This window comes from Mauremys reevesii, linkage group 17, assembly GCF_016161935.1.
Source record: "Mauremys reevesii isolate NIE-2019 linkage group 17, ASM1616193v1, whole genome shotgun sequence".
Classification (NCBI taxonomy): Eukaryota; Metazoa; Chordata; order Testudines; family Geoemydidae; genus Mauremys; species Mauremys reevesii.
Window position 1 is genome coordinate 7,625,061 of NC_052639.1, and position 141,483 is coordinate 7,766,543.

Below are 141,483 nucleotides of genomic sequence, written 5' to 3' on the forward strand. Positions count from 1 at the left end.
TGGGGACATTATTGTTTGTCCTTTTTGTTTCACCTTTTCCTTCATCCATCCCTTCCTCCTTTCTCTGTCTCTTGCTCCTTTCACCTGTTCCCCTCCCAACACCAAGAGTGGGGTGTGTGTATGTGTTGCAGGGGAGTGCTCGGCAGCTCCCACTCTGGGAGGTCCACCCAAAAATGTGGGGCTGAAATAGTGCTCGGGCAGTGATCCCCACCAGTGACCTGGGCCATACTTTGGGCTCTCTGGTGAGAACCCTCAGCCTCCCGTCCTCAGTCTCTACCCTGATTGGCTGAGCAGGGGGTTATTGACAGGGAGGAGACTCAGGTCCTTGTTGTTCTCTTTTAAGACCAAGGAAATAAGTCAGAACCAGTTCTATGTTTGATGAATTTTGCTGCTTCTCTGCATTAATGGTCTCTGAGCAGTTCATGATTCTCTCTAACATTGCAGTTCTCCTCAAATACTTGCTGAATAATTACTGTCACTTTTGTTGGTCTGGAGCTCATCTGAGAGCACTTTATTCAGGTCATTCAGTGTCTGAAATTCAAGATCCGATGGTTAGTTTGAAAATCAGGGCTCTTGGGTCCTATTCCCAACTCTGCCACTGACTGGCTGTGTGACCTAAGACAAGTCAATTTTCCTTTCTCAGCCTTAGCTTCTCCCTCGTTCAAGGAGGGATAATAATGATCCGCTCTGTAATCGGTCGGTCAGGGCTCGACCCTCCAGCGGGCAGGAGGGGAGCCGCACCGACTCACTTCTCTTCGCCTGCTAGTATTTAGGAATCACTGAGAACAACGTTAGATCGCCGGGCCCTCTGGTGCCGGCCTAGGCAAAGAGCAGTACAAATATGCCCTGGCCCTCTGGAGCAGGGGCGGGGCAATAACAGTTCAATAAGCCCTGGCCCTCTGGAGCAGGGCAGGGCAACAGCAGTACAAATAAGCCCTGGCTCTCTGGAGCAGGGGCTGGGCAATAGTAGTTCAATAAGCCCTGGCCCTTTGGAGCAGGGCCGGGCAACAGCAGTTCAATAAGCCCTGGCCCTCTGGAGCAGGGCGGGGCAACAGCAGTTCAATAAGCCCTGGCCCTCTGGAGCAGGGCGGGGCAACAGCAGTTCAATAAGCCCTGGCCCTCTGGAGCAGGGCGGGGCAACAGCAGTTCAAATACGCCCTGGCCCTTTGGAGCAGGGCGGGGCAACAGCAGTTCAAATACGCCCTGGCCCTTTGGAGCAGGGCGGGGCAACAGCAGTTCAATAAGCCCTGGCCCGCTGGAGCAGGGCGGGGCAACAGCAGTTCAATAAGCCCTGGCCCCCTGGAGCAGGGCAGGGCAACAGCAGTTCAATAAGCCCTGGCCCTCTGGAGCAGGGCGGGGCAACAGCAGTTCAATAAGCCCTGGCCCTTTGGAGCAGGGCAGGGCAACAGCAGTTCAATAAGCCCTGGCCCTTTGGAGCAGGGCGGGGCAACAGCAGTTCAAATAAGCCCTGGCCCTCTGGAGCAGGGCGGGGCAACAGCAGTTCAAATAAGCCCTGGCCCTCTGGAGCAGGGCGGGGCAACAGCAGTTCAAATAAGCCCTGGCCCTCTGGAGCAGGGCAGAGCAACAGCAAGAGGCAGAGCTCAGACCCTCAGGCAGGGCTGAGGAGCAGTTCAGTCTGTAAGCCCAAGCCCTAAGTCAGGGCGGGGCAGCAAACAGCAGCTCCAGCGCAGACCCTCAGGCAGGGCTGAGCAGCAACAGGAAAGTGCAAGCTTCTATGCCGGAGCGCTGGGTTGAGGGGGAGACTGCCACCCGTGAGTGGGGTGGCAGAGGGGGGACACAGGCCCACCCACTCCACTGTGTCCCAGCCCGGGGCCCTAGCAGTGGCGTGGACCCGCTACAGTCAGTGGGGATCCTGGCCGCAACACACTGACATGGGCACATCCGTGCCCTCAGTCGGACAAGGGTCGGCTACCCCCGGGCTACACTCCATCTCCCCCTCAATGCCTACCTCGTCCGTCGCACCCAGTTCAGGCCAGTCGGTCTGCATCGGCTCCGGTGGAGGGCTTGGCGGCAGGTCCGGCAGCTCCTCTGGGAAGTTGGGCCAGGACTGCTTGGGCGGCTCCTCTGGGTAACAGCAGGGCCGAGGGGGCTCCTCCTCGTAGCGGGCGCTCGGCAATCCTGGGGGCTCCTCCCAGTACGGGCTCCGGGTAGGCTCCGCGGGCTCCTCTGGGTAGTGGGCGAGGGGAAGCTCCGGCCAGGCAGGGCAGTTACCTTGGGCCGAGGAGGGCTCCCAGCCGGGAGCTCCCGCAGGCACGTCTGCTCTCGGCGATGGCTGGGTGCTGAGTGAGCTTGGGCGTGCGCCTTTTCTACTTCCTGCCCCGCCCCTTGACTTCCGGGGGGCGGGGACTGGGGGCGGAAGTTCCGCCCACTGAGGTGTTGGCAGGGCAGCTCCCTCTGCCGGGCAGGAGGGGAGCCACACCGACTCACTACACACTCACCCCCTTAAGTCTGGCTCCCGTTCATCGGGGCCAGGCTCTTCCATCTCTCCGATACGAGACAGGAAGTCTGTGTTGGCATGGTCCTTGCCAGCCCTGTGTAGAATGGTGAAAGCGTAGGGTTGCAATGCCAAGTACCACCGCATGATGCGGGCGTTATTGTCTTTCATGCATAGTAGCTATTGAAGGGGGGCGTGATCTGTGACCAGGGTGAAGGGGGCCCCCAGCAGATAGAACCGGAGGGCTTCGCAGGCCCATTTAACGGCCAGCGCCTCCTTTTCCACCACGGAGTAGTTCCTTTCGCGAGGGAACAATTTCCTACTAAGGTAGAGTACGGGGTGATCTTGAGCCTCCACATCTTGAGACAGAACTGCGCCCAACCCTACCTGGGAGGCGTCCGTCTGTAGAATGAACCCTCGGTGGAAGTCCGGGCTGTATAGAACGGGTTCTTGGCAGAGGCAGTGCTTCAACCATCGGAACGCTACCTCGCAGTTCGCGTCCCAGTGCACCTGTCTGGGGCTATCCTTGGTTAAGAGCCCCGTTAAGGGCGCGGCTATGGAAGCAAACTGGGGAATGAAGCGTCGATAATATCCGACGATGCCCAGAAACTGACGAACGTGGTGCTTCGTCGTTGGTGTTGGGCAGTCCAGTAGGGCCTGTACCTTCCCCACGAGAGGCCGCACTTTGCCCCCTCCGACCGTGTAGCCCAGATAATTTGTCTCCTGCCAAGCGATGCGACACTTCTTGGGGTTAGCTGTCAACCCCGCTTGCCTGAGTGACCTTAGGACTGCCGCGACCCGGGGCAAGTGCTCCTCCCACCAACGACTATAGACGACCACGTCGTCCAGGTAGGCGGCGGCGTACTCGTGATGGGTCTGTAACAGGTGGTCCATCAGCCTCTGGAAGGTCGCCGGGGCCCCATGAAGACCGAAGGGCATCCGGGTAAATTGATAGAGCCCCGAGGGGGTGGCAAAGGCGGTCTTTTCCTTCGAGGCCTGGTCGAGGGGGATCTGCCAATACCCCTTACTGAGGTCGAGGGTTGTGATGTATCGAGCTTCGCCGAGCCGATTTAGTAACTCGTCTACCCGGGGCATCGGGTACGCGTCGAAGCGTGAGATGGCGTTAACTCTCCGAAAGTCTATACAAAACCGTCTGGAGCCATCTGGCTTGGGTACGAGCACCATGGGGCTGCGCCACTTGCTCTGGGATGGTTCGACGACCCCCAAAGCTAGCATCGCCTGGACCTCTTCTTCGACGTCGTCCCGCATTCAATAGGGTAGGGGCCAGTTCGTTTCGTGGATCACCTTCCCGGGCTCCGTCTGGATCGAATGGCACACCAGATTGGTCTGCCCTGGGACAGCGGTGAAGGTCTTCTGAAATGCTCTCAGGAGACAATTAGCCTGCTTCCGCTGCTCGTCCGTCAATGATTCGCCCAGCGCTGGTGCGAGGTGTTCCTCGGGCCGGGGTATGCGAGGTCCCAACTCCGGTTCGGGGGGACACGGGTTAATTAGGAGGCCCTCTTGGTCACGCCAGGGCTTTAATAGGTTGACATGGTATCGTTGGGTCGCCTTGCGCTTGCCCGGCTGACGAACCTCATAGGTGATGGGTCCTGTCTTCTTAACCACCTCATACGGCCCCTGCCAGTGAGCCAGTAGTTTAGACTCACTGGACGGCAGGAGGAGCAAGACGCGGTCCCCCGGCGAAAATTCGCGGACCTGGGCTCCTCGATTGTAGGTCCGCTCCTGTCAGCATTGGGCTGCCCTCAAATTCTCTCTGGCTAGGGCTCCTGCCTGGGTAAGGTACTCCTGTAGCTGGATGACATAGTCTAAAAGACCTTGGGTCGGGGAGGTCGTCTGTTCCCAGGCCTCCCGCACCAGGTCCAGGAGTCCCCGGGGCCGGCGGCCGTAGAGAAGCTCAAAGGGCGAGAACTGTGTCGATGTCTGGGGAACTTCCTGGATCGCTAACAGCAGGGCAGGCAGGAACTGATCCCAATGACGGAGCTCCTCAGGAGGGAACTTGCGCATCATGTTTTTAAGGGTTCTATTGAAACGCTCAACTAGTCCGTCCGTTTGCGGGTGATAGACGGACGTACGGAGTTGCTTGATCCCTAAGATGCCGCACACCTGTTGGAGCAGCCGGGAGGTGAAGCTGGTCCCTTGGTCCGTCAATATCTCCCGGGGAAGCCCCACCCGGGCGAAAATCTTCATCAATTCCCCGGCTATGGTCCGGGCCGTAATACTCCTCAAGGGGATGGCTTCTGGAAACCGGGTGGCGTAGTCCACAAGGACGAGAACATGCTGAAACCCGGTCGTTGTTTTGGGGAGCGGACCCACGAGATCCATGGCGACCCTCTCAAAGGGTATCTCCATGAGGGGCATGGGAACCAAGGGTGCCCGGGATACTCCTGGAGGTGCTGCTAGCTGGCATTCTGGGCAGGACCGGCAGTACTGCTTTATATCCTGGTGGATCCCCGGCCAGAAAAACCGCCCTAGAACCCGGGCTAGGGTCTTCTCTTGCCCCAGGTGTCCGGCGGCCAGGACGTCGTGAGCCAGCTTCAGCATGGCCCGCCGATGGCACTGGGGAACCAGTAGCTGAGTCCGGGGCTCCCGGGTCCGCGGGTCCCGGTCCATCCGGTACAGGCGGTCCCGACGCAACTCAAAGTGGGGCCACTGAGCAGCTCGCTGGGGTTCAATCACGGACCCGTCTATGGCCACGAGTTGCTCGTAACAGGCGCGGAGGGTAGGGTCCGTCCTCTGGTCCTGGCAGAAGTCACTGTCAAAGCGGGGCCCCTCCGGGGGCTCCCAGTGTGGTTCCTCCTCTCGGGTGGGTCCCGGCCCCTCTCCTACGGTGTCCGCCGGGTCTTCGGACAAGTGTTCCGGGGTGTCTGCTTCGAAGACCGGCTTGACCCGCAAGAGTTCCTCGAAGGCGGGCCAGTCCCGCCCCAGGATGACAGGGTAGGCCAGGCCCTGCGCCAGGCCGACTACCAGATCCCGAGTGACCCCTTCAACCGTCAACGAGACTCTGGCACTAGGATAGGGCTTGACATCCCCATGTATGCATTGTAGCTGGATTGTTCCTAAGCGGGAGTCGGCCGGGGGTCCCAAGTCCTGGCGCACTAGGGTCTGGCCACAGCCGGAGTCAATTAGGGCCCGAGCAGAGTGGTGGCCGACAACCACCGGGACGGTTAGCTTGGGGTTCTGGGGCAGTCACGCTCGGTTGTGTCCTGCCCAGACCTGGCCGAAGCTACAGTCCATCCCTGGACAATCCCGCTGCAGGTGCCCCCGCTTCCCACAGCCAAAACAGGGGCCGAGCTCAGGTCGCCGGGTCCGAGGGGCCATTTGGGTCGGCCCGCGAGGCGGGCTCCGACGGGGCCCCGGGGTTCCGGGGCGGATGGGCGTGGGCCCGGTCCGAGGGGTTGTCTCCCGGCCTCGGGCCCGGGGTTCCGGGTGGCCTTCCGGTCCGTGTCCTACCCGCAGGGTTTCACTGGGGGATTTCCCCTTCCTTTCCCCCCGTGGGGTGTCTGTCCTGACCCCAGGAGGGTGGCAGGGGGGTCCTACCGCCGTTTCAGCAGCTAGGAAATCCTCCATCCGGCTTACGGCCTCGGCCAGAGTCGTGGGCCGGTGACGTAGGACCCATGCCCTGCCCCGGGACGGCAGGGTGTGAACGAATTGTTCGAGGACGACCTGTTCAGTAACTTCCTCCGCCGTCCGCTTGCCCAGTTGGAGCCACCGCCGGCAGTTCTCCTTTAGCGTCTGAGCGACCACGCGGGGCCGAGCTCCGGTGGGGTACACCTGGCTTCGGAACCTCTGCCGGTATGTCTCCGGGCTGACGTCTAGCGCGTCTAATATGGCGGCCTTTACTCGATCATAATGTCGGGCGTCCTCCGTAGGGAGTCCTTGGTACGCCGTCTGCGCCGCCCCGGTTAAATAGGGGGCGAGTAGCGTGGCCCACTGGTCCCGGGCCCAGCCGGCGACCAGGGCCACCCGCTCGAAGGTTACTAGAAAGGCCTCGGGGTCATCGTCCGGGCCCATCTTGGTTAAGCGGAGGGGGGCCGCCATCCGGGGTGGTCCTGACCCCTCGCCAGCGGGTCCCTCCGCGGGACGAGGGTGAGCGACTAGCAGCTGTTGCAGCTGGGCCCCCAGCTGTTGCAGCAACTGCTGCTGCTGTTCCAGTTGGGCTGTGTGCAGGCCTTGTTGCAGCTGGAGGTGGGCTGCATCCCTCTGTTGCTGGTCCTCCCGCTGGGTCGCCTGCTGCTGCTGCTGCTGCTGCAGCTGGGCGGCCAGCTGCCGCTCCTGACTTTCCACGATCAGCTGGATTATGCGCTCCATCTCCATTTGGGTATTGGGGCCAACTTGGCAGTCGTTGGCCCCTCTTCTAGCCCTTTCTCACAGGGCTTAGGTTCACATTCCCTGGCCAGGTGCCAATGTAATCGGTCGGTCGGGGCTCGACCCTCCAGCGGGCAGGAGGGGAGCCGCACCGACTCACTTCTGTTCGCCTGCTAGTCTTTAGGAGTCACTGAGAACAACGTTAGATCGCCGGGCCCTCTGGTGCCGGCCTAGGCAAAGAGCAGTACAAATATGCCCTGGCCCTCTGGAGCAGGGGCGGGGCAATAGCAGTTCAATAAGCCCTGGCCCTTTGGAGCAGGGCAGGGCAACAGCAGTTCAATAAGCCCTGGCCCTCTGGAGCAGGGCGGGGCAACAGCAGTTCAAATAAGCCCTGGCCCTTTGGAGCAGGGCGGGGCAACAGCAAGAGGCAGAGCTCAGACCCTCAGGCAGGGCTGAGGAGCAGTTCAGTCTGTAAGCCCAAGCCCTAAGTCAGGGCGGGGCAGCAAACAGCAGCTCCAGCGCAGACCCTCAGGCAGGGCTGAGCAGCAACAGGCAAGTGCAAGCTTCTATGCCGGAGCGCTGGGTTGAGGGGGAGACTGCTACCCGTGAGTGGGGTGGCAGGGGGGGACACAGGCCCACCCACTCCACTGTGTCCCAGCCCGGGGCCCTAGCAGCGGCGTGGACCCGCTGCAGTCAGTGGGGATCCTGGCCGCAACACACTGACATGGGCACATCCGTGCCCTCAGCCGGACAAGGGTCGGCTACCCCCGGGCTACACTCCATCTCCCCCTCAATGCCTACCTCGTCCGTCGCACCCGGTTCAGGCCAGTCGGTCTGCATCGGCTCCGGTGGAGGGCTTGGCGGCAGGTCCGGCAGCTCCTCTGGGAAGTTGGGCCAGGACTGCTCGGGCGGCTCCTCTGGGTAACAGCAGGGCCGAGGGGGCTCCTCCTCGTAGCGGGCGCTTGGCAATCCTGGGGGCTCCTCCCAGTACGGGCTCCGGGTAGGCTCCGTGGGCTCCTCTGGGTAGTGGGCGAGGGGAGGCTCCGGCCAGGCAGGGCAGTTACCTTGGGCCGAGGAGGGCTCCCAGCCGGGAGCTCCCGCAGGCACGTCTGCTCTCGGCGACGGCTGGGTGCTGACTGAGCTTGGGCGTGCACCTTTTCTACTTCCTGCCCCGCCCCTTGACTTCCGGGGGGCGGGGACTGGGGGCGGAAGTTCCGCCCACTGAGGTGTTGGCAGGGCAGCTCCCTCTGCCGGGCAGGAGGGGAGCCACACCGACTCACTACACGCTTCTACCTACCTAAACACACTCACTCTTCCCCAACACACACACTGTCTCTCCCCACACACAAACAGTCTCCACACTGCAGTTGAAAAGCAGCTGGCAATCTAGTAGGATGCCCATGGAACATTACACCCTGGGACCAGCTCATGCTGCTGTCTCTGTGCATCAGTGACCCTCACGGGGCCGGCTCGAGTAAGGGACTGTTGGGCCCTTACTAAAACTTAGTGGGGGGTTTGGTTGGCTAGTTCCCAGTACCAATAGAAGGGGGAAGGGCCAATGGGAAATCAGGACCCTGAGACTGACAGTCCCCAGGGGCAATGGGGAGAGGCCAAAGCTCCAAGTTAGCCGGACTGACAGGCCAGGCAGTGTAATGAGGGAGTCACCAGGCCAGGGGGTCCCATTCTCCGTGGGAGCTGGTCCAGAGGAAGGGAGCCAGTTCCTACCATGGATCTTTCCTTTCACACCTTAACATCAAGTGCCTCCTCTTGGGCCTCTGAATCCCTGCCACATTCCACGTGCCAGATGCCCCTTCCCCAGTACTGTCGTCACTCAGCTTTGCAGAGGAGCTTTCCTCCCAAGTCCCTGGCCCCTCTGGCACCATCTCCTCATTGCCCCTGCACTCAGGACTCTGAATCCTCCAATCTCAGTGGGACCTTGTGTTGGCTTGTGGTAAAGCCCAGGTGCTCACAGTGCTCAACTTCCCTGTCTCCAGCTGTGCAAGAGCAAATCTTTCCCCTCCTGCTGGGTGACTCACCCACTAGGACCATGTCATCATGGCCACAATGGGTTGAGGCTCTAAAACTTGTTACCCTGGTTGCTGATGCCTGCAGTCCTGTGGTTTGACCAGACGCTTGGGATTCTCACAGCTTCACCTGATGCCTACAAGTTTGGCCATTTTGCTTGCAGCCACGTTACCTCTTGCCCACCTGGCACTTGAAGGAAGGAGGGCCAGGGCCAGGCTTCATAGTCAGGGCTAGGCAGGAGGGAAGCAGAGTCCCAGGTTGGAGCCCAACACACCTTTCCTGCTCAGGGCACCTAGAGCAGAGGCGGCTGGTGCTGACAGCTCCAAGGGAAGGCTTAAAAGCTACAGAGCAACTGAGGGCAGGGCCAAAGGAGGGGAGAACCATGCCTATGCATGGCAAGCAGACAGCCACAAAGACACCCGGCCAGCCTGCTCCCTGCCCAGGGGCGGCTCCAGGCCCCAGCACGCCAAGCGCTTGAGGCGGCAAGCCACTGGGGGTGCTCTGCCGGTCGCCGCGAGGGCAGCAGGCAGGTTGCCTTCCGTGGCTTGCCTGCGGAGGGTCCGCTGGTCCCGTGACTTGGCAGACCTCCCGCAGACAAGCCGCCGAAGGCAGCCTGCCTGCCGTGCTTGGGGCGGCAAAATGCCTAGAGCCGCCCCTGTCCTTGCCTTGCCAAACCCCCACTGAAGACGTGCTTAATCCACTTGCTGATCAGGAGGAAAACCTGTCAAAATCTGTGTGCGAGGGGAACTCACTTGGCTTGGAAGGGAGCGAGGAAATAGAGCGAGTGAAAAAAATAACCAGCGAGACAGAGAGTGAAAAGAACATGAAAGGCAGAGAAAGAAATAAAGGGAGAGAAAAAACATTAGAAAAAGAAGGAAAGAAAGGAAGAGCATGAAAGGGAGAGGGGAAAAAAGAAAGCAAGAACATACAAGCCAGAGAAGGAAAGGAATGAAAAAGAACGAATGAACCACAAGCGCTAGTTGAAGCTGGAATGGGACAGTCAGAGAAAGGACAGACTGACCCGTTAAGTAAGGTTACACCCCAGATTCTCCATGTTGGGGGAACAGGCCTCCCATTTCCGTCCTGGCCCTGCTTGGGTTGACCATCCGTAGGTGCCTACTGGCACCTCCATGCTCCGTGGAGGGGGCAAGCCCCCCCATCCTCCCCTCTGGACACGGGCTCTCCCCAATCATGACTCCCTTCCTGCACACTCCTGGGAATGGGTGGGGGGGAAGGTGCGGGGAAGGCATGTGCTGAGCAGCACCGTGGGTGTCTCTCTCTGGGGCGAAGGAAGAGGATATTTTTTGTACCAGAAGGAAAGAGCAGGGGGCGGGGGCGTTTGTGGAGCCGGGGCGCACACCAGAGAGAGGAACTGAACGCAGCCCAGCGTGAGCCCAGTGCCAGTTGGAGCCGAGACGCCCACACCTGGAGGACCATCTCCAGAACCTACCTTGATGGTGCCGGCCATCACCGCTCCCACATGGAGCTTCCCGCCTAGACCTCCCTGGACGAGGTGAGGTGGTGCATTGGCAAAGGGGGCTGTTTGAGAGAGAGAGAGAGAGTCTGTGTGTGTGTGTCTAATTTTGGAAAGTGAAGTCACAAACTGCCGGGGCTGGTTTCCTCTTGGTGTGAGGTTTTTGGGGTTTTTTTTGGTCATCTTCTTGTTTTAGAGCTAGGGCTGGGGGGCTTTTTGTGCTGCCATTGACGAAGGCAGCGGCACAAGCGGCTCAGGGTGGAGAATCGGGGAGGGGGAAGAGTGCACGGGAGGTCACAGGGATAAGAATCACATTTAGCCCTTGCACGGCAATGGTGGTGCACTCTCGCACTGCCACACCTTCTAGTATCACAACTACTTATCTGTACAACAGCAGCACCTACAGAGACTGGGGCAGAATCAAGGCCCCCATTGGGCCAGGCGCTGCCCAGACACAGCGAGAGACAGGCCCTGCCCCAGAGTTTACAGGCTCCACACCCAAAAAGTGGGAGGAGAAACAGAGGCCCAGTGTCACACAGCAGTGCTGAGAGTAGAACCCAGGAGTCCTGGCTCCTCCTGCTCTAACCACTAGACCCCACTCTGCTCCCAGAGTTGGGGACAGAACCCAGGAGTCCTGGCTCCCAAGAAGGGCAGCAATGGGGTCTAGGGGTTAGAGGAAAGGAAGATGGGTGTCAGGACTCCTAGGTTCCAGTCCCAGCGCTGGGGTTAGAGTGGAGTTTCGTACGTTAGCACAGGTGGGGCTGGGAGCCAGGACTCCTGGGTTCTTCCCATCCCGCACTGAACCATCTTGCACAGCAGGAGGGGGCTGGGCAGGAAGCGGTGATGGGGTGAAAGCTACCAAGAAATGCAAATCCTGGAAGGAGCCTGTGCCAGGAACTGGGTGGTACAGAAACAACGCCCCCTCCACCTCTAACCCCCTTTGCTGGCACTGGATTGGGCCACCTGTGCCCCCAAGTCTACCCCCTGTGAGCCCTGGGGTGCAGGGAAGCGCCATGGTGCTGGGCCCCCCATTGAATTGAAGTTTTCAGTGTCACAGTGACCCCAGGTGTGTGCACAGAATGGGGATGGTGGGTGGATGGATGGATTTCTGCATAAGTTTGTATGTGTTGTTTTCTGTAAAGGTTTTGTGTGTGGGGGAGGTGTTATTATAGCTGTGGGGGTTGTGTTTGTGACTATGCAAGTGTGTGTGTTCATGTGGCTGGATTTGTGCATGTGTTTGCATCTGTTAGCAGTTGTGTTGATGTTGGCTGGATTTGTGCAGGAGTTTGTGTATATTAGCAATTGTGTGTGTGTGTGGCTGGATTCATGCATGTGTTTGTGTATGTTTGCAAGTGTGTGTGTGTGTGTGCTCTGCTGCCCTCTTTCGGTGCAACAATCGTTTCTCCGTATGTCACAGCCCCCATACCGTCGACCCCAGTGGTATTTCCCCATCTTACAAGGGCTGGTTGGCCTGACCCTTCTCCCCTCTGCGGAGTGTGGCGGGGGCTGCAGCTCACCCCCTGTGGGGCAGAAGTGCCAAGGTGCGGGGCGCTGGGTTCCGATGCACCTGGAGAGCAGCTCAGGTGAGGTGGGGCAGGGCGTGTGGTGTCCGTTCTGTGTTGCCTGGTGCTGGGCCATTGCACAATCCCCAGCCACGCCGCACAGCGCACCCCGAGAGGGGGCAGGGGGCCAAGCAGATGATCCAGCACGAGGGGGGAGAGGATGTGTGGTTGGGGGGAGGAAAAGCCTTGGGCTGCACTGGGGGAATGCAGAGCAGGGGTGACGCCCCAGAAACCTGCAGCAAAGGGATGGATAGGTGGGGTGGGTGGATAGAAGAGGCAGCGAGATTAAAATCTAAAAGGGGAGTGTGGGGTCTGGTGGTCAGAGCGGGGGTGGGGGGGAGGGTTGGTGGTCAGAATTCCTGGGTTCTATCTCCAGCCCTGGGAGGGGAGTGGGAGCCAGTGGTTAGGGTGTGTGTCAGGGGGAGAACCAGGACTCCTGGGTTCTCTCCCTGGCTCTGACTTTCTCTTGTGCAATCCCGCGGCAGTTACCCAACTCACCAGCATGTGGGAGCGAGGGGCTGGGGCCGGGTTGCAACATGGCCCAGAGTCCCGTACTGCCCCTTTGTTACCCAACCGGGGCAGGGTGGGGGATGGCCTGGGAGACCCGCTAAGAAAGGTGCTTCCGGTGGGTTTGTCTGTGGGTCACACTGCCCCGGCTGGATAGACCCCTCTAGGTCAGAACCAGTCTCAGCCCGGGTCAGACCCCGGGAGCCCAGCCCCCTCTGTCGCCACGGCTATGTCTATTGGTCTCCTGGAAAGGTCCATTCTCATGGGTAGCTGTCCAGTGGCAGTGAGTTCCACAGGCCTCGGCACACGCTGTGTGGGGCAGGAGGTCCTTGTGTTGGGAGCAGTGGGAGTGAACTGTGTGCGGTTGTGTCTCTGAGCACGATTCTGAATAGTCTGGTGTGTGTGTGTGTGTGTGTGATTGTGAGTGTGGCTGGGGGTGTGATTGTTTCTCTCTTTGGGGGTTGGGCTAGCATGCCCCTCTGGGTGTGTTGTGTGTGAGTGTTTTTGGGATTGTGTGAGTCCCTTTGTGCGTCAATGTGTGTGTGTGTCACTTGCTGCAGGATACAAAATCCTGCAAAGCCACCACACACACAAACACACAGAGCAGGGCTCAGCCCCACCAGCAGGGACACACACGTCTCTCCTGGGCCAGCTTGGACAATTTCCCATCACGACCCGGCACAGTGCTGGTGCCCCCACATGGGGGTGGGCAGTAACCAGGCCAGGGGGAGGGGGAGCAGATGTGCTGGATTCAGAAGGAAGCACTTTGGGAAAATCAGTCAAGGCCCTTAGCAGAGCTGAGACACAGACCCAGTGACCCCTGCACCACCCTGGGAGGGGAGTGGGGTCTAGTGGTCAGAGCAGGGAGGGGGCTGGGCACCAGGACCCCTGGGTTCTATCCCTGGCTCTGGGAGTGGGTGGGGGGTCTAGAGCAGGGGGACTGGGAGCCAGGACTCCTGGGTTCCATAGGGGGGACTGTTTTTTCCTGTGTTTCCCTCCCTAGAGATCCCAGCCCAGCCCCCTAGTGGAGAGTGAGTGGGAGCAGAGGAAGTTGCTCTCCCACTTCAGAAACATGATTCAAACCTCCCCAACCCCCCATTGTCTGTGACATCATGGAACCCCCCCCCCTCAAGGCAGACAGTAGAAGCCCCGCCCACCACAGAAGGGGAAGTCTAATTGCACCCACAACAAGCCCACTCACGGTTGCAAAGAAACCCCACTCAGCCCCCTGCTAGGACAGGATCTGCTGCTCCCACCTCTTTCTTTTCACCATGAGCTGCTCCCTGCCAGGCACCACACCCCATTCACACGCCTTTGGTCAATACGTAGCTCAGTGGCAATCACTGCCCCGAAGTGACTCCGGCGCAGGCACCCACAGCACGAACTCCCCACACCGGATTCTGTCCACACGCAGAGAATTCTCTCCGCCGGGCTCCTTCAGTTCCTCTCGCTGCTCTCCGTCCTGCCGCCGACACTGCTCATCTGCATAACCCCGCCCATGGACACGTGACAACTTCTGTCATTTTGGTCTCAAGTGAATGAGTTGCCTGCGGGGAGTGATCACGTCACCGCACGTCACAGCCCCAGGGCACGTCACAGCCGCCGGGCGGGGATTGTCTGTGAGCCCCGCGCTGGGGGCGGGGCTTCAGGGAGAGACCCAGCCCCATAGACAGACTGGGGCAGGGAGACATTGGGGGAAGGGATGAGGGGAGGGAGAGACCCAGCCCCATAGACCCATAGGGGCAGGAAATGAGGGGAGAAGGGGGGAGGGAGGGATCCAGCCCTATAGACCTGTAGGGGCAGAGGATCTTGGAGTCAGGAGGGGAGAAGGGAGATTGGCAGAGACCCAGCCTGGGGTGGAGGGAGACATGTCGGGGGGTGTGTGTGAAATGTTAGTCCAGGGAAACTGAGTCACTCCCAGGACATGCTGTGTAGGGGGGAGCACAGGGGCAGGGAGAGAGCCCCAGCCCCACAGAGCCCCAGAGGGATATTGGGGGCAGGGGAGGGGATGGAGGAAGGAGAGACCCAGCCCCATAGACCCCTAGAGGCAGCAGGATATGGGGGGGTAGGAGAGGGGATGGCAGAGGAGACACCCATCTCCTTAGACCCCTAGAGGCAGGAAATGAGGGGAGAAGGGGGAGGGAGGGATCCAGCCCTATAGACCTGTAGGGGCAGGGAGATATTGGGGGCAGGAGGGTTGGCAGAGACCCAGCCCGGGGTGCAGGGGCAATGGGGCGGTTTGGAAGGAACTGGGGAGGATAAGAGACACATGGCTGGACAGGGAAACTGACTCACTCTGAATACATGCAGAGCAGGGCAGAGCAGGGCAGGGCGGAGGAAGATCAAGCTGGTCCCAGGGTAATTTCGGGGGGTTCTGATTCCCCACTCAGCCGGGGGGCTCCCCTCTGGGCTGAGGAGCCCTGGGGTGGGGCGGGTACAGGGGCTCTGTGTGTGTGTCAGGCTGGGGGAGCTGCCTGGGCAGAGGGGCTGGAACCAGGGGCGGCTCCAGGCACCAGCACACCAAGCATGTGGTTGGGCGGCAAGCTGCAGGGGGGGGCTCTGCTGGTCACCGCGAGGGCAGCAGGCACCCCAACCCCTCCCCCACTCTACCCCCCTCCCCTCCCCTCCCAGAGCTGGGGGAGAACCCAGGAGTCCTGGCTCCCAGCCCTGCCCCTCCCCCGTATTTCCATATGGTTCCATCCAAGGAGAGAAGGGCGAGTTCGCGTCAGGAGCCGGAGGGGGCGGGGCCGGGCTCTCTGGGGGGCGGGGCGGGGATGAGGAGTTGCGCTGGGGGGAGGTGTCAGGTTGACCCAGGGACCCGCCCTCACCTGGGCTGGAGAGGACGGAGGCGCCCCGGGGCAGGCTGGGAGTTGAAGTTCCTGGCTCATCTCAGAGCGGAGGTGACGGCAGGTTGCTCAGGCAACGCGCCCCCTCCCGGTGCACTCTGGGAAGCGTAGTTCTCTCTCTCTCTCTCACACGCGGCCTCTATTGGAGGAGGGGCTGTAACTCGTCACTTCGCCGCGCCCCTCCCCGCTCCCTGATTGGCGGAGAGAGCGCGGGACAGAGACTCGGCGCGTGGGGGGAGGCCCCGGTTCCCTCGCCCCGAGGCTTTGCTGCCCCCCCCCCCGCACAGGGGCACAGGACAGAGGCAGCGCAGAGTGAAAGGGCTTCACCTCCCCCCCCCGCTGGGCCTGGGGGGGAAGCGGGGGGGGGAGGGCTGAGCTGCCTGGGAGCAGCCCCACAAGCGGCAGCCTGGGGCCGCGGGGCCCCTCAGACCCCCCCAACCTGCCCCTGCCGTGTCCCCCCCCGCTGTGACCCTCCCGCCAGCCCCGCCCCCGGTGTCACCTCCCCCACCCTGTCCGCTCTGCCCGGCCTTTCCCTTCGCCCCAAGTCCTCAGCACCCCCTTCCTCCCCCTCAGTGCCCCGCCCCTAATTGCCTCCAGCCCATTTCCCCATGGCTGGGCCCCACTCTCCCATCCCCCCACTGCCCCAGTCCATCCCCAGGGTGTGAGGTTCCTCATCTCCAATCTCTGCTACCCCTCAACCTGCCGGGTTCCCCTTTTCAGCCACTGTGGGGTCCTCCAACCCCCCCCCCCCCCACCACACAGGGCGCTAAATACCACAATCCCACAATGCCCCTTGGTAACCCCACCCTCCTCTGTCCCTAATCCCCCTAGTCCCTTCCCTGGGGTCCCCCTGGACACCCCAACCCACAGTCCGGCCCCCACATACATCCCAGTCCCTCATTCACACGCTGAGCTAGTCCTTCAGGGGCCCCCACAGCCCCCCAAACTCCTCCATCCATGAGCCCCGTGGGCCTGTGGCCGGGAAGTGGGGGAAGCTCCCACTCTGATGCCCAGAACCCCCCTTATCACCCGCTAGCTCCTGGTATTCTGGCAAGTGTCCAACTTCCCCTTCGCTGTTGGTCCTCAAACCTCCTCCAAGCAATCCCCCACCTCCAGTCCCTTAAGCTGCCAGACCTCCCCTGGAGCCTAACTGGGGGGGGCACCCCACCTGAAAACCCTACGGCACCATGGGAGTGGTAGTGTCCACTGCCTTCATCTCCCACCAGCCAGGACAGGCCTCACAGCACCATGGGAGTGGTCGTGTCTCCTGCTTCCATTTCCTGACAGCCGCTGCCAGGCCCGGCCCAGACTTCCCATTTCTGGTGCGAGTCCGGAAGCAGATGCTGCCATGAGGCGGTGCCGGGAAGGGTGGTGCTGGTGTCAGGAGAAAGCAGGAGGAGTAGGTGGGGTCTGTGCTCCTGCGGGGAGGTGCTGCCCTTGCTGTGAAAAGGCCCCGCCATTAGGGGAGATGTCATCTCCCTGCCCTGCCACGCTCTGCACCAGCCCCTGCTTGTTACGGGAGCAGGGCTGGCTCCAGGCACCAGTGTAGCAAGCAGGTGCTTGGAGCAGCCAATTCAAAGGGGCGGCCCGTCCGGTATCGGGGCAGCACGTCTGGGTCTTTGGCGGAAATTCGGCGGCGGGTCCCTCATTCCCTGTCTTAGTCTTTGAGCTGCTGCCGAATTGCTGCCAAAGAGGAAGGGGGGGAGGACTCGCCGCCGAACTGCCGCGGAAGAAGCAGTGTGGTTGAGCTGCCGCCAAAGAGCCACAGCTTGTCTTTTTTTTTTTTTTTCCCCTCCTGCTTGGGGTGGCAGAAAAGCTGGAGCTGGCCCTGCACAGGAGGAGCAGGCTCCAGTCTGCGGAGCTGCAGCAGGGAACCCTGCAGCAGGGAACCCCGCAGCCCAACGCCTGTCAGGCGCCCCCGTTCTCCATGCCCCTAATCCCTGCTGCCAGGGGCGGCTCTACAAATTTGGCCGCCCCAAGCAGTCATGCGCGGGAGGCGCCCCGGAGCCGCGGGAGCAGCTGGACCTCCCGCAGCTGCGGGCGGTTCGCTGGTCCGGCGGCTCTGGTTGAGCTGCCGCAGTCACGCCTGCGGGAGGTCTAGCCGAGCCGCGCGACCAGCGAACCGTCCGCAGTCATGCCTGCGGGAGGTCCACTGGAGCCGCCGGCCGAGCGTCCCCTCTGCAGTCATGCCTGCGGCAGGTCCGCTGCTCCCGGGGCTCCGGTGGACCTCCCGCAGGCATGACTGCGGCAGGTCCGCCGGCCCAGCCTGCCGCCCCCCCGGGAAAGGGCCGCCCCAGGCGGGTGCTTGCCCCGCTGGGCTCTGGAGCCGGCCCTGCCTGCTGCCCCCCCACCCATCAGTTATAGAACAGGAGGCAACTTAACTTCTGCTCACTGTTCCCGGTGGGACTCTAACAGAGCGCGAACCGGAGCAACTTAGCTTCCATTCGCTGTTCCCTTTATAGACGCACAGTCAGAGCTCTCACAGGCTGGGCAGCAAGGAGCTAATGCCGTTTTTCTCACCCCAGTGGATATTGCAGCCCTTAGTATAGAGGTTTGTTCTTTAAACATGGGGTCAATCTCCTGTGGGGTTGGGCCACAGGAGAGCCCCATGCCCCTTCCTGTGCTTCTAACCCTGCACTGTTCACCCTGCGTCCTCCCCCACGCCCCTAACCCTGTGCCCCCCTCTGGCACCCCTAACCTCTGCACCCCTAACCCTGTGCTCCCCCCTGCACTCCCTTCCGCACCCCGAACCCCGACATCCCCTTCCTCTGGCACCCCTAACCCTGCACCTCCAGGACCCCTACATCCTCACCCCTAAACCTGTGCCCCCCGAACCCTAAACCTGTGACCTCTGGCACCCCTACACCCCCACCCTGCACCCCCCTCCTGCACCCCTAACCCTTGTGCCCCCTCCTGTCCCCCTAATCCCTGCGCCCCCCTCTGGCACCAAACCCCTGAACCCCCTCTGATGCCCCCAACCTCTGCACCCCTAACCCTGTGCTCCCCCCTGCACTCCCTCCTGCACCCCTAAACCCTACATCCCCAACCTCTGGCTCCCCTAACCCTGTGCCCCCAAACCCTAAACCTGTGACCTCTGACACACCTACACCCCCCCCCGGCACCCCCTCCTGTACCCCTCACCCTGCCCCCTTAACCTCTGCACCTCTAACCCTGTGCTCCCCCCACACCCACCAGCACCCCAAACCCCTACATCCCCAACCTCTGGCACCCCTAAACCTGCACCCCCTCCAGAACCCTTACGTCCCTTGCCCCTAACCCTGTGCCCCCAACACCCCTAACCCTGTACCCCCCCGAACCCTAAACCTGTGACCTCTGGCGTCCCTACACCCCTCCTGCACCCCTCACCGTGCCCCCCTAACCGCTGTGCCCCTCCTGTCCCCTAATCCCTGCACCACCCTCTGGCACCAAACCCCTGAACCGCCTCTGGTGCCCCCAAGCTCTGCACCCCAAGCTCTGCACCCTTAACCCTATGCCCCCCTCCAGTGCCCCTAACCCCTGCCTCCTCCTGCACCCATAATCCCTGCACTGTGCCCCCTTTTCCCCGAACCCCCACACCCCCTCCTATGCCCACTTGGGGAAACTGACCTGGATGCACGGAGTAGCTGGCATTGCTGCTCACTCCCCCCGCTGCCCCTGAACACTGCTCCTCCGCACATCGCTAGGGTGCTGTGAGGGGGGAGCAAGGAGCGACATCAGGGCTCCCTGCCTCCAGGTCACCTTCCCCACCTGGGCTGCTGCTCTCTGTCCTCCCCTTATGCAGCCCAAGTGGTGGGGAAGGTGACCTGGAGGCAGGGAGCCCTGATGTCGCTCCTTGCTCCCCCCTCACAGCCCCCTAGGGGGGCACAGAGGAACATTGGGGGGAGCAGTATCCGCGCATCACCGCTCTCTCCCCCTTCTCTTCCCCTCCCTCCCCGCATGTTCCTATGCCGGGAGGGAGCAGGGAGAAATCTGAGCACCACCCCAAGCAGCACTCCCCTGCCAGCCAGGAGCAGTTTCTGACTTTACACCGGCAGCACACACGTCTCTGCTACTGTACAGCACCGCCCTTGACCATGGTACCCCTGGGCAATTCCCTGGTGGCACCCACCCCTAAGGCTGGCCATGGCTATGGGCTTCAGAGGGAGTGAGCAGACCAGGCGGCCATGGAGCGCTCCAGCCCCTGTTTTCCCCTCCCAGCTTCTAGCAATCAGAGGCCAGGGACATGCTGCCATGCTGATGACAGGTACTGCTCGATAACGACCCAAAGTACAGGGGCGGCTCCAGACCCCAGCACGCCAAGAGGAGCTGCGGGGGGGGGGGGGTGTTCTGCTGGTCCCGGGAGGGCGGCAGGCGGCTCCAGTGGACCTCCCACAGGCGTGCCTGTGGAGGGTCCGCTGGTCCCGCGGCTGGGGTGGAGCATCCGCAGGCATGTCTGCTCGAGGTCCACCGGAGCCGCGGGACAGGCGACTGGCAGAGCGCCCCCCGTGGCTTGCCACCGTGCTTGGGGCGGCAAAATGGCTAGAGCCGCCCCTGCAAACGTACATTCATATTCCTCATCTGAGTCAGATGCCACCAACCGAAGATTGATTTTCCTGTCTAGTGGTTCAGGTTCTGTAGTATCTGCATCAGAGTGTTGCTCTTTGAGGACTTCTGACAACATGTTTCACACCTCGTCCCTCTTGGATTTTGGAAGGCTCTTCAGATTCTTAAACCTTGGGTTGAGCGCTGTAGCTATCTCTAGAAATCTCACGTTATACCTTCTTTGTGTTTTGTCAAATTTGCAGTGAAAGTGTTCTTAAAGTGAACAACATGTATCATCACCCAAGACTGCCATAAAATGAAATATATGGCAGAATGCGGATAAAATCATGGAGCAGGAGACATACAGTTCTTCATCAAGGTCTTCAGTCACAAATTAACACATTATTTTTTTAACGAGCGTTATCAGCATGGAAGCATGTCCTCTGGAATGGTGGTTGAAGTATGAAGGCATATGGATGTGAGCATAACTGGCACATTAATACCTTGCAACACTGGCTACAAAAGTGCCATGAGAGAGCCTGTTCTCACTTTTAGGTGACGTATATAAGACACGGGCAGCATTATCTCCAGTAAATGTAAAGAAACTTGTTTGTCTTAGCGATTGGCTGAACAAGAAGTAGGACTGACTGGACTCTAAAGTTTTACATTGTTTTCTTTTTGAGTGCACTTCTGCAACAGCAACAACAAAATCTACATATGCAAGTTGCACTTTAATGATAAAGAGATTGCACTACAGTACTTTATATTTCACAGTGTAAATATTTGTAATAAAACTATATATAGTGAGCACTGTACACTTCGTATTCTATGTTGTAATTGAAATCAATATATTTGAAAATGTAAAAAAATATAATAAATTTAAATTGGTATTCTATTGTTTAATGGTGTGATTAAAACTTAGATTAATCATGATTTTTTAAAGTTAATTGCGTAAATTAACTGCAATTAATTGACAGCCCTAGATTTGAATTTTTCTGTCACATGCAGGACAAGCTAGAATATCTGTGTGCAGGGAAACAGCCTGGGGGGAATTGTGCTGTGAAATTATTTCCTGTTCTGACATGTCCCCAGTTGCCCTTTTTGTCCTAACAGGCTGCAGCACAACATCCATGTTTTGCTCCAGCTCATTCCGTCCTTCCAGGGGCCGGGGAAGGGAAATGGCTGCAGTGGAGCCAGGTGAGGGAGGGATTATCAGGGAGTTGCTGGTGGGTTCCCTTTGCGGGGAGAAAGGGCAGCAAATACATAGGGGGTGGGAACTTCCAGGAAGGTTGGGCTGGGTGGGAGAGGGCAGGAAATCCCCAGGGTGGGGGAAGGGTGGAGGACGGGGTGTGACAAACCTGCTGGGATTTGTTTACTATGAAGCTCCAGCATTTCTCAAATGTGGCCACCAGGGGCTTTAATTGTGGCCACAGCCTCCTGGGCTGTAATTGAGGGGGAGTCGGGGGCAGCAAAGCAGCGGCTCTTCCCCCGGGCTGCCTGCAGGGGCTGGTCCCTACCCCCTTCCCGAGTCATAAACACTGCAGGAGCAGGCAACCAGCGGGAGTACCCCACCTTCCCACGTGCGGTGGGGCTCAGGCTTCAGGCTTCTGCTCTGGGATGGTGGGCGACAGGCTCAGTCAAGATACATGGAGCGTAGGCTGGGTGGGGAGAAGTCTATGTAACTCATCCAGTTATTGATATACATATGACCTCGAATATTGCCAATCTGTGCTCCCCCCCACCACACACACACACACACTCTCACTGCCCCCCCAAGCAACCATCTCCCAAACAGCCCCTCAGTCCGGAAAGCATTCATCCCTCATATTGTTGAAAAGACTCACAGCAAATAGAAGAATCTCAGTTTTTAAAACAACCCTCTAGCAAGACAGAGAAACTCACATCTGTAGACTCAGAAAACACTCCCAAGAAATTTTAACAATATGTTGTCATAAAGAAACCAAAGTGCTAAAGAGACCTGATTTTTCAACTACTTTAAAAAAATATTCTCAAATCAGTATCTTTACAGTGAAACTTTTTCTGCTTTTCTAACCAGACAATTCTCTTCTGAAGGAAAAACACTGGTTCTGGAGACACTGCAATACCAGGTCAATGCATGGGGTAGACAGAGCAAGCTCCTATTCCATCCCCTTGTTTCAAAAATCAATTTAATATACAGTCCTCAAATAAAGGATCTATCAGATATTTAAACTGATAAGAAGAGATTTAAAGTTTATTAGATAATATTTAAAAATAAACAATATAAAGTGTTTGAGGCATCAATTATTGTGTCATTGGGGGATAACATACAGGTTGTAGGGGGATGTTAGCATTTTGATATTGGACAGCATAAGCAGTTTCAATACACAGTCTGTTATGTCCCCAATGCAGGGTATACAGTAGGTAACTACACTATGCTTGATCTTAGCTCTAAGAAGCAAGTCTTGAATGCTAGGCAGCCGTTCTTCCCCCACTGCTTTCTACTTCAGCACGAGGAGCTCCCAGACACACACCAAACACCATTCACAACACTTTGATAACTAGGTAACTCGAAGTGATGATCACTTCCCCGAAATGACTCCACTGGAAGAATTCAAAGCAAGAGCCCTTAACACACAATTCTGTTCAAAGACAGAGAAGTCTTTCAGCCTCCTTCCTCTTGCTGGTTTCCCTGTATGCTCCTAATTTGCATAAACCCACCCACTGACCTGTAACTAACAGGCCAAAGAAAGTCTATGCAAGTGCTCTTTTCTGCTCCTTCTCAAACGTACAGTCATCAGGCACACATAAGATAGTTTTGCTCCATACCAGTCCAGTTTCTTGTCCAACCACTGCACACACATGGTATAACCCTACCCTGACCTGATTCCCGACTTTTGCGCTCAATACAGGAAAACGAGAATTGAGAGAGAAGCTGTGCAGGGAAGTCTTCCTCAACTTGCACTCCACTCCCCAAGGGCCTTGCGGGCTCTTCTGTGGACTTCAGGTTCCATTTGATTGCCAAGGTTTATGGTCTTATTAATTAGCCATCTCCTAATGCAAGGATGCTACATGACAGACTAAAGATCGATTTTCCAAAAGAGCTGAGAAACAGAACTAAAGCTGAGCACGAGGTGTTACATTTCCATGAGCATCCAGAATCTGACTGTGCCCTGGCAAGTTCAATGCTTCCGAAAGAAATCAGAAAATAAGGAGCCCGTCAGGTCCTCCTGCTAGCACCCAGATCTAGTCAATCTGCTGGGAAATAAGGAAAAGGCGATGAATAAAGAAGTCAGGAAATAACAAGGAAATGAAGAGGTTTCTGTCCAATTTACCATCTTCTCAGCTACCAATCAAAGTTAAAGACCTAAAGTCGACCTATCGGCATAAGTACAGGTGGTTGGATGGAAATTAAAAGGAGCTGCTGTGGCAAGTGTTAGGAGCCTGCAAGCAGCATGCAGACGGTTTAAAAACGCCGCAATTAGAGGCTGCGACAAAGTTCCTCCTCTACCTTGGTGGGTAAACACAGAGCATTATCACAAAGATCGAAAAGGAATGTGTCCTAGAGTCATAAGCAGGAAAAATCCCATGACATTCAGCACAGACCAGAAGGAGAGCAGGGAAACCAGCCAGGGGAGAAAGTGGGTAAATGTATTTCCTGTCAGGAAACTCAGAAGGACCTCAAGGAAACCACAACACAACAGGAAATCCTCAGCAGAAAGAGAAAAAATACATGCAGTGAGTTTGGGGAAAACGTATGTGATTACTCCATCCTTATAAAGCATCACAGAATCCACACAGGGAAGAGGCCCTATGAATGCAGTGAGTGTGGGAAAACCTTCAATCGCAGCTCAAACCTTCTTACCCATCAGAGAATCCACACAGGGGAGAGGCCCTATGAATGCCGTGAGTGTGGAAAATGCTTCACTAGCAGCTCAGGCCTTTATCAACATCAGAGAATCCACACAGGGGAGAGGCCCTATGAATGCAGTGAGTGTGGGAAAAGCTTCACTAGCAGTTCAGACCTTTCTAAACATCAGAGAATCCACACAGGGGAGAGGCCCTATGAATGCAGTGAGTGTGGGAAAACCTTCAGTCGCAGCTCAAACCTTCTTACCCATCAGAGAATCCACACAGGGGAGAGGCCCTATGAATGCAGTGAGTGTGGGAAAACCTTCCGTCGCAGCTCAAACCTTCTTACCCATCAGAGAATCCACACAGGGAAGAGGCCCTATGAATGCAGTGAGTGTGGGAAAACCTTCAGTCGCAGCTCAAACCTTCTTACCCATCAGAGAATCCACACAGGGAAGAGGCCCTATGAATGCAGTGAGTGTGGGAAAACCTTCTGTGGGCACTTAGGCCATGTTAGTCATCAGAGAATCTGCAAGGGAGAACAACATAAACACCTCTAGGGCTATCAATACTTTTTTTTCTTTAATAATTTTCCTGATTGCCCCATAGTAACTTTTAAAGCTGTTTGAACTGTTTGCAGCATGGTTATCCCTCAGTTTGACCAGAGGAGTGGCCCATTTTTGCCTTTTGCAGTTTGCCCTGTTTTGAGGTGGACCCATTTGTCCTTTCTATCAACTCCATTCTCCCATGAGTAATTCTAGTGTGCCCTTCCTATCAGGAACCAGGGAGCATCACATTTATACTATTCTTCCTATTTCAAAATTATTGTTAGTCACCAGTGATACAGATTGTATCATTGCCAGTTGTTCTCACGTTGCTCTGGGTTGTCCTGAAGAGCAGATATAATGGGAATTTTTCAAATTATAGTTAAATGAAGAGGAGCAGGGGCAGGAAAAAAAAGTGTAATTTCAGCCTCTGTGACACTGGAAGGAAATGGGGAGACGCAGAGATTCCCTCCTTCCCCATCACTGCAGAACTGTTACCTTTTGTCTGAGCCATGCAGAGGTTATCATCATCACATTCTATCCATCCACTTCTCAAAGTGTCCTGTGAGGAACAGTTCTCAGCTGTCTGTGCTTGGAGATGATGCTTTGACTTCTTTAATCTTATATCAGAGTCACTCTGACTGGAGATGAAAGTGTCAGAGATCTGGAAGGGGAATTCAAATGGATCCCAAACACAGTGTGATCATTGGGAGTTTAAATCCCAGGTTCCATCTATTGGTAAAGCCACTTCTGGCAAGGTGAGTGGTTTTGTCCCCCATTATAGCAATGCTCGGATACTAAAAATTTTGTAAATAAACATAACTGGCTATTGAGACAGTGCTGAGTGAAGTATGTTTGAATGGATCAGAGGAGAATGCGATGGGAGAATCTCTTGTCCTGATTCTGAATAATCAGATGTAACCTGCTCTGGAATTTCACTTCACACTTTCATTGCCATGTATTCTAGCTCTCTGTGATGTGGGTTTCTATCTTTCCTGAAGGCTGTTTGGTCACTCAGTTGGATATTAGTTCAGTTTGATAGGATGTAGCTCAGATTTATTGGAGAATTTAAGACAAATGACTATTTGCTAAAGTCATCATTTCTCACTTCAGCTTTGCTTTTTCCCCCATCCCTGCATGATGTCATGGAGAAGGTTGAGGTGCAGTTCTGTCTGCATTAGAGAACTCTCCAATTTACTGGACAGGATAACAAAGAAACAGCAGTGATTTAAAATCTCTACTCAGAAATGGTGAACAACAGCGAAACCCCAACTAACTGAAGGAAGTGCATATGATCACTGTGTAGTTCAATTGTTTAAGTCAATATTGTCCCAGATGATCTGGGGAGAAAATTCCATGCTAAGTGATTTTTGAACTAGGCACAATGCCCATGTATTTGGTTCCAAAGCCTTTGTAACCCAGGCCCTACAGAAGATCTTTCCTAGCTAATCTTATTGTATCGGAGATGCTGCCCTTCATGATGCAGATGTTGAGGAAATAGAAGTGGAGTTTTGTTGAATTTATCCTTTGTAGGTGCTAAAAATGTATATCGAATCAAATCAGTTTTGGAAATCTAATAGCTGCAGAAAAATAACTATTTTTGAATAGAAACTCCAGCTCTGGTCACTAATGAAGATTGTGATCCAGCCCTTTATCCAGTCCCTTGCCTGGAACTGTGCCACCAAATTAAAGAAAAGCTTGGCATGTTTTGGTAAGCCTCACTAACACTGCTGAGATTTGGAGTGGTTTTGTAAAGGATTCTACTTCGGATAAGTGTAAATTTACCCTACCCAAGGCCAAGGATTTGGAAAGAGCTGGGGCTGAAAGAGTCCACACCCAGTTCTTGGTTTCCACTCCAGTAAAGGAAGCTATGGTGACCAATGACCCAAGGAAAATTGTTTGTACAACTCCATTTCCTAGTTCAGTGTCACTGATTACAGTTCCAAAGGACACCAGGTTACATTGAGAACAATCATCCTTCACCATTTGGATCCAAAGAGAGAGAGCTTCAAAGGACATTCCTTCCCCGTGGATCCCAAACTGGCTGCCTGATTGGGTAACAAGGACTTCAAGGCTGTAGAAATGATGGTAACCAATGAGGCAATGAATGTATCAGGCTCCAATTTCAGACTTCCGGATACTCGCATGTTGAGTTCTGATTCTATGGTTTTGTGTCTGATGCTCTGGCTACACAATAAAGCTGATGTTGGTGCAGCTGCACCAATGTAGCTGCGCTGCTGTAGCGCTGCTATTACAGATGCTTTCAGCCAATGGGAGAGATTTCTCCTATCGGACTTGATTAGTCCAACCCTCGCAAGCGGCAGTGGCTCTTTTGGCAGGAGAAGTTCTGCTGCTGATGTATCGCTATCTACACAGGGGGTTAGGGCTGTGTAACTACATTGCTCAGTGGTGTGGATTTTTCACACATCGGAGTAATATAGTTAACCAATAAATGTCTTTAGTGCAGACCAGACAGTTCTCTCTTGTGTTTTATGCATTTACATCACTTCTCCTCTATCTTCTCTCACTTTGAAAGATTAAAAGTGTGACACGAGAGGCATTTTTCCTCATGATGCAAAGATTCCCACATAGGAGACCCCTTACACCAACACATACTGCAGAAGATCCTGAGGTATCTGAACTCACAGAAGTGGTTGGGACAAACCACATCTTGAGCCAAGGTTCAGTTGTTGGCAATGGGCATTAGAAGAAAACTAACATATATGATAAGAATTTGTGATCTTTGAATATGTTTTTATCATCTATTAAAATGAGATTATTGGTGAAGTTATTGGTTAAAGAAGAAGAGACTAAATGTGTGATAATCTGAAGTATTTTGGAAAACTGAAAGTTGTTTTTGTTTTGTTTTGTTTTGTTAGTCGTACAGGAAATGGTGGCTAATCTTGAATAGTTAATTTGATTTAATTTACCCCCTGTAGTATAAAGAGTTCTGGTAGAAAACCTCACTCCAAAGGTTGGGGTGGGAGAATGTGTGTGAGAAAGTGTGTATAAGGCCTGGTCTACACTAGGACTTTAATTCGAATTTATCAGCGTTAATTCGAACTAACCGCTCAACCGTCCACACCAGGAAGCCATTTAATTCGAACTAGAGGGCTCTTTAGTTCGAATTTGGTACTCCACCCCGGCAGGTGGAGTAACGCTAAATTCGCACTTGCTAGCTCGAATTAGGCTTGGTGTGGATGCTAATCGAACTTAGCAGCTCCGGGAGCTATCCCACAGTGCACCACTCTGTTGACGCTCTGGACAGCAGTCCGAGCTTGGATTCTCTGGCCAGCCACACAGGAAATGACCCGCGAAAATTTGAATTCATTTTCCTGTCTGGGCGGTTTGAATCTGACGTTCTGGTTGCACATCGGGGCGAGCTCCGCAGCACCTGCAACGATGCAGAGCTCTCCAGCAGAGGAGTCCGGGCAATCCCAGAATAGAAAGAGGTCCCCAGCATGGAGTGACCGGGAAGTCCAGGATCTGATCGCTGTGTGGGGCGAGGAGTCTGTGCTCTCGGAGCTGCGCTCCAACAAGCGGAACGCGAAGACGTTCGAGAAGGTTTCTAAAGCCATGAAAGACAAAGGATACAGCCGGGATGCGATACAGTGCCGCGTGAAAGTGAAGGACCTAAGACAAGGGTATCAAAAAGTCAGAGCGGCAAACGGACGCTCCGGAGCCCAGCCCCAGACATGCCGCTTCTACGAGGCACTGCATGCCATTCTAGGTGGCTCTGCCACCAGTGCCCCACCAGTGACGGTGGACTCCGAGGACGGAATAGTGTACCGGGACAGTTCCCCCTCCCTGTTCGCCGATGGGGAAGATGAGGAAGGGTCTTTAGAGGACGGCGCAGGCGACATCGAACCCACTCCCGCTTTCCCTGACAGCCAGGATCTCTTCATCACCCTCACAGAGATCCCCTACCAACTGTCCCTGCCCGTTAACCAGGACTCGGAATCAGGGGAAGGATCAGGCGGTAAGTGCAACACACGTATAAACATTTATTTTTTATAACATTGTTATAGAAAAAATAGAAACAGTATTTACAAAATTCTAAATATTAAACTATAATATATATTAAATTATATGAAGAGAAGGTCCACACAAATGGGGATAGAAAAATAGTCCTCTAGCGACATTTCTACGAAGGTGTCATTCAGTTCCTCGCAAAGCCTCCGCATGAGGTTCGTTGGAAGAGGTCGCTTGTTGGGCGCTCCGTGGAAGCAGACTCTTCCACGCCAGGACATCCGAATATAGAGTGGAACCATCGCCTCTACTAGCATTGCTGCATATGGTCCTGGTCTGTGCAGTGCGTCCCGTAACATGCGGTCTTTCTGGGCACGAGTGACCCGCCTCAGGGTGATCTCGGTCTGCAAATACTGCATCTAAGTAGGGCAATTAGTGTAGTGTTACTATTGTTAATGGTTTACAATTAGGTTGCATAACAATGACCCTCGCCTAACAGCCACGTGCGAGAGGCCACAGAGAACAAGCATGCATTGATCGCTCCGTGCGCTGGCGGGAGGGGCTGCAAAAGGATTATCCTTTCTGCATTGCACATTGCCTTTAGCAGGAGATCACAGCTAACCAGTAACTGATAAGCAGTATGTACTGTAAGGCTTACCAGGACTTTGTGCAAGAGGATGCAGCTATCTTTCCTCGCTTGTGCGCTCTCCAGTGCAATGGCGCCGCCAATGAGAGCGTATTCCGAAATCTCGGACTAGTTCTGAGATCTCCTGAGACTTGGTTCCCTCTTTGGTCTTGTTCACTGAAACTGACTAGACTGTGTTTACTGTTGGCAAACATGTATGTGTTCAAGGAAATCACCTACTTTTTCACATCACACAGCTTCGGCTCCTTCCCGGACTGCCCCGCCATCCCCCTCGCAGAGGCTGGCTTGGATTAGACGCCGAAAGAAAAAGACAAGGGACGACATGTTCCAGGAACTGATGGCCAGCTCCAGAGCGGAGGCGGCAGAGCAGAGACAGTCGAGGGAGAGCCTGTGTCAGCAGCATCGCACACACCTGGAACGGGAGGATAGGTGGCGGCAGGAAGACCAGCAGGCGACTCAAACGCTGCTTGGTCTAATGAGGGAGCAAACGGAGACGCTCCGGCGCCTTGTAGATGTTCTTCAAGACCGCAGTCAGGAGGAGAGAGCCCCCCTGCAGTGCATCTGCAACCGCCCTCCAACGCCAAGAAGTCCTGTCCCCCCCTCACCCAAAGTGACAAGACGGAGGGGCGGTAGGGGCCGTGAGAACTGTCCCTGCACCGCAGCACACCGATAATGTTAGAGACAACTGTCGCGCTGTAAATTTGTACAAGCTCTTTCTTTACAGCATCAACCAGTCCCAACTCCAAGTTCAAACCCCCCACTGTGTATTACATTATTAAAAGCGCTTTGGTGTTACTGACTGTTTCCGTCACGTTTCTGGTGTCAGAAGACTTTCTGTTGTTCTGTGGGGGGGGGGGGAATTGTAATGTCACTGCATAGCCCACAGTGCCATGCTACAGACTTGGCTGCAGGGTCAACTGCAGGGCACACACAGACTGCAGTCACTAGGCACCAGGGATAGTCTGTGTGGTGTATGCTGCCCCGGGTCTTTCCTTGATGTGTATGCTTGTGCAGGGTCCTGGTGCCTGACATCCCCGAATGTAAAGGCAGGCTTCCCTTCACATGCATTTGGACCGTAGTCACGATCCTCCCCGGTGCCCCGAGCCCCAAAAAGAGACCTCATCCAGGGCAGATACTCACCCTTCCCCACACCCTCACCCCTTCCAACGCCCAAACCCACAGCCGTCATGGTAACCCCTATCCAAGGACGGCACCCTCGCCCTTCCTGCAAACCCACCCATCAGTGCACACCTTAACCAGCACAGAATGCTTCCATGTTTCAACGAATAAACAGAAATGCAAAGTCAACGAAAGATTTATTATTAATTACTAAAACATGTCCTTAGTTTTAAAACGTCCTTGGGAAGTGGGGAAAACTTGGTTTATGATCAGGCTCTCTTAAAATCAAGTGGACAGTCACAGGTTACCCTGCTCTGCGAAACTCGCTTTCAAAGCCTCCCTGATGCATATCGCTTCCCGCTGGGATATTCTCTCAGCACGGGTGTCTGGCTGATCGTAAACAGCAGCCAGGCGATTTGCCTCAACCTCCCAAGTGGCCAAAAAGGTCTCGCCCTTGCTCTCACAGAGATTGTGGAGCACACAGCAAGCAGCAATAACTACGGGGATATTCTTTTCGCTGATGTCCGAGCGAGTCAGTAAGGTCCGCCATCTTTGAGACGTCCGAAAGCACACTCCACCACCATTCTGCACTTGCTCAGCCGGTAGTTGAAGAGTTCCTTTTCAGTGTCCAAGGCGCCTGTATAGGGCTTCATGAGCCAGGGCATTAGCGGGTAGGCCGGGTCCCCGAGGATCACTGTAGGCATCTGCACATCCCCAACCGTTATTTTGTGGTCCGGGAAGAAAGTGCCTGCCTGGAGGCGTCTAAACAGACCAGAGTTCCTGAACACACGCGCGGCGTCATGAACCTTGCCCGCCCACCCGACGTTGATGTTGGTAAAACGTCCCCTATGGTCCACCAAAGCTTGCAGCACCATTGAAAAGTAGCCCTTTCGGTTAATGTACTCGCTGGCCTGGTGGGCTGGTGCCAGGATAGGGATGTGAGTCCCATCTATAGCCCCACCGCAGTTTGGGAATCCCATCGCGGCGAAGCCATCTATGATGGCCTGGACATTTCCGACAGTCACTACCTTTGAGAGCAGTTGCTCAACGATTGCGTGGGCTACTTGAATGACAGCAATCCCCACGGTAGATTTGCCCACGCCAAAGTGGTTCGCTACTGACCGGTAGCTGTCTGGCGTGGCAAGTTTCCAGAGGGCTATGGCCACTCGCTTCTGCACAGTCAGGGCTGCTCGCATCCTTGTGTCCTGGCGCTTCAGGGCAGGGGACAGCAAGTCACACAGTTCAAGGAAAGTGCCCTTACGCATCCTGAAGTTTCGCAGCCACTCTGTGTCATCCCAGACCTGCAGCACTATGCGGTCCCACCAGTCTGTGCTTGTTTCCCGGCCCAGAATCGCCGTTCCACACCATGAACTTGACCCATTGCCACCATGATCTCCACTGCCCGGCGTACCCTGCTTTGTGAGAGGTCTGCGCCACTCTCCTCACCGTGCTGCCGGAGCCTCCTCGCCCGGTTTCTCAGCATCTGACTGTGGAAGAGGTGGACGATAATGTGCGAGGAGTTGACAATGGCCATAAGTGCAGCGATGATCGCAGCGGGCTCCATGCTCGCAGTGCTGTGGCGTCCACGCTGTAACCGACCAGAGAAGGGCGCGAACAGATTTCCCGCCGGCGCTTTCAAGGAAGACAGGGAGGGCGGGATTGACGGTTCAATGACGACACATTTTTCCCCCCAGCATGCATTGGGGGGAAATCCCACAATTCAAATGGGCAGCGGGGAGTGCGGGAACTGTGGGATAGGTTCCCACAGTGCACCGCTTCCAAAGTCGAAGCTGGCCCTGTGAATGTGGACTAAGAAGTTCGAATTTGTGTATTTAGTATGGATACACAAATTCGACTTATTAAGGTCGAATCCACAAATTCGACTTAAGTAGATTCGAAATAGTCCTGTAGTGTAGAGAATATTGGCCCAGTATAGATTTTAGTATTTTGTGTTTTCAAATAGAATTTATTTTGCTTAGTTTCAAAGTCTATTTCTATTCAAAGGAAAGCTACTTGAGGAGATAAGTTGTATAAGTTTTTACCCACTTAGACTGTAAGGGTCACTGTCTTCCCCACTTCTCTAATTTGCAAAGGAAAGGCCTGACATCTGTCACAGGATGTGTCCAGCAGGTAGGACAGCTGCACTCATCAACCATCAATATAAAGAAAGACTGAAATCCATTGCCTTTCAGGTCAATAAGCCAGCTAACGGCTGGTCGATGTAGAAAAGCTGTGTTGGCAGAGCCACATCTCTCAGGGGTGTGAAAAGTCCTCTCCACTGAGAGAAGTAGTTAATGTGACCTGAGCCCCAGTGTAGGCAGTGTTAGGTTGTCAGAAGAATATTTCCATTGTTTGAAGTGTAGACACAGCCTTAACTTCAATTCCAATTTTGACCCATCTCCCTATATGTGAGAGAGTTACTCGTATGGAGGGCTGAGCCAGCTGTCTGCTCACCTGGTTCCTCAACTGTAGCTACAGCTCTTAGTGCCCATGAATGCAAAGACTGAGAGAAATGGAGAGTTCCAGCCATTGTCATTTTAGTATCTTATTGTTCCTCTCTCTGTTTTTTGTGCTGGCCTTTCTGTTCTATCAGGGGGTGACTGTATAGCTCAGTGCATCTGTGACAAAAGCTCATTGGTGCCAATTGGCAAAGGGGTCACTGTTCTTCACAAGCAACTCCTGTCTCAGACCTGACAAACTCCTCACAGCTAATACACTGCTTTTATGATAGTTATCCAGGAAGCATAGCAGTGAGATCTCTACTGAAAGCTTGTAAATTATTGATACTCCTACTCACTGCGAGAGGTGTGTCCAAGTCATGGTTAAGGAGTAATGTAAGTACATGGAAAATTATGCCCATATGGTATTGTTGTGAAAGTGAGTCACCCCAATCATAGGTCGTGGTGGGGACGGCCCAATCCAGTGGGAGGGAATTGGCACCTCTCCCTTGCTAGCCAGTTATGTGATGTATATTGCTCCATTGTCAGCCTTTGCACCAACCCAGAAAAGCCAATGGAAAACCGTCAAAGACAAATTATAGACACCAAAACCCTGTGGAAGTGACAAGGACAATATGAGAATGAGGAGATCGTCCTTTCTGTGAATAAAGACAAAAGACTGATTCAGTTCATAACAGGGTGGAGAAAAACACTCTGGGTCCATTCACCAAGGAGATTCCTAATGACCAGTGGTGCTTCATGAAAGGCAGGGCCGTGGCTCCTAGGGACTAGCAATCAGTGAAATTGACTGAAGTGTGAGGTGAGACTTTATTTAGATAGGAAAGGTAACTATTAAAAAGTGTAGGTTACATTTTCTGATTTTGTTTAGTTGGTAACAGTTGGTTTCCATCACTCACATTTGTTTGTTTAAATCTCTATCGGTTGTTAAATAAATTTCTGCTTGTTTGATAACTATACTCAAGTGCGGTGTGAGATACAGTAGCAGTGGTCCACAGTAAAACTAGTAACCTGGGATATACCATTGCTTTGGGCAGAGAGAATCTGGGATTTCTGAGTATCTGGTGATCCGGGCTGGACCCCAGAGGGGGACACATTGAAGGAACTCAGGGGTTAGGGTGGCTGCTGTAGCTCAGAGGAGGGTCCTTGAGTGCCTGATGGGCTGGGTGAGTTTGGTCACTAACATCCAGCTGCCACATGCAAAACTCTGTCTTCCTAGTGGAAGGTGGCAACAAGGAAACTCACAGCCCTCAGCTCCCTGAGAAGAGTCACAACGTGTCTCTATGTTGGTTCACCTCTATGTTGGTTCACCTGTAAAACTCTGCCATATGAAATCATGGAACATGTGCTCTTCTCTCTGTGAAAGCATGTAAAGAATCCAGGCGCTGGAGGGTTGGGTTTGGGTCCAGAGTGACCTAGACAAATTGGAGGATTGGGCCAAAAGAAATCTGAGGAGTTTCAACAAGGAGAAGTGCAGAGTCCTGCACTTAAGAAGGAAGAATCCCCTGCACTGCTACAGCCTGGGGACCGACTGGCTAAGCAGCAGTTCTTCAGAAAAGGACCTGGGGATTACAGTGGATGAGAAGCTGGCTATGAGTCAACAGTCCCCTTGTTGCCAAGAAGGCTAACAGCAGATTGGGCTGCGTTAGTAGAAGCATTGCCAGCAGATTGAGGGAAGTGTGTTCATTTCAAACCTGCAGCTTATTCATTTCATTTGGTGACCCCTCCTAGTTCTTGTGTTATGAGAAGGAGTAAATAATACTCCCTTCCTTGGTCCTTTGAAAGATATTATGTGACCCCCTCCCCCTTGTGTCTCATGTCCTGGGACCAACATGGATACACCACCACCGCAAACCACAAGGTTCAAAGTCAATGCACATGGGAGAAGCATCTTGTGTTTCATTCCTTATGTCCTAGTCCCATCGTGTGGCCATTTCCTTTTCTTCCTTTCTGTTAAAAGCTTTGGTGTTTTGCACAGAAACATTATTTCCCCAGGAGAGACCCAGGAGTGAGGGCTGCATTCCTGTACCAAACAGTCACTGGAAGGGGGCAGACAAAGGCCTTTAGGACGAGGCGTCCGTCACTGTCAAAAAATCATCTCCCTCCTGTGGTTCCGTGGGCAGCAGGAGCAGCCGCAGCTCGGTGGCCCCTGGCAGCAGCACTCCTGGGGTGGCCGGAGCAGCAGCAGGCCCCCTGGGGCTCCCCTCCCCAGGGCAGCAGCTGGAGTGGCAGCAAGTTCGAAGGGCTTCTCCCCTGGTAGCTGGTGCTCATTATCCATCAAGTATATCAAAACCCTTCCACCTGCAAGTGGATTTAGCCCAGGACCCTCAGAGTCAGCAGCTCTTACACCCCCCACTGAGCATTCTGGTCAGGTGTCCTAGCGCCGGAAGCCTCCTGTTTAGATCCTAAAATAGCATTTTTGCACCGGGGGGGGGGCTGAAATTTTGGACTGGACATTGTAGCTCCACCGTTATTTTATTGAATTGCCTCAAAACAGCAAGTCAATAAAGTCTCCTAAGGGCCAGGCTCTCTGCCATGGAAACAGTTGCCCCTGCTCTCCAGGAGTCTGTGTGTTCCACCCAGCAACGTACAAACCTCTGCACTGAAGGGGGGTCAGACAGTGACGGTAACACAAATCTTCTGACTATTAACCCAAGTCCCTTCCTTCCTTTAACTCAGGACGTGCCAGTCAACTGTTAGCCATGGTATTATCTTCATCTTAAAATACCTCTCCGGACATTGAACAGAGGAAGTGAAACCCCCTCCCCCGAATGGCTCCCTGTTGAGGCGTTGTACCGTACCTGCCCCTGGACACTGTCTGGTTTTATATCCTTAGAGCTTTTTCTCTTCAAACCCCTTATCCCAGTCTATGGGCCACCTCCACATTTCAGAGTTTAGAATTTACTCTCCTCACCCTGGTATGGCACTTTCCATGTGAATTAGACAAAGTGAGTGGGGGAAGCTCCATGGCTAATGAAAACCGATGCTTTGGGTGAGGCCTGAACTCATAACCCCAACAGTGCGCCCGCCTCACTAGCCAGGTGTGCCCCTGTAGGTGCTTCATAAACAAGCTTGGGAAGTGTAGGGTAGTTACCTGTGTCTGTGATTAACCACTTTGGTGACCTAACTGAGAGGCTGATGGTTCAAACCCAGGTGAAGATAGAAGTAGGTGTTTTTTTTAGTGATGAGACTCCAGTACATTTTAACAGGCAGTAAACCGCCTCAATGCTGGTCTAGCCTCATTGGGCAAGCATAAGTGGTACTTTTGGCAGATGCTTTGGTGGTATAGTGGGGCGCATAGCTGCCTTTCAAGCAGTTGACCTGGGTTGGATTCCCAGCCAAGGCAGTGATGTGATCTTTTCTCTGCTGGGAATGGGTTTAATTTCAGTCACATTGTATCAGTTTATCAATGAAACGAGAGAATCAATGTCCTGCAGGTCATTAAACACCCAGTGGAGGAAGAAAGGGGCAGGACTGTACAATGAGCTGTTGGAGTTATCTGGTATTACAATGTTTGCTTTATTTTTTATTTTTTTCCCTTTACTTCCCTCTCCCTTTTAGACTCAAAGCCCTTAAGGTCAGAAGGGACCAGTGTGATCATCTAGTCCGACCTGCTGCACCTTGCAGGCCCAAAGACCCCACCCACCCACTCCTGTAATAGACCAGGGAGGGGAGGCAGCTCTGTGCTCTGCCCCTACCCCAGGCAGCACATGGGGCCCTCTGCTCCCCTCCCCCCATGGGTGTGCAGAGATGTGCCAGCAGCACTGAGGTGGCTCCCTGCCCACTCTGCCTCCGTCCCTCCGTGCCGCTTCCAGAAATGACCGGCATGTCCCAGCATCCCCGGGGCGGGGGGAGTGTCTCCATTCACTGCCCCTGCCCTGATTACCAACTCCACAGCGCCCATTGGCCAGGAACTGCAGCCAATGGGAGCTCTGGGGGCGGCACCTGCAGGCAGTGGCACACGGAGACCCCTGGCCCCGCCCACCTAGGAGCTGCTGCCGGAGGGTTGTGTGTACCAGTCACTTTGGGAGCTGCAGTGCCCGGGGTAAGCGCCACCCCTCCTGCACTCCAACCCCCTCCCCCAGCACAGAGCCCGCACCCCGCACCCAAATTTCCTCCCAGAGCTTTGCTTGTCTTCCTTTCACCCAGAACCATCCTTCTTCTCCTGGGCTGCAAGTAGCCATCCCTGGGAAGCCAAGAGGCAGGCACAGGATTCTACCTCCCAGCAGCCAACCGCACCTCCCCAGGCTTTGCAGAACGACTGGTGGTGCTCTACTAACCCCACTTAGCCGCACTGAGGCACTTAGCTTCTGCCCTGCCTTCCTCAGCTCGACTTTCCTCTTTTGCCCCATTCCTGCCTCACTCCCTCCTTTGGCAAGTCACACAGAGGAGGCAGCAGAAAGAGCCGGATGCCATAGGCCAACCTCCAAGGGCAGAGGAGACCAAGCCACAAGGCTTCAAAAGGTGACTGGCCAAGGTCCTCTAGCTTTCCCCTGCTGATGCCAAGGCTTTTTCTCAGCTCATTTCACCAACCTCTGTCCTGCAGGGGTTGAGTTTATCACAGGTGTTACCCGAAATTGGGCCAGCTAGTCAGCGTAGGGAGCACTAATGACCAACCAGAGTTTGGCAGAAAGCAGCACGTTTGTTATACTGACAGCTAAGCTCAAAATAAGCGGCGGGGCGGGGGGGGGGTGTCACACTCGCACTCGCATACTCACGCTCCCAGGACAGGCACGGCACTGGAGATGCCAGGATTCTGCAAGGTAAGTGTCCCACAGCACCGTGATGGATGGTGTGATGAAGGTAAATCTTCCTGAGGCACAATGAAATACAATGCAGAGAACCACTGGCCAGGCAGTCCGGGCAAAGGGCATTCACTGGAGGTACAAGCTTGTGAGTGCTCTCCTGAGCACATGGCCCCTTCCCCTTTTAAGGGCCTGCTCCTCATGGCCTGCGACTAGAGATGACTTGGCTGCATCTGGTTGGTCACACTCCACCTTGGGCAGTGTCCATGCTCTGGGTGTGTGAGTGCTGCCTAATTAGTGTCCCAGACACCTTGTCTACCTGGGAGCTCTTCTGCTCTTCAACCAGCCCATTCATCCCACCAGCATTCCAGGAGGGAGCGGGAGGGGAAAAGCCACTTCACAGGCATTCAGAGAGGGAGAGGAGACAAAAGTGGGAGCAGGGGAAGTATAACAGACCTTTTGAGCATAGAAATCACTGCTGCACCTACAACAGCAGGGACAGGCCAGTAGGAGCTGGGAAAATTAAACCTGCATGTTTCTGCCTGGCTTTGAACCAAGGACCTTTTGTGCATTAGGCAAACATGATAACCACTACACTACAGAAACTCTGTTGCAGGGCTTTGCCCCTTCCTTCATAAGAACGTAAGAATGGCCATACTAGGTCAGACCAAAGGTCCATCCAACCCCGCATCCTATCTGCCAACAGCGGCCAATGCCAGGTGCCCCATACGGAGTGAACCTAACAGGTAATGATCAAGTCATCTCTCTCCTGCCATCCATCTCCACCCTCTGACAAACAGAGGCTAGGGGCACCATTCCTTACCCATCCTGGCTAATAGCCATTCATGGACTTAACCTCCATTCATTTATCTGCAAAAAGAACAAGGAGTACTTGTGGCACCTTAGAAACTAACACATTTATTTGAGCATAAGCTTTCCTGGTCTAAAACCAACTTCATTGGATGCATGCAGTGGAAAATACAGCAGGAAGATATATATATATACACGTAGAACATGAAAAATTGGGTGTTTCCATACACACTATAACGAGAGTGATCAGTTAAGGTGAGCTATTATCAGCAGGAGAAAAAAGCCATTTGTAGTGGCTTTCATGGCCTTTGGGAAAGCAAGACAGAGCCTTGGAAGACCCAGCAGGGTTTGTGGCACAGGAATTGTTCTCAGATTCCACTGAGACTTCAACTCAGATTGCAGGATTCAAAGTCCTGAGTGCTGGCCCTTACACCATGGGACCAGCAGAGCACCTGTTGATTACTGTAGACTTCCAGCAGGGAGGACTCTGTGGGCAGGGGCGGCTCTAGGCATTTTGCCGCCCCAAGCACGGCAGGCAGGTTGCCTTCGGTGGCTTGCCTGCGGGAGGTCCGCCGAAGTCGCAGGACCAGCGGACCCTTCGCAGGCAGGCCGCCGAAGGCAGCCTGCCTGCCACCCTTGCGGCGACCGGCAGAGTGCCCCCCGCGGCTTGCTGTCCCAAGCACCCGCTTGGCTTGCTGCGGCCTGGAGCCGCCCCTGTCTGTGGGGACAATTTTTTCTGGCAGGGAGGACTCAGTGGGAACATGCCTCTCTGGCCAGCCCTACATTTGCTCAAAAAGTCAGCACCCAGCACTTTGCTGCAGGCCCAGAGGCCTTTCTTCCTCCAGACTGTGAGGCCAGTGGAGAGGTGAGGCAGTAGCACCTTCAGTCCCAGGCAGTAAAGGGCCCTTCCTGGGAAAGGCCATGTCCTGAAGAGGAAAAACTAAAGTCAAGGAGAGTCCTTCAAAACCTTTTTGGGGATATCACAGGGGGAAAGTGTTTCTTTACCTCACCAGGGACTTGAACCCTTGACCCTCAGATTAAAAGTCTGAGCTAGTCAGGGTCACATTTGAAAAGAAGCAAATTTCATGCAGAAGAGAAACTGGTTATGAAAATGAGGGCAGGAAACAATACAGAAAACCTGCTACTCTCGCTCTCTTAGCAGTCCTAGCCCCAGCCTGCTCCTCCACCTGGAGCCCTGAGGCCTTATTCTTTTTTTCATTAAATATCAAATCCAGGAGAAAACACAGTTATACAAAGCAAAATGAAATCACAAACAGAAATGTCATTGGAAATACAGAAATAAAAAAGGAAAATGCAATCCCCATCACTTTGTCATGTCGGGGCCATTCCTGTACCGAGAGCACCCGCGAAGGTCCCTGTGTGCTTACGAGAAACCTGGAGCAACTCATACCACAGCCTGAACATGCAACTCAACTGCTCCCAGGTGCCGCAGTAAAACCCTTTCCCTGCTGTGATGTTGCACTCCATAGGATTTTATGAATATATGCTAATGAGTGTGAATATAAAGTGACTGGACTATGCTTCATGCAAAAGATCTATTGTAAGGTATCATTACAAAGCTTATAATCTACTGTGTGTGTTCATCCTATTTGTATGACTCAATCATTCTTGGATCTGAAACTAGAAATATGAACTATAACTCTGAGGTCCTGTTGTAATGATGCAAAGTGTGGGCCATTAATAGTGGTTTGGACTCTTGATGGCTCCCATTAACCAGGACAATTGACTGGAGATGGCTCTGTCCTGCACCATCTGTGAGTCAGGCCAGGAAGAATGAAGGCTTGGGGGTTTCACAGGACATGTGACCATGTCACCTGGTACAGGAATCCATCTTAAACCTGGGGCTCTTCCTCAGGAGAGAGAGAAAAAATTCCTGCCTTGTACCAAAGCTGTATAAGGGGGTGGAACTGAACAAACAAGCAGTCACGAGACATCCCCCAGCTACCACCTGAGCTGGAACAAGGGCTATACCAGGTGAAAAGATTGGGCCCAGACAAAAAATAAGTCTAGTCTTTGCCTCTCAGTCTGTGCAGATGGGACCTTTCCCTCCAGTGCTGGAGGATTCTCCCTTCTCATCTACCCTTGTCCCAAGCAGCACAGCTGGTGGGAATCTTAAATGTACAGAGGAGACTTGGGAGCAGAAACCCCCCCCCAGAACTTCCACGCAATTGGCACTTGCCCCTCACTGAGCAGGACTGAAATTCCTGCAGGGAGACTGCTGGGCCACATCCCCTCTGGTCATGAGCAAAGCAGCAGGGTGAAAAGAACTTGGAAATACTAGGGATTGAACCCAGGACCTCATACATGCAAAGCATGTGCTCTACCACTGAGCTACATCCCCTGGAGGGTTATATATGCTATAGGTTACACTCAGAGCCCTCCTGTTTCCAGAGCACCTGGTGGCCTAAAGGCAGCATGGGGGACACATTCCCTGCTCTGAGGCCAAACCTGCTGTCCTGGAGGCTGCTGGTTCTTAGAGGTCACTTTGCAGCAGGGCCAGATTCTATGTGTGGGGCAGAGAGAGTGGGTGCCCTGGGCTCAGGGTGCAGAGATACTCTCAGCCCTCTCCCCAGCATTGGGTGGGGGGTGCTGCCACCCCCTGCTGGAAGGAAATGTGTCGGGGGGGGGCACTGTGAGTCACTCAACACCTGACCCTGGTAGCAGAAATGCTGTGGGGAGCTCCAGGTGTTTCTAGGATCTGCTCTTTCCACCTGCCTGTGAAGTCCAGCTTTCCCCAGCACATTCACTGCGGTGCAATTGGGTCACTGTTTCCATGGCGGACAGCAAAGAATCACTCCCAGTTTCCCTTCTAGCTGCAGCAGGATTAGCCTGTGTCAGTGGTTAATGTGGTGGATCTAGTTGTAGATTGTTATTCATTCCCCACCTTGACAATTCACACCGTCCCTTTCCCATGCAGATTCCCAGCACCTCGGTGATCCTGGTAGCAGGGGTTGGGGCCTGAGATTTTCAGGGTTCTTTTCCCCTCCACCTGGAGTGAACTCAGCTTTTCCCCCATCCCAGACAATCCATGAAATAACAACAGGGGCATAAAGAAAGAGGGGAGGGAACATCTCACGGCCAGGGCTGGATGTGCCCAGGGCCCCCGGCTTGTCCATTGATTCCATGGAATTTGGCCCCCTGCTTTTCACAAGGGACAGAGAAAGATCTTGCTGCTCCTGTGTCTGTGCAAGGAAAATTGTGCTTCCCTAGGAAAGAGAGGCAGGAAATGGCCCCATGGAGGGACAATTTCCTCGGAATTAAGAGCAAAGGACTCAGGCTGAGAACTGATTTAACCCCACTCACCTGGGATTTAACAAATTCTCTTCCACGGAGACACTGGGAACTTGTGACATTGATCCAGACTCTGGGGGTTCGGGCTGCTTTAACTCTTGGCAAAAACATGAACCTGATTCCAAGAAGGGAGAGAGGAGAAGCCTGAAGCTGACTTTAGTCCCAGGCTGGGGTCTCCTGAATGGTGGGAAACATCCTTGGCTGCTACTCAGGGACAGCAGCTACTGGCGACATACCAGGGCTGGGATGTGAGGGGAATGTTACATGGACTTTATCATACAGGCCCCATCTTGCTTCTCAGAGCCCACAGGCGAGAATCTAGAGAAGGGTGAGTCATTTCTCAGCTGCATTCTCAGGAGAAGCCGGTAGCCGTCCTTGACCAGAGCCCCAGGGGAGCAACCACGGCAGTTCTGCGGAGAGCTCTGGCTGCCAGGGGATCCAGCTAGGAGAGAGAGTGCTGGGGGCTCTGGAGGGCCAGACCAGTGGGGCGGTCTCAGGAGTCAGAGGTGGCTTTGCCAGTGGGGAGGCGCTAGGTCAGATGTTGGTGGGGTGGTGAAGCAGGGACTACAGGATGTGAGGCTGGTTAAAATGAAACTGCACAAAAAACCCTCCCCCTTTGCTCCAGCTAAAGGCCCTACTTTGGCCTCTCCCCTTTCATAAAAATCTCCATATCTACCCCGGCTCTCAGAAACCCCCTTTCTCCCATGGGTATTTTCATGGTTTCTTCCTTTTTTCATGGTCTCGTACAAATATTTTTGCCATCAAAATGATCAAGTAAATTTAAAATGAGAAAAACAATCAAACAACACATCTGTCTCTCCTTCACCAGACATGGTCTGTGTCTGAATTTTTCTACAGAACAGTCTAGGCAGGCAGAGTCACCCCTACATTTACTTCACATCAGGCCCAGGACTTGCACCCAGCAATTCTTGGGGCCATGGGACAGAACTGAGCTTCACTGGCAGCAGCAAGGGAGGACGGTTGGGACTGAGCTGTCTGGGGAATATTTTAATCCTTATCTATTTTTCAGAGGATTAAATCAATGCAGCTTCCACTTCTCCATCTCTGCCAAGGAAATGATGTTTCTGTACAAAGTACCCAGACCTTTTAACAATAAGAAGTTAAATGAAGTATCAGAGGGGTAGCCGTGTTAGTCTGGTTCTGTAGAAGCAGCAAAGAATCCTGTGGCACCTTATAGACTAACATCTGTTAGTCTATAAGGTGCCACAGGATTCTTTGCTGCTTCTAAGTTAAATGAAATGGCCACATGATGGCAACAGAACCTAAGAAACGTGTTAGTCTCTAAGGTGCCACACATACTCCTGTTCTTTTTGAGGATACAGACTAACACAGCTGCTCCTCTGAAACCTAAGAGATGAGAAGCCATGTTCTTGTTCAATGTGCACTGAAGCTGAAAAGGGAGATGTTTCCTCTTTGATTCCTAAGCCCCCAACTCTAATCCACTAAACACCCCTTTCCTCCCACAGCCAGGACTAAAACCCAGGAGTCATAACTAGTGGCCCCCCTTAACCTTCTCTCTGTGAAGAAGAAGAAGCTCTGAGACCCCTGGGCTGTCCCCTTGCCACCCTGCCTGGGCTGCACTTGAAACCCAATGGGGTTTCCTTGGGCAGTTCTGAATCTTGCTCCCAGGAAGGGTGTACTTTTAGGAGCAGGTTCCAAATAGTGCAATTAACCAGCCAGAAGGGGCAGCAGGTATCGGTGTAGGAGCCATTGAAATAATCACAGCAAAGTAGTTCAGGGAAACTGTTATTCATGAAGTGTGAGTGAAAGGTGAGAATCTGATGGTGTCAGTGTCACACTAGAGGGCGCTGAGATGGTTTTAAATTTGTCATCCAAACTCAGCCACCACCTCGCACATGTTTTATCCTCTTCCTCTCTTACCGTTGCTCCTTATCAGGGAAGGGGAGAGAGCAAACGAGCAATAGAAACACAGACCTAGTGACCGAAGCAAACATTTCTTTGCTCCTTGCTTGGCTCTGTCAGTTATTCGGGTACAAACTCACCCCCCACCCACGGTCTGGGCTGGGCTCAGTGGGCAGGAAGAGCTCAGCTGTCAGTGGGACTTGGGGAGCTCGGGACATTACTGGGAGCTGCTCGAATGTTTAGGTGAAAACCACCTAAACACGGACACAAGGTCTAGGCTGCAGTAACTCATCTTGCATCTGCGGCTGTTGAAGCTACAAGGCAGAGGACTAAGTACAACATTTAAACTTACGTTTGACCTCAGAGAATAAAACAAATGTGTCTGTGAAAAGAGGGGAGTCGAGTTCAATCCCTTGTCACCATCAATGTGCAAACCAGGAACCTGTTGCTTTGCATTCCTGATGTGTCGCCATCATGTGGCTACTCTCATAGACTTTAAGGTCAGAAGGGACCATTATGATCATCCAGTCTGACCTCCTGCACAACGCAGGCCACTGAATCTCACCCACCCACTTCTATAACAAACCCCTCACCTATGTCTGAGTAACCTATTCTGTTCAGTCCCTTTAATTAAAAAAATGTGTGTTTTTCATAGAAACTATATTTTCCTTGTAGAGACATGGGGCAGATTAATCTACAAAGGGAAGGTGATTCCAAGGCAGTTCTGGAGGAGAAGGGAACATTTTCAGTATCACTAAATTATTTTGTTGTGCCTCACAGAGAGAGAAAGAGAGAGAGAAAATAAACCTATTAATCTGAGCTACCGACACAGTTCACAGCATGAAATACACAATTTTGTGTTCAATGAGTTGTGTTCATTTACATAATATGAAAAATATGTATTAGGCAATGCATGAAAACCTCACTGCATTGAACAACCCACTTGATCTAGTCAATGTACTACAGAATATTTAAAGAAGTTAAGAAAGATGTGCTTATAAATTAATGTGTTGTGCCATTTACACACGTACAAGACACAGAAGAAACTGAATTATTTGAGCTACTAACATTTCCATTTTCTCACAGCATTTTAGGTCTCAAGGTTGTTTTAATTTGCTTATTTTTTTGGAACTAGAAATGGGGAAAGAGCACACTGAAGTCAGTGGAATTACCGCAGTGAGGGATTAGTCTCATTATTTGCCACTAACAAAACCTTTGTTAACACAGAGTTAACTTTGACTGTGACTATCTCTTACCTTCCAGAACATCGAGTTCAGTAAAACTCAAACTCTGGAAAAACAGGGAATACAGAGTGAGGGTACATGCCCAGATAACCTTAACTCTGCCCTCTAGAAGAGAATCCCTGATAGCATATGAGAACAAGAAAAGGTTTAGGGACAAATTACAGCTACTTCCCAAGAGTTTGTTTCTTCTGTAATTAATTGATCCTGGCCCCATCCATTGATCCTGGCCTGGTGTCTGGCTGTGGAATTTACTGTTTACTATTTTTATCCCAGCATATTTAAAGATGAAACTGCTTTACAAAAGCTCCTTTATTCTAGGTGATACAAACAGGTCACTTCCCAGCTATTTCAAGGAGATGGAATTTTCCTGACCCACAGGGAACTTAAACTAACATGCTCAAGATCACACATTCCTTAGGAGAAAACGAAGGAAAAAAAAACAAACCCCACCAAACCGTTGCTGTTTCTACCCAAATGATCAATGAGACCAGAAAGTGAGACTGTGCAATTAACTGTCTGGGACTACACTGACTCTGCAGTTACTTGGATGCAGACACACCCAGCTCAATGGTTGGTAAACGTACAGAGACTCTGCTGCTGCTCATGAACTAGCAGCACATGACCTGTGAACAGCTGCCATTTGAATGTATCTGAAAGTTACAAGGAACAACGATCTGTGTTAAAGGAAGGTTGCCATTTATTAGAGCCCCAGTTGATGCCGCAAAGAATCCTGTGGCACCTTATAGACTAACAGACGTTTTGCAGCATGAGCTTTCGTGGGTGAATACCCACTTCTTCGGATGCAAGACACAGTTGATGCCGTGTGCACAAAGCGAGGTTTGAATGTGTAACAGGGAGTTTGGTAAATCTTGGTTATTTTAGTTTTGTAACAGGCTCCTGTCCACCCCCAGTAGAGTTTTCAGTCCCAATGGCAACTTACTTACCAAATGTAATACAGACTAGTCCATGCCAACCAAGTGGATGTGGTTCTTCTTCTTCTGCACATTGTAGCCCATAGAGGCCAAGGACCTGCAAATGTGTTTTCATGTGCCTTTGTTTCATTGATGAAAACAAACCTAGACACTTAGAGGATTGGAACTGATTTCAGCTGGGGGCCATGTTTGCTAGGTTTTTATGCATTTGCACAGGAAAACATTGAGTGTGTCCCATTCAAAAATGCTTATTTAGTGGAGCTCCTGAACATACTGGAAATGGAACTATTTTTATTGAGGGAACAAGTTTGGGAGGGGGCACTTGGATTTGAACCAAGGACCACTTGTTTTGCAGTCAAACACTCTACCACTGAGCTATACTCCCATGACATTTGCAGAGGCAAATCAGTGATCTTAAGGATTTTGAAAGACGGGCTCTGCCTCAGAGAGCTCCTTTACTATTCCCAGACCACAGGGGTTTAAAAATGGGGTTTGATTAAACTTTATATACCCATGTAGACACCACAGCTTGCACACCCACCAGCATAGCTTCCCCCCACTGACATAGCTACCACCTCTCGGGGAGATGGGTTAACTACATGGACAGGACAGCTCTCTCCCCTCCGCTTAGAGCAGCTTCATTATTTATGAATAGGTGGGAAATAACCTCCTGAATGGACAGGAACCAATGTATCAGATATTGCTGTGTCTGCATTCAATATGGGTAACTGGTCATATTGGGCTGGATTAGTAGGAGCGTTGCCAGCAGATCGAGGAAGTGATTATTCCCTCTAGTCAGCACTGGTGAGGCCACATCTGGAGCATTGTGTCCAGGTTTCGCCCCCCCCCCCCCCACCACAGAAACAAATTGGAGAGAGTCTAGGGGAGGGCAACAAAAATGATTAGGGGGCAGGGGACTTACAAGGAGAGGCTGAGGGCAGGGCCGCCCAGAGGGGGGAGCAGGGGGGCAATTTGCCCCAGGCCCTGCAGGGCCCCCAGGAGAATACAGGATTCTATAGTATTGCAACTTTTTTTTCTGGAAGGGTGTGACGATGCTGTTCTGGCAGGACCCAACTGAGTGTGCCAAATCAGGACCAATTGCTTAAACAGGGCAGGGTTTTAGGCTGGGTTTTTTCCACCTCTAAGGCAAACCAAACCAGCCAGACAAAAAGGACTTTGGTCTCACCCCACTGGCTAACCACAAGTCACACAAGCAATTTCCTTAGACACTCCAGTCTCCCAGTATCACCACCAGTGCACTCGTCCTGGGGATAAATGGTTATGAAAACCAACACCCCAATAAAAGGAAAAGGTTCTCTCGATCCCAAAGGACCAAGCCCCAGACCCAGGTCAATATACACATTAGATCTTACCCACAAATCACGCTGTTGCCAATCCTTTAGAATCTAAAATCTAAAGGTTTATTTACAAAGGGGAAAAGGTAGAGATGAGAGGTAGAATTGGTTAAATGGAATCAATTACATACAGTAATGGCAAAGGTTCTTAGTTCAGGCTTGCAGCAGTGCTGGAGTAAACTGCAAGTTCAAATCAAGTCTCTGGAACATCCCCCGCTGGGATGGGTCGTTCAGTCCTTTGTGCAGAGCTTCAGTTTGTAGCAAAGTCCCTCCAGAGGTCAGAAGCAGGATTGAAGACCAGATGGAGATGATGCATCAGCCTTTTATAGACTTTTCCAGGTGTAAGAATCTCTTTGTCCTCACTGTGGAAAATTACAGCAAAATGGAGTCTGCAGTCACATGGACAAGTCTCTGCATACTTTGCTGAGTCACAAGGTGTGTCTGCCTTCTCTCCATGGGTCAATTGTGTAGCTGATGGTCCTTAATGGGCCATCAAGCCAGCTAGGCAGGGCTAACACCAGCTTGTCTGGGATGTTTCCCAGAAGCAGAGCATAATACAAAATACAGACAGTACAGAGCCAATACTTATAACTTCAACTACAAAATGATACACAGACATACAGACAGCATAATCATAACCAGCAACCCAGAACCTGGTCTTAGACACCTTATATGACCCCCTTTACTTAAGATTTGGTGCCACTACAGGACCTTGGTTGCAACCCATGTTCTATATGGTCCCAATTTATATCAATAACGTCACAAAGGGGCCCCTGAAATTGTTTTGCCCCAGGCCCCTGAATCCTGTGGGCGGCCCCTGCCCAGACCGTGGTGCTGTCCCCCCGCTCCACCCCCTTCCCTCGTTCTCCTCCCTCCGAGGCCCCACCTGTGCTCCGCCCTCACTCCCATTTGGCCACTTCCCACCCCTGCTCTTTGGCTGAGGCCTGCTGGTCGCCGCTCCTCTCCTCCCCTACCCCATGGTCTGCCTGCTGCCCCCACCTCTCTGCCCCCTCCCGAGACCTGCCCTGCCTATCGCCCCCACCTCTCTGCCCCCTCCCCCGAGACCTGCCCTGCCCACTGTTCCAACCTCTGCCCCTCCCCTGAGACCCCCCCCGTCCACGTTCAGTCGTCTGTTATTCCATGACACATCAGGGATGGAATAAAAAGCTGAGTTTACTCCAGGGTGAGGAAAGAAAGGAGCCATCAACCCCCTGACATTGCTGCTTTATTAACATGTTTTAAACAAACAGCTATTGAATGTCCACCCTATGCCCCTTGTGTCACCAGAGCACATCCATGCTAGCAGTTTTGGGATGGCCACAGACAGCAGTGCACTGTGGGTAGCTATCCCACTGTGCAACTGGCTGCAGGGTGCTTTGGGAAGGGTTTGCAATGCCTCACGGGCTGGTACAGCATCACATGATGCAGGTTTCTCTATCCCATTGTTCCATGGGCATCCTACTAGATTGCCAGCTGCTTTTCAACTGCCGTGTGCGTGGCAGGATAGAGCCTGTTTGTGTGTGGGGAGAGACAGTGAGTGTGTTGAGGTAGGTAGGAGCGGATCATTATTATCCCTACGTGAAAGAGGGAGAAGCTAAGGCTGAGAAAGGAGAAGTGACTTGTCTTAGATCACACAGCCAGCCAGTGGCAGAGTTGGGAGTAGGACCCAAGAGCCCTGATTTTCAAACTAACCATTGGATCTTGCATCCGAAGAAGTGGGTATTCACCCACGAAAGCTCATGCTGCAAAACGTCTGTTAGTCTATAAGGTGCCACATGATTCTTTGCTGCTTCTACAGAACCAGACTAACACGGATACCCCTCTGATACTTGACATCGGATCTTGAATTTCAAACATTGAATGACCTGAATAAAGTGCTCTCAGATGAGCTCCACACCAACAACAGTGCACAATAATTATTCAGCAAGTATTTGAGAACTGCAATGTTAGAGAGAATCATGAACTGCTCAGAGACCATTAATGCAGCGAAGCAGCAAAATTTGTCACACATATAACAGGTTCTGACTTATTTCCTTGGTCTTAAAAGAGAACAACAAGGACCGGAGTCTCCTCCCTGTCAAAACCCCCTGCTCAGCCAATCAGGGTAGAGACTGAGGATGGGAGGCTGAGGGTTCTCCCCAGAGAGCCCAAAGGATGGCCCAGGTCACTGGTGGGGATCACTGCCCGAGCACTATTTCAGCCCCACGTTTTGGGTGGACCTCCCACAGTGGGAGCTGCCGAGCACTCCCCCGCAACACACACACACACACACAGAACTCCTGGTGTTGGGAGGGGAACAGATGAAAGGACAAAAGAAGCAAGAGACAAAGAGAAAGGAGGAAGGGATGGATGGAGGAAAAGGTGAAACAAAAAGGACAAATCCTAATGTCCCCAGTGATTCTGAGGGACAAAATCCCAGGTGTGGAATAAAATTCTGCCTCCTTAAGCTCGTGTTTTCCATGCCTAGAATTCAACTGTCACCAGATGGATCAGACTGAACAGGTTTCAAACCTCAAGGAGGCTCTTACCTTCTAAACAGGGACGTCTGTTTTCTAGTAAAATCACTAAAAGGGAAGGAGAAAAGTCGAAAGAGGTTCCTCCTGGCGCTCACGTCTGTGAACCCGAATACTCTCTCAGTCCTCAAAGAGAGACCTGGAGAAGGAGACTTGCTGAAGCAAAGCCACAGGGGTCTCTGAGGTTTCCCTGGCCCCTCGCCCCTGTCCTGCCTGGCTGATGTCAGCATCTCTCTGTGAGGTCACCACCTCCCCACCACCTTTGACCAATAGTCTGAGGTCCTGCAAAAGGCCTTTGTGATGTCACTGCCACACCCCTCCCTTGCTGTGCTAATGTCCTGCCCCTGGCCAGGCACTTTGGAGGTTTGAGCTACTCCCTGTGGATCACCCCACTCAAGGAGCGTTCGTTCTAGGAAGCAAGCCGGCTAGACAGGAAAACATCAGACGCTGCTCCCAATGCTACACTCAGTTTTTCAGAAATTAGTCAACTTTATGGCCAGAAGAGACCATTGGAGCATCTAATCTGACCCCCTGCATATCACAGGCCTCCTGTATGACACAATAGCTACTTTAGGGGCAAACACATTCCAGAAGGGCATCCAGTCTTCATTAAATGACATCAGGAGATGGCAAATCCACCACTTTCCCTAGAAGACATTTTTCTCCAGCCCTCAGAACATTTGGTGGCTCTTTGCTATTGAATGAGCTCAACCTGTTTAGCTTATCAAAAGAAGATTGAAAGGTGATTTCACTGAAGTGTTGAAGGGCATTAATGGAGACAAAAGATTGGGTATGAAAGGGCTCTTTAATCGAGCAGAGAAAGGCATAACAAGACCCAATGGCTGGAAGGTGAAAAGAGACAAATTCATATTACAGCTAAGGCACAAATATTCAACAGCCAGGATGATTCACGACAGGAACAAGCTCCCAAGGAATGTGGTGGATTCTAATTCTAATTCCTTATGAATATTCTGTGTGTTTGTGTGTGCAGGGGAGGAACATGCTATATGCCCAGAGGACTTTATTCTTCCAGCCTGCATGGACAGAGGGGATGTCAAGGAGTTGCTCCTTCAATCCCCCCTACAGAAAGGCCCTTCTTAGGAAAGGCAAAATCCTAGAGAGAAAGAGTAACACTGAACAAGATTCCAGAGAGACAGATTTTTATAATCCCAGTGAGAAGTCTTTCATCTGACCACGGACTTGAACCCTGGACTCTCAGATTAACAGTCTGATGCTCTGCCAACTGAGCTAGCCAGGCTCACATGTGAAAACTACAAGTTGGTGCAGAGGTGAAGCTATTCAAGAAAAAGTGAGATGGCCACAATAGGGGAAACCTGCTGCTGTCTCTCTCTTCCCAGCCCTGGCCTGGCTGGGTATTAGCGCTGGTTAAAAAGACGGGTAATATCGGCATCTACCAGCCTTTCATAGCTGTACAAGACTCAGGCACAATACAGAGGTGCCCATCTGTAAGTGCCAAATGGTTGGATTGGCTAATGCAGCCTGTAGACGTCCAGGGCACTCTGGGATATACAGCCAAGTGTCCATCACCATCATCATTTCAAAGGGATAATGATAATGGTAGCAAGGTTCACAACTGACTCAGCAGTTGCATACAAAGGTGCACGTTTGGCAGTTACGTTGGCTCAGGTTGGCCACCCCGGTCTAGATGTAGAAGTTACAACATTTAAACTTGAAAGAGGGGCCAATTTCCCCATCATTTCCCACCTTTACATCCAAACACGATGAAGGTAGCAGATAGAGCCAGAGCAGGTTGTCTATGGGACCAAGTATATGCAGAGTATCCGCGACAGAGGTTTGGTCAGCCTGTTCTTAAAAACCTCTGAGGACAGAGACACCACAGATGCCTTTGGGAGCCTATTCCAGAGCTTAACTACACTCAGAGTCTGACATTGGTGAAGTAGGAGGCTGAGAAAAACAACACTGGCTGTCAGAAAAAAACAACCTTCCCTAGTGCTTTAAGCAGTAGGTTCTGGTGTTTTAACAGCCATGGCCTGGGTTCAATTCCCCCTAAAAACCAGAAGTTTTTCAATGAAAATCTCCATTCATTTCGCATTTGAAATGGAAAGGAAAAGAGGGCTTCTTGTCCTTATCAACAAGGCAAAGAATGGCTTTTTTCTCAGTAAATATTTTTAAAAGGCGCTGACTCGACCTGAAGATCTCATTTCATTTGTATTTACAATGGAATGATTCTCTCTAGGATAGACAGAAATTCTTCAGCTAGACTCGGATTCCACGGGAATACGAGAAGCGATTGTGTCTAACACCTGCCTTTTTTTGGACAACAGTGATGTCCAGGTTTTCCATGGACATTTCCCTTCCAGCACCTCAGGCCCCATCCAACAATACAAGCAACTGAAATGCACAGAAAGTTTCTCACCATAGGATTCAGTGACCAGGCCAGGGGGAAAGTTTTGCCATTTGAAGATGTTTGAATTCCCTCCAACTTCTCTCCTACAAATGCTGAATAGTTGGTGGTGTAATGTTACAGGAGAGGTTGAAATTAGGCTATTTCGTCAGATAGAAGACAGTGATTGTGTCAGGAGTGGGATGTGAATGGAGCCTAGAGCAACAAATGACAGTGTTAGAGGGCTTATTCCTTCACCCTCTTACTTCCCTGGTCCTTCTCGCATGACCAGAGAGCAGCAATACCCAAAGTCCAAAGGCGCAAACAATTCGATGTTTATTGGGGTGAACGTCCAGCAAGCATGATTCCAGTTTCCTTCCTTAGTGTCCCCTTCCCAGCTCTGACACCACAGAGCCTTGTCTGTGTCCCTGTTTCTGTTCCCATCCCCTGTTCCCATTTCCCCCTGTAGCAAAACATGATCCCAATTCCCCCATCCCCAGTCCCTGTTCCCATTTCCCGCCCCCCCCCGCCTTCCTGACTGACTGCAGACTATATAGTAAAACCTGAGTTCTGCTTAGCTATACCTTAACCAATCATTTTACTGAAATGTAACTAACCAATCCTAATATACTGTAACGTGATTATCTAACCAATTATATTCCACCACCTTCATTGGTTTACACCCAACAAAATTAATTATACAGCAGACAGAAACAATCACAGAACCAGACAGAGACCATGCAAATAAACATACAAAACAATACAGAAGGGAGGATTTCACAACTACATCTATACAGACATAAGGGTTTTCCAGCTGTGTCTATTGATAAGTGAGTTCTTGCCAGACAGGATGCTACCAAACTAAGTTTCCCTTTCTCTGGAGGTGATGGAATATCAGGGCAGGATTGTATTCCTAACAGCCCAATCGCACCTTATTTCAGTGTGACTAGTTGGGAATGTGAGGATGTGACCATACACTTCCCACCTTATGGCTGCCTTTGCTGCTTAGCCGAAGAACCAGGCCTCAGACTGTCACAGTAAGAGAAGGCCATTACACAGACAGACAGTGATTTTTTATTCTTTCTTTTATACCTTTATAACTAGCTAAGTGACAAAAATACACCTAAATTCTTAAAGTACAGGCCTTTGCAGACAGGCCTGAATCTCTGTATCCTAACAGTCCTCAAGGTCAGGCAGCCTCTCGGTAAGGGGGTGGGGACTCAGGTCCTTCCACAGGCCAATTCCACCAGGGTCATGTATAAACCAGGGAAGTTTGCCACAATAGCCAGACCAGATGCCCCCTTTACACTTGTGCTCTGTTCTCATTGCTTCTCTGTCTCTCTTCCCCTCATCTCTGCTGCTCCCCCTCTGGGCTTTCTCAGCACCTGGCCCCAAAGCACTTCCTGGCAGCCAGAGACTGCACTTTCTGCATCTGCGGATGTGGCCTCTCTCCTGATTGCTAAGGAAAGGAACCTTTCCAGGAAATGGCCACGGCTTCTGGGAATCCCTGTGTAGCTGTGAACAGAGTTTGGGTCCTGGCACACAAGGCAACTTAAAAGCTGAGCACCTAGACAGGGGCTTGAATCCTGGACCCTCAGATTATGAGCCTGATGCTCTACCAACTGAGCGACCTAGGTTTGTTAGGAAACACCTTCACCATTCACCACAAGAGTGAGCAGGCAGGCAAAGTGGGGGCAAAAAAAGTCCCCGGAACCCCTCCTCTTTTTCTGCACAGCCACTGCCTGTCAGAAGGATTCCTCCTCCTCCTCAGGGAGACTAAATCTCCCAACCTAGACAGCCGGTCCATCCGCTGCACCTCAATCCCCCATGCCCGAGCCTCCCTGCCAAAGCCCTGCACCTGGCCCCATACAATTAAGTCTCACTTGTCGCTGGGAACTTAACTTCTTGTGCCCAGAGCGTCTCGGCCCCCTCAGAAGATGACCTGAGAAACACAGTGTCCGGCTTTTCCAAAGAAGTGTTTAGACCCCCTCATCATGTGGCCTCATCATGTGGCCTAAAGCCCTTTGGATCGGATCATTCAGGATTTGAGTCCCCTCATGGTTGTGCTCACTTTGTGCTGCAAGTCCTGCTTTCTTCACAGCTGCAACCTCTTCTTGGTCACTCAGGCCAATGCTCTGGCTTCAGCTAGAGCCCCGGGAAGGAGTTGGGGGGTGGGTGTCACAAAGGCTGGGGCATGAGCCCCAGGGGCTTCCAGTCTCGCCTTTGCCCTTCCTGACTTGCCAAAGAAAATGGGCGGCTCCACTTCCAAAGTCAGCACCATGAGTGGTAACAGTCAGAGGCCCCACCAGGGGGGCTGGCCCTGCTTTCCTACCCTCTTCTGATGTTGGCCACAGAGCATCAGCAGCCGCCCCGCATGCTGGCCTGTGGGTGGCCTTCAGTGGGGTTCAGCACAGCAGGGAGCAGGCTGGCCCTGTGGCTGTCTGCTGGCCACACATAGGCATGGTCCTCTTCTCCTCTTGCCCTGACCTCCGCTGCTTTTAAGCCTTCCCTTGGAGCTGTCAGCACCAGCCGCCTCTGCTCCAGGTGCCCAGAGGAGGAGAGGTGCTGGGCTCCCACCTGCCCAGCCCTGCTTCCTTCAAGCACAGTGGCAAGTGTCAGACTTGTGGGCACCAGGTGAAGCCGTGAGAATCCCAACCCTCAGGCGTCAGTTCTAGAGCCCTGACCCATCCAGCAGGAGGGGAAAAAACTGCTCTTGCAGAGCTGGAGACAGGGAAGTGGAGCAGTGTGAGCTCTAGGGCCTTACCACAAGGTCCCACTGAGATTTGAACTCAGATTGCAGGATTCAGAGTCCTGAGTACTGCCCATTACACCATGGGACCAGCTAATGCTGCCATCTCTGGCCATCAGTGACCCTCATGGGGCCGGCTCATTTAAGGGACTGTTGGCCCCTTACTAAAGCTTAGTGAGGGTTTTGGTTGGCTAGTTCCCAGCACCAATAGAAGGGGGAAGGGCCAATGGGAAATCAGGACCCTGAGACTGACAGTCCCCAGGGGCAACGGGGAGAGGCCAAAGCTCCAAGTTAGCCGCACTGACAGGCCAGGCAGTGTAATGAGGGAGTCACCAGGCCAGGGGGTCCCATCCTCCGTGGGAGCTGGACCTGCCTGGGCCAGAGCTAAGGAGAGAGCAGGAGCCCGAGAAGAGCCAGGGAGCAGAGCTGCACAGGTGTAGTGCCAGAAACTGCTCCCTGTAGGACTTTGCTCCCTGCAGTAGATACTGAGACCTGAGGTTGTTCTTATTTGCTGACTTGTCCTAATTGGCTAAAACTTGACAGTGGTGGGGGATGGAAGCATAAAGGCTTCGTCCTCCAAACGCCCCTGCCTGGTGTCCATCTGTATCTATTGCCTCTTAACACAGGATTGTAAAAAATAGAGTGAGGTCATTTAAACATCATTTATTTTGCAGCTTCATTTACTGTGCTAACAATGTAGCATCCTGACACTGATACTTCTGCCCACGTGCCCTGTGGGTTGGATTCATTTTAGTGGGATGTGGGACATGTGCAGGATAATTTAAACTCTTATTTTCCTTACGGTTTCCCTGCAATATACTTCTCTGCTGGTGCAATTTCTGACCATTGCACGTCTATTGTATTTATTACAATAGCACAAGTAAGTCACACAAGTGACATAGTCTAGGGGCTTGGCTAGACTTGCAAGTTAGAGCCCATTAAAGCAGCCCCGGGTGCCCTAACTCCTGAGGTGTCCACACTGGCAAGGCACATGGAGCACCTGGGCTCTGCAGCTGGAGCGCTCCTGGTAATCCACCTCCATGAGAAGCATAAAGCTTACTGAGCCCTGCTGAAATACCCGGGCATCAGTGTGGATGACGTGTTGCATCACTGCACTGTGTTTGGCCTCAGGAAATGTCCCATAATCCCCTGAAGTCAAGTGCCCACTCTGGTCATTGTTTTGAAATCGGCTGCAGGCATGCGGATATCCCCTTTCAAAGCTCCGTTTCTGACAGCCGGCTGCTTATCTGCTCTGGGACAAAGCAACCATTAGTGTGGAATGCTGCTGTTGTGAGTGTGTATGAGAGAGGGGGGGTCTGCTGCTGTCCGAACACACAAGACAGCATGCTGACACACTCTCAGCCCCCCAAACACACTGTCACTCCCCCCACGTACACACAACACACTCCCTGTCACATTCCACCCTCGCCCCCCATTTGAAAAGCACGTTGCAGCCACTTGCACACTGGGATAGCTACCACACTGCACTGCTCTCTGTGGCATTGCCAGAGCTGCTAATGTGGCCACTCCAGTGCGCTTGCAGCTGTCAGTGTGAATACACGGCAGCAGTTTCCCTGCTGTGGTTTAACTCCCAGTGCTCTACCTCTGCAAGTGTAGCCAAGCCCTAAATTTACCAAACCAACCGAACTCAGTAACTGCCCTCCACCACCATGTGCAGTGAGTAGGAGCACCGTGGAGCACACACCGCACTTACTGGCTTAGCCTTGTGCATGGTGGGGTGGCCACCTCCCCATTGATGAGACCTGGTCCCACCGTCTCCGTGGAGCTCCAGTCTGCCCTGCTGCCATCCCTGTCTGTGTTGTCTTCTCTAGCAGTTGACTGGAAAGTGAGCACTAGCCGCATGCCATGTAGCTGTGTTGTCTCGAAGGGCGAAAGCAGGAGGAATGGTGCCTTCATAGCCCACCTAATATTCCATAACATAGTTAAGGAAAATATTTCTCAATGAATTCTCAGTAAAAGATCAGAAGCAGCCAGTGTCCGCATCAGTCTACGAGCATTGGTATTTTCTTGAAATTTGTCAGACCAACCTAACTAACACCTAACACACATTTGAAGTTCTTCTTTTCACACTGTTGCTCATTCTCAGGTTCTGCTTTGTCTCCAGACAGATCCATTCTCTTTCAGGATGGCCTTGCTCTTTCTGTCTGTTTCACTCACTGAGGTGTTGGAGTAAACACTCCCCTTCCTTCTATTCTCAGACAAACACTAGTATTAAGTGTTTGCTACTGATGGGTCTAGAAAGGATTTGTCAAGTGGAAGATGCTGTTTCTGGGGGATTGCTCCCAAGATCCAGTACTTTGGGTTCAAACGTCTCCCAGCTTCCTTGGGGAAAATAACCCCAAGGCTTTGTAGCAATATACAAGAAGAAAGGAGTTTTCCACCCCAGATGGGACTTGAACCCACAATTTCTGGCTGAGGAAGCCAATGCCTTATCCATTAGGCCACTGGGGGCTTGAAGAGCAGTAAAAAGAAGGATGGAAATTCCCTCTCAGGATTGCACATTCCTCACATTCACTCAGAAGCCAAATACCCATTTAATGGCCTTACAGAAACGTCTGCATCCCCTGGCAGCAAGGCAACTGGGCAGGTCCCTGACAGAGCTGAGCACCACCTTTCTGCCAGCGATCTTTAGAGAAGAACCCCACCCTGGAGTCACCCCTCCCTCCTCCAGCAACTCCACGGCTGTGGCTCTGAGTGGCAGTAGGATGATTAGGGGGTGAATCCGGGGCTGGAAGGGGGGTAAGGTTGGCCTGTAAGGAGGAACCAGGTGGGGCAGACCCAGGGGGAGGCTGTGGGCTGCTGGTCGGTTTTGGGATCCGAGCTCTAGATCAAAGCTGCACAGTGACCTGACACCCAGGGGTATAGGGCCGACATAGTGACCCCCTTACTGGCCGCAGTGACCCCCAAACCCTTGTTACTAAGGGCACTGAGGAGTCTCTGTCCCTTAATAACTTCTGGGAGCTCCCCAGCAGGCTGCGGGCGTCAGCCGCCTCCTGCCACACAGGTTAGACTCTTGGCGCTGTGCCAGCCGCCCCCTCGCTTGCAGGCCCAGTGTGAGACGCAGGAGGCCCGGTGCTGGCAGAAGAGGGTTTTGATTAATCGACCTCTGTGTGATGGGCACAGGACGCTTCCACTCAGTAGCACAGCTTGGGGGGAGCAGGGGGAGCAGCTAAGGGCGTCGGGTTCCTCCGGTGGGGGTGTGGAGCAGCCGTTCGTTTTCCTGTTCACACTCCTCTGCGGTGTGAAAATCGGGGAGGGGAGGCACAAGTCCCACTTCCCTCCCGAAATGATGCCCAGTGGGGGAAGCCAGGACAACAGGGCGGGGGGGGGGGGGCAAGTGGTGGCCAGACTCTCACTGCCAGGGTCTAGTCTAGCTCAGGGTCCAGCTCAACTTCCTCCCCGCTCCACTGGCCTCCAGTCCCCTTCCGCCACCAGGTCAACCTGGGCACTAGGGCAGGAACGGGGTGAGGCAGCAAGCCAAGCTGAGCAAGGCAGGCAAAAGTGAGTCTTGTCTTCATGGGCCGCTCCCAATGACGTCCTTTTTGTGTGCAACTGCTGCAAAAACATAACGGGCAGAGAAGCAACAGGCCAAAATATTACCACACAGCTGCCAAAGTAGCTCAGTTAGGTGAGCGTTAGTCTGAAGATCTAAAGGTCCCTGGTTCAATCCCAGGCTTTGGCAGGCCCTTTCATCCCTCTTTGCACAGGGGTGGCTTGTTTTCTGGGAACACAGTGGTCCCTGCACCCAAGGTGGGTCCCTGAGCTTGGGCTCTGCAGTAGGAAAAGATATTGTGGGCTTCCGCTCCTAGTTGGCTGGCCTGACATTTAACAATGAGGGACAGGAGCTGTCTCTCCTAAGTGAGTTATTGGTGGACCCAATATGGCAGGAAGAGAGTGCTAGAGGGGGTGCTGGGCAGTGACAGGCAGGTATAGAGGATGAAAACTCTTCTGTGCAGCTGAGGGAGGGCAGTACCAGGGAAGGGGCAGGTGTGAAAGTGGCCCTGTGGAAGGGAGTTGGGGGCCCAGGAGGAGGCACTTGATGTTCAGTGTCTTGGAGCAGCTGGACTTGGCCATGGTGGGTGTTCAGGAAATGCACATTAACAACTCTAGGGTAGCTTGATGGGCAGAGGGTGATTGGAAGAAGGGCCCATCTCTCTGGTCCTCCAGGCCAGGGAAGAATGATGGGGTTGGTGTCTTGTTCTTCACATTCGCGGTGCGAGTACAGAAGGGGCTGGGGCTCCAACCAGGGAGGGCATTACTGGTGGGCTTTGTGCTCCATGGCACTGGTTACTGCTATATCAGTGTGTATGGTCCCCAAGTAAGGCATGAAGGGAAAGTTCTATGAAGGAACTGGCTCCCTTCTTCTAGACCGCACGGTGTTTGGTGTCGGGGGGGATTTCAATTGTTGCACCAGCCTGAGGACTGCTGATCCTGTTTTCCCAACCGTCAGAGGAAACTCTTCTATGATGAGCACTACCTGGTGCAGGTCTGTAGTGAGGTTGGCTTAGAGGACGTGTTTCTCCACAGTGGAACCAGTGGAGGGTGGGCAGTAGCCTCCTATTCCTCTGACCCGAGCTCACACCAGCTGCAGAGGGGATACACCTTTCTGTGGGGACAGGCCAGGAGTCGCACTGACCGGATTTACATGAAGGAGAGCACGTCGACAGCCCAGTGCAGGGTGGTGCCAATGGACTGTTCGGATCACGCAGCTCTCACCGTGTGCTCAAAGTGGGCAATTCCCGGACCCAGGGCAGAGGATATTGGAAGCTGAACATCCAGAGCTTGCAAGATAAAGGAGCACGGGGTGAGGCCTGGTGGTGTTGGCAGAACGGGAAAGCATCAGAGGGTTCTGTGGCAACCAGGGGGATTGGTGGGAGTCGGCGGCTTTGTTCCAGCGGCTGGGGAAACACCACAACATTAAAGAACCCAACAGTGCAAAGTCCTGCAGTGTCACCTGTGGGATTTCTACAAGAGCATCCAGGCAGGGGAGCCAGTCAGCGTGTGACTGTACGACCGGATCAAGCGACAGCTGGCCGAGTTCCAGGAGATGAGGCTGCAGTTGGCTGATATGAGCGGGAGCATCGAGTGAAGGGAGGGGTGGCCTCCCCTGACATTTTTGCAGCCTGCAGGGAATGGAGACAAAGCAGGGGGATGCAGGGACTCAGGACAGGACCCACGGATCCGGTAGTGCAGGACTATAGTCGCTGGAGGAGGAGAGTGAGTCCTGCGAGAGGAAGCTGATGGTGGGAAGCAATAAGTGCAGAGTGCAAACCAGCCAGCTGAGAGTCACAGTGGGCTAGAAAGTGAAATAGCAGCAGGTCCCATGGTGTAATGGGCAGCACTCAAGACTCTGAATCCTGGAATCTGAGTTCAAATCTCAGTGGGACCTCTTCGAGATATGTTAGTTTGCTGCAAAGCCCTGGACCTCAATGTGTTTGGCTACCTTCTCTCAGGGTGAACTAGAGTGAGATGTTTTTCCCTCACGCTGGGTGACTGATGCCCACTGGAGATAGGTCTCTGGTCTGGCTGGTTCAATGGGCTGGTGGCTATAGGTTGGGGTCCTAGAACTTAACAGTCTGGCTAGAGATTCCTGCGGGTTGACCGGATGGTTGTTTCTTGCTGCTTCACCTGATGTCCACAACTTTGGTCCCTGCAGCTGCCACACTCTTCCTCTTGCCCACATGGCATTTAAAGGAAGGAGGGCCAGGGGCAGGCTTCACAGTCAGGGCTAGGCAGGAGGGAGGCAGAGTCCCAGGCTGGAGCCCAACACACCTCTCCTCCTCTGGGCATCTGGGGTGTTGTTCCCCCCTGTTCAGGCACCCCTGGGGCCCTGCACTTCACACAGCTCTCCCTGATTTCAGCTGTTAGTGAGGGAGCCTCCCTGCTAGCGCAGACTGGGCAGTTTGTTGCATGAGAGACACTGTCCCAAAGCAGGACTAATGCTTAGAGCTGGTTATCAGTGATTTCAGATCTTTTGGTCTGCAGCAAGACTCTCTATTGAGTCTTAACCAGCTCTGTTATTACACAGGGAAGAACAAAAGGGTCAAATGGTGCCTGGAAGCCTTAAGAAGAATCCACCCCACCGAGTACAACACTTGTCGCTACCTGCTCTCAGCTCCACTGAGAATGTTTTGGGGTCACCCGTCGCCTGTATCAACCTAGGAGTCTCAGAGAATCCTAATTAACAGGTGCTCCAGTGGCACACTTGGTTAGCGCACAGTACTTATAGGGCAGTGCTGAGAGGAGCTATGCTGAGGTTGTGAGTTCAAACCTCACCTGGAGCACTGGTTTTCATTAACCAAGTAGTGTCAACCCCTCATTTGGCCTGTGGAATGTAGAATTCAAGCCCTGCGGACCCTCAGGAGGGGGCTAATAAAAAATGTCCCCGTCACTTATTACCTCCTCTCCAGGTCAGAATCTACCATCCTTTCTCCCCCACAGCCCCTGTGCCAGGATCCCTCAAGCAGAGCCTGGAGTCCTGCCCCTGGCGTCTGTACTATAGACACAGACTAAGTGACAGGGACAAAACACTCAAATCCCGCCTGGTGCGGGGAGCCAGGTTTGCTCTTCAAATTCTGTCATTGGTACATTTCCAGGCCTGGGAATGTCCCACAACAGCATTGAATGGGAAGTTGCCTGCAGAACAGTTACACTGCACAGAGCTCCTGCGGAGGAGGGGTGGGAATTAGTAACATTTTGAGGATCGTTTGGGAAATGAGCCTTTGCTGACAAGGTTTGTCTCTGTTCATATTTCACTTTCAGGTGTTATGTTGAGGGATCTTTAGTATATTTTTGTGAGGTTAATAACTATCTCCTCAACTTTATTTACTCAACTTAAAAATTGGTCACTTGATTTTTGCATCTCCCTGTGAAAATACAACTGACACGTGTGGCTTTCTACAGGGGGTCATGATGTTAAAGTTAAGGAATTCAGTCTCTGTACTTCTGGGGGGAGTTTTGCTTTTTTACAGCTGCCTCAGGGCCAGGCACACTGGGCTGTTAGCTGCACCCACTGTCCTTGCCAGGGGCCCCTGCTGAATCCTGGGCGGCTGCACTGCAGTGCTGGGGTGACTGCAGGTAGAGAAGCTGCTGTGGAGCAAAGTAGAGCAGGTGCATGAAGGAGACGGGGTCACTATTCACATTCTGAACTGCACAGTTTTCCAAATTTGGGACTAGATTCATAGACTTAAGGTCAGAAGGGACCATTATGATCATCTAGTCTGACCTCCTGCCCAATGCAGGCCACAGAATCTCACTCACCCACTCCTGTAACAAACCCCTAACCTATGTCTGAGTTATTGAAGTCCTCAAATTGTGGCTTAAAGACCTCAAGGTGCAGGGAATCTTCCAGCAAGTGTCCCGAGCCCCATGCCACAGAGGAAGTCAAATGTCCGAGAACAATTCTAGGGGAAGGTGAACGCAGAGCAATGACACTGGAGATGCCCAGACCTCCAATAGGGGCAATGTGGAAATTAATAATGGGAAGATCATTTGTGAAATTAGTCGTCACTGACAAGATTTGTCTCTGTTCCTATTTCACGCGATGGGGTTAGTTAGAGGAATCAGTACAGATTTTTACTATATTAATTAAACACTTAATTTTATTTAACCAAGCCAAAAACTTAGTATCACTTATTTTTTCTCTGTCCTAGCAAGAATGAATTAATTTTGTGACTTTCTGGAAAGTGCAGCGAGATTAAATGTGGGAAATTCAGTCTCTGTGTTTGTGAGCTGATGTTTTCCTCTCACAGGTCAGTGCCTGCATTGAAATACCCAGAGGGATCTAAGGGCTGGTGTATGCTGGGCACTGAACTGGCAAAGTGATGTCTCCCAGGGTGTGACCCCCCCACAAACCCATATAGTTAAGGTGACCTAAGCCCGGGTTAGATAGTGCTAAAGAAAAGGAAGAATTGTTCTGTCTATGCAGCTATTACAGGGATGGGGAAATCCCTTCAGTCCCTGTCTACTCCAAAGTGCTATAGCAGTGCCACAGCAGCGTTTTAAGTGTAGACAGAGTGAAAGTAGATCTGGCTCCAGTTTGCACTATGGATGCTCAGGCACTAAGACTACAATAATAACAACAACAGCGCAGGCAGCAGGATTCAAACCTGCGCAGGGAGACCCCAATGGATTTCTAGTCCATCGCCTTAACCACTCGGCCACAACTACTTGACATGTGTCTCTTTCACTGCATGATGATTTTGTTCTCACTGAATTGTCACTTCAAATTGTTTGCTCAGACCAGCTTCCCCAGCACACTCACGGCTGCGCATCAGTGTAAGTGTGTCCTTGGGTGAACAGCGAGAATTCCTGCCCATTTCCCTTCCGGCTGGAGCAGCATGAGAGTGTGTTTGTGTGAACGACATTGCTGTAGATTGTTGTTCATTCCCCACTCTGACAATTCAGACAGTCCCTTTCCTAGTCAAATCTCCAGCACATCATTCCAATAGCAGGGGTCAGGATTTCTCTGCGGCACTGAAATTTTTCAGAGGGCTGGCGCGTGAACTCAGCCTTGCATTCCACCTTTGATGTTTCATGGACTAACAACAGCAGCAGAAAGAAAGAGCGGAGCCAATATCTCCCTGGCAGGGATGCAGGTGCCACGTCCCCTCTGTCTGACCATCGCCATTGCAGGAGAGAAGGGTTCACTGGCATCGAATGCCCTGGCTCAGACCAGAGACACAGGGAGGTTTTGCTGTTCATGGATCTGTGCAAAGGAAATTTTGTCTCTGTGTGAAACTGAGGTCAGAAATGAAACGTCCACATGGTGGCCCAATGCTCTAGGGAATGTGGGTGAAGGACTCGGGCTGAGAAATGATTTAACAGGGGTTTGTTTCAATTTATTGCCCTGTGTCATGAATAGTTAGTAAAGGGTTAAAACATAGTACCTGGTGGGCACCTGACCTGAGGACCAATCAGGGAAGAGAATTTGAAATTCCTAGGAGGGAACTTTTTCCCTCTGTTTGTGTGTGTGTTGTTCTTAGTCCTTTTGAGTTACAAGAGTCCAGATGTTTTAATCAAGTCTACAAGTTTCTACCTTTCTGAACTAATTTCTTCTAGTCAAGATAGTGAGTATTAGAAAGATACTTTGTGTCATTATCTAATAATCCTATGTTTGCAATTCTGTGTGTTTGTTATTGATTATTCTTAATTCTGCCTGTACTGGTTGTACTGAGAAAGAGAGAGGATTCTCTCCAGAACCTAGCAAGGTTATACCCTATGAGTGTCCAGCTTGGACTCATAGAGATTCTGTCTTTTCTTGTTTTTCTTTTAATAAATTCTTTCTATAAAGATTTGATTAAATCCCTTCTACTGTGGATATAGGGGGAGGGGCTAAGACATTCTCTCTCAGTGGTGAGACAGCTTATCTCCGGGCAGAGAAGGGAGGGGGAAGAGATAGTTCCTCCTGGGTTTGATTCAAGCAGTTTGAATCAGGTATATCTTTCCAGTGGCTAGGAGAGACGGAGGGGGGACGTTTCCCTCCTGTGAGTTGATCTGTATTTCCCCAGGGAACGTCTCTGGAAAGGGGAGTGGGAGGGGGAATACAGGGGTGTCTCGGCCCACGTAATTGACCGAGTGGTGGCAGCCTGAAGGAGACCTACCCTAGGATTTTGGGGTGGGGGAAGACATGCGGGTCCTCACTTTGAAACCCCCCAGTTTCAAGTGAGGGTAGACTCTGACATGGTGGCAAGCGGTGTTTCGAACCCATTGATAAAGGCACTCTGAGGCAGTTTTTTTTTTCAGCTGAGCTAGGCTGGAAAGAGCTATTCTCTAGAGGTGTGTCCTTCCTTTGTGATATCAGGTATCACTCAGGATTCCTAACGTGGGGGGAAGTGCTCGACAAAGTACATTCCCATCCAGCGGGAAAAACAGGTTTGGGGGAGGGAGAGAGAAACCCTCCAGCCAGGTTTTTTTTTCTCCTGGGTCTTTTGAAATGCTCAAAAGGCAGGAGAACACAAATCCCTGAGAGGATTCACTAGATTTTTTTTCACAGGTACTTAGTAGCAACAGCCTGTCAGCTGGGCTTATTAGTGCCACAGCTCAGAAGGACAGGGAGACAGAGAAATTTTTTTTTTAATCTTTCCCTCTTTCTCAGTACAAAACAGTAACATTACACAAACCACAATTTGCTATACAAAGGACTGAATTCTCTTTGTTTGGTCAGTGAGAGGCAGGGTTAGAAACTGTAACCCAAGCAACTGAAGCAAGCAAAACAGCACATACCCTGCCTGCATAGGGGTGTGGCCAGCACCAAAGGGCACAGACATGAGTGATACACAGTAACAAATGGACCTTGCTAGATTGCAAATACAATTAATTGAGGCACAAAAGGAGAGGGAGGAAGCTACCCACCAGAGGGAGCTGGAGATACTTCAAGCCAGAGAAGCTAACCACAAGATGTAGTATCTCCAGATACTACAAGCCAGAAAAGCTGACTACAAGAGACAAATGGAGTTAAAAGACAAAGACCTGGAATTGGCAAAGGCTAAGCAGCAGGAGCCAACCAATCCAACCCCTCTTCAACCTACTGATCAACCTTCTCAGAGAAAATTTCCCGCCTACAGGGCAGGTGAGGATGTTGAGGCCTTCTTAGAAAACTTTGAAAGGGCCTGTCTGGGATACCGTCTTCCTGAAACAGAATACATGGTAGAGCTGAGGCCACAGCTTTGAGGACAATTAGCCCTGGTGGCAGCTGAAATGCCTAGGGGCCAAATGAACGACTTTCAACTATTCCTCACCAAGGCCAGACTCAGAATGGGCATCACCCCTGATCACGCCCGTCAGCGGTTCAGAGACCAGAAATGGAAACCAGAGATGTCATTTCCACAGCACGCTGCTTACCTTGAAAAACACTATCTGTCCTGGATAACAGGATCCAAGGTTAAGGACATAGACGACTTACACCTCCTGATATTGATGTAACAGTTCCTAGATGGTGTTCCAGAGAACATTAGACGCTACATACAAGATGGTAAACCAAGATGGTAAACCATCACTGAGGCAGGGGAGATTGGAGCCAGATGGATGGCATCGGTAGACAACGTGAAAGCTACTGCCAAGGGGAGCGAATCCAACAGGGTACACACCGACACTAAACCCTACCGTCGCGGACCAATTAAGCCCACACCTACAACCCAAGGACAGTCACACTCTACCTCTTCTTCTACCTCACCAGTCTCCAGTAGACCAACACAAACCGGTGACCCATCAAGTGGGCGATGTTTTCAATGCAATGAACTGGGGCATATCAAAGCCAAATGCCCAAAGAACCTAAACCGAGTGCAACTCCTTGCACCTTCACACCAAGGACAGCCAGACCTAGATGTATCTCAAATACCCTTAGAACATAGGGAAACTTTGAGAGTGGACGGAAAGGAGATCATCACATGGAGAGACACTGCAGCACATGTGTCAGCTATCCACCGAACCTTCGTGGACCCCAAATTCATCAACCAGAAAACCAAAGTGACAATTCACCCCTTCATGTCAAAACCTGTAACATTACCTACAGTGCATTTACCTGTCCAATACAAGGGCTGGTCAGGGAAGTGGACTTTTGCTGTCTATGACAACCATGTGATTCCCATGTTACTGGGGAACGACTTGGCCCAACACGTTGAACAGCAAAAAACAGAGGGAGTGGTTACACACAGCCAAGCCAGACGAGCTGCCAGACCCATCCCTGTTCCTGAGCCATCCACCGAGACCCCATCTGTGTTACCAGAGAGGGTGGAGCTGGCTCCCATACCAACACCTATAGCAGCCATAGTACATCCAGTCCCAGAACCGGAACTAGAAGAGCAACCAGCGGCAGTACCAGTGCCAGCACCGACGCCAGCGCTTACAACTCCACCGCCGGAGGGCGACAATGGGCCAAAACTGGCAGAAGCAGCAGACAACCCTACCCAAGAGGCTCAGCCAGAGCCTGAAATGACACCTTGTACACCAGCAGAGAGCGGTTCACAGTCAACGGAAACAACCTCATCACCTACATCGCTCCCAGAGGAACTGGTGTCTCCCGCCTCAAGGGAACAGTTCCAGATGGAACAGGAAGCTGATGACAGCCTCAAGAAAGCATGGGCGGCGGCACGCAGCAACCCACCGCCTCTCAGCTCTACTAACCGATCCCGGTTTGTTGTGGACCAAGGACTTTTATACAAGGAATTTCTTTCTGGTGGACACCAGGAGGGCTGGCATCCTCAAAAACGGTTGCTAGTTCCGACCAAGTACCTGGAAAAGCTCTTAAGCTTAGCCCATGATCACCCTAGTGGCCATTCTGGGGTGAAGCGAAGCAAAGACAGGTTGGGAAGGTCCTTTGACTGGGAGGGGATGGGCAAGGCGGTAGCCACTTACGTCCGGTCTTGTAAGGTATGCCAAACAGTAGGAAAACCCCAAGACCAGGTCAAGGCCCCTCTCCAACCACTTCCCATAATGGAGGTCCCATTTCAACGAGTAGCTGTGGATATTATGGGTCCTTTCCCAAAGAAGACCCCCAGAAGAAAGCAGTACATACTGACTTTTGTGGACTTTGCTACCAGATGGCCGGAAGCAGTAGCTCTAGGCAACACCAGGGCTAACACTGTGTGCCAGGCCTTAACTGACATTTTTACCAGGGTGGGTTGGCCCTCTGAAATTCTTACGGATTCGGGAACAAATTTCCTATCAGGGACCATGAAAGACCTGTGGGAAACTCATGGGGTGCATCACTTGGTGGCCACCCCGTACCATCACCAAACGAATGGCCTAGTGGAAAGGATTAATGGAACTTTGGGGGCCATGATCCGTAAATTCGTACATGAACATTCCAAAAATTGGGATCTAGTGTTACAGCAGTTGCTGTTTGCCTACAGGGCTGTTCCACATCCCAGTTTAGGTTTCTCACCATTCGAGCTGGTGTATGGCCATGAGGTTAAGGGGCCATTACAGCTGGTGAAGCAGCAATGGGAGGGGTTTACGCCCCCTCCAGGGACTAACATTCTGGACTTTGTAAGCAACCTTCAAAACACCCTCCGAGACTCTTGGGCCCTTGCTCGAGAGAGCTTAAAGGATGCTCAAGCGGAGCAAAAGGTCTGGTATGATAGACACACCAGAGAGCGTTCCTTCAAGGTTGGAGACCAGGTCATGGTCTTGAAGGCGCAACAGGCCCATAAGATGGAAGCGTCCTGGGAAGGACCATACATGGTCCAGGAGCGCCTGGGAGCTGTTAACTACCTCATAGCATTCCCAAATTCCTCTTTAAAGCCTAAAGTTTTTCATGTTAACTCTCTAAAACCCTTTTATCCCAGAGAATTACAGGTCTGTCAGTTTACAGTCCAGGAAGGAGATGACACCGAGTGGCCTGAAGGTGTCTACTACGAAGGTAAAAGAAATGGTGGTGTGGAGGAGGTGACCCTCTCCACAACCCTGCAATGTATACAGCGGCAACAAATCAAGGAGCTGTGCACTCACTTTGACACCTTGTTCTCAGCCAACCCAGGATGGACTGAGCAAACCTGCCACTCCATTGACACAGGTAATGCTCACCCGATTAGAACCCCACCCTACCGGGTGTCACCTCATGCCAAAGTTGCTATTAAACAGGAGATTGACAACATGTTGGAGATGGGTATCATCCGCCCTTCTACCAGTGCATGGGCATCTCCAGTGGTTCTAGTTCCCAAACCAGATGGGGAAGTACGCTTTTGCGTGGACTACCGTAAGCTAAATGCTGTAACTCGTCCAGACAACTATCGCACTGATGAGCTATTGGAAAAGTTGGGACGTGCCCAGTTCATCTCTACCATTGATTTAACCAAGGGATACTGGCAGGTACCACTAGATGAACCCGCCAGGGAAAAATCTGCCTTCATCACCCATGCAGGGGTATATGAATTTAATGTGCTTCTGTTCGGACTGCGGAATGCACCTGCCACCTTCCAAAGGCTGGTGGATGGTCTACTAGCAGGATTGGGAGACTGTGCAGTTGTATACCTCGATGATGTGGCCATTTTTTCTGATTCATGGCCCCAACACCTAGAACATTTGAAAATGGTTTTTGAGCGCATCAGGCGGGCAGGACTAACTGTTAAGGCCAAAAAGTGTCAAATAGGCCAAAACAGAGTGACTTACCTAGGACACCAGGTGGGTCAAGGAACCATCAACCCCCTACAGGCCAAGGTGGAAGCTATCCAACAGTGGCCTGTCCCACGGTCAAAGAAACAGGTCCAATCCTTCTTAAGTTTGGCCGGATATTACAGGCGATTTGTACCACACTACAGGCAAATCGCTGCCCCACTAACTGATCTGACCAGGAAAACCTAGCTGAATGCAGTTAAGTGGACTGATGAGTGTCAGAAAGCCTTTACCCAGCTTAAGGCGATGCTCATGTCGGACCAGGGGTGGCTTGTTTTCTGGAAGCACAGTGGTCCCTGCACCCAAGGTGAGTCCCTGAGCTTGGGCTCTGCAGTAGGAAAAGATACTGTGGGCTTCCACCCCTAATTGGCTGGCCTGACATTTAACAATGAGGGACAGGAGCTGTCTCTCCTAAGTGAGTTATTGGTGGACACAATATGGCAGGAAGAGAGTGCTAGAGGGGGTGCTGGGCAGTGACAGGCAGGTATAGAGGATGAAAACTCTTCTGTGCAGCTGAGGGAGGGCAGTACCAGGGGAGGGGCATGTGTGAAAGTGGCCATGTGGAAGGGAGTTGGGGGCCCAGGAGGAGGCACTTGATGTTCAGTGTCTTGGAGCAGCTGGGCTTGGCCATGGTGGGTGTTCAGGAAATGCACATTAACGACTCTAGGGTAGCTTGATGGGCAGAGGGTGATTGGGGGAAGGGCCCATCTCTCTGGTCCTCCAGGCCAGGGAAGAATGATGGGGTTGGAGTCTTGTTCTTCACATTCATGGTGCGAGTACAGAAGGTGGTGGAGCTCCGACCAGGGAGGGCATTATTGGTGGCTTTGTGCTCCATGGCACTGGTTACTGCTATATTAGTGTGTATGGTCCCCAATTAAGGCATGAAAGGAAAGTTCTATGAAGAAACTGGCTCCCTTCTTCTAGACCGCACGGTGTTTGGTGTCGGGGGGGATTTCAATTGTTGCACCGGCCTGAGGACTGCTGGTCCTGTTTTCCCGACCGTCAGAGGAAACTCTTCTACGATGAGCACTACCTGGTGCAGGTCTATAGCGAGGTCGGCTTAGAGAACATGTTTCTGCACAGTGAACCAGTGGAGGGTGGGCAGTAACCTCCTATTCCTCTGACCCGAGCTCACACCAGCCGCAGAGGGGATACACCTTTCTGCGGGGACAGGCCAGGAGTCGCACTGACCGGATTTCCGTGAAGGAGAGCACGTCGACAGCCCAGTGCAGGGTGGTGCCAATGGACAGTTCGGATCACGCAGCTCTCACCGTGTGCTCAATGTGGGCAATTCCGTGACCCAGGGCAGAGGATATTGGAAGCTGAACATCCAGAGCTTGCAAGATAAAGGAGCAGGGGGTGAGGCCTGGCGGTGTTGGCAGAACGGGAAAGCATCAGAGGGTTCTATGGTAACCAGGGGGATTGGTGGGAGTTGGTGAGGGAGGAGTTGGCGGCTTTGTTCCGGCGGCTGGGGAAACACCACAACATTAAAGAAACCAATAGTGCAAAGTCCTGCAGTGTCACCTGTGGGATTTCCACAAGAGCATCCAGGCAGGGGAGCCAGTCAGCCTGTGACTGTACGACCGGATCAAGCGACAGCTGACTGAGTTCCAGGAGATGAGGCTGCAGTTGGCTGATATGAGCGGGAGCACCGAGTGAAGGGAGGGGAGGCCTCCCCTGACATTTTTGCAGCCTGCAGGGAATGGAGACAAAGCAGGGGGATGCAGGGACTCAGGGCAGGACCCATGGATCTGGTCGTGCAGGACCACAGTCACTGGAGGAGGAGAGAGAGTCCGGCGAGAGGAAGCTGATGGTGGGAAGCAATAAGTGCAGAGTGCAAACCAGCCAAGAGTCACAGGGGTCTAGATAATGAAACAGCAGCAGGTCCCATGGTGTAATGGGCAGCACTCAGGACTTTGAATCCTGGAATCTGAGTTCAAATCTCAGTGGGACCTCATGGTGATACGTTGCTTTGCTACAAAGCACTGGAGCTCAATGTGTTTGGTTACCTTCTCTCAGGGTCAACTAAAGTGACATTTTTCCCTCCTGCTGGGTGACTGATGCCCACTGGAGATAGGTCTTTGGTCTGGCTGGTTCAATGGGCTGGCAGCTATAGGTTGGGGTCCTAGAACTTAACAGTCTGGCTAGAGATTCCTGTGGATTGATCATATGGTTGTTTCTCGCTGCTTCACCTGATGTCCATAACTTTGGTCCCTGCAGCTGTCACATACTTCCTCTTGCCCATATGGCATTTAAAGGAAGGAGTGCCAGGGCCAGGCTTCATAGTCAGGGCTAGGCAGGAGGGAGGCAGAGTCCCAGGCTGGAGCCCAACACCTCTCCTCCTCTGGGCACCTGGGGTGTTGTTCCCCCCTGTTCAGACACCCCTGGGTCCCTGCACTTCACACAGCTCTCCCTGATTTCAGCTGTTAGTGAGGGAACCTCACTGCTAGTGCAGACTGGGCAGTTTCTTGCATGAGAGACCCTGTCCCAAAGCAGGACTAATGCTTAGAGCTGGTTATCAGTGATTTCAGATCTGTTGGTCTGCAGCAAGACTCTCCATTGAGTCTTAACCAGCTCTGTTATTACACAGGGAAAAACAAAAGGGTCAAATGGTGCCTGGAAGCCTTAAGAAGAATCCACACCACCAAGTACCAACACTTGTCACTACCGGCTCTCAGCCCCACTGAGAATGTTTTGGGTTCACTCCTTGCCTGTATCAACCTAGGGGTCTCAGAGAATCCTAATTAACAGGTGCTCCAGTGGCGCAATTGGTTAGCGCACAGTACTTATAGGGCAGTGCTGAGAGGAGCTATGCTGAGGTTGTGAGTTCAAACCTCACCTAGAGCACTGGTTTTCATTAGCCAAGTGGGGTCACCCCCTCATTTGGCCTGTGGAATGTAGAATTCCAGCCCTGGGGACCCTCAGGAGGGGGCTAATAAAAAATGCCCCCTTCACTTATTACCTCCTCTCCAGGTCAGAATCTAACATCCTTTCTCCCCCACCAGCCCCTGTGCCAGGATCCCTCAAGCAGAGCCTGGAGTCCTGCCCCTGGCGTCTGTACTATTGATAAAGACTAAGTGACAGGGACAAAACACTCAAATCCCGCCTGGTGCGGGGAGCCAGGTTTGCGCTTCAAATTCTGTCATTGGTACATTTCCAGGTCTGGGAATGTCCCACAACAGCATTTAATGGGAAGCTGCCTGCAGACCAGTGACACTGCACAGAGCTCCTGTGGAGGAGGGGTGGGAATTAGTCACATTTTGAGGATCGTTTGGGAAATGAGCCTTTGCTGACAAGGTTTGTCTCTGTTCATATTTCACCTTCAGGTGTTATGTTGAGGGATCTTTAGTATATTTTTGTGAGGTTAATAACTATCTCCTCAACTTTATTTACTCAACTTAAAAATTGGTCATTTGATTTTTGCATCTCCCTGTGAAAATACAACTGACGTGTGGCTTTCTACAGGGGGTCATGATGTTAAAGTTAAGGAATTCAGTCTCTGTACTTCTGGGGGGGTGGGTTGCTTTTTTACAGCTGCCTCAGGGCCAGGCACACTGGGCTGTTAGCTGCACCCACTGTCCTTGCCAGGGGCCCCTGCTGAACCCTGGGCGGCTGCACTGCAGTGCTGGGGTGACTCTGCAGGTGGAGAAGCTGCTGTGGAGCAATGTAGAGTAGGTGCAAGAAGGAGACGGTGTCACTATTCTCATTCTGAACTGCACAGTTTTCCAAATTTGGGACTAGATTCATAGATTCATAGACTTAAGGTCAGAAGGGACCATTATGATCATCTAGTCTGACCTCCTGCACAATGCAGGCCACAGAATCTCACTCACCCACTCCTGTAACAAACCCCTAACCTATGTCTGAGTTATTGAAGTCCTCAAATTGTGGCTTAAAGACCTCAAGGTGCAGGGAATCCTCCAGCAAGTGACCCGTGCCCCACGCTGCAGAGGAAAGCGAATGTCCGAGAACAATTCTAGGGGAAGGTGAACGCAGAGCAATGACACTGGAGATGCCCAGACCTCCAATAGGGGCAATGTGGAAATTAATAATGGGAAGATCATTTGTGAAATTAGTCGTCACTGACAAGATTTGTCTCTGTTCCTATTTCACGCTATGGTGTTAGAGGAATCAGTACAGATTTTTACTATATTAATTAAACACTTAATTTTATTTAACCAAGCCAAAAACTTAGTATCACTTATTTTTTCTCTGTCCTAGCAAGAATGAATTGAATGTTGTGACTTTCTGGAAAGTGCAGCGAGATTAAATGTGGGAAATTCAGTCTCTGTGTTTGTGAGCTGATGTTTTCCTCTCACAGGTCAGTGCCTGCTTTGAAATACCCAGAGGGATCTAAGGGCTGGTGTACGCTGGGCACTGAACTGGCAAAGCGATGTCTCCCAGGGTGTGACTCCCCACACAAACTCATAGAGTTAAGGTGACCTAATCCCAGGTTAGTTAGTGCTAAAGAAAAGGAAGAATTGTTCTGTCAATGCAGCTATTAGAGGGATGGGAAAAACCCTCCAGTCACTGTCTACTCCAAAGTGCTATAGCAGCGCCACAGCAGCGTTTTAAGTGTAGACAGAGTGAAATTAGATTTATCTCCAGTTTGCACTGTGGATGCTCAGGCACTAAGACTGCAATAATAACAACAGCAGCACATTGCTTGCATAGTTGGCAGGATTCGAACCTGCGCAGGGAGACCCCAATGGATTTCTAGTCCATCGCCTTAACCACTTGGCCACAACTACTTGATATGCATCCGTTTCACTGCACGATGATTTTGTTCTCACTGAATTGTCACTTCAAATTGTTTGCTCAGACCAGCTTCCCCAGCACACTCACGGCTGCGCATCAGTGTAAGTTTGTCCTTGGGTGAACAGCGAGAATTCCTGCCCATTTCCCTTCCGTCTGGAGCAGCAAGAGAGTGTGTTTGTGTGAACGACATTGCTGTAGATTGTTGTTCATTCCCCACTCTGACAATTCAGACAGTCCCTTTCCCATTCAAATCTCCAGCACATTGTTCCAATAGCAGGGGGCAGGATTTCTCTGGGGCACTGAGGGCTGGTGCGTGAACTCAGCCTTGCATTCCACCCTTGATGTTTCATGGACTAACAACAGCAGCAGAAAGAAAGAGCTGAGCCAATATCTCCCTGGCAGGGATGCAGGTGCCACGTCCCCTCTGTCTGACCATCGCCATTGCAGGAGAGAAGGGTTCACTGGAATCGAATGCCCTGGCTCAGACCAGAGACACAGGGAGGTTTTGCTGTTCATGGATCTGTGCAAAGGAAAATTTGTCTCTGTGTGAAACTGAGGTCAGAAATGAAACGTCCACATGGTGGCCCAATGCTCTATGGAATGTGGGTGAAGGACTCGGGCTGAGAAATGATTTAACAGGGGGTTGTTTCAATTTATTGCCCTGATTAAAATCTATGGCTAAAAGGCAGCCACTGTTGTTAGTACTTGTACCTGTGTAGGGACACCCCAGTGGGTGTCAAGTCCATTGCCTTCACCAGGGGCAGTCGATTATTTTATCAAGGTACAAATTTCTTGGTCAAGGCCTGGATGCCAGAGAAAACAATACACTGCTGATAAGAAGAAGTACATCAAAAGATTTTGCAGCCACCATGGGCATAACTATGATGTGTTGTGTTTCACTCTTTATGCCTGGTGCCACCTCCTTTCCCTTTGGCCTTGTAGTTGACTAAGGGCAAAGCTAAACATCTCCTCAGATACCAGGGAGTGTTTATGTCCATTCCTGAGAGCTACACAGGGGTTTGATGTTGCTGCTTTCAGTCCTCTGGCTCTGCCGGGATAAGGAACGATTCAGGCTGTCACTGAACTGAAGGAGGAAGATCAGATTTTGACAGGGAGAGGGACGCCTCCTCTTAAAGGTGTTTGTCTGGCTGGCAGTCCTGGTTCCCAGGTCTTGCTCGTGGGGCTCCAGCAGTTTTGGGACCAGGTCACTCCCTTGGCCCCACCTGCTGCTCCCAAGCGCTCCCCCCCAGGGGCCATATCAGTGCAGCGGAGCTGAGCAGCGTCTGCCTGCTCGCTCCAGTGGCTGCCGGCCCCTCCCCATGGCAGGGCAGGGTGGGGCTGTGCCTCCGCGCACTGCCTCTGCCTGATCACCCCTGTGGCCAATGGGACGCTGTGGGGGTGATGCCTGGGGGCAGCAGCACACGGAGGCCCCCCAGCCCACTCCGCCTTGGAGCCTCCGGTAAGTGCTGCATCCCTGACCCCCTTCCTGAGCCTGCACCCCCACCTCCTCCTCATATACTCACTCCCACCCCCAACTCCCTCACAGAGCCTGCACCCTCCTCCCACCCCCAGCCCCAAACTCCCTCCCAGACTCTGCACCCCTCCTGAATGCCCATCCCCAGCGCCAACCCAGGGCCTGCACCCTAGACCTCCTCCCCCCACCCAAACTCCCTTCTAGAGCCTTAGGCAGGTGAGGGGAAGAGTTTTGGGGGGCGTGTTCTGGGCGGTATGAGTGACATTATTGGCCCACTGGCAGAACTGGCCCTGGCCCTAAGGTAAATGGAGGTTTAGACCCTGCTTTAAGGGATTGGAGCAATGCTGGAGAGACTGATGGGCAGGGAGCTGGGGAGCTGTGTGTGCTCCAAGGAGAGTTGTTGTTGTGCTCTGGTGACACAGAGCGGGGGTGGGGAGTTTGTAAGCTGTGGTGTTTGTACAGAGATAAAGTTTACTAACCCCCAGGTTAAAAACTGGTCCTGCTCTGGGCTATACATGACACTCTCTGTTGTGAGGGTAGCTCAGTGGGTGAATGTTTCCCTGCAGGGTAATAGGTTCCTACTTCCAAGCCAAATGATTCCCTTTAAAAACTTTTTCGAATGAAAATCGATTTCCAGACCCATCTCCAGTATGTTCAGGAGTTCTCTGAATGGGGGCGGGGGGTTGAAATGAATTTAAACTCTCAGCATTTTCCTGTGCAAATGAATAAAGACCTAGCAGAGCTGTCCAGCAGCTGAAATCAGTCCCAGTCCTCGGCGTCTCTAAGAGGGACACTCGGTAGCTGAGGCATGTGGGACACCTGTGTGGTGAGGACAGGTGAAAAAATGCTGGATTCAATGAAAGCTGAGCCCATAGGAGGGGAAGGTGAACGGTGGCACCACACAGGGTCATAACACTCAGACACGGGGCTTCACTGTCACTGCCCCTGTGTTTTCCATCATTTCTATCCTAAGGAACACACCCTCCCCCTCCCCCCCACACTGTCACACAGAACCTTCTCCCCTTGAGCCCCATCCCACCCCTACCCCTCTCCCCCACACACTCCATGGGACACAGCCTCTCGGTGACTCACCCAGATGGGGGCTTGTCTCTGCATCTCCCCAACAGGGGAGCAGGGAGCCGAAAGGGCCACAGGAGACCAATGGAGCTAGGCAGGGATAGAAAAGACTTCCCCTCCCTTCCCTTCCCTTCCCTTCCCAAGAGTCCCGTTAATCTCACCCATGGGATGTTCCAGCACCGGGTGGGCTCAAAGCACCAACCTTCCCCTGAGCAACGGAAGGGGGAACCAGCTCTATCACATGGAAGGAGACTCCCCACCTCTGCTGCTGCCATCCTGCAGCCTTTAATATGGATTTGTTTTAGCTAATGCGACCCCCACACTCCACTAATCCACCCATGAATTAAGGAGAAAAGACCCACAGTCAGGAAGCAAAGGTGCAATGGGTTAGTGCACAGGCTGTCTAGTAGCAGTGTTGAGTGGAGTCATGATGAGGTTGTGAATTCAAACCTCACCTGCAGCACTAGCTTCCTTTAAGCAAATGGCTTCTGCCAATCGTTTTGCCCTGCAGAAAATACAATTGCAGCTCAGAAGACACCGAGGTCCCCTTGCTTTACAGAGAGCAGGGCAGATTCCACAGATCTACCAGGCTCTGCTCTCCACCAGCCGCCTGTGTCAGGAGGGGTCAGGCAGAGCCCAGAGCACTGCCCCCGACTCCCCCTCAGTCTTTGCTCCCCAAACCACCTGTGTGCTCACCCTCTGCGCTGTGAGACTCAAACCCTGCCTGGCTTTCGGTATGTCGGTGTGGTTTTTGTCTGTTGTGTTGATGTGCATGTGGGTTCTGTGTAATTTTTGTGGATGCCTTGCATAGTTTTGTGTGTGTGTGTGTGTGTGTCCGTGGGTGTGTGTATGACTTTTGCATGCAGATTGTTCTTTGCTAAGTATTCTTTTGGTATGTGGTTTTTGTGCTTTCCTGTTGTGGGCTTTTGCTGTATTTTTGGTGTGGATTTGTTCTGTTTTGTGTGGCTTTCCCTTATGTGTATATGGCTCTGTGTGCTGTGTGGGTTTGGTTTCTGTTATGTCTGTGTGGGCCTGTGCAGTCTGTGATGTTCTCTTTCTCTCTGTTTGTATCTTCATGTGTAAATTCACTGGAACTTTTCAAACTCTCCACAGCTTTGCCAATTTTCACCAGGAATTTTACTCATTAACAAATTCTCACTTGTTCCCTACCAGTTGGTGACCATTGCCCCAGGGGCCTGTCAGTATCAGGGTCCTGATTTCCCATTGACCCTTCCCCCTTCTATTGGAACTGGGAACTAGCCAACCTAAAAAAACCCCACTCAGTTTTAGTAAAGGGCCAACAGTCCCCTTACATAAGCTGGCCCTGTGAGCGAGTGAGTGAGGGAGGGAGAGCTCAGTGGTTTGAGTATTGGCCTGCTAAACCCAGGTCTGTGAGCTCAGTCCTTGAGAGGGCCATTTAGGGATCTAGGATAAAAATCTGTCTGTGGATTGGCCCTGCTTTGAGCAGAGGGTTGGACTAGATACCTCCTGAGGTCCCTCCTAACCCTGGTATCCTATGATAGGATCACCAATGTTCAGAGAAACTAGCACAAGCTGGTCCCATGGTGTAATGGTTGGTATGCTGAAATCTGAGTTCAAATCTCAGTGGAACCTTGTGGTAAATCCCTGGAGATCCAAGTGCTTTCCTGTCTCCAGCTGTATAAGAATGAGCTGTTTACCTTGTGCTGAGTGATTCATACCCACTGGAGCCAGGTCTTTGGTTGGAATGGGGTCTAGAAGTGGCTATGGTTTGACTGGGTGTTTGGGATTTCTGATGCCCACAAGTTTGGCCCTTGTGCTTTCTACCACACTTTTCCTCTTGCCCACATGGCACTTGAAGAAAGGAGTGTCAAGGCCAGGTTTCATAGTCAGGGAAAGGCAGGAGGGAGGCAGAGTCCCAGGCTGGAGCCCAGCACCTCTCCTCCTCTGGGCACCTAGGACAGAGGTGGCTGGTGCTGACAGCTCCAAGGGAAGGCTTAAAAGCCAAGGGTAGGGTAAGAGGAGGGGAGAACCATGCCTATGCGTGGCCAGCAGACAGCCACAGAGACGCCCAGCCAGGCTGCTCCCTGCTCCCTGGCATGCCGAACACCCACTGAAAACCACCCACAGACCAGCATGCGGGGCGGCTGCTAATGCTTTTTGGCCAACATCAGAAGACGGTAGGAAAGCAGGGCCAGCCCCCCTGGTGGGGCCTCTTACCATTCCCACTCACGGTGCTCACTTGGGCAGTGGGGCAGGAGATTTTACCCCAAGAAGCTTTTCCCCAGCTGGCAAGAAGCAGAGAAACACCCAGGCTCCCAAGGCGCTATGTAGCAACCCCCCTCCAGCATAGGGACAGGCGCACACTTGGAAGAGGGAAACTGCTCCACACTCTAGCCCGGGCAGCCGCCCATTTTCTTTGGCAAGTCAGGAATGGCAAAGGCGAGACTGGAAGCACCTCGGGCTCATGCCCCAGCCTTTGTGACACCCACCCCCCAACTCCTTCCCGGGGCTCTAGCTGAAGCCAGAGCATTGGCCTGAGCCGCCAAGAAGAGGTTCCAGCCCTGAAGGGAGCAGGACTTGCAGCCCAAAGGTAAAACTGCACAAGCACAACCACAAAGGGACTCGAACCCTCAATCGCCTGATCTGAAGTCAGATGCCTTATCCATTAGGCCACGTGGTCACACAGTAAAAGGCCCTCCAGGCACTTCTTTGGGAAAGGCGACACTGACACATCCGACGAAGGGGGGATTCACCCACGAAAGCTCATGCTCCAATACGTCTGTTAGTCTGTGAGGTGCCACACGACTCTTTGCTGCTTTTGCAGACACTGTTTCTCAGGTCAGCTACTGAGGGGGGCCGAGACTCTCTGGGCACAAGAAGTCGAGTTCCCAGTGAGATGTGAGACTTAATTCTCTGGAGCCAGGTGCAGGGCTTTGGCAGGGAGGCTCAGGCATGGGGGACTGGGGTGCAGCGGATGGACCGGCTGTCTAGGTGTGGAGATTTAGTCTCACTGAGGAGGAGGAGGAATCCTGCTGACAGGCAGTGGCCAGGGCCGCTGCAACCACTAGGCGAACTAGTCGGCCGCCCAGGGTGCCAAGTGGTTGGGGGCACTAAAAATCGCACTCAGGGGAGGCGGGGGAGTGGAGGTGAGCTGGGGCATGATGGGGATGTGGGGGGGGCTGCCTGCAGCAAGTAATGGGAGGGGCACGCAGGGGAACCACTCCGTGTCCCAACTCACCTCTGCTCCGTCTTCTCCCCTGAGCACGCCGCCCCCGCTCTGATTCTCCTCCCCTCCCAGGCTTGCCGCACTAAACAGCTGATTGGCACCGCAAGCCTGGGAGGCGGGAGAAGTGGAGCGGCGCCGGCGAGCTCAGGGGAGAAGGCGGAGCGGAGGTGAGCTGGGGTGGGGAGCTGCTGCAGGGGGGGCTGCCCAGCTCTTCCCCATGGCCCCCGCCCCTGCACTCACTGCCTGGTAAGTGGAGTGACCCAGCCCCAGCCTGGTCCACTCCCCTGGCTCCCAGCCACGCCGCCGGCGAGTGCTGTGGGGCGGTTCCCCCTCCCCCAAGCTTGGGAGCCAGGGGAGCAGAGCAGGCTGGGGCCCCAGGTCTCTGTGGAGGGAAGCAGAGGGGGGCTGGTCCCAGGCCACCGTGGGACCAGGGGGGCTGGCTACTTCCTGCGGGAAGTGGAGTGACCCAGCCCCAGCCTGCTCTGCTCCCCTGGCTCCCAGGCTTGTGTTGGTGTTGGCTGGATTTGTGCAGGTGTTTGTGTATATTAGCAATTGTGTGTGTGTGTATGTGGCTGGATTCATGCATGTGTTCATGTATGTTTGCAATTGTGTGTGTGTGCATGCTCTGCTGCCCTCTGCCGGCGCGACAACCGTTTCTCTATATGTCACAGCCCCCATACCGTCGACCCCAGTGGTGATTTCCCCATCTTACAAGGGCTGGCTGGCCTGACCTTTCTCCCCTCTGTGGAGTGTGGTGGGGCTGCAGCTCACCCCCTGTGGGGCAGGAGGGCCCAGGTGCAGGGCACTGGGCTCCAATGCACCTGGAGAGCAGCTCAGGTGAGGTGGGGCAGGGCGTGTGGTGTCCGTTCTGTGTTGCCTGGTGCTGGGCCATTGCACAATCCCCAGCCACGCCGCACAGCGCACCCCGAGAGGGGGCAGGGGGCCAAGCAGATGATCCAGCATGAGGGGATCATTCTCATTGGTAGCTGTGCAGTGGCAGTGAGTTCCACAGGCCTCGGCACAGGCTGTGTGGGGCAGGAGGTCCTTGTATTTGGAGCAGTGAGAGTGAACTGCGTGCAGTTGTGTCTCTGAGCACAATTGTGAATATTATGGTGTGTGGGGGGGGGGCGGTGATTGTTTCTCTCTTTGGGGGTTGGGCTAGCATGTCCCTCTGAGTGTGTTGTGTGTGAGTGTTCTTGGGATTGTGTGAGTCCCTTTGTGTGTGTGTCACTGGCTGCAGAATACAAAATCCTGCAAAGCCATTTCCTACTGGTTAGCCCAGCAACACATTGCTACAAACAGTGTCACACACACACACACACAAACACACACAGAGCGGGGCTCAGCCCCACCAGCAGGGGGCAGCAGGACACACGTGTCTCTCCTGGGCCAGCTTGGACAATTTCCCATCACGACCCGGCACAGTGCTGGTGCCCCCACACGGGGGTGGGCAGCGAACGGGGAAAGGGCAGATGTGCTGGATTCAGAAGGAAGCACTTTGGGGAAATCAGTCACGGCCCTTAGCAGAGCTGGGACACAGACCCAGTGACCCCTGCACCACCCTGGGAGGGGAGTGGGGTCTAGTGGTCAGAGCAGGGAGGGAGCTGGGCACCAGGACCCCTGGGTTCTATCCCTGGCTCTGGGAGTGGAGGGGGTCTAGAGCAGGGGGACTGGGGGCCAGGACTCCTGGGTTCCATAGGGGAGACTGTTTTTTGCCAGTGCTTCCCTCCCTAGTGATCCCAGCCCAGCCCCCTAGTGGAGACTGAGCAGAAGTGGGGGGAGTTGTTCTCCGACTTTGGAGTTATGATTCAAACCCCTCCCCCAAGGACTGTGACATCATGAAATCTGCCCCCCCCCCCCAACACAGAGAAAACTGGTGGGATTCTGTCCACACGCAGAGAATTTTCTCCGCCGGGCTCCTTCGGTTCCTCTCGCTGCTCCCCGTCCTACCGCCAGACACTGCTCATCTGCATAGCCCCGCCCATGGACACGTGACACCTTCTGTCCTGCTGGTTTCAAGTGAGTGAGTTGCCCTCAGGGAGTGAGCAGGTCACAGCCCGTCACAGCCGCAGCCAGGGCCGGCTCCAGGCACCAGCTCAGCAAGCAGGTGATTGGGGCAGCCCAGGGGAAGGGGCGGCACATCGGGCTCTTTGGCAGCAATTCAGCAGTGGGTCCCTCGGTCCCTCTTGGAGGAAAGGACCTGTCACCGAATTGCTGCCGAAGAAGAAAGTGGCGCAGATTTTTTTTTCCTGCTGCTTGGAGCAGCAAAAACCCTAGAGCCGGCCCTGGCCCCAGCACACATCACAGCCCCACCACACGTCATAGCACGTCACAGCCTGGGGCAGGGAGATATTGGGGAAGAGGATGAGGGGAGATGGGGGGAAAGAGCCAGCTCCATAGAGCACTAGAGGCAGCAGGATATGGGGGGGCAGGAGAGGGGATGGAGGGAGGAGAGACCCATCTCCTTGGACCCCCAGAGGTGGGAACTGAGGGGAGAAGGGGGGAGGGAGGGATCCAGCCCTATAGACCTGTAGGGGCAGGGAGATATTGGGGGCAGGAGGGGAGAAGGGGGTTGGCAGAGACCCAGCCTGGGGTGCAGGGGAAATGGGCTGGTTTAGAGGGACCTGGGGAGGAGAAGAGACACATGGGGGGGTATATGTTGGGACAGGGAAACTGACTCACTCCGAATACATGCAGAGCAGAGCAGAGCAGAGCAGAGCAGGGCAGGGCAGGGCGGAGGCAGATCATGCTGGTCCCAGGGTAATTTCGGGGGGTTCTGATTCCCCACTCAGCCGGGGGGCTCCCCTCTGGGCTGAGGAGCCCTGGGGTGGGCTGGGTGCAGGGGCTGTGTGTGTGTGTCAGGCTGGGGGAGCTGCCTGGGCAGAGGGGCTGACCACGTAAATTATCCTGATCTAAGCGCCATTGTAGAGAACACAATGTTGGCACAGCACTTCCTGGCAGCCAGAGACTGCGCTTTCTACACCTGCTCCTGTGGATGTGGCCTCTCTCCTGATTCCTGAGGAAAGGAACCTCTCCAGGAAATGGCCAAGGCTTCTGGGAATCCGCATGTGGCTGGTGGACAGAATGAGGAATCATTTGGCTCCTGGCAACTTAAAAGCTGAGCGCCCAAACAAGGGCTTGAACTCAGGCCCTCAGATTAAGAGCCTGATGCGCTACCAACTGAGCTACCTGGGCTTGGTAAGAAACAGCTTCACCGTTCACCACAAGAGTGAGCAGGCAGGCAAAAGAGAGGCCAAAAAAGTCTCAGGAACCCCTCCCCTTTTTCTGCACAGCCACTGCCTGTCAGCAGGATTCCTCCTCCTCCTCCCTCCTGTGCCTCAGTGCAACTAAATCTCCGCACCTAGACAGCCGGTCCGTCCGCTGCACCCCAATCCCCCATGCCTGAGCCTCCCTGCCAAAACCCTGCACCTGGCTCCAGAGAATTAAGTCTCACGTGTCACTGGGAACTCGACTTCTTGTGCCCAAAGAGTCTCGGCCCCCCTCAGCAGATGACCTGAGAAGAACAATATCCGCCTTTTCCAAAGAAGTGCTTGGAGTAGCCTTTTCCCATGTGACCTAATGAATAAGGCGTCTGAGTGTGGATCAGAAGATTGAGGGGTCGAGTCCTTTGGTGGTTCTGTTGCTGCAGTTTTACTGTTGTGCTGAACGTCCTGCTCCCTTCAGGGCTGGAACCTCTTCTTGGCCGCTCAGGCCAATGCTCTGGCTTCAGGTAGAGCCCCGGGAAGGAGTTGGGGGGTGGGCGTCACAAAGGCTGGGGCATGAGCCCCAGGTGCTTCCAGTCTCGCCTTTGCCCTTCCTGACTTGCCAAAGAAAGTGGGTGGCTGCCCAGGCTAGCGTGTGCGCCTGTCCCTTGCTGGAGGGTACTTGCTACATAGCGTCTTCGAAGCCTGGGTGTTTCTCTGCTTCTCGCCAGCTGGGGAAAAGCCTCTTGGGGTAAAATCTCCTGTCCCACTGCAAAAGTGAGCATGGAGAGTGGGAACGGTAAGAGGCCCTACCATGGGAGCTGGCCCTGCTTTCCTACCATCTTGTTACCTTGGCCACAGAGCATCAGCAGCCGCCCCACATGCTGTTGACCTTCAGTGGGTGTTTGGCATGGGAGTTTGCCAAGAGGAGGAGAGGTTGTTGCTGGGTCACTTTTACAGATGCCCCTTCCCTGGTACTGCCCTTGCTCAGCTGCACAGAGGAGCTTCCATCCCCAATCCCTGCCTGTCACTGCCCAGCAGCCCTCTGGCACCATTCCTGAGGGTCACCCTGCCCCACTCTCTCCCTGCCATGTTGGGAAAGACAGCTCCCATCTCTCCTTGTTAAAGGTCAGGTGGGCCAACTAGGGGCAGAAGTCCATTCTATGTTTTCCTACTGCAGAGCCCAAGCTCAGGGACTCACCTTGGGGCAGGCACTGCTGTGCTCCCAGAAAACAAGCCACCCCTGCACAAAGAGGGATGAAATGGTCTGCCAAAGCCCAGGATTGAACCAGGGACCTTTAGATCTTCAGTCTAACGCTCTCCCAACTGAGCTACTTTGGCAGCTGCATTGAAGTATTTTGGCCTGTTGCTTCTCTGTCTGGGATGTGTTTGTCAGCAGTTGCACACAAAAAGGACAGGAAAACGAACGGCTGCTCCACACCCCCACCGGAGGAACCCGACGCCCTTAGCTGTGGGGAGTAAGAAGTGGCTGTTGGCTGACAGGGCCTGTCCCCGAGGAGCTGGAACAGCAGCTGCCGCCTCCCCCTCGGCTCCAGGCTGTGGGAAATGCTCATTGCCTGGCTGCATGGGCGGCTGCTGCTCCATGCTCTGGAGAGCGTCTGTATTGCTCTGTCAACTCCCCATCTTCACTGAGCCAGTCTGGTAAGGTCCCAAGTGCCCCCTCCGGCCTGGCAGCTGAGAGTCTGTGCAGACATCAGCCCCCCTGCCAGCCCCACAGGCAGCAGCGGCGCCAGCCCCCCCAGCACCACAGGGGCACTCGATGCACTTCCTGTGGGGAAATGGCTCCTTGGCGTCCAGCTGCTAGAGTGAGAGCCAGGGGAGAGCAGTGTCTGGCTCACCGTGGGGGAGAGAAGAGACCTGGTGAGTGTGGATCTCCCTCAGCCTCCCCCGCAAGGCTGGTCAGTTGTATTGTCACTGTGAGAGTTGGTGCTTCCCATCAGGGCCACCCGCAACAACTCCTCCCCTTCCTTCCAAGGCCCTGCCCCCACTCCACCCCTTCCCCCAAGCTCCCACCCCTGTCCAATCTCTTCCCAGCCTGCACCTTCCTACCCCATTCCTCTCCCTCCCCCACCTCTTCCTCTCCCTGCTCCTCCCTCTCCCCGCCCAGTGCCTCCTGCACCCCACTGAACAGCTGATCACTGGCAGGTGGGAGGCGCTGAAGGGGAAGAGGAGGAGCTTGTTGGCAAGGCCTGTAGTGGGTTGGGGATGGAGCTGGCTGCCAGTGGGCGCTGAGCACCTATTTTTTCTCTGTTGGTTCTGCAGCCCCGTAGCTCCCATGGAGTCGCTGACTTGGCTCCTGTCACACTCTAGAGAGAGGAGCAGAACCAGGGCTATGGCTGATCTATGGGGCACCAGGTGAGTGGCAGAGGCTTCAGGGGCTGAGAGTTTGCCTGACACCTCAGGGACACAGGGTGAGGGGGTGTCCCAGGGATCTCTATGAAAGGAGCAGAACAGGATTTACTTGGGGTGGGGAGAGAATTGAGAGTGTCTCAGGGGGTTGGACAGAGGTATTGCCCGGGTGAGGGACTGGCTAAAACACAGGCCTCGCTGTGAGCAGGATTTGAACCTGCGCAGGGGAACCCTATTGGATTTCAACTCCAACGCCTTAACCACTCAGCCATCACAGCTGTGAGCACAAAACTGCCTGAATGCCAGAGAAACTGGTAAAGAATCCCAATGCCCAGGCGTGAAGTCATCTGAACTACAGAATTCCCACCGCAAACCTGGCTCCCAAAGCACAGGGGGGATTGGGGGTTCGTTCCCTTTGTTTAGCCATGTGCAGTCGCACAGAGAGCGCGATTAAAAGTCTCCCCTCCCACAGAGCAGGAACGGGAAATGATTCTCAACTTGAAGCTTGATGTGAATGAGGATGTCTGGACCACAGGGCCAGGGACTGGCTTTTGCTATAGAAACCAGTGACACATGGAGCCAGGCTAAGGAAAATGTTTCCTGGAGTCAGTAACTGGAATAGCAGCAGTATTGTGCAGAGAAATGTCTCACAAGAGGAGTCAGCGCATTGGTGGCTCGGTCGCAGCAGTCACAGCGACGGCAGGGGAGGTCTAGCTTTGGTTTCTGGCCAATAGAGGGGTGAGTTTTATTGTCTCAAAATTACATTAGAAAAATTCAGCCCCAAACTGGGTGTGGTGGGGCTTTCTCTGGTTTGGTTTGTTTTTCTCTTTTGAAATGTCCTTGATCATTTTTCTGGAAAAACTATTTGGACAAGGCCAAGGAAGAGTCAGAACAATTACAAATCTCCATGGGAGTGAGGGGGTCCCTCAGCGCCGGGGGAGGGGTGGAGATTTTCATGGAGGGGAGTTGAGGAGATAAATGAGAGGCTTTTGCTCCAGCAGAGGGAGCAGCTTGGCAGGTTCATTTTTACCAAGTGACCCCCCCACACACACACACGTTGCTCCCCTGCTGCTGCTGCCCCAGCTCAAACCCCACTGTCACCCCCAGCATGTGACCTACAGCTTCCTGCTGACAAAGCCCTTATATATCAGAGACAAAATCCCCTCGTCTGCCCCTTCTCCCAGCTGAGACCTCCCCCCACAGAGCCCAGGACAACCCCGACCTAGCCATGCCGGGGGGTCGGGCTTAATCCTCAAGGCCGAGCACAAAACCTTCAGCCGGGCACGTTTCGCTCCCTTCCCACCTCGGCCCAAGCGACAAGGGAGAAACGGAGGAGACACACCGGCTGGAAGACGCCTCCCTCCCACGTCTCTATAGCCTGCTGTGACGTTATTAATATGAACTGGGACCGTAGAGATCATTGTTGCCACCACTGTTATATATGTGCAGCAAATATTGTGCAAAGGTTGGCGTGTGAGGTGTCTAGGACAAGGTTATGATTGGCTGGTTATAATGATGCTGGCTGTATGTGTGAACCATTTTTGTAGCTGAAGTTATGAATATGGGCTATGTATTTGTATCTCAAATGTATTTGATTCCAAGTAGCCTCAGTGTCGTCAGCCCCCAACTCCTTCAGGAGCCCATAGCAAAGAGACCCCCCCGCCCCACTGTCCTGGACTCCCTGGGAGGTGCCTCCCACCCCCCACCCAATGGAGCACCAAGGATTACAGTGGCAGCATCTAGTGACAGTGGGGTTCAGTGGCTCAGGCCAGACACCTGAGCTGGGGACCCACCCCCATAGCACTGCTCGAGGGCCTGGGCCTGGGGTGTTCACAGCCCCCTCCTCATCCCTCCCTGAGCCCAGCCTGGCTCCTCACCTGGAACAAAGCAGAAGCATCTGTCGGCCTCACTGCTGTCCGAGTCCCAGGCGCTGCTGCTGTCCCAAGGGGAGCGGGCCGAGCTGCTGGGGCTGGGAGAGGGATCCTCCACCTCCTGCCCTGGGAAGGCTGGAAGGTCCCACTGACCGGGCAGGGCGATGCCTCCTGCTAGAAATGGGTGCTGGGCTCCTGGGGCCGCTGCTGCCCATTTTGGCCTGGCCGGTGCCTCTCCCACCTCAGCGCCTGCGCTGGGAGCAGGTTTCCTCTTCCAGAAGGCTGGGAACTTCCACCTCCTGGTCCGGCCGGGAGCTCCTTCCCCGCCAGTGGGGACGGAGGGGCCGCTCCGCTCCTGGGGAAGATGGCAGCTGCTTCCCTCAGGCTCTGGGGCCACTGGCAGAGCCTTCTTCCTGAACATCCTAAGGAGCCTGGGAGTCTGGGGTCAGGGCAGCCTCTCACTAACCAGCCTGTTTGGTCTCTCCCCATCCCTGCCCCAGCCAGAGCAGCTCCTCCTCCCCCCACAGGGGTGCAGGGAGTGCAAGCTACACACATTGGCAGGAGTTCATTGCATGATTTGCTCCCCCTCAACGTTCCCCCTCCTCCTCCCTGGGGCTGCAAGAACCGGGGAGTCTCGTCCTTTCGAGCACTGGGGTCAGTCACAAAGACCATCGGTCACTTTGAACAAGCAGCTCCTCCTGCCAGCCCAGGACACACTCACACCTCCCCACAACCCCGCCCAGGCTAGAGAAGGAACAGAACCCAGGTGTCCTGACTTCTCCTGGGAAACCATTCCCACTTCAAAGTCCTCGGCATAGCAAGGCCAGGGCCCCCTCGGTTCCCATTGATTTCCATGCTCAGCAGCTCCCCGGGTCTGGCCCAGCTCAGAGACTCTCAGCCTGGGGAACAGTCTCCCACAAGGGAAGGGCTGGGAGCCCCATTGCTGGGACCTTGCCAAACACACTGGAGACGGCTCTGGAGAAGCACCTCCCCAGTCTGAGAGCGAGGGGCTCCTGGGGGCTGTTTGCAAATCCAATCTCCTTTGGGAGAGATTCTCTCCCCCTCTTTCTGCCTCTGCCCAGACAGACAGGGGACACCACCGAGGAACCCTAATGCCACTCACTTGCTCTGGTGACGGAGCGATGGATGGAGGATGTTCAGGGTCATCCCTCGTCCTTCTCCTCACTCTCCAAGCCCAAGGCAGGCTGGAGGGTGGGGGGGGGTGACCTGAGGAGTTACCCTGCCCAGCCAGCAGCCAGGGTGATGACACCGGGTGATCGGCTGGCTGGGAAAACAAGAGTCTGTCTCATTGCCAGGGAAAGGAGAAACTTGACCAGCAGCAGGGGGTGTAGAACATCACCCTAGTGCGGGGGTGACAGCGCCTCCAGGATCCTGAAATCCCAGCACTTTACACACCTTCCTGGAGCCTCCCAACCCCCCTGGGCTGTCGGGACTGCGACTCCAACCCCACTGATGAGAAACAGGCCTGGGGAGGGGAAGCTACTGGCTCAGGGTCACACCAAGTGTCAGAAGGATGGGTGGGACCCAGCAGTCCTTCTCTCCAGGCCCCTTTGCTAACCACTGCTGCTCACTCCCTCCCACAGCTGGCAATTACAAGCAGCCCTCATGGCCGCTCCCCCTGCCTTTGAGAGGGAGTGTGCTCTGCTGGAGTGACTGGACCAGGGGATTGGGAGTTAGGACTCCTGGGTTCCATTGCTGGGGATTTAGTACTTTCCCGCTAGTGGAGAGTGCTGGGAGAATCCCCCAGCCAAAGTTGCTGTGACAGCGCTAAGCAGCATCTGACCATTCAAGGGTGGAGCGCACGGCCCAGGAGGGGGAGTGTTTGGCTCTGGGGTTTCACTTCAGCCCAGTCTAGAGAGAGGGGCCCAGCCATGGAGTTAGGCTCAAGAAGACCAAGTCTTCAATTTGTTAAGGGCGTTTTGAATTCCAATCCTGTGCTCCAAAGTGCTTGGTGTCAGTTGCAAATTTTAGAAGCATGTTCTCCACTCCATCTTCCAAATCATTCATGAAAATATTGAATAGTACCGGACCCCGGACCGATCCCTGCCGGACCCACTAGGTGCACCCTCTCCATTGGACAGCCAGACATGGAGAAGGGCGCTTGGAGTCTGGGCTTTCAACCAGCTCTGCACCCACATGACACTGATGGCATCTAGACCGCATTTCCCTCCTTTGCTTGTGAGAATGTCCTACGGGACTGTGTCAAAAGCCTTAGTAACACCGAGATAGATCCCATCTACTGTTTACCCACCTCCACTAGGCTCGGAACCCTGCCGAAGAAGGAAAGAGGATTTGTTTGAAATCATTTGTTCTTGACAAATCCATGCTCACTTGTCCTAAGAACCAAAGTGTCCTGTAGGTGCTGCTGACAAACTGATTGTTTAAGAATGTATTCCAGTATCTTCCCAGCTGTGGAAATGAGGCTAGCTAGTCTGTAAGTCCCAGGGGTCCCTTTGTTCCCCTTTCAAAGATGGGCTCTGTCTTGTTCATGGATGGGAAGATGTTCTTTTTCAGGGATCTGAGACAAGAACTGGGGCACAATGCCTGGATTTTTAAGGCCACAAAAATGGAGGCAGGAACCTCTTCTCTGCTGCTGGCAAAGAACCCCAGGTACCTAAGAGACAGGGACTCACATCCCTGAATGGGCTTTAGAAAAGGCAGTTAAAAACTTTGGCCCTGACCATTTCTTGTTTCCACAGACTAGACATCTGAGCAAACTTTAAAATTCCTTGGTGCTAAACACCGTGAAACTCCCCTTTCTCCTTCACAGAGGGCTTTAACACCCCTTATCTCACTCAGGCTCACAACTGCCCAGAGTTCAAGAATTGTCCCTGTTCCCATTGGACAGTTGGGGAGAAGCCTGAGGTGCAGAGAAGGGAAGTGACCTTCCCAAGGGCCTACACAGCAAGGCGGTGGCAGAGCCAGAAAGAGAAGCCACCGGTCCTGACTCCTGTTCCAACTGACAACAAATCCCCAGAGGCAGGGATAGTGGCCAGGAATCGAGATAGTGGGGAAATTTCATTGAAACTATTTCTGTCAGAAAATCCCTTTCAGGCTAAACCAGTTTGTTTCTCGAAATCAAAACAAGTGGGATGAAAGTTCTTTGCAAAAATATTTTGTTGCAAAGCAAAAGCATCTCCTGTTTGTCACAGTGTGTTAAATTGTCTCGTCGCACACAAAGAGGAGACACTTAGATCTCAAACATTAGATAAGATGCTTCAGTCTGAGCTAAGTCGTTGCTGCTCTTAACAATTTCAAAATAAAAAATAACAAATCAAATAGACTATTTCAGCTATTCTATTATGTCATAATCTGCTCTGAGTAAATGTGATAGGACACCGCATATTATGCACTACTCCTAGTGACACTCTCCAATGGATCCCCACCCACCGTGAGGTAGGTAGGAGCAGATCATTATTATCCCTACTTGAAAGAGGGAGAAGCTAAGGCTGAGAAAGGATAATTGACTTGTCTTAGGTCACACAGCCAGCGAGTGGCAGAGTTGGGAATAGGACCCAAGAGCCTTGATTTTCAAACTAACCATCAGATCTAGAATTTCATCCATTGAATGACCTGAATAAAGTCCTCTCAGATGAGCTCCAGACCAACAACAGTGCACTGTAATTATTCAGCAAGTATTTGAGAACTGCAATGTTAGAGAGAATCATGAACTGCTCAGAGACAATTAATGCAGAGAAGCAGCAAAATTCATCAAACATAGAACTGGTTCTGACTTATTTCCTTGGTCTTAAAAGAGAACAACAGGGACCTGAGTCTCCTCCCTGTCAATAACCCCCTGCTCAGCCAATCAGGGTAGAGACTGAGGACTAGAGGCTAAGGGTTCTCACCAGAGAGCCCAAAGGATGGCCCAGGTCACCGGTGGGGATCACTGCCTGAGCACTATTTCAGCCCCACATTTTTGGGTGGACCTCCCACAGTGGGAGCTGCAGAGCCCTCCCCTGCAACACACATACACACACATATAGACACACACACACCCCTCTCTCCTGGTGTTGGGAGGGGAACAGGAGAAAGGACAAAAGAAACAAGAGAGGAACAGAAAGGAGGGAGGGATGGATGGAGGAAAAGGTGAAACAAAAAGGACAAACCCTAATGTCCCCAGTGATTCTAAGGGACAAAATCCCAGGTGCGGAATAAAATTCTGCCTCATTAAGCTTGTGTTTTCCATGCCTAGAATTCAACTGTCACCAGATGGATCAGACTGAACAGGTTTCAAACCTCGAGGAGGCTCTTACCTTCTAAACTGGGACGGCTGTTTTCTAGTAAAATCAGGCAAAGGGAAGGAGAAAACTCAAAAGAGGCTCCCCCTGGCACTCACGTACGTGAACCCGAATACTCTCTCAGTCCTCAAAGAGAGACCTGGAGAAGGAGACTTGCTGAAGCAAAGCCACAGGGGTCTCTGAGGTTTCCCTGGCCCCTCGCCCCTGTCCTGCCTGGCTGATGTCAGCATCTCTCTGTGAGGTCACCACCTCCCCACCACCTTTGACCAATAGTCTGAGGTCCTGCAAAAGGCCTTGGTGATGTCACTGCCACACCCCTCCCTTGCTGTGCTAATGTCCTGCCCCTGGCCAGGCACTTTGGAGGTTTGAGCTACTCCCTGTGGTTCACCCCACTCAAGGAGCATTCGTTCTAGGAAGCAAGCCGGCTAGACAGGAAAACATCAGATGCTGCTGCTCCCAATGCTACACTCAGTTTTAAAGAAATTAGTCGAGTTTATGGCCAGGAGAGACCATTAGAGCATCTAATCTGAACCCCTGCATATCACAGGTATGACACAATAGCTACTTTTGGGGCAAATACATTCCAGAAAGGCATCTAGTCTTCATTAAATGACATCAAGAGATGGAGAATCCACCACTTTCCTTGGTAGCTTGTTCCTGTGGTGAATCATCCTCGCTGTTGAATATTTGTGCCTTAGTTGTAATATGAATTTGTCTCTTTTCACCTTCCAGCCATTGGGTTTTGTTATGCCTTTCTCTGATCGATTAAAGAGTCCTTTAATACCCAATCTTTTCTCTCCATTAAGGCCCTTCAACACTTCAATGAGGTCACCTTTCAATCTTCTTTTGATAAGCTAAACAGGTTGAGCTCTTTCAATAGCTCCCCAGAAGGCATTTTTCTCCAGCCCTCAGAACATTTGCCCCCCACCTCCCCGGTGGCCCTGCCACTGGGCGCGGGGCTTTCTTAGGTGCAGGGCCCGGTTCTGGGGAATTGGTGGAATTGGCCTAAAGCTGGCCCTGTTCGGGGCCGGGGGCAGGGGGTGTAAGGCTTTCCCAGGTGTCCTGCTAAGGTGACTCACTACAGGAAGCTCCTGGCATGGAACAGAGGTGCTGAAAGGTCCAAGGTCAGTCCCAGGCCGTGCTGAAGGCAAGGAGGTTTCCCCCAGTGAGAGCGTCCCCTGGGCGGTGTCACACTGATGAGGGCTCTGCCTGGGTTTGGTTCAGAGCTGTTCCAGAGCACGGAGCCTGGGTCAGCCCCCCAGCATGTGACCTGCAGGCTCCACTCTGGCAAAGCTCCCTGTCCCTGGGCTTTGGCACCACTAGCCCCTGCTTGGTGACTAGGGGTCAGTTTAGGGGAGTGATTCCCAAAATGTGGGGCATGCCTCCTAGGGGGGCTCAGAGGAATGTTCATGGGGGCACCTCAGGGTTGAGCCAGCCCCCATGGAGGGCAAGGAGGGAGCAACACTCAGCCCCACTCTGTCCCAGCTCTTCGCCCACCCCACCCTCAGCCTGAGCCTGAGCCCCCGGCCCAGCCGTGACCCCCTTACCTGTGTCTGCACCCCTCTCCCCAGCAAGCCACAGCCCCACTCCCAGCCCTGGTTCTCGACCGTGGCTTCTGGGGGGCCTTGGCCATGGCTAGGAGGGCACCATGTGAAAAGTTTGGGGACCACTGGTTTAGGGTGACGTCCTCAATTGCTTCTATGCAGTCCAATAAAAGCTATTCCTCACCCACCTACCCACTATCAGGACCGACTAGGTATGTTCTGCTGCCCTTCACTCATGCAGGAAGGATAATAACATTTCATTCCACTCAATCCTAAAGTGATTTGTAACCCACCACCAGCCGAAACTGGTCATCTTGGGAAAGTGGCCCCATCATGCTGCATAGCTACGCAGAGTAGGTGTGTCTGTGCAAACACGGTCTGTTCCTGAAGTCTTTCCCCCAGCTCCTCACTAGATGTGAGGGGGGAGCTCATTCAGCACCTGCGTCCACTTAGTGTTTCAAAACTCCTTATTGTCCCTATCTCTGCTGGCCTTAGATTTCTCCTCCTGTCTACGTTTAAGCAGTTCTGATGAGGTGGCCGAGTGGTTAAGGTGATAGACTGCTAATCCATTGTGCTCTGCATGCATGGGTTCAAATCACATGCATTTAGTCTTCACCCCTCCTTTATAGACAACCATCTCCCCCATTGGTACAATAACAGACCCAACAATGTTGCTTCTTGCAAACAAAAACCTTCTCAGGAACTCAGAACTCCCTTGCTTTAAATTAAATGTCTAAATCCCAGATTTCTTAAAAAAAAAAAAGAATTCTCTAGTCCTGTATTTCTTGGTTTTTATCTCAAAAGGTAACATCCTCATCTCCCCCAAACACCCTGGGACCTGCCGAAATAATTAAAATACCCCCATCCTGAGCAAGGCCAGAACAGTGAACCAGAGCTAGTGTCTAGGCCAAGCTGTTCTGAAGGAGGCAACTCAAACATTTTCTCCCTGCTTCCCTTGGCAAGGTCTGACTGAGAAAACAAAATCCCCCAGACTGAAAATTTTCTGCTGAAACACCAATACTAGTCTGGTTGGGGACTTTGATATGAATGTATTATTATTATTATTATTATTCTCTTCTGATTTATCTCAGTTCAGTGTTTGTCCTCCAGATGTGTTTACAGGTATTGAGGTGTGGGGAGAGAGGCCAAGTCATGATGTCTCTACCCCCCTTTCATAGTGTCTTCCAACTTGCTAGGAAGCTCCTTTGCTACGATGTGAGTCAAGCAGTGTCCATTGTCTCTGTGCTATCTCGGAGAAGTCTGCATTGTACACGGTTCCTGGGATAGTCCTTGGGAGTGTGAATCCCTTCAATGGGCCAGCAGCGAGTCCGGCTCCTCCCTTGTCGCACCTGAAAGGCTGGTGGGGGGCATTTCCCCACCTCATAACATATCTCAGTAACACACACAGAGCAAAACTTCATAACTTCCCAACCAATGCTACACACACAATCCAACACGATATTAATGTTCAACAGATCAAGACTTTTGAAATGATACCTCACAAGACAGACTTTGTACAAACCGTGTCATCATTATATGAGAGTGGTGAATATGGGGCTTCCAAGGCGCTGCTCTGAGCACAGTGTGCCACACCTGGGCTTCCATTGCAATGGAGACGTACCCTTAGAGTCCATCTCTCCTGGGATAAATATGGCAGCAAGGCTGGCCTGGGTCATCTGACTTGGGCTCATGGAGCTAAAGCTGAGGGGCTAAGAACTGTGGTGCAGATATTTGTGTTCACACTGAAGCCTGGGTGATCTCCAGGTCCTGCAGACATCAAAGGATGAGGAATTCTGCACACAGAGAGGACCCTGCTAGTGGAAAATGCCTTTGGAAAAGCCCCTTCTGTCACCAGCTGTGGTCGTACAGTGCTCAGTGCTCTGCGTTGTGGCCTCAAGAGCCATGGATGTAAGTTGAGTTACGATGACCTTTTCCTTGTCCACGTTTCTTAGGTGCCTCCTTCCGACACTTTCAGAAAAAACGACCTGTTTCTTTTGAAAGCATCTGCACTGCAAGGCAAAGGCATCTTCTCTGTTTCCTCAAAAGATTGACCAAAAGGTGGGAAGAGCAAACACATTTGTTAAGGCACCACTGGGTGCTGCATCCCTAACCTCCACTTTACCTGGCAGGTGCCTGGCCCAGCTTAGCCACAGTGATGCTCTCTGGGACTTTTCTCCCAGCTGCTCCATTTTTCATCACTGACAATCAAAAGGAAGGTGACATGACCTCTGTGTGTGGACATCCCCAGCGAATCACAAGGACGTGTGGCACAGGCTCTCGTGTTGCAGCAATTGCAGTTGAAGCAACCGCCATGCCAATGCCAGTCACAGCAGCCTTTTCATCAACTCCAGGCTTGTGATTTGATTCTTTCCAATGCTTCTCTCCAAAGAAGCCTTTTCCTTAGCAAGCAATTACTTGGATACCAAGGGAGGTCTCTTCTGTTTCCTAGAAAGACACAGGAAAATGTGAGCAGAGGAGACAAAAGCTATACAACAAGGCACCACTGGGAGTTGAACCCAGGATCTCCTGTTTACTAAACAGGTGCTTTAGCCAGCTAAGCCATGGTGCCTGCCTCACAAAATGCTTTACAACTGTTCCATTTGATGGTTCAGGATAACACCTGCAAATTCCAAAGTACAGACGTTCCCCATTTCCCTCAAGACTTGCAGACCTTGAGGTGTCTGGCTCTCCGTGCACAGAAAGCCACAGCTGAGTTGACAGAGGGCTTCTAACATGTGCTTCTCCCACGAACCACTGTGATCATATAGTGGTTAGTGATCTGTGTTTCAGTCGCAGTAATCTCTGCTCAGTTCTGAGTCATGGTCACCTTTCCTTCAGCTCTAGATTTCTCATTTGCCGCTTTCCAAGTGTGGTGGGGTGGATGCCCCAAACAAGCAGAAGAAAGATTAAGGCAGCCTTGCAGAGGCTGCGCAGAACCCAGCCTATCAGGAAAGGGCTTATTGGGAGAGCCAATCAGGAGAAAGCTTGCTGGAGCAGCCCATATATAAAGGGCTGCTCAGCACAGCAAGAGTCAGTCACTCCTTGGAGTTTGAGGAGGGAGGATTGGCTGCCCTGAAGGAAGGAGAAGGGAGGGCACCATGATCAGAGTAGTGCTGGGTGGGTAAGGGGAGCACGAGTGACCTCCTGGCCGACTACTGCCAGACTGAGGCCCTGATACAAAGGCGGAGGAAGGTGCTAGGTCTGTGGGGAAGTGGTCCAGAGAAACAGATGGCAGGGGTTGGAGGTGTACCCCTTTTGCCTCAGTCGCCGCTGACACAGGTGGCTACACCCTGGACTGCAGCTGGCCACTGAGGCAAGTGTCTGGGTAGAGGACAGCTGCCCCCTGGAAGGGGGGAGAGACCTGAGTGGGGCACAGCCAGAGGGCTGTGTCCATAAGAGGACATTGAAGTCCTGAGAGTGACATGGATCCTAATGATAGAACAGATGGCAGCCAGACGCCACTAGATGAAGGCGCACCGGGGGACCAGAGCTAATTGCCAGGACGGCCAACAGGAGGCACTGCAGTGGTGAGGCATGCCGCATGGCACCAATACGTAGCCGCAAGGAAGGCTCTCTCTGTCTTGAACCACTACTTAGAAGGATTCTGCTGACAGGTCTTTTCTTTTTATGAAAAGAGATACAAAAAAGGAGCCAACAAAGACACTAGGTTCAGCAAAGAAGAACTGTCAGGCCAAGCCAGGATTTCCTGGTTACTAGGAAGGCTCTTCAGCCAGCTCTTCCCAAAGACCACTATCCAGAGGCCTTTTAACAGCCACTGCAGATGTTCACCGACAAAGAGATGCCAAAATAGAGTTCTCCACTGCCTTTAGCCATCACACTACCAGGAGTTCTGTGCACAGAGAGGCCCCTGCTGGTGAAAAAAGGCTTTGGTAGAGACTCTTCTGACACCAGCCGTGGTCATATAGCATTTAGCGCTCCGTGTTGTGGCTTCAGCATCCACAGATGCAAGTTCAGTTGCGGGATGTTTTTCTTGTCTCCACATTCATCTAGTGGCTCCTTTCAACACTTGTCACCAAAAAGACCTGTTTCTTTTGCAAGCAATGTAGAGCTAGGCAGAGGCAGTCTTCTCCATTTCCTCAAAAGATCACCAAGCTGCAGGGAGAGGAGACGCATTCAGCCAGGCACCAATGGGTGCTGCATGCTGAATCTCCTCTTTATTCAGCAGGTGTCTGTGAAGGACATAATCTACACCGTGTAGAGGTCAAGCAGAGGAGTTTATTACACACAGCGCTGGCGGAGTGTCACCTTGCGTATTAGGCTCAGAGACACTGTCAGTCAATTGATTACAATAGAATATATAGATTTTCCATGGGCAGGGTAAAGTGACGGGGTAGGCAGTTCAACACCCCAGGATAGGTTCTGCACCAAGACAAGATAGCACAGTAGCCAATGGTTAACAGGTTACATAATGTCTCCACCCATGGTCTCAAGTTAGCAAGTTAACATTTAATGAATAATTTGATAAAATGTGAGTAGTATAAAATATCTATGTTGAAATTCTGATTTGAGGTCCATAGGAATGGAGCAACTTTTGATAGTCCAACAGGTACATTCCTAGGGATTAAAGCAAAGAACCAGTGAAAGCATATGGCAATAAAGATTGTTTTCTGTGTGTCTAAAGGCAAGGCATTGGTCTCTTGGGAGGGAAGTGGAAAGATGCCATATCTTATACTGACATGTGCCTACTTCTCATAAACTCAAGATTGGATCTGTGGGAAGAACGTCTCTCTACAGAAGAGACTAACAGAATAGGAAAAGGGATTCTTTGCTCAATTTGCAACTCTGAATAAGACACAATCATTTAGTTCTTAGCTCCAACACCTGGCAATTTGCTGACCAGGCCTATCTTAGCAAGCAAGGCTTTCTGTTTACCCAGCTTTCTCTTAGCTGATCACTATTTGCTAGGCCTCTGGTCCCTTGACCATACTCTGGACTTTGGCTCTGGAAAAGAGCTGGCACAATCCATAGATCAGGTTGTTATATAAACTGCACATGGATTTGAACCCTTCACATCCAGTAATGGCAAAGTCCTTGGTTCCGGCTTGTAGCAGTGATGGAATAAACTGCAGGTTGAAATCAAGTCTCTGGAGTCCATCCACACCTGGGATGGGTCATTCAGTCCTTTGTACAGAGCTTCAGTTTGTAGCAAAGTCCCTCCAGAGGTATGAAGCAGGATTGAAGACAAGATGGAGACGAGGCATCAGCCTTTTATAGTCTCTTGCCATGTGGTTTTTGCTTTCTTTGTCCCAAGGAAACTCTATCCAGCACAAGGCATAGAAAAACCTTAGATTTCTGTCCATAGGCAGGTCCCTGCACACCTTGCTGAGTCACAAGGCGTATCTGCCTTCTCTCAGTGGGCCAGTTGTATAGCTGATGGTCCTTAATGAGCCATCAAGCAGGCTAGGCAGAATTGACACCAATTTGTCTGGCTGGAGTATTCCCCGGAAGCAGAGCACAAGTTTGAAATACGGGCAGCATAGAGCCAATATTCATAATGTCAACTACAAAAATGATACACACCTAGAGATAGCATCATTATAATCAGCCAATCAGAACCTCTCCATAGACCCCTTAAACAACAACCTTTCTATAATATTGGCTGCAAATATAGAACAGTGGTTGCAACGGTGAGCTATACAGTTACAGATTATGTCAATAACGTCACAGGAGATGACACGGCATCAGTGAGACTGATACTGGAATACTGCCTCCAGTTTTGTTGTCCTCAGTTGAAAAAGATGTTGTGAAATTGGAGCTGGGTCAGCAAAGAGCCACCAAATGTTGTGAGGGCTGGAGAAAAATGCCTTCTAGGGAGCTATTGAACGAGCTCAACCTGTTTAGCTTATCAAAAGAAGATTGAAAGGTGACTTCATTGAAGTGTTGAAGGGCCTTAATGGAGAGAAAAGATTGGCTACTAAAGGGCTCTTTAATGTAGCAGAGAAAGGCATAACAAGCCCCAATGGCTGGACGGTGAAAAGAGACAAATTCATATTACAACTAAGGCACAAATATTCAACAGCAAAGATGATTCACTACAGGAACAAGCTACCAAGGAAAGTGGTGGATTCACAATCTCCTGATGTCATTTAATGAAGACTAGATGCCTTTCTGGAATGTGTTTACCCAAAAAGTAGCTATTGTGTCATACAGGAGGCCTGTGATATGCAGGGGGTGAGATTAGATGCTCTAATGGTCTCTTCTGGCCATAAAGTCGACTAATTTCTGAAAAAATGAGTGTAGCATTGGGAGCAGCGTCTGATGTTTTACTGTCTAGCCGGCTTGCTTCCTAGAACGAACGCTCCTTGAGTGGGGTGATCCACAGGGAGTAGCTTAAACCTCCAAAGTGCCTGGGCAGGGGCAGGACATTAGCAGAGCAAGGGAGGGGTGTGGCAGTGACATCACAAAGGCCTTTTGCAGGACCTCAGACTATTGGTCAAAGGTGGTGGGGAGGTGGTGACCTCACAGAGAGATGCTGACATCAGCCAGGCAGGACAGGGGCGAGGGGCCAGGGAAACCTCAGAGACCCCTGTGGCTTTGCTTCAGCAAGTCTCCTTCTCCAGGTCTCTTTGAGGACAGAGAGTATTCGGGTTCACGGACGTGAGCGCCAGGAGGAACCTCTTTCGAGTTTTCTCCTTCCCTTTTCCTGATTTTACTAGAGACCAGCCATCCCTGTTTAAAAGGTAAGAGTCTCCTCTAGGGAAGGGGTGTCCTGGGGGTGTCACAGTTCGGATGCCGGTGGCCCCCCATGTAAGGAAGTTCCCACCACCCTGCTCCGTGTTCGCAGGGCAGGAGAGAGCAGCATCCACGGCAGTGATTTGCTCCTGGCTGCAGGAGCAGAGCAGCAGGCTCAGCTGTCAGAACTTCCCAGAGCGATGAAAGGGGAGGGGCCCATGGCTCTGTAGCAGGAATGCAGGGCAGGCGAGTTCACGGCGGGCATTGTGGGATACTGGGGAAGGCCAGTTATGGTGATATAATGAACAGCAGCATTTACTCAAGTACTCCTGTTTTTTTTTTTTGCGGATACAGACTAACACGGCTGCTACTCTGAAACCAGCATTTACTCTGTCACTTTAAGTTTGCTGCAAAAAGCTCTAGCCCTCTCATTGAAGTCGTTTTATTTTGTCACCAAAACAGGGCAGTTTTGTCGCCAGACGTGGCATTGCAGTGTGTGCACCAGCCACAAGCTACCGACCGAGAGAGCATTGTGTGTTTTTCACACACCTGAGCAATATAATTCTGCTGAAACAACTTTGTAGTGCAGACCTGGCCAAAGACACACACACACACACACACACACACACACACAGCTTGCAAGAAAAACGTCACCTGCTCCTCTGCTTTGCAGAATCCAAAGACAAGCAAAGCTTGTCAGGCCCTGGTGGCGATGGCAGGGAGTCAGGTGTGGGCAGACACTCTGATTTAGCCACCCACGGGCACCATGGCTTAGCTGGCTAAAGCATCTGTTTCGTAAACAGACTATCCTGGGTTCCACTCCCAGTGGTGCCTTGTTGATGGGTTGTTAGGGCATCTGGTATTGGCTACTGTCAGAAGACAAGGTTCAGAGCTAGATGGGCCTTTGGTCTGGCCCAGTGTGGTTTTCCTTATGGTTTAAATTACACTCACAGGCACTGATAATAGAGTTACTGAAAGTTTGGGAGTTAAGAGCAGATAGGTCAGTGGTCCAGTCCCCACACAGATGACCCCTGTCTCCCTCTGGGACAGGGGCAGTTCTGAGCTCTCACCCAAATGCTCATTGTGGCTGCCAGAATCTGTGGGCAGCTCATTTAGTTTACGGCAAAGGTTGAGTCCTGCTTTGTGCACCGTGTGTGGGAATGAAAATCCTAAACTGCCCTTCGAAATAACGAATGCAGCAGGACGTGTTATTGTCCCTGCCCCAAAGCAGACAGACCAATGGAGAAATGCCGTAGAGTCCAAGGTGATAGTTCCCTGCCATTTTACCTTTTTTGCTGGCTAAACTCCTTCTTATCTGCCCGGCCCAGGCTGTCCTCTGCCTCAGCTGCTGCTCCCGGCCTGCTCTAGAGTCAAACATGCAGGGCCCCCAGGGGAACAGAGGCTGGGACAGGGCCGCAGCCTGGGCTGGGCTGGGCAGATGCTGGGAGTTCTCGTTCCCTGAGAACTGGCCTGGCTCCCTTCTCAACAGCAAACAAATCAATTCCACGTCCCCTCCCCAGAAAAACCAGCCTGGAGCCAAGGGCAGCAGGGGACGATTCCCTCCAGTTCCCACCAAGCCAGGAGATAACCCAGGGTGTTTCTAGCAGAGCTTATGGAACTGACGTGGGGAAACCAGCCTTTAATAACAGGCAGTTCCAGTTTAAGCTCAGTGTTTTTAACAATTTCTACAACATTAAATAACCCTTCAATCCTAGTGTCACCATCCATAAAATTGCTTCAGCCTTATAGGTTCCCAAGTGCACAACTAAACATCTGTTCAAATCCAAGGGAGTGGAGATCAGTCAGTGTTCAGAGTCATCCCACATAGAAGAACCATGTTGTGGTACATACTGGCCCAATCATGTGGACCATGGCCTTTCCCTCCTCTCTGTTAAAAGTTTTGGTATTTTGCACAGAAACTTTCTTCATTTGAGTCTACATTTTCTTTAACATACAGTGCCACTCCCCTCCCCACCCCCCCGAGTATGACCTGCTCTGTCCTTCCGATATATTTTGTACCCTGGAATGATTGTGCCCCATTGATTGCTCTCATTCCACCAGGTTTCTGTGATGCCTATTATGTCAATATCCTCTTTTAACACGAGGCACTCTAATTCACCCATCTTATTATTTACACTTCTAGCATTTGTGTACACGCACTTTAAAAACTTGTCACTGTTTATTTGTCTGCCCTTTTCTGACGTGTCAGATTCTGTTGTGTGTGAATGCTTCTCGTCTGATCTGGCCCCTACTTTATCCTCTTCCAGCCTCTCTTCCTGACTAAAACTAGAAAAAACTATCACTCTCCTCTAAGAGAAGTCTCTGTCTGATCCACGTGCTTCTCTGCAGCCATTGGCTTTCCCTCATCTCTTAGTTTAAAAACTGCTCTGCAACCTTTTTAATGTTAAGTGCCAGCAGTCTGGATCCACTTTGGTTTAGGTGGAGCCCATCCTTCCTGTATAGGCTGCCCCATCCCCAAAGTTTCCCCAGTTCCTAATAAATCTAAACCCCATCTCTCTACACCATCATCTCATCCACACATTGAGACTCTGAAGCTCTGGCTGCCTACCTACCTGGCCCTGCACATGGAACTGGGAGCATTTCTGAGAATGCCACCATAGAGGTCCTGGATTTCAGTCTCTTTCCTAGCAGATTAAATTTGGCCTCCAGGACGTCTCACCTACCCTTCCCTATGTCATTGGTATCTACATGTACCACGACCACTGGCTCCTCCCCAGCACTACACATAAATCTATCTAGATGCCTTGAGAAATCCGCAACCTACCCACCAGGCAGGCAAGTCGCCATACAGTTCTCCCGGTCATCACAAACCCAGATATCCTTGTTTCTAATGATCGAATCTCCCATTACTAACAGCTGCCTTTTCTTAATGAGTGGAGTTCCCTCCCCCGGTGAGGAAACCTCAGTGCAAGAAGTTCTTCCAGATAGTGTTGGGGTGAGGGTCCCAACTATGAGAAGCTTTCCCTCTGCTCCCATTGACTGCTCTCATTCCCTGGGCCCATCCTCCTCAACAGTGCGGGGGCTGTCTGACCGGAGTTGGGACAATTCTATAGTGTCCCGGAAAGCCTCATCAACATACTTCTCTGCCTCCCTTAGCTCCTCCAGTTCCAACACCCTGGCCTCCAAAGCCTCCACACGGTCTCTGAGGGCCAGGAGCGCCTTGCACCAAATGCCCACATACATACGTGACATAAGAACGGCCGTACCGGGTCAGATCCAAAGGTCCATCTAGCCCAGTATCCTGTCTACCGACAGTGGCCAATGCCAGGTGCCCCAGAGGGAGTGAACCTAACAGGCAATGATCAAGTGATCTCTCTCCTGCCATCCATCTCCATCCTCTGACAGACAGAGGCTAGGGACACCATTCCTTACCCATCCTGTCTAATAGCCATTGATGGACTTAACCACCATGAATTTATCCAGTTCTCTTTTAAACGCTGTTATAGTCCTAGCCTTCACAACCTCCTCAGGTAAGGAGTTCCACAAGTTGGCTGTGTGCTGCGTGAAGAAGAACTTCCTTTTATTTTCTTTAAACCTGCTGCCTATTAATTTCATCTGGTGACCCCTAGGAAGCTTCTGTTCATTATGCTGCACTTAAACCTCAGTTTTACTTGAGCAAACAGGAGATATCTGACACTGTGCGATACGGCTCCTGTGCTCTGTTCCCAAAGTGTTCTGCAGCAGGGGAGGGTCTCTGGCAGTGTGTGTGTCACTGGCATATTGGGGTGATGCTGAAACAGGGCAGAGTAGGGGTGGAATTGTGGGGCTGGTGTAAACCTTCTCTCTCCATTTCCCCTTCCAAGAACCGAGGGGACAGTAACCCTTACCCAGTGAGGTCACATTCTCATAGTTCTCCTGCATGACATCCCAGTAGAGGGCTCTCTGAGTGGGGTCCAGCAGAGCCCACTCTTCCCTGGTGAAATACACAGCCACCTCCTCGAAGGTCACTGGCCCCTGAAAGAGCAAGAGTCCAACACTCAATACCTGCTGCCCCATTCACAGCCCCACCATTTGTGGGGAGAGGAGCCCATCAAAGGGAAGCCCTGGGTGGATTGCAGTCAACAAAGTCCCACCCCCACCCTGCTCAGAGCATCCAGGAAACATCAGAGTGAGGGGACAAAGAGAGCCCCTTATCTCTCCCAGCAGATCCATCACATACCTACTAGCCACAGACTGAAAGAGGAGAGGAGCCCTAGCAGGGACCAGGAGAGCTCCCTGGTAGGAAGCCCAACACCCTCCTCATTGTGAGGAGCTGGATATGAAGGGAGGGGAATCTCCCCTAACCCTCACTGGTGGGTGCCCCCTTCATGTCTCACAGCAGCCACTGGTTAGTCGGGTCAGGCTCCAGCACTATGAGTCTGGTCAGTTTACCTAGCCCCATTCACGTGGGTTATTTTCTGCTCCACAAACTGGAGCATTTCCACCTCCGAACCTCCTGGGTCTGTTCCTAGAATCTAGGCCACTTATAAAAACTCCCAGCAGGTCTGTCACACCCTGCCCTCCCTTTCTCCACCCTGTGCATTTCCTGTCCTGCTCCAACCTCCAAACCAGACTGTGCAAACCTTCCCAACTCCACTGTATTTGCTGTCCCTCTCCCTCCTGTAGGAACACACCAAACCCCTCCCTCAAAAAAATAATCCCTACCTGAGCTGGCTCCACTGCAGCCATTTCTCTTCCCTGTGTCATGGGAGGATGGGATGGGCTGGAGAAAAACATGGACGTCATTCTGCAGCCCTGGCAGGGAGAGAAGGGCAGTTGTGGAGGTTTCAGAACAGGCTTTAGTTAATTTCACATCACAATTCCCCCAGGCCCTTTCCCTCCAGACAGACATCGTAGACTCTGCCATCCTGGGAAAATGCTCAATCTCTGTATTACAGTGTAGACCTGGCCCCTCCTGCCAGGCTAAGCCCACAGAGACATTTTTAACCTTCCTTCTCCCTCCCCCAATCTCATAACTAAGTCTCTGAACACAAGGCTAGAAAAGAGCAGAACCACAGGAGTCACTGTGGGGATTCCTCGACACTGACCCCACGGCAGTCACACCCCAGCAGGGGGAATATGGAGTCAAGAACCAGCTTTTCCTCTGTCTGATCCTTTTCTTGATCACTGGAAAGTGGTTCTGCCCAGGGATGCTGCAATACATGTGTCTGGGTGCACTAGAGAGCTGGAAATCTCTCCCCCCCACTCATTTCTCCCACTGCCCCTTTGAGTCTCTCCTTCCCCTGTCCTCTCTCCCTGTCCCACTGGCTGGGACAGTCCCATTCCTGGGGGCTTTGCTCTCCCATGGCTGGATTTGCTCCTGGCAATTGCTAATGGGAGGAGAAATGACCAGGGGCTGTTTGTGCAGAGTCACCTTCTTGCCAGTCCCCAGCACTTTCCCTGAGGTCTTTCAGTTACCTGGAGTCTGTAGCTCAGAATTTGCATTAACAGGGCCCAGGGCTGCCCCAAGAGGCTAGTACCAGCTGGAGAAAGTCATCCCCTGGGCCAGGCAGAGAAGCAGCTTTAATTAAGGTCACAACCCAGCACAGAACCCCGCTGGGGGATCAGCAGCTGCTAAGCCTGGTCTCCCAGATCACAATGGAGGCTGCAGCGTCTGACCCAGGAAGCTGAACCCCAATATCCTGAGCAGAGAGGGACAGAGCGTTTGAGCAGCTTCCCTCCTTTAGCTCTCTGGGGAGAGCAGCTAATGAGAGCCCCTCCTCACAGGGAGAACTGCTGATCTCATTTGCCCCACTGTCCATCCAGAGTCACTCTTTGTCTTTCCATGCAGTGACTCTGGATTAACAATGGTCTCAATGAAACCACATTTCAGAAAGAAGGAGTCCAGAACGCTGTGGAAGAGACCATTGTGTGGCATTTCTAGCCCCTTCCCACCTGCCTCACCCATCAGATCTAGTATAAGGACCCGGGGCACAAATTTTCCCAATGGAACTGGAAGGTCCTGGAGTTTTCAAGATGTTTGATAAGTGGATAGAAAGTTATCACGGTGACTGGGCCTGGCTGGGGAATGCTGGGCAGTGCTTGGAGCCAGGATTCTGGCACAAGCTGATGAGATAGAAGGAGCATGGTTAGTAGCAGCCCCCAGAGCCTCCATCCAGGGGCCCCCAGACACCCCCAGTACCCAGAGCACAGACCTCACAGCCAGGGTCCCACCAGATACTCCCTGGGACCCAACCCCCAAAATCCCTGAACAGGGACTCCAGATACCCCTCAGCACCCCACCAGACCATCACTGGCAGGCTGGGAATCCTAAAGGGTTCCCCCCACCAAGAGCCCCCCACAGCCAGGGACCCCCACCGCAGGGGCCCCCGCACGGGGGAGTCAGTCCCGACAGCCGGCCCAGGATTCCCCCTGCCTGCCTAGGACCCCACCTGTCCTCCAGCAGGACCTGCCAGGCCGTTTGCCTGGGACCCCTGATGCTTTACAATGGGACCTCCTCTGCTTGCCTGGCATCCTGACCTAGCGCCTGGGACTCCCCCACCCAGTTCTGTGCATTGGGCATGACTGAGCCCCTGGCACAGCACCAGGCTCCCTCTAACTCCCTGCCCCGCCTCCCCAAGAGACGCCCACCCTCACTGTTCTGCACCAACAAGTCCCCAGCGATACCCACCTCCAGGACCCACAGCCTCAGGGCTGGGCACATCAGAACCCACCCCCCCCAACCTCCAGAACCCCCCAATTTGATTAGGGTACCCCCAGCCCCGGCCCCCAGAGGCCTCCTCCCACAATGCCCCTTCAGCTCCAGCTGCAATCTCCCACACAGACACCCCATCCCTAACCCAGCCACAGTTTCCTCACTGTGTCTGCCAATTGGAAAGAAAGTTATCACGGCGTCCTGCTGGCCAGTCACACGGGCTGAGGGATCCCTGGGGGGTGCTGGTTTTACAGGAGAATGGAAGGCCTGGAGGGCAAGAAAGGTCCATGCCCTGTCACTAGCTACATCTTCGCACTGCGGGAAGTAACCCCTCCCAGAGACCATTTGTCATGGGCTTTGGGATACTTCTGGACCCACGCTGCACTCAGAGTGACCTCCTCACCCAGTGCCAGCTGGAGAAAAGGGTCCAGCCGACTCTCCTGTTACCAGCTGGGAACCACTGAGCCTCCAAACAGGGGAGGCCTCTGGATTTGATGGGTATTAAATAGGTTTAGAGAGGAAAGTGGAAAATCAGAGGTTGTTGATACGAGGTAAAATCTGAGTGTTTCACATCAATATCTGATAACTGAATAGAGAGAAAATGGGTAACATTTGCCAACATTTTATATCCATGTTCAGGAATCTGAGAAAAGGTGTAAATCTGAGATTTTCTTACTTTTTTATAATTAGAGAGACAGGGAAAAATCTCAGGCCATAGTCATTTAGAAATAGACAATTGGAGAAAAAGTGGGGTTTAGGATAATTTTTATCAATCTTTGAGATTTGCAGAGAATATGTGTCAGAAACTACACACTTGATAACATGCGAGAGGGATAGCTCAGTGGTTTGAGCACTGGCCTGCTAAACCCTGGGTTGTGAGTTCAGTCCTTGAGGGGGCCATTTAGGAATCTGCGGTAAAAAGCTGTTGGAAGATTTAGTTGGGGATTGGTCCTGCTTTGAGCAGGGGGTTGGACTAGATACTGCCTGAGGTCCCTTCCAACCCTATGATTCTATGAACACCACCAAGGTCTGAGGGGATTTTATATTACTGTTAAATAACTAGAGGGAAAAGGGGGGCTGTTGGACTGGATTTTATATTACTATCCAATACATATACAGAAAGTGATGGTTCCTCCCACCCCCACAGGCAGCAGGGAGCCCTGTGAGGAGCTGCTTTAAGAGGGCAAAGGGGGGGGGGGGGAAAGCTGGCAGGTCCCTGGATGAGGGAAGGGGGCAGCAGTGGGGGATGGGCAGGTGGCTGTTGGTAGTTGGGGGCAGTAACTGGGATTGGGAAACCGGGGTCCGGGCAGCCCCTGTTGGAAAATCATAGTGCTAATGAAGCCTTTCCGTATTAGGCCTGAGTAAACCAAAGTTATGTTATGCTTGTCCAAACTGTGTTGGAAAGCTTACAGAACTCATTAGACTGAAAGCCGTGTATCTACCTAAGTCAGCTATTTCGCTTATCAGTTTTGTTTGGCTCCCCAACTATATGTTGGCTCTCCAAGTGTATGCAGCTGCGTTCACATGTATGCATCCAAAGTATCTAGTACAAAGGGTCAACGGATGTATCTTGTGTCCCCTTCAGAATGACAAATGTATCCTCAACAGATGTATCTTGTAGCCCCCACAAAATGATATATGTATCCTGCGTATCCAATTATCCCCTAATAGATGCATGTACAGGTTCTACAGGTCAACCAAATGACGTAGACAAACGTAGGCTAAGTTGTTTGTTACCGGCTATAAAGGTAGGCCGCTTGGCCATGTAAGGTGTGTCTCTTTCTCTGGCACTAGCCGAGAGGAACACCCGCTCAGCTGACCGATCAATAAAGGGTGTGGTACTTGTCTTCCTGTCTCCGTGCCTCCTTGGTGTAATTAGGTAAGCTCAGGGAAACAGGCCCTTTGGCTAACACCCCACGGGGACACGTGCCCTCCGTCCCGCCCTGGCAGCGAACCGGCATCTCACCCCCCCACGCCAGGGGCAGCCCCGTGCTGGGGACTGACCCCGGGCAACAATGCCCCCCCGGGACAAGGACAAAGCGCGGCAGCTAACACGGGGGGGGGGGGAACAGGGGAGCCGAGAGAGCGGATGGGGGGGGGGCGAATCACCCCGGATGTTACAGCCCGAGCGAGACCCCGAGAGAGAAACGGGGCAGAACCGGAGAGACTCTGTGCCGGGGGCGAGAGGCGCCAACAGGGACAGGAGCCAATTAACCAACCTGCCCCGGGAATTTCCGGGCTGCCCAGAGACAGTTCAACCCCGCGCGTCCCACCGACCTTCCCCGCAACTCCGGCTTCTCCCCGCACAGAGACCAGCGGGGGCAGATCCTGCTACGGCTCCCGGGGCCGAGGCGGCTCTGAGGCTTCTCCCAGGTTCCCCGGGGCAGAGTCACGTGCCCACCCCTCCCCCCCCGCGGTCTCTCACTCACCGGCTCGCACGGAGGCGGCAGCAGCAGCTTTATTCTCCCGCCCCCCGCGGGACTCGCACGGAGCATGCGCAGTTCCAGCTCCTGACCTCTCCCTCGCCTGGGCTGGAGAGGGCGGCCGCGCCCCCGGGGCCGGCTGGGAGAGGTCGTTCCGGACTCTCCCTGGACTGGACGTGACGTCAGCGCGGGAGGCGTGGCGCTGCGGTTCTGCCTGGCTCGTGCGGGGCCGTTGGAGCCTCTCCCGGGCCGGAGAAGGTTTGTGCCGTTGTGCTCTGGGCATGCGCAGATCGCGGCGGGAGAGACCTTCATTAACCCCCCCGTGGGGCCGGGCGGGGGCCCCGCGAACGGGGCGGGGGGGGGGGGAAGTGTCGGTGCAGCCCGGACATGGCCGAGGGGGCCGGTGACCCCGAGGCAGGGAGAGAAAGGGGGCTGAGACCCCCTCGGATTTACCACTGCCCCCCCCGTGGGGACCCCCCGCCCCCTTTCTCCCTAGAGCCACGAGCAGCCCCCAGGTGACCCCCTCCCCAACCCTGAGAAGTTCCTGCCCCCCGACTGTGCCCCATTTTCTCTGCCCTTCGCCAGTGGCCAGTTCAGAGCTCGGGTTTGGGGGGTTTCCCCCATTTCCCCTGCAGGGATTTGTTCCCCCGAGTGATTCCTGAGCTGGGCAGAGGCTGGAGGGGCCCTGAGACAGGGACACCTCTGGGCTGCGCTGGGGGGGGGCACTCTCTGCACTCCCTCATGGAGGGGGAAGGCCCAGGAAGGGGGGGGAGGAACAAGCGTCCCCCATGGAGATGGCCCAGCCCCAGGTTTCCCAGTCCAGCTACTTCCCCCTCCCCCCCCTGCCCAACCCAGCAGCCCCCTCCTCCCCTGCCATCACCTGCTAGTCACATTCCCAGACCCCACTGCCAGCCCCTCCCCACAGCCAGTGACCTTCTGACTCCAGCCCCCTCCTGTCCCCTGTGAAAGCCACATCACCCAGGGCTCCCTGCCGGCCATGGGAATGTGAGGCAAGAAGAATCTATCCCATTCTGTTGCTGATTCAATATCGCTGTATAATCGCCTCAAATTTCCCCTCTTTTCTCTTAAATGGTTGAATGGTGACATAAAATCTCCCCAGATGTTGGTGCTTCTCTCTTATATTGGCAAATATTTAGTTTGTGCCCCATTTTCTCCTCAGTTCTGAAATACTGATATCAAATTCTCGAAAATCTTCCCGCTTTTTTCTCCAGGTGTATGACCGAGATCAGGGCTCTTATCGTACTGAGCATGGCCCTGTTCTGCCAGGCGCTGCAGAGACCCCAGGTGAGATCAGACCCCACTGTTGTGCTAGATTAAACTGAGCCCTGGACCGAGATCACGGCCCCCCTTGTGCCAGGCAGTGCACGACTACGACCCAAACTGCTGCATCCATTGTGCTGGGCACTTCAGAGACCTCAACTGAGATCTGTGACCTCGTTGGGGTCTGGCACTGCAGTGATCCCAACCCAGATCATGTTGTACCACTGTACTGGGCACTGCACAGACCATGACAGAGATCCCAGTCCTACATTTTGCCAGATGCTCCAGGTACCCCAAACAAAACCCGGGATCCTGTAATGCTAGGGTTTGCAGAGCCCCAACTGAGATCAGGCCCCCTGTTGGTCAGGGCTCTGCACAGACACTGACCGAGATCATGGTCCCCATTGTGACAGGTGCTGAACAGACACCCAGGGTATCTCTACCCTGCCATTAAACCCCCCAGCTGGCCCATGGCAGCTGCCTCAGGCTCACAGGGCTCAGGCGAAGGGGCTGGTTAATTGCCGGGTAGATGGCTGGGCTCAGGCTGGAGCCAGGCTGTAGGACCCTGCGAGGTGGGAGGGTGCCAGACCTTGGGCTGCAGCCCCAGCCGGAACATGGACACCACAATTAAACAGCCCCACAGCCTGAGCCGTGTGAGCCCAAGTCAGCGGGCACGGGCCAGCCGCCGGTGTCTGACTGCAGCGTAGACGTGCCCACAGGGACAGAGAGGCCTTGCCACAAAAAGCTCAGAGGCTAAATAGGCCAATGGTGGGAGGCGACTCTCCATTTTACAGATGGGGAAACTGAAGCTCAAAGAGCTGAAGTAATTTGCTCAAGTTTCCATGGAGAATTTGGGGCAAAACTGGGAACTGAACCCGGATTGTTAGAATTCTTGCCTCTTCCCCTTAACCCCAGGCCCAGAGCGTGTGTGTACAGCTTGTTTTGAGCTGTGTCTGCCTTGCATTGGCTTCCAAGGGAGGCTGTGGCATTTCCTTCACTGGAGGTTTCTAAGACCAGGTTAGAGATACACCAGTCTGGGAATGTCTAGGGATACTTGGTTCTGCCTCATCACAGGGGGCTGGAGTAGACGCCCTCTCAAGATCCCTTCCAGGCCTACACTGAAATAATTCTCTTCTGTGCTGTGTCCTGTTCTACGCTGAGCTGTTTTGCATGGTGCCATTTGGAACTGTGATGCACCATGTTGTGTAGCAGTTTTATGGTGCATTGTTTTGCCTCAGCTTGTTTGGTGCCTGTGTTGTGTTAGTTTGAGCTGAGCTCTTTTCCCTTGTTTACTTTTCTCCTAGGGTGTGTTAGTTTGCATTGTTTTGCTTTTTTCCCCTTTTGTATTGCCATTTTATGCTGTGGAGTGTGGGTTGTTCCCCCCCCCCCTCCGAATTGCCTGACATTATGTTGTGGTGGGTTTTACTCTGTGTGTTGTGTTTTATACGTATCTATTTCATAGCATCATAGAAATGTAGTGCTGGACAGGACCTCAAGATGTCATCAAGTCCAGCTCTCTCTGCTGAGGCAGGACCAAGTCTATGTAGATTGTCTCTGACAGAGCTTTGTCCTACTTGTTCTTAAAAACTTCCAGGGAAAGAGACTCCCCAGCCCCCCTTGTAAGACTATTCCAGAGGTGAACTGCCTTAGCTCTGGGGACCCCCCCACAGATTTGAGTGGTGAGCAGCTCTGGAGAGAGAGGAGACCCCAGTGAGTGGGCAGCTGGGTAAATAGATTAAAGTTGAGAGGAGAAACATTGATGTGTCCAAGGTCACCCAGGCTGTCCGTGACAGAGCTAGAACTAGATCCCAGTTCTAGTGCCACCGTACTGCTGTTTTGGGCACTGAAGGTCTCTGCCACACTGGTGTTTTAGGCACTGGTGCAAACCCTTAGTTTGACAGAATTTACACTAGTGCACTCGGATTGGCACTGGTGCACCATGTCCCGGTTTGAAGGTTTGGTGGGGGCGGGGGAGGGAGGCAGTGATCTCACTGAGGCCTGGGGCTGGCTGAACAGTGCAGCTGGCAAGGGAGGGGCAGCAGTGAAGTATGAGCCAGGAGCACAGCGCCACAGCACTGGACACTGACTTCTCCTGACCCATGACACACACCCCAGGTGTGTGCAGGGACTGCCGCTGAGCTGCCCTGCCAAGACAGCCTGTGCATCCATGGACAAACCACCGTTCCTGCAGCCTAATACAATGGGGTCTGGGACCTTTCCAAGCTGCGGGTGATGGGGCTCTGGAGTTACCAGGGTCTGTTCCTGGCTCTGTCCCTGACCTGCTTGGTGGCCTGGGGGAAGTCACAACCCCTTTCTGTTTTCCTCCTGCCCATTGTCTACTTGGACTGTGATCTCTTTGGGGGCAAGGACTGTCCCTCTCTGTCTGTGCAGAGCCCAGCACAATGGGGGTGCTGATCTCAGTCAGGGTCTCTGCCATATGCAGCACGATGGGGCCCTGATCTCCATCAGTGTCTGTGCAGCAAGGCACAGTTGATAGACTCACAGACTTTAAGGGCAGAAGGTAGAGGTGTATTTCAGATGAGGTCTCATCAGTGCCTTGTACAACAGTACTAACCCTTTCATGTGTCTGCTGGAAATACCTCGCCTGATGTATTCTAGGACTGCATTAACCTATTTCACAGCCGCATCACGTTGACAGCTCATAATTATCCTGTGATCAACCAATACACCCAGGTCTTTCTCCTCCTCTGTCACTTCCAGTTGATAAATCCCCAGCTTATTGCAAAATTATGCACTTGGGGACTAACAACTAGAATTTGTGCACTATTAATTTTCATCCCATTTCTATTACTCCAACTTTCAAGGATGTGCAGATTTTCTTTTATGATTTTCCTGTCCTCCTCCATATTGGCAATCCCTCCCAGCTTTGTGTCCCACTCCCACTTCTTGTGCCAAGATCACTAATAAAAGTGTTGAGTAAGATTGATTCCAAGACTGATCTGAGGAACTCCACTAGTAACTCCCTCCAGCCTGACAACTCACCATTCAATATGACCCCCTTGTAGACCCCCCTTTAACCAATTCTTTATTGACCTTTCGGTTCTCATATTAATCCCCATCTTCTCCAATTTAACGAATAGTTTCCCATGTGGAACTGTATCAAAAGCCTTATTGACGTCCAGATCACGTTTCTCTGGCACAATCTACCTTTTGTAACACCATGTTTTATTTATTTATAGTGCTGAAGGCTGGGAGGAACTGTTAGCAATGGGCTGAGAATGGCCATGTGGAGGTGGGGGAAGAGATGGGAGGCGGGGGGGGAGGCGGCATTGGAGGTGTATCTGGGATTGTGTTTTGTAGGAGTCCATGTCTCTGCTCCCTGTGGCCGTGGCGCCTTCCGTACCAAGGCAACACGTCAGCAGAGCAGACGCACACACCATAGCTCCGCCTGGAACACGCAGCGTTCACTGCCAGACGGGCTGGGCAACTTTTTAGGGACCCAGCTTGATATGCCTGCCTGGGGTGGGTTCAGTTGGGCGGGGGTCTGGGGCTCTGATAGTTTGCGATGTTCCTTTTTGCATAGTCAGTTCTTTCCATTTAATGTTTTACCCCCACCGATGCCGCTCTCTTCTTAACTTGCTTTGGTTATTTCACTTCCAGGTTACCGCCAGTCATAGAATCATAGAATATCAGGGTTGGAAGGGACCTCAGGAAGTCATCTAGTCCAGCCCCCTGCAACTAGTCAGATACTAACCCAGACACCAACTCACAAGCATTCAATAAAGTCTAAACACATTCTTACAATTCTAATACCTCTTTTAACAATACTAACATAGGTGAGTCAGACTGATTCCAGTTATGTGTTTGTCCATGTTCAATTAAGACATGGGGGCTTTTGCAAGAGCTAACGCCTCATCTGCCAGTGTCAGAGGCAGGATGGGCAGGGATGGTGTGTCTAGCCTCTTTGCCAGAAGCTGGGAATGGGTGGCAGGGGACGGATCACTTGATGATTTTTCTGTTCTTTCCCTCTGAAGCACCTGGCATTGGCCACTGAGCTAGATGGACCAGTGCTCTGATGCAGTCGGCCATTTTTATGTTCACAGTCTGTATGAGGAATATCTATTCATTTGGACTCGCTGGGAGGCACAGAAAGAAACAAGATGTGCTGTGGCAAGAAGGCCCAGTCTCAGAGCCCCCAGGGTCACACTTGCCAAAAGCTAAAACTAGGCCCATCCCATGAAAGAAGCACTCCCAGGAGAGACTGTATAAAGGCTGGAGCATCCAACAACTTTGTAAACCCGAGACAGCTGCCTTGGGGCCAATGACAGGGAGAATCCCCCAAAGTGACTCCTTTGATTCTGCTCTTCTCTGGCCTTTGGTTCATAGAATCATAGAACTGGAAGGGACCTCGAGAGGTCACCAGTCCAGTCCCCTGCACTCATGGCAGGACTAAGTATTATCTAGACCATGCCTGAGAGGTGTTTGTCTAGCCTGCTCTTAAAAATCCCCAATGATGGAGATTCCACAACCTCCTACGCAATTTATTCCAGTGTTTAACCACTCTGACAGTAAGGAAGTTTTTCCCTAATCTCCATCCTAAACCACCCTTGCTGCAATTTAAAGCCATTGCTTCTAATCCTACCCTCAGAGGTTAAGAAGAACAATTTTTCTCCCGCATGTTTGTAACAACCTTTTATGTACTTGAAAACTATTACCATGTCCCCTCTCAGGCTTCTCGTCTCCAGACTAAACAAACAGTGTTTTCAATCTTCCCTCATAGGTCATGTTTTCTAGACTTTTAATCATTTTTCTTGCTCTTCTCTGGACTTTCTCCAATTTGTCCACATCTTTCCTGAAATGTGGCACCCACAACTGGACACAGTACTCCAGTTGTGGCCTAATCAGTGTGAAATAGAGCAGAAGAGTTATTTCTCTTATCTCGCTTACAGTACTCCTGCTAATACATCCCAGAATGATGTTTTATTTTTTTTGCAGCAGTGTTACACTGTTGACTCATATTTAGTTTGTGATCCACTATGACCCCCAGATCCCTTTCTGCAGCACTCCTTCCTATGCAGTCATTTCCCATTTTGTACATATGCAACTGATTGTTCCTTCGTAAGCGGTGTACTTTGCAGGTGTCCCTATTGATATTTACTTCAGACCATTTCTCCAGTTTGTCCAGATAATTTTGAATTTTAATCCTATCCTCCAAACCACTTGCTACCCCTCCCAGCTTGGTATTGTCCACAAACTTGATAAGTGTAAAAGAGACTGTTACTGGGAGGGTTTCACGATTTCTCAGAGGGTTACACCCTGGTGGGAGGGGGCTAGGCCTGTACTGGAATAAGGTCACTCTGTTCTTCACAGTGTGGCAGAACCTAGAATGTCCATTAACAGGGAAAAATCCTGGGGGGAATCGGCTTGTGGAATGGATGAAAACCCCGTCTGAATTCTCTCTCATTGCCCTTCTCGCCCTGACAGGCTACAGACTAACGTCCACGTTTGCTCCAGATCATCCCGTCTTCCCAGGGGGCAGGAAATGGCTGCAGTGGAGCTGGCTCAGGTAAGAGATTATCATGGAGCTGGTGGTGGGCTCTGCTTGGAGGGAGAGGAGCAGTAAATGCATAGGAGGGTGGGAGCTGCTGGAGGTGGTGGGAGGCAGGAAATATTGAGGGTGGAGAAAGGGAGGGGACAGGATGTGACAAACCCGCTGAGACTTGTGTAATGTAGGGTATGATGGGTTGTCACCCCTAGGGTGCGGTCTGGGGGGCTTCTGGGAACCGCTGTGCCCTCTAACCCTCAAGCTGGGCTGGCCCTTCTCACACTGCTTTGCTGGAGATTGTCAGCCTCTCCAGGCCCTGTTATCACCCAGCATGACAGCAGGTGGCGCCATACACTCAACTAAGCTACCTGAGTGCTTTACCTAAGCCACTCAAGGACAGATAGAAGACAACAGCCAATTTCCCAGCTCCCCAACCTTGCACACTTGCTGTAGTAGAAATCCAGAATTATACCATCTTATAGTGCACAGGGATCTCTATAATGTAATCTCATTAATATAATTCGCCTTCCCCTCAATATGGGAAAGATATGCACAACAAGCTTGTGCTAACCAAGCTCAGATTTTCCCCAGACACTTCATTCGAAATACTTAACACTGGCTAAGATAAAGCATAAAACGAGTTTATTAACTGCAGAAAGATTGATTTTAAGTGATTATTGTTAGAAGAATAAAGGAGCAGGTTGACCCGGAGGCAGATGAGTACAGGCTTCTTTATTGCAATACTTGTTCCCCTCAACCCAATTGTTGAGTAAGCACTGGATTAGTTACATCACTCTCCTTTTATCCCAGTTAGTATGTACACGCCTACATCCATTACAATACCCTCCCAACCCTTATTAAGTAATAGAAATACCCATACTGTTAGTATACCCATCCCTATCTATTATTCACAGGATTACACATGTCATACAGGTTTCAGAGTAGCAGCCGTGTTAGTCTGTATCCGCAAAAAGAACAGGAGTACTTGTGGCACCTTAGAGGCTAACAAATTTATTTGAGCATAAGCTTTCGTGAGCTACAGCTCATTTCTTCGGATGCATAGAATGGAACACACAGACAGGAGATATTTATACATACAGGAACATGAAAAGGTGGAAGTATGCATACCAACTGGAAGAGTCTAATCAATTGAGATGAGCTATCATCAGCAGGAGGAAAAAAAACTTTTGAAGTGATAATTGAGATGACCCATAGAAGGTGTGAGGAGAACTTAACATAAGGAAATAGATTCAATTAGTGTAATGACCCAACCATTCCCAGTCTCTGTTTAAACCTAAGTTAATTGTATCTAATTTGCATATTAATTCGAGTTCAGCAGTCTCTCTTTGGAGTCTGTTTTTGAAGTATTTTTGTTGCAAAATTGCCACCTTCAAGTCTGTCACTGAGTGGTTAGAGAGGTTGAAGTGTTCTCCCACTGGTTTTTGAATGTTATGATTCCTGATGCCAGTTTTGTGTCCATTTAGTCTTTTGCGTAGAGACTGTCCGGTTTGGCCAATGTACATGGCAGAGGGGCATTGCTGGCACATGATGGCATATATCATGTTGGTAGATGTGCAGGTGAACGAGCCCCTGATGGCGTGGCTGATGTGATTAGGTTCTATGATGGTGTCACTTGAATAGATATGTGGACAGAGCTGGCATCGGGCTTTGTTGCAAGGATAGGTTCCTGGGTTAGTGTTTATGTTGTATGGTGTGCGGTTGCTGGTGAGTATTTGCTTCAGGTTTGGGGGCTGTCTGTAAGCGAGGACTGGCCTGTCTCCCAAGATCTGTGAGAGTGAGGGATCATCTTTAAGGATAGGTTGTAGATCTTTGATGATGCGCTGGAGAGGTTTTAGTTGGGGGCTGTAGGTGATGGCTAGTGGTGTTCTGTTGTTTTCTTTATTGGGCCTGTCCTGTAGTTGGTGACTTCTGGGTACTCTTCTGGCTCTGTCAATCTGTTTCTTCACTTCAGCAGGTGCGTAGTGTACTTGTAAGAATGCTCGATAGAGATCTTGTAGGTGTTTGTCTCTGTCTGAGGGATTGGAGCAAATGTGGTTGTATCTTAGAGCTTGGCTGTAGGCAATGGATTGTGTGGTGTGTCGCGGATGGAAGCTGGAGGCATGTAGGTAAGTATAGCAGTCAGTGGGTTTCTGGTATAGAGTGGCGTTTATGTGAGCATCGCTTATTAGCACAGTAGTGTCTAGGAAATGGACTGCTTGTGTGGATTGCTTTAGGCTGAGGTTGATGGTGGGATGGAAATTATTGAAAAGATGGTGTAATTCCTCAAGGGCTTCCTTTCCATGGGTCCAGATGATGAAGATGTCATCAGTGTAACGTAAGTAGAGTAGGGGCGTTAGGGAACGAGAGCTAAGGAAGCGTTGTTATAAGTCAGCCATAAAGATGTTGGCATACAGAGGCACTGCTATGGGTACCCGCTCCACCAAGCCTTTTAAAACTCTTGGATACAAGTTATCTGGACCTGCTGATTTAAACGTGTCTAACTTTAATAGCTGCTGTTTAACGTCCTTGTGAGTTCTTGTTGGAATGGAAAGAGGGTCGTCGTCAACATCTTATGATATGAGTTACAGCATCTGTTTTTCTCCAAATCCAGGGGAGAAATATTTATTGAGGACTTTTACCTCTTCAGCATTATTTTTGATAATTCTGCCATTTGGAAATTTAATGTAGTAATTTACCACTACCTTTGTTAGGATTAATTTTGTACTTAATATACTTTTAAAAACTTCCTTCGTATTTCCATTGATTTCTTATAGCCAGTTTTCTACAATTCTGACCTTCTCACTTACACTCTTTACTATTGACTTCCCCTTTCTTCCATATATTTTATTTGGAGAATGTTGGCATTCCTACCAGGGAGACACCAGCAGGGTCCAGAAACAGCCCCATCTCCTATATAAAGCTCTGGCTAGTAGGTATGTGATAAATGTGAAGACCCTGCCTCCGTCTGTCAGCTGGGAGACACAAACTTTTTTCTCTTTCTACCCTCTGATGCCTCCTGAATGCTCTAGACAAGGTGGGGTGGGACTCTGTTAACATGTGCGTTGCGGAGCTTCCATTTACCTGGTGCTGCTGTTCTGTGAATAATGGGACTGTGAGTGGGGCAGCAGGTACTGAGTGTTGGACTCTTTCTCTTTCAGGGGCCAGTGACCTTCGAGGAGGTGGCTGTGTATTTCACCAGAGAGGAATGGGCTCTGCTGGACACCGCTCAGAGAGCCCTCTACAGGGATGTCATGCAGGAGAACTATGAGACGGTGGTCTTGCTGGGTGAGGAGTCCTGTCCCCTGGGTTATTAGAAGCTGTGGGGTCTCTGAAGAACCCGAGTAGTGATAACTTTATACCTTTATTTGTCATACAAGTTTTGACAAGTTTCCTTGCCCCCCTTTTTTGCCTTATCTCCCATACATAAGTATCATTTTTGGACATGTGCCTTTTTTGGTGCTGTCAGTCATTTTAAAATTGCATTAAATGTATCCTTATTGGCTACATTAGCAACTACATTAATAACTGTAGCTTTGATGCCTTTTCAATAGGAAAATATGCTGACTGTAGAATTCTACAGTAAATAGGTGTGTGACTCATGCCTGGCTTGTGTGACAGGCAGATGAGCTCCTCTTTTGATAGGAGATGCAGCTAAAGAAGTGAAGTTTTTTACCCACGAAAGCTGATGCCCAAATAAATCCGTTAGTCTTTAAGGTGCTACCACTGGACTCCTTGTTGTTTTTGATAGGAAAGCGTATAATGTTGACATTCAGAACCCCACGGGTGAAGGGAGAACAGAGCTATGGGAGGGGAGGAGAAGTGGGGAGTAGATAATTCTGGGGTGCCAGGACACGGGAAGGGTGTGTGCAGGGTTAGAGCTAAGAAGCAGCAGGGAGGGGTGAGGTTGTGAGAGACGAGGAGGAAAGGGAAGTAGTTCCCAAGGTGCCGGGAGGTGGTGCCGGCTGAGAGTAATGGGACGAAGAGGAGGGGAGTGTGGAGGAAGGGCACCCAGGACGTGGGTTGGGTGGGTCAGTGGGAGGGAGGAGAGGTTTAGGGATCTGGAGCTGTGGGGAATCCCAGACCTTTAACCCCGAATCCCTACCCAAGCTTTAGAGCCTACACTCCGGTTTTATTTCTGTTCAGTTTCGCTTCATTATAAATTTTTTTCCTAAATATTATTATTTTAACTCTTGACCTCCCTCTCCCACTCATTACCCCCCTCCCCATATAACCTCCCCATCTCTATGCCCAGCGACCCTGGCCACCGATCCGGAGTCCTTGCTGCATCCTCCCTCCCATCGTGGGGCCGCTACCCAGGCACAAATGGGCACTTTGTTGATGATGTCACAGGGTGGTGGTGTAGCCTGTACAATGTTTATGGCTATAAGATTACGTATTGGGGTACAGCTTGTCCTTGTACATGGCCACTCACAGTGTATTGAGGGGATGAAATTTGGTGAAACACACAGAAATGTGATTTAATACAGACAGTTATAATGGAAGTCATAGGCAAGGCTCAATACACGTAACAATTAGACTAGATAGTAAAGAGGGTCTTGCCCTGTGCATACTTACAAGTTATGGACACCGCTGGAAACAAAGATCGAGGGGCAAGGGAGCCCATCAGAAGGGAGGCCCTGCTTCCATTGACCCTATCTCAGGGACCCAACAAAATGAAAAAATGGTCACTAGGAAAGGTAATTTATCCACTTTATTATGGTAATAGGATGGCTATATACCATATCTGCTCCTTTACTCTGATTACAATAATGTCAATAGCTGCCCCAACCCATATGTGGCCTTTGGGAAGTCCATAATTTAGCATCAAGCATTAATACTCACGATTTACATCACTTAGTTATTAATAATTCCAATATATGAATGCGTCCAACTGCTGAGATACTGCATAGCAACCTAATTGCTAAAGCTCACCCCCACTTTCAGAATCCTGTGGCGTATTGCACGTGTTTGTGGTTACTCGTTAGTCTCTCAAAATGAGGGTGCAAAATATCTGACTTGGGATTCTCTCCTTAGGCCTATGCAGATAAATCCCAGACTTCAGCATAACTACTCCCACAAAGCCTCCAGCTAATATACGGCCCTTAACTGTAGCAAGCTTTGGCTATGTTTACACTACTGCAGTCAGTCGACCTACGCTGCGCAACTCCAGCTACGTGAATAAAGTAGCTGGAGTCAGCGTACCTTAGATCGCGTTACCACAGGGCGTATGCTGCAGGGGGTCGACTTACTTTACTCCTCTCATCTAGATAGAGTACAGGGGTCGACTGGAGAGCGATCTGAAGTCGATTTAGCAGGTGTTTACTTCACCCACTAAATCGATCACGGGTGTGCTTTTGCAGTGTCACAGTTATGGAGTAGCTAAGCCTTTGATCTGCCTCCATGTGGTGCTCAAGGAATGGCCTCTCAGGTATCAGGCCTCTAGCCAGCCCCTCTCTATGCGTAGGGACCCACATGCCTCTCCTTTTTGACCAGGGTTTGAGGCTTGCAGCTTGTCCTCCACCGTGTTTGCTGGACTAACCCCCAGTTCCTGTGCTTTGCTTTCTCTCCAAGGGCTGTGAGCAGTGTGTGTGTGAGAGAGGCAGGAATTTTGGTGATACTTGTATGATGCCAATACACACCTCAGTTTCCCTCTCTGATTGGTATTGCTATGATTAGAAAGAGCAGGAGACATGAGGTGTTTTGTCACAGAGCTGTCATGAGGTGATATGAATGGGTCATTAAGGACTGGCTGGGGCCAACCTACATCAATGGAATACCCGACAGAGACAAGGGACTAATTGTCACCTGTCCATGGGAGGATCTCCCCTTGGCTGAGTGAAGCATACATGGACTCGTTACGTTCTTGGGAGCAGGAAGAACTGGGCTCGCAGGCACAGGGAGCTCTACCGGAGCGAAGACAAATGAACAGGCACAGTGAAAGGAAACCGAAGCATTTTCTACTGCAGCATGGCTCAAGGGCATTGGCCAGTATGGACTGTATTGTCTTCTTTGCTTCCCTGTCCTAAGGACTTTCCAATGCTGTGTTTTAGTTGACTAATAAACCCTGCTATGTTTTAAAAGTCTGCCCAGTGTCACAGCAAAAACTTGCTCTGTGCATTGACTGAGGAACAGTCTGTGTACAGGAATGTCGTTCAGCTGGGACCTGCTGGCAGAGCTCACAGGTTGAAATAGGAGTGTTGAAGCCAGAGGCTCAGTCTCAGGTGCTGAAGCTACATGGCCTGTCCTTGTGGAAGAGTGGGACCCATTGGGGGTCTAGTGCACTCAAGGGGCACCTCCCAAGGACTGTTTCAAAGCCAGGGCATTGCACCGATCCTATGGGTCCATGACAGTGTCAGTGTGTCTTCTGGGGAAAAGATATAAAACAAGAAAAGCATCTAAATGCATATTTACCATTGCCCCCTCATCAGTCATCTTTGGAATCACTGGTTGTTTCCGAAGTGTATTAAATCCTTCCTTAAAAGCTGACCTCTGGGTTATCAGGTCATGTCAGTTTGTAGCCCAAAATATCCCCCTCAGTCAGCTCAAACTCAGCTGTTTCTCCCCAAAAAGTCTGCCTTCTTCAGTCTCCTGAAAGAGGTAAAATCAGTCCCTGCCCCTTTCTTCATAGGGCAAAGCTTCAGAAGATGGAGGTCTGCATAACCAGCTTTAGGATCTGGCATTCATCACCCCTTAGTGACACCAGATTGCACAGGAAACCCATCCCAGCCCTCCCCGCTATCATCTGGCCCATCTCAGCAACATAGTCTATGAAGTATTCTATGGCTCAAAGATACAGATAACAGTCATAAGTAGGGCCAGTGTTTGCTGGCAATGAAAACAGAGTAATTGACAAGCATGAGCAATATATAATCCTTTATAACATGAAAATGCATTGGGGGGAGGGGACAGGAGCCAGCTGTGTGGGGGAGGTGGGGCCCAGACACTGGGCATTGAGAGCCTAGAGCCGGCTGTGTGCTGGGGAGACAGGGCATGAACCAGCTGTGTGCAGGGGAGAGGTGCTGTGGACGCAGCCGAGAGCAGGTGCGAGCGCCATCCGCTCTGCAGTCTGATGAGGGAGCCCGACATCCCATTGCCAAGGGCCCCCCCTACCCAGGGGAAGCTCCACGGTGGTTTTGCTGAGCCCAGACTTGTATGAGGAGGAAAGAAATTGGCAGCAAGTCTCAACCACAGCCAGCCTCTGCCCTGCGCCCTGGGGAGGAGTTGGGTGTCTCTGGGCAGAAATCTGGGGGGCTGTGACCCTGCATGCCCCACCCACCCTCTGATCAGAAATTCCAGATACGAAGGGTGATTCCAGAAATGAAGAGTAATTTTGGGGAAAAAATGCATTTATAGCGGCAATTTCCGGAAAACACTGGCCTTAGTCATAACATTAAATACGATAGTCTCAAGATGTATGCCTGTGTTCATCAGATCTGTCCTTCTGCCTTCACATAGTTCACTCTGCTGGGGGGTTCTACCCCTTCCCCCATTCTGTGTCTGTCTAGTCTATTTAGACTGTAAATTCTTCAGGGCATGGCCCAGCTACTATTCTCTGTTTGTACTTTGCCTAGCACAATGGGGATCCACTGTTAGCTGGCCCTTAGGCACTAAGGTAATGCATATGATTTATAATAATAATAACTCTCCTGCCACTTTGAGCCAAGGAAGCCGGCCTTGGGACGTTACTGCTTAAAAATGAGCTGGGGTTAAAACCATGGACTATTCTTGTGACAAGTATCCCAGAAATTCCACTGACTTCCCTTGTTTTCTTTTCCTGGCGTAGGGTTTCTAAATTCCAAACCTGATGTGATCTTGCAGCTGGAACGAGGGGAAGAGCCGTGGGTCCCAGACCTCCAGGGCTCTGAGAAAAAAGTGCTCCCGAGAGCTGCCTGCACAGGTGAGGAATTGGTTAAGCCAAGTCAAAAACTGTCCGTGAATACAGGAAACATTTGGGATGCCCTACAAAGACCTTGTGAGCTCTCTAAGTTCAAAATTGTTCCCTGCAGATGTGGAATCATTAGGCAGATGTCACTCATGGCTCCCCTCTACCCTGACTGACAACTGGCAGGAGGTCCTCCCCGATCTCGCTTTCCCCTGAGAATTCTGGTGCAATGAGGACCCAGAACTGATCCCTTCCTCTCTCTTCTCTGGGGAAAGGTTTGGGGATAATCGGCTCCTGATAGCTTTGATCTCTCCCGCACATATTTTGGTCTGTTCATCCCTTTTCCCATTCCCCACTCTTAGATTTCCTTTCTCTCCGGTGCAGGGAGTGACCTGTGTCTGGATTCTCTCTGTCTGCCATCAGGTGTTGGGATGGTGAGTGAGAATGGGGAGAAACCCCAGCAGGAAGATACTGAGCAAGTATTACCCCATGGGACGTTATCAGGAAGATCAAAAGGGAATGAGTCCAGGAGTTGTGCACTCCCAGAAAAAGCAAAAGCCTGTGAGAATCAGCACAGGCCATCGGAAGATTTCAGTAGCCACTCAGAACTTCTTACATGTGAGCGAATCAACTTGGAAGGGACACACTACACATGCCATGAGTGTGGGAAAACCTTCAGTCGGAGCTCAAACCTTATCAGACATAGGAGAATCCACATTGGTGAGAAACCTTATAGATGCCATGAGTGCGGGAGAAGCTTTAGTCTGCTCTCATCCGTTATCAGACATAGGAGAATCCACACTGGAGAGAACCCCTACACGTGCTCTGAGTGCGGGAAACACTTCAATCAGCGCTCGAGCCTTATCAGACATCGGAGAACGCACACGGGTGAGAAACCTTATGCAGGCCTGCACAACTTGTAAAGCGGCGAGGGTCATATTACTCCAAAGAAAACAGCTGAGGACCAACACCCCCACCCCCGGCCTTGCCGAAACCCCCCCTCAGCGCTGCCCAGGCCCCCCCCCCAAAACACATAACCCCCCCTCGCCCGCGCCACCTGCCCGGTGGAAACAAACCCTCCTTCCCCAGCACTGCCCCATCAAAAAAGCTGTGGGCCAAAAAGGAAGGGTTGTGGGGGGAGGTACTTTATTAAGAATTTTTCAATTAATCAAACAATTTTTTAAATTATTTTAATGTTTTTATGACTCATCCCCCCCCTGAACTAAGGGAAGGGGAAAAGGGGGACAGTTTGAAGGGATTTTCTGGGGCTATGAACTAAGGGGAGGGAAAAGGGGGGCAGTGTGAAGGGATTGGATGTGACTGTCCAACACAAACACAGGGGCCGCAGGGAGCCAGGGGGCAGGGGGGAGGTCCCTGGACCAGGGAAGGGGGCAGCAGTCAGGGCAGGGCAGGTCGCACTCACACACACACACATACCCCTCCAGCTGCAGCTCAAGCCCAGGCCAGGCGCCCCTCCCCTCGCTCGGCACTTACGGGCTCTGCCTCGTGCCCAGCACTTCCCTCCTCAGTGCCCCACCCCCTCCAGGCAGGGGGCTGAACCCAGCAGCCCTACCCCGCCTCTTGCCTGCAGGCCGCACAGTCTGGGAATGCAAGAAACATTTGGGATGCCCTACATGGCTTCCCTCCTATTCTGACTGACAACTGGCAGCAGGTCCCTCCCCGATCTCGCTTTCCCCTGAGTGTTCTGGTGAGATGCAGACCAAAACTGATCCCTTCCTTTCTCCTCTGGGGAAGGGTGTGGGGAAAATCAGCTCCTGATAGGTTTGATCTCTCCCACACATATTTTGGTTCCTCCTTTATCCATCTCTCTCTCTGAGATTTCCTTTCTTTCCAGTTCCGGGAGTGACCTATGTCTGGATTCTCTGTGTCTCCCATCAGGTGATGTGATGGTGAGTGAGAATGAGGAGCAGAAACCCCAGCAGGAATATGCTGAGCAAGGAGAACCACAGGGAACGTTATCAGGAAGATCCAAAGGGAACGTTTCTGGGAGTTGTGCACTCCAAGAAAAAGCCAATTCTTGTGAGACTCAAGAGAGGCCAAAGGAAAACTTCAGTAGCCACTCAGACCTTATAACATGCTTCAGAATCAATTTGGAAGAGACACGCTACATGTGCCATGAGTGCGGGGAAAGCTTCAATGAGAGCTCAGCCCTTATCACACATCAGAGAATCCATGCAGGGGAGACGCCCCACACATGCACTGAGTGTGGGAAAAGGTTCAATAGGCGCTCAAAGCTTATCAGACATCAGAAAATCCACACTGGTGACGCCCACACATGCGCTGAGTGCGGGAAAAGCTTCAATGACCGCCCACACCTTATCAGACATCGTAGAATCCACACAGGGGAGACGCCCCACACATGCGTCGAGTGTGGGAAAAGCTTTGATCGGCGCTCAAACCTTATCAGACATTGTAGAATTCACACAGGTGAGATGCCCCACACGTGCACTGAGTGTGGGAAAAGCTTCAATAGAAGCTCAAACCTTATCACACACCAGAGAATCCACACAGGGGAGAAGCCCTACGCATGCGCTGAGTGTGGGAGAAGCTTCAATCGGCGCTCACACCTCATTACACATCGCAGAATCCACACGGGAGAGACGCGCTACATATGCTCCGAGTGTGGGAAAAGCTTCAGTGACATCTCTGCCCTGATCACCCATCAGAAAATCCACAACGGAGAGACGCCCTACACATGCTCTGAGTGCGGGAAAAGCTTCCGCTGGAGCTCATACCTGATCAGACATCAGAGAATCCACACAGGGGAGAAGCCCTACACGTGCTCTGAGTGTGGGAAAAGCTTCAGCCAGCGCTCTACCCTTAACGCACATCAGAGAATCCACACACGAGTGACGCGCTACCCATGCCCTGAGTGCGGGAAAAGCTTCAGTCGGAGCTCAGACCTTAGCAGACATCAGAGAATCCACACAAGAGAAACGCCCTACACATCAGGCCTGCACAACTCATAAAGTGGCGAGGGCCATATTGCTCCAAAGAAAACAGCTGAGGGCTGAAACCGCCCAGCTCCACAGAAACACCCCACCCAGTGTCACTCGGCCCACAGAAACACTCCCCCCTAGCACTGCCCAGCCCCACGGAAACAAACCCTCCTTCCCTAGCACCGACCTGCTGAAACAGCTGTGGGCCGAAAGGGAAGGTTGGGGGCGGGGAGTGATATTTTATTAAGAATTTTTCAATTAAAGCAAACAATTTTTAAAATTATTTTAATTTTTTTATGAATTATGTAAAAATGAAAAACACCTGTTTCATTGAAAGAAAACATTTGTACTTTTCATAATTCCCTTGCAAATTTAATGAGAGATAGTACATCTCTTTTCGGCAACAAGCTTGTCGTATTCGGGGGTCATATTTGAAGTGGATATTTTCATAATGTTTTCCAAATGGTCATCAGTCAGAGAAGAACGTTGCTTGTTTTTATTCATGTTCATGATGGAAAATGTTCACGTATGAAAGTGCTTCCAAAAATGCTGAATGTTTTCAGTGCAACTTCGATAAGATTCTTGTATTTTTCATTGTCCAGACTTTTGTAGAAGTCCCGCAGGCTGCTTTCTCTGTGCTTATTTCGGTAAACTGCCGAACATGGAAATTCAGTAACCTCCAACTGCAAATCTAGTGGCACTTCCTCTGGATCCACAGAAAAGGGATCTTCAATCAGCTTCAACTGGACGTCTTCTTTAGACAAAGTAAGTCTTCTGTCAGATTCTTCAATCAAAAGATTAATGTGCTTTGCATATTTTTCTCCTAATTTGGCAGGTTTGTGCTGAGGGATATGCTGTGCACAAGTGACACATTTAACCTTTTGACAGCTGACTTCTGAAAAGTTTGTTTCATTTTGAAAGCTATCACTGCTGTGTACATTTGAAATAGAAGTTGATTTTTTCCCTGAAGGTGAATGTTGAGATCATTCAGGTGGCTGTAATATCACAAAAGAAAAAGAGATCTTGATTCCAGGACTCATTTTCAAGCTCTGGGAATTCTACTGGCCCATTTTCTAGGAATTTTGCTACCTCCTCTTTCAAAGCAATGAAACGGCGGAGCACTTTTCCTCGACTCAACCACCTCACTTCCGTATGGTAGATCAAGTCGCTGCACTCGGCGTCTACCCCTTCAAGAAAGGCTCTAAATGTCCTATGTTTTTAGTCCTCTAGAACGGATGTAGTTTAACATGGAAACTACCACTGACATGACATGCTCAGATTTTAAGACTTTGCTACACAAAACCTGCTGATGTAAATGCAGTGATGTTTGGTTATTTGTCTCCCAATAAATTCTTCAAGAATAACAACTGCACCAACATTTTTTCCACACATAGCTGGAGCACCCTCAGTACAAATGGCCACCAAGCTTGTGAAATCTAATCCCGACTTATCATTCATGGACTTTATCACTTCACTGGAGATTTCTTTTCCGGTTGTGCGACCCGTCATGGAGCACATGCCAACAAGTTCTTCAGTAATTTCAAAGTTATTATCAATACCTCTAATAAAAATAAGAAGTTGGGCGGTGTCTTTTAAATTGGTGCTTTCATCCATAGCTAGGGAGTAAAAGCAGAATTCACTGACTCTCTGCTTTAACTGATTACTTAGATTGGTAGAAATGTCAGCTATTCTTCTCTGTACAGTCATGCGTGATAGACTGACATTCTCAAATATTCCCCTCTTTTCTGGACATAACTCAGATACAGCAAGCAAGATACACGTTTTTTAAAAACTCACCTGTGAAGCATTTCCCAGCAGCAATTTCCTTAGCCCTGGTCTCCACTACGGGGTGTCAAACTAAGGTACGCGACTTCAGCTACGCGAATAGCGTAGCTGAAGTCGAACTACCTTAGTTCGAACTACTCACCCGTCCAGACGCCACGGGGTCAAAGTCCGCAGCTCCCCCGTTCGCGGCGGTGGAGTTCCGGAGTCGACGGGAGCGCATCCGGAGTTCGAACTATCGCGTCTCTAGATTAGACGCGATAGTTCGAACTACGAGAAGTCGAACGCCACCCGTCGACCCAGCGGGTAAGTATGGACCTACCCTTAGCAATTTGAAAGCTTACTTTAGTAACTGTATCATTCTCAGTATGTACGTATTTATTCGGCCATTCAGTGTTGAAAACGCTGTGCTCTGATTCTCTTTTTCTTTTCACTCATGGTAGCCATTACGAAACTCAAGATTTTGTTGAATAAATTCACGCACAAGGGAAACACTCACAGTCACACACAAAGAGAAGAGATCTCTCACGGTGCATGGCCCGCTAGCAAGGCACTGATGGTATGTGGAAGCCTGTAGAGGGGGAAAGAAACAGCGCGCACAGGGTGACCAGATCACAGAGGTAAAATAGGACCCACCTCCTCCCCGCTTGGCCCCACCATCACACCCCTCTTCAACCCCTAGCCCCCCCGCTGGCTTGCTGCAGCCCTCCTAGTCAGTCCCCCACCCACCACTCACCTCTTTTCACCTCCTTCCTCCCCTGCCAGAAACCCCCATGCCCGCCCCTAGAATCCCTGCTGCCTCACTGCTCGCCTCTTTGCCCACCCGTCCGCCTCCGACTCGCCGCTCACCCCGACTCGCCCCCCCCGAAGTATAAAGCCTCATTCAAAGACCCAGGGATCACTATATTACTGCATACCGCAGTCAATCAATGCAGTTGTAGATAAATCTCTGCATTATGCATTTTTTTATAACTTGTATATCACTTTATATTGAACCTTGGTAGTATGTGATAGCGGGCCCCTAAGGACGTATAAATAAGGTAAAAAAAATGTCTTTTGCTAGAAGTAGAATAAGATCTTCCCCACTTGGTAATCAATTGCCCCGTTGAATGAATGAGGTATGACTGAGGAAGGTGTGGAAGGCAGCACCTCCAGACAGCTGCAACCCTTGGAGAGGGGCTGGGAGCCAGACCAAGGATTCATATTACAAATAAGGCACAAATAATCAACAGTGCGGAGGATTCACCACAGGAACAAGCTACCAAGGAAATTGGTGGATTTGCCATTTCCTGATGTCATTTAATGAAGACTAGATGCCTTTCTGGAATGTTTGCCCCAAAAGTAGCTCTTGTGTCATACAGGAGACCTGTGATATGCAGGGGGTCAGATTAGATGCTCTAATGGTCTCTTCTGGCCATAAAGTCGACTAATTTCTGAAAAACTGAGTGTAGCATTGAGAGCAGCGTCTGGTGTGTTCCTGTCTAACCGGCTTGCTGCCTAGAACAAACGCTCCTTGAGTGGGGTGATCAACAGGGAGTAGCTCAAACCTCCAAAGTGCCTGGCCAGGGCAGGACATTAGCACAGCAAGGGAGGTGTGGCAGTGACATCACAAAGTCCTTTTGCAGGACCTCAGACTATTGGTCAAAGGTGGTGGGGAGGTGGTGACCTCACAGAAAGATGCTGACAGGCAGGACAGGGGCGAGGGGCCAGGGAAACCTCAGAGACCCCTGTGGCTTTGCTTCAGCCAGTCTCCTTCTCCAGGTCTCTCTTTGAGGACTGAGAGCCAGGAGGAACCTCTTTCGAGTTTTCTCCTTCCCTTTTCCTGATTTTAGTAGAAAACAGCTGTCCCTGTTTAGAAGGTAAGAGCCTCCTCGAGGTTTGAAACCTGTTCAGTCTGATCCATCTGGTGACAGTTGAATTCTAGGCATGGAAAACACGAGCTTAAGGAGGCAGAATTTCATTCTGCTACCTGGGATTTTGTCCCTCAGAATCACTGGGGACATTAGGGTTTGTCTTTTTTGTTTCATCTTTTCCTCCATACCTTTCTCTTTGTCTCTTGCTTCTTTTGTCCTTTCTCCTGGTCCCCTCCCCACCCCCGGAGCGAGGTGTGTGTGTGTGTGTGTGTGTGTGTGTGTGTGTGTGTGTGTGTGTGTGTGTGTGTGTGTTGCGGAGGAGTGCTCTGCAGCTCCCACTGTGGGAGGTCCACCCAAAAATGTGGGGTGGAAATAGTGCTCGGGCAGTGAACCCCACCAGTGACCTGGACCATCCTTTGGGCTCTCTCGTGAGAACCCTCAGCCTCTCGTCCTCGGTCTCTACCCTGATTGGCTGAGCAGGGGTTATTGACAGGAGGAGACTCATGTCCTTGTTGTTCTCTTTGAAGACCAAGTAAATAAGTCAGAACCAGTCATATGTTCGATGAATTTTGCTGCTTCGCTGCATTAATGGTCTCTGAGCAGTTCATGATTCTCTCTAACATTGCAGTTCTCAAATACTTGCTGAATAATTATTGTGCACTGTTGTTGGTCTGGAGCTCATCTGAGAGGACTTTATTCAGGTCATTCAATGGATGAAATTCAAGATCTGATGGTTAGTTTGAAAATCAGGGCTCTTGGGTCCTATTCCCAACTCTGCCACTGACTGGCTGTGTGACCTAAGACAAGTCAATTCTCCTTTCTCAGCCTTAGCTTCTCCCTCTTTCAAGTAGGGATAATAATGATCCGCTCCTACCTACCTTACGGTATGTGGAGGCAGGGCTGGCTCTAGGTTTTTTACCTCCCCAAGCAAAAAATTTTTGTCTGCCTCCCATCGCCCTGCTGCCCGAGCCCTGGGTTCTCCCCTCCCCACCCCTACACCCCTGCCTCCCAGCCCTGGGCTCTACCTCCTGACCCTCACCCCTGCCACGGGCTCTACCTCGTGACCCTCACCCCTGCCACCCCAGCCCTAGGCTCTCCCCCACATACACCCTGTGCTGCCCCAGCTCTTGACTCTCCCCTTCCCCCCAACCAGTGCTCCCCCACCCACACACCACCAGCTGCCCCAGCCCAGGGCACCACCCCCCACCAGCACCCTCCATCCACCCCAGCACAGGGTCACAGGTAAATTGCTCCCCCTTTAATAGAATAGAAAAAAGAGAGGATTGAATGTGTAACAGGGAGTTTGGTAAATCTTGGTTATTTTATTTTTGCAACAGGCTCCTGTCCACCTCCAGTAGAATTTTCAGTCCCAATGGCAACTTACTTACCAAATGTAATACAGACTAGTCCATTCCTCCCAAGTGGATGTGGTTCTTGTTCTTCTGCACATTATAGCCCATGGAGGCCAAGGACCTGCAAATGTGTCTTCATGTGCCTTTGTTTCATTGATGAAAACATAAACTAGACACTTAGAGGATTGGAACTGCTTTCATCAGAGGGACATGTTTGCTAGGTTTTTATGTATTTGCACAGGAAAATGTTGAGTGTTTCCATTTATTTCAGGCATCCCTAGTCAGTGGAGCTCCTGAACATAATGGAAATGGATATGCAATTATTTTTGTTGAAAGACCAGGCTTTTAAGGGAGTACTTGGATTTGAACCAAGGACCACTTGATCTGTAGTCAAACACTCTACCACTGAGCTATACCCCCTGATAATTACATTTGCAAGTCAGTGATCTTAAGGATCTTGAAACCTGAGAGTGGCATTCGTTTCTTCCACACCAGTGTTGCTGTCTGTGCATCCCGGAGCTATGGGGTGAGTGGGAAACGCCCCCAATTAGCTTGTCAGTATCAGCAAAGGAGCAGCCGACATCAGGACCAACGAGACGTGCTGGTGGCCCATCAGGAAGAATCCACTCTCCCAGAGACTTCTCGGCAAGGGCACGGTACACAATGGGGGCTATCTACCCGCCACGTCCCATCAAGGGTCTTTCTAGTCCCACGTCAGTGTTACCCAATTTCTAATCAGTCTTTGGCCCAGATTCCCTCCCTGAGCGGCACCAGCACATGCCTGGGCCCCTGCTAGTGTTAAATCTGCCTTGAGCTGGGACCCAGCTTGGCAAAGAGCCTGCAGCCCCCTCTGTGCTGGAGGAGTGAGAGCAGCCCTGGCACTGGGCAGGGCAGCCCTGAGGGAATGAACCCAATGTGCCCGTGAGGCCCTGATCCAGAACCTCTGCCAGGCAGCTTGTGCTGCTCGGGCGTCTCTAGTCTCCGGCGAGGATTCAAAGCTTCTCTGCTCCAGGAACCCTGTGGGAGGGAGGCAGGGCACCTGCAGGATAAATCTTCCTGCTGGCAGAGCCCCGGTCCCCTCCTCATGGGCACAGGGCGTTGCACATGGCACCCACCACATGCACACACCCCTTTGTGGGGAGAATCAGCTCTGGGATATTGGGGTCAAACCCTTCCCACCTCCTCCCTGCAAACCTTCTCCTGGCTTCAGTGAGGGAATGGGGGCGTGAGGGGCTAGTGCGGTAACAGCAGCAGCGTGGCCGTGGGGCTCGGCCGGTGGCTGGGGCCAGTCGCCTGAGCATGAACCCAGCCGACCCCAGGAGATGGACCCGGGTCACCAGCCCAACCCACCACGCGGCTGCTGCCGCTGCCCCGTTAGTGCGCGAGCTCCCACAGACCACGCAGGGGAGAGCCCCCAGCTGCAGGAGAGACGCCCCTGAGTGCCTGGCAGGGCCCAGCTCCTAGCTGACCTGCACTGCTGGGGGTCAGGGGGCTGGGTGACAGGGGGGCGTTGGCTCTGGGGTGGGACTGTCACGTCCCCCCCCCCGCCAAGCCAACAGGATCACAGCAAACGAAACCAGCTTGGCCCACAGGGGGAAAGTTCAGTCCAGGGCCGGGTGCATTCTGGGAGCAGGGGCGGTGCAGACAAAGGGCCGATACGGGCAGCTCTGAACACTCTGCGCAGAACTGCCTGTCCTGCCCCGCAGCCCCTGGTACAGGGGGCTTTTCGCCATAGTTTTAATCAGGCCAATAAATTGAAACAAACCCCTGTTAAATCATTGCTCAGCCCGAGTCCTTCACCCACATTCCTTAGGGCATTGGGTGTTTCATTTCCTGCCTCCATTTCCCACAGAGACACAATTTCCTTTGCACAGATCCGTGAACAGCAAAACCTCACTGTGTCTCTGGTCTGAGCCAGGGTGTTCGATTCCAGTGAACCCTTCTCTCCTGCAATGGCGATGGTCAGACAGAGGGGACGTGGCACCTGCATCCCTGCCAGGGAGATATTGGCTCCGCTCTTTCTTTCTGCTGCTGTTGTTAGTCCATGAAACATCAAGGGTGGAATGCAAGGCTGAGTTCATGCACCAGCCCTCAGTGCCCCAGAGAAATCCTGCCCCCTGCTATTGGAACGATGTGCTGGAGATTTGAATGGGAAAGGGACTGTCTGAATTGTCAGAGTGGGGAATGAACAGCAATCCACAGCAATGTCGTTCACACAAACACACTCTCATCCTGCTCCAGCCGGAAGGGAAATGGGCAGGAATTCTCGCTGTTCAGCCCAGGACACACTTACACTTATGCGCAGCCGTGAGTGTGCTGGGGAAGCTGGTCTGAGCAAACAATTTGAAGTGACAATTCAGTGAGAACAGAATCATCATGTAGGGAAATGGGTGTATGTCAAGTAGTTGTGACCGAGTGGTTAAGGTGATGGACTAGAAATCCATTGGGGTCTCCCCGTGCAGGTTCAAATCCTGCCAACTACACAAGCACTGCACTATTATTATTACTGTAGTCTTAGTGCCTGAGCATCCAGAGTGCAAACTGCAGCCAGATCTACTTTTACTCTGTCTACACTTAAAATGCTGCTGTGGCACTGCTATAGCACTTTGGAGTAGACAGTGACTGGAGGGGTTTTCCCATCCCTGTAATAGCTGCATTGACAGAACAATTCTTCCTTTTAGTTAGCACTATCTAATCCGGGCTTAGGTCACCTTAATTCTATGGGTTTGGGGGGAGGGGGGATTCGCACCCTGAGAGACGTCGCTCTGCCAGTGAAGTACCCAGTGTACACCAGCCCTTAGATCCCTCTTGGTATTTCAATGCAGGCACTGACCTGTGAGAGGAAAACATCAGCTCACAAACACACAGACTGAATTCCCCACATTTAATCTCGCTGCACTTTCCAAAAGTCACGAAATTCAATTCATTCTTGCTAGGACAGAGAAAAAATAAGTGACACTAAGTTTTTGGCTTGGTTAAATAAAACTAAGTGTTTAATTAATATAGTAAAAATCTGTCCTGATTCCTCTAACTAACTCCATCGCGTGAAATAGGAACAGAGACAAATCTTGTCAGTGATGACTAATTTCGCAAATGATCTTCCCATTATTAATTGGAGGTCTGGGCATCTCCAGTGTCATTGCTCTGCATTCACCTTCCCCTAGAATTGTTCTCGGACATTCACCTTCCTCTGCAGCATGGGGCTTGGGTCACTTGCTGAAGAATTCCCTGCACCTTGAGGGCTTTAAGCCACGAGTTGAGAACTTCAGTAACACAGACATAGGTTAGGGGTTTGTTCCCATTCAATGCTGTTGTGGGACATTCCCAGGCCTGGAAATGTACCAACGACAGAATTTGAAGAGCAAACCTGGCTCCCCGCACCAGGTGGGATTTGAGTGTTTTGTCCCTGTCACTTAGTCTTTGTCAATAGTACAGACGCCAGGGGCAGGACTCCAGGCTCTGCTTGTGGGATCCTTGCCCAGGCGCTGGGGTGGGGGGGGCGGTGGAGAAAGAATTGTAGATTCTGACCTGCACTCTGGAGAGGAGGTAATAAGTGAAGGGGGCATTTTTGACTGCTCCCCTGCCTCAGTGTCCCCAGGGCTGGAATTCTACATTCCACGGGGGCAAATAAGGGGGTGATGCCATTTGGTTAATGAAAACCAGTGATCCATGTGAGGTTTGAACTCACAACCTTAGCATAGCTCCTCTCAGCACTGCTGTATAAGTACTGTGCACTAACCAATTGCGCCACTGGAGCACCTTTTAATTATGGTTTTCCGAGACCCCTAGGTTGATACAGGCAAGGAGTGATCCCAAAGACTTCACAGTGCAGCTGAGAGCAGGGGTTAAGAGCAGGTAGCAACAAGTGTTGTACTCGGTGGGGTGGATTCTTCTTAATGGTTCCAGGCCCCATTTCACCCTTTTGTTCTTCCTGTGTAATAACAGAGCTGGTTAAGACTCAATGGAGAGTCTTGCTGCAGACCAACAGAGCTGAAATCACTGATAAGCAGCTCTAAGCACTAGTCCTGCTTTGGGACAGTGTCTCTCATGCAAGAAACTGCCCAGTCTGCGCTCGCAGTGAGGCTCCCTCACTAACAGCTGAAATCAGGGAGAGCTGTGTGAAGTGCAGGGCCCCAGGGGGGCCGGAACAGGGGGGAACAACACCCCAGGACTTTTAAAAATGGGCTGGCTCTGCCTTGCCACTTTCTAATGACCATACGGGCGTGTGAGGGGGGGCGGGCACGGAGAGCAGGGAGCGGGAGGCGGGGTCCTGGGGGAAGAGGCAGCGTAAGACTGGGTCCTTGGGAATACGGGGTGGGGCTGGGGCGTGGCCTCGAGTGGAAGGGGTGGGGCTACTGTTTGGGCTCTGGTGGCCGCTACTTTTAGGGAGCCTGTTCCGCTCCTGGTGGGACCACAAGACGTCCCAGAGCAGAGGGTGGCCAGCAGAGCGGTGACAGGGTGGAACGGCAAGTGGCCGGCAATGTGGCCAGACAGCGGAGGGAGAAAGGGGCTTTCCCCCCGGGAGGTGAGAGGTGAACTCTGGGTTTTCACTGACCCAGGACAGCAGCTGTGGGTGAGGTGCAGTGAAGGGAGGGGCACATCCACAGAGCTTCTGGGGTCTGGATTTAGGAGCCCGAGGCAAAAGGCCACTGCCCAGCGCACTGTGGGGGGGGGGTGTTTTGCTCATAGTGTTGTGTTATGATTGTGGTGTTTTCCCAAGTTAATACAAGGTGATTTTCCTCCTTTTTCTTAAAGTTTCTTTTCTACACTCAGTGGTTGTGAGTGGGGAAAGTATCGCCTCTTAGAGGCACCCAGTGGCCAGGGTTAGTTTCCCCAGGTTATTGGGTGGGGGCTTAAGCAGACTGTGTGTTGTATTGTTGAAGAGGATCCCCAAGCACCCAAACAGGGAATTGTAACTTCAACCTTCAGAGTAAGAGCCAGAGGTGCTGCCAGCTGAGCTAGCCAGGCTGCCTAAATGTATTAACCCCTTTCACCGCAAGAGCAAACACCGGGTACTTCTGTGCTTCTCAGCAGCTGGGAAAAAGCCTCTTGGGGGAAATGTCTCCTGCCCCACCACCAAAAGGAGCCCATTGAGTGGGAACGGTTGGAGGCCCCACCTGCTTTCCAACCACCTTGTGATGCTGGCCGCAGAACGAATGCTGGTCTGTGAGTGGCCTTCAGTGGGTGTTCGGCATGGCAGGGAGCAGCCTGGCTGGGTGTCTCTGTGGCTGTCTGCTGGCCACACATAGGCATGGTTCTCCCCTCCTCTGGCCCTGCCCTCCGTTGCTCTGTGGCTTTTAAGCCTGCCCTTGGCGCTGTCAGCACCAGCCACCTCTGCCCTAGGTGCCCAGAGGAGGAGAGGTGTGTTGGGCTCCCGCCTGGGACTCTGCCTCCCTCCTGCCTAGCCCTGACTATGAAGCCTGGCCCTGGCCCTCCTTCCTTTAAATGCCATGTGGGCAAGAGGAAGAGTGTGGCAGCTGGAGGTACAGGGACCAAAGATGTGGACATCAGGTGAAGCAGCGAGAAACAACCATCCGGTCAACCCGCAGGACTCTCTAGCCAGACTGTTAAGTTCTAGGACCCCAACCTATAGCCGCCCATTGAACCAGCCAGACCAAAGACCTGTCTCCAGTGGGCATCAGTCAGGGCTGTCTCCTGCAATTTTGCTGCCCCCAGTGGCGAAAAAAAAGGCTGCGATCAGCGGCACTTCGGTGGCAGCTCTACCACCGACACTTCATTCTTCAATGGTGATTCAGCAGCAGGGACCTGCTGCTGAATTGCCGCCGAAGAGCCAGACATGCTGCCTCTCTCCATTGGCAGTCCCAAGCACCTGCTTGCTGCGCTGGTGCCGGCCCTGGCCTCAGTCACCCAGCAGGAGGGGAGCGGGGGGAACCTTACTCTAGTTCACCAAGAGAGGGTAGTCAAGCACATTGAGCTCTGAGGCTTTGCAGCAAACCAACCAAGAGGTCCACTAAGATTTGAATCCAGATTGCAGGATTCAGAGTCCAGAGTGCTGCCCATTACACCATGGGACCTGCTGCTAGGCCCTTTTCTGGACCCCTGTGACTCTCAGCTGGCTGGTTTGCACTCTGCACTTATTGCTTCCCACCAGCAGCTTCCTCTCGCGGGACTCTCTCTCCTCCTCCAGCGACTGTGGTCCTGCTCTACCGGATCCCCGGGTCCTGCCCTGAGTCCCCGCATCCCCCTGCTTTGTCTCCATTCCCTGCAGGCTGCAAAAATGTCAGGGGAGGCCACCCCCTCCCTTCACTCGGTGCTCCCACTCATATCGGCCAGCTGCAGCCTCATCTCCTGGAACTCGGGCAGCTGTCGCTTGATCCGGTCGTACCGTCACACGCTGACCGGCTCCCCTGCCTGGATGCTCTTGGAAATCCACAGGCGACACTGCAGGACTTTGCACTGTTGGTTTCTTTAATGTTGTGGTGTTTCCCCAGCCGCCGGAACAAAGCCGCCAACTCCTCCCTCACCGACTCCCACCAATCCCCCTGGTAACCACAGAACCCTCTGATGCTTTCCTGTTCTGCCAACACTGCCAGGCCTCACCCCCTGCTCCTTTATCTTGCAAGCTCTGGATGTTCAGCTTCCAATGTCCTCTGCCCTGGGTCAGGGACAGGGGTGGTTCCAGCACCAGCGCCCCAAGCGCGTGCCTGTGGCAGCAACCTGCAGGGGGGGCGGGCTGCTGGTCGCTGTGAGGTCGGCAGTCAGGCAGCCTTCGGCGGCGTGCCTGCGGGAGGTCTACTGGTCCTGCAGCTTCAGCGGCAATTTGGCAGCAGGTACACCGAAGGCGCGGGACTGGCAGACCTCCCACACACATGCCGCCAAATCTGCATTACCAGAGGATCTCCCACAGGCATGCTGCTGAATCCGCCTTGCCAGCAGACCTCCCTCAGGCATGCCACCGAACCTGCATTACCAGAGGACCTCCCTCAGGCATGCCGCTGAATCTGCGTTACCAGAGGACCTCCCTCAGGCATGCCGCTGAATCTGCGTTACCAGAGGACCTCCTGCAGACATGCCGCCGAATCTGCGTTACCAGAGGACCTCCCACAGGCATGCCGCCGAAGGCTCCCTGACTGCTGTTCTTGGGGTGGCAAAATACATAGAGCTGCCCCTGGTCAGGGAATTGCCCACATTGAGCACACGGTGAGAGCTGCGTGATCCGAACAGTCCATTGGCACCACCCTGCACTGGGCTGTCGACGTGCTCTCCTTCACGGAAATCCGGTCAATGTGACTCCTGGCCTGTCCCCGCAGAAAGGTGTATCCCCTCTGCAGCTGGTGTGAGCTCCTCTAACCTCACTACAGACCTGTGCCAGGTAGTGCTCATTGCACAAACATTTCCTCTGACAGTTGGGAAAACGGGACCAGTGGTCCTCAGGCCAGCTGACACAATTAAAATCCCCCCCTGCCCAGACCAAACATCGTGTTGTCCAGAGGAAGGGAGCTAGTCCCTTCCATTGATCTTCCCGTTCACGCCTTAACAGGGAACCATACACACTTTCCACAGAGCACAAAATCTACCAGTAATACCCTCCAGCACCTTCTGTGAAAAACAAGACTACAACCCCATGGTTCTTCCCTGGCCAGGAGGACCAGAGAGATGAGCCCTTCCTCCAATCACCCTCTGCCCATCACACTGCCCTAAAGTCATGAATGTGCATTTCCTGAACACCCACCATACCCAAGGCACTGGGCATCAAGCGCCTCCTCCTAGGCCCCCAAACCCCTGCCATCTTCCACATGGCCACTTTTACAGATGCCCCTTCCCTGGTACTGCCCTTGCTCAACTGCCAGAGGAGTTTTCATCCCCAATCCCTGCCTAGCAGCCCTCTGGCACCATTCCTGAGGGCTGCCTTGCCTCACTCTTTTCCTGAGATATTGAGAAAGACAGCTCTCATCCTTAAAGGTCAGGTGGGCCAACTAGCAGAAGAAGCCCACACTATCTTTTCCTACTGCAGAGCCCAAGCTCAGGGACTCACCTTGGGTGCAGGGACTGCTGTGCTCCCAGAAAACAAGCCGGCACTGCACAAAGAGGGATCAAAGGGCCCGCCAAAGCCTGGGATTGAACCAGGGACTTTTAGATCTTCAGTCTAACACTCTCCCAACTGAGTTACTTTGGCAGCCATAGAGCAGGATTTTGGCCTGTTGATTCTCTGCCTGGGATGTTTTTGCAGCAGTTGCACACAAACAGGACGTCATTGTGAGCAGCCCTTGAAGGCAAGAGTCACTTTGCCTGCCTTGCTCAGCTTGACTTGCTTCCTCACCCTATTCCTGCCTGAGTTCCGGGTTGACCTGGTGGCAGAAGAGGACTGGGGGCCAGTGGCAGGGGCAGCTCCAGGCCCCAGCACGCCAAGTGCGTGCTTGGGGCGGCAAGCCGCGGGGGGGCGCTCTGCTGGCGCCGCGAGGGCGACAGGCAGGCTGCCTCCCACAGGCGTGCCTGCGGGGGGTCCGCTGGTCCCGCAGTTTTGGCGGACCTCCACGGGCATGCCTCCAAAGCCGCGGGACCAGCAGACAAGCCACCGAAGGCAGCCTGCCTGCCATGCTTGGGGCGGCAAAATGCCTAGAGCCGCCCTTGGCCAGTGGACCGTGGTGGAAGTTGAGCTGGACCCTGAGCTAGACTAGCTAACTGTTGGTTGCATGAGAGACACTGTCCCAAAGCAGGACTAATGCTTAGAGCTGGATATCAGTGATTTCAGATCTGTTGGTCTGCAGCAAGACTCTCCATTGAGTCTTAACCAGCTCTGTTATTACACAGGGAAGAACAAAAGGGTCAAATGGGGCCTGGAACCCTTATGAAGAATCCACCCCACTGAGTACAACACTTGTCGCTACCTGCTCTCAGCCCCACTGAGAATGTTTTGGGGTCACCCCTCGCCTGTATCAACCTAGGGGGTCTCAGAAAATCATAATTAACAGGTGCTCCAGTGGCACAATCGGTTAGCGCACAGTACTTCCAGGGCAGTGCTGAGAAGAGCTATGCTGAGGTTGTGAGTTCAAACCTCACCTGAAGCACTGGTTTTCATTAACCAAGTGGTGTCACTCCCTCTTTTGGCCCTTTGGGATGTAGAATTCCAGCCCTGGGACACTGAGGAGGAATCAAAAATGCCCCCTTCACTTATTACCTCCTCTCCAGAGCACAGGTGAGAATTTACAATCCTTTCTCCTCCCTCAGCCCTGTGCCAGGATCCCTCAAGCAGAGACTGGAGTCCTGCCCCTGGCGTCTGTACTATTGACACAGACTAAGTGACAGGGACAAAACACTCAAATCCCGCCTGGTGCGGGGAGCCAGGTTTGCTCTTCAAATTCTGTCGTTGGTACATTTCCAGGCCTGGGAATGTCCCACAACAGCATTGAATGGGAAGCTGCCTGCAGAACAGTTACACTGCACAGAGCTCCTGTGGAGGAGGGGTGGGAATTAGTAACATTTTGAGGATCGTTTAGGAAATGAGCCTTTGCTGACAAGGTTTGTCTCTGTTCATATTTCACCTTCAGGTGTTATGTTGAGGGATCTTTAGTGTATTTTTGTGAGGTTAATAACTATCTCCTCAACTTTATTTACTCAACTTAAAAATTGGTGTCACCTGATTTTTGCATCTCCCTGTGACAATACAACTGACACGTGTGGCTTTCTACAGGGGGTCATGATGTTAAAGTTGGGGAATTCAGGCTACGTCTACACTACCCGCCGTATCGGCAGGTAGCGATCGATTTTTCAGGGATCGATATATCGCGTCTCATCTAGACGCGATATATCGATCCCCGAACGCGCTTCTATCGATTCCGGAACTCCACCACCCCGAACGGCGGTGGCGGCGTCGATATGGAGAGCCCCGGACATCGATCCCGCGCCGTGAGGACGGGTAAGTTATCGATATAAGATACTTCGACTTCAGCTATGTTATTCACGTACCTGAAGTTGTGTATCTTATATCGATTTTTCCCCTTAGTGTAGACCAGCCCTCAGTCTCTGTACCTCTGGGAGGGGGTGTTGCTTTTTTACAGCTGCATCACGGCCAGGCACACCGGGCTGTTAGCTGCACCCACTGTCTTTGCCAGGGCCCCCTGCTGAACCCTGGGCGGCTGCACTGCAGTGCTGGGGTGACTCTGCAGGGGGAGAAGCTGCTGTGGGGCAATGTAGAGCAGGTGCAGGAAGGAGACGGGGTCACTATTCACATTCTGAACTGCACAATTTTCCAAATTTGGGAATAGATTCATAGATTCATAGACTTAAGGTCAGAAGGGACCATTATGATCATCTAGTCTGACCTCCTGCACAAGGCAGGCCACAGAATCTCACCCACCCACTCCTGTAACAAACCCCTAACCTATGTCTGAGTTATTGAAGTCCTCAAATCGTGGCTTAAAGACCTCAAGGTGCAGGGAATCCTCCAGCAAGTGACCCCGTGCCCCACACTGCAGAGGAAGGCGAATGTCCGAGAACAATTCTAGGGAAGGTGAATGCAGAGCAATGACACTGGAGATGCCCAGACCTCCAGTGGGGGCAGCGTGGAAATTAATAATGGGAAGATCATTTGTGAAATTAGTCGTCACTGACAAGATTTGTCTCTGTTCCTATTTCACACTGTGGTGTTAGTTAGAGGAATCAGGACAGATTTTTACTATATGAATTAAACACTTAATTTTATTTAACCAAGACAAAAACTTAGTGTCACTTATTTTTTCTCTGGCCTAGCAAGAATGAATTGAATGTTGTGACTTTCTGGAAAGTGCAGCGAGATTAAATGTGGGGAATTCAGTCTCTGTGTTTGTGAGCTGATGTTTTCCTCTCACAGGTCAGTGCCTGCATTGAAATACCAAGAGGGATCTAAGGGCTGGTGTACGCTGGGCACTTCACTGGCAGAGCGACGTCTCTCAGGGTGTGACCCTCCCCACACCCATATAGTTAAGGTGACCTAAGCCCGGGTTAGATAGTGCTAAAGAAAAGGACGAATTGTTCTGTCTAAGCAGACATTACACAGATGGGAAAA

General features: G+C 52.1%; 1 long non-coding RNA gene and 15 other non-coding genes across 16 annotated transcripts; 7 read left to right on the top strand and 9 right to left on the bottom strand.

Annotated features, from left to right (window-relative positions):
• Positions 1-21,787: 21,787 nt before the first annotated feature.
• Positions 21,788-21,973, bottom strand: LOC120385238. Its single transcript, XR_005589363.1, has one exon. It is a non-coding gene; the product is annotated as a U2 spliceosomal RNA (small nuclear RNA).
• Positions 21,974-37,560: 15,587 nt separating this feature from the next.
• TRNAI-AAU lies at positions 37,561-37,633 on the bottom strand. The gene has a single exon. It is a non-coding gene; the product is annotated as a tRNA-Ile (tRNA).
• A 2,494-nt stretch (positions 37,634-40,127) lies between these two features.
• TRNAA-UGC lies at positions 40,128-40,199 on the bottom strand. Its single transcript has one exon. It is a non-coding gene; the product is annotated as a tRNA-Ala (tRNA).
• Positions 40,200-45,522: 5,323 nt separating this feature from the next.
• Positions 45,523-45,594, bottom strand: TRNAC-GCA. The gene has a single exon. It is a non-coding gene; the product is annotated as a tRNA-Cys (tRNA).
• A 14,808-nt stretch (positions 45,595-60,402) lies between these two features.
• On the top strand, positions 60,403-60,496 carry TRNAI-UAU. Its single transcript has 2 exons — positions 60,403-60,440; positions 60,461-60,496. It is a non-coding gene; the product is annotated as a tRNA-Ile (tRNA).
• A 9,711-nt stretch (positions 60,497-70,207) lies between these two features.
• Positions 70,208-70,279, top strand: TRNAQ-UUG. Its single transcript has one exon. It is a non-coding gene; the product is annotated as a tRNA-Gln (tRNA).
• Positions 70,280-71,077: 798 nt separating this feature from the next.
• Positions 71,078-71,171, top strand: TRNAI-UAU. Its single transcript has 2 exons — positions 71,078-71,115; positions 71,136-71,171. It is a non-coding gene; the product is annotated as a tRNA-Ile (tRNA).
• A 1,822-nt stretch (positions 71,172-72,993) lies between these two features.
• On the bottom strand, positions 72,994-73,075 carry TRNAS-AGA. Its single transcript has one exon. It is a non-coding gene; the product is annotated as a tRNA-Ser (tRNA).
• Positions 73,076-83,312: 10,237 nt separating this feature from the next.
• On the bottom strand, positions 83,313-83,385 carry TRNAF-GAA. The gene has a single exon. It is a non-coding gene; the product is annotated as a tRNA-Phe (tRNA).
• Positions 83,386-84,610: 1,225 nt separating this feature from the next.
• On the bottom strand, positions 84,611-84,692 carry TRNAS-UGA. The gene has a single exon. It is a non-coding gene; the product is annotated as a tRNA-Ser (tRNA).
• Positions 84,693-94,586: 9,894 nt separating this feature from the next.
• On the bottom strand, positions 94,587-94,660 carry TRNAT-AGU. The gene has a single exon. It is a non-coding gene; the product is annotated as a tRNA-Thr (tRNA).
• Positions 94,661-99,544: 4,884 nt separating this feature from the next.
• Positions 99,545-99,618, top strand: TRNAT-CGU. The gene has a single exon. It is a non-coding gene; the product is annotated as a tRNA-Thr (tRNA).
• A 9,511-nt stretch (positions 99,619-109,129) lies between these two features.
• On the top strand, positions 109,130-117,827 carry LOC120385197. The gene is made up of 3 exons (XR_005589345.1): positions 109,130-109,167; positions 114,589-114,670; positions 117,808-117,827. It is a non-coding gene; the product is annotated as an uncharacterized LOC120385197 (long non-coding RNA).
• Positions 117,828-130,826: 12,999 nt separating this feature from the next.
• On the bottom strand, positions 130,827-130,898 carry TRNAC-ACA. Its single transcript has one exon. It is a non-coding gene; the product is annotated as a tRNA-Cys (tRNA).
• Positions 130,899-132,879: 1,981 nt separating this feature from the next.
• TRNAS-AGA lies at positions 132,880-132,961 on the top strand. The gene has a single exon. It is a non-coding gene; the product is annotated as a tRNA-Ser (tRNA).
• Positions 132,962-139,413: 6,452 nt separating this feature from the next.
• On the top strand, positions 139,414-139,507 carry TRNAG-UCC. Its single transcript has 2 exons — positions 139,414-139,451; positions 139,472-139,507. It is a non-coding gene; the product is annotated as a tRNA-Gly (tRNA).
• The last annotated feature ends 1,976 nt before the right edge of the window (positions 139,508-141,483 follow it).